This window comes from Trachurus trachurus, assembly GCF_905171665.1.
Source record: "Trachurus trachurus genome assembly, chromosome: 9".
Lineage (NCBI taxonomy): Eukaryota > Metazoa > Chordata > Actinopteri > Carangiformes > Carangidae > Trachurus > Trachurus trachurus.
In genome coordinates, this window is record NC_139895.1 from 12,800 (window position 1) to 117,734 (window position 104,935).

At 44.9% G+C, this 104,935-nt stretch overlaps 3 protein-coding genes across 3 annotated transcripts; all 3 read right to left on the reverse strand.

Annotated features, from left to right (window-relative positions):
• Positions 1–33,477: 33,477 nt before the first annotated feature.
• Positions 33,478–40,327, reverse strand: LOC310990762 (noelin-like; the record flags this gene model as incomplete). Its single annotated transcript, XM_083978253.1, has 6 exons — positions 40,250–40,327; positions 38,365–38,514; positions 38,057–38,212; positions 36,490–36,709; positions 35,664–35,770; positions 33,478–34,140 (listed from the first exon to the last, which is right to left on the reverse strand). The coding sequence occupies exons 1-6, from the start codon at positions 40,316–40,318 to the stop codon at positions 33,478–33,480; spliced, it is 1,365 nt and encodes a 454-aa protein (XP_083834379.1). The 5' UTR covers positions 40,319–40,327.
• Positions 40,328–43,157: 2,830 nt separating this feature from the next.
• LOC310992022 (formin-binding protein 1-like) lies at positions 43,158–86,638 on the reverse strand (the record flags this gene model as incomplete). The annotated part of the gene is made up of 18 exons (XM_083979983.1): positions 43,158–43,186; positions 47,705–47,863; positions 50,079–50,215; positions 50,912–51,015; positions 52,616–52,748; positions 71,246–71,355; positions 71,713–71,727; positions 72,596–72,787; positions 74,412–74,588; positions 76,629–76,775; positions 79,452–79,580; positions 80,869–80,883; positions 82,133–82,228; positions 82,320–82,382; positions 83,119–83,266; positions 84,695–84,745; positions 85,537–85,652; positions 86,609–86,638. 18 exons carry the CDS (start codon positions 86,636–86,638, stop codon positions 43,158–43,160), a joined length of 1,851 nt encoding a protein of 616 aa, XP_083836109.1.
• A 4,978-nt stretch (positions 86,639–91,616) lies between these two features.
• med27 (mediator complex subunit 27) lies at positions 91,617–101,300 on the reverse strand. Its single transcript, XM_083978339.1, has 8 exons — positions 101,052–101,300; positions 97,237–97,381; positions 95,801–95,931; positions 94,347–94,440; positions 94,109–94,216; positions 93,936–93,977; positions 93,778–93,855; positions 91,617–91,759 (listed from the first exon to the last, which is right to left on the reverse strand). The coding sequence occupies exons 1-8, from the start codon at positions 101,252–101,254 to the stop codon at positions 91,625–91,627; spliced, it is 936 nt and encodes a 311-aa protein (XP_083834465.1). The 5' UTR covers positions 101,255–101,300; the 3' UTR covers positions 91,617–91,624.
• Between the last annotated feature and the right edge of the window lie 3,635 nt (positions 101,301–104,935).

Here is a 104,935-nt window from a genome sequence, read left to right on the forward strand (position 1 = left end):
ACAGAGAACAGCAGTGCCACACAAACTTATCAAATATCAAAATCTTTATTTTCACCTTGAAAGAGATAACACATTTCATCAGAGGCAACAAGGAAAAGAAACTTACAAACTGTAGTAAACATATAACAACATTTCATATCAAAAAAGAAACTTAGAACAGCCATACAAATTTCATCCAAGGCAATTAGGTAAAAACAACATATCATATCAAAAAGAGACTAGGGTTAGGGTTAGGGTTAGGGTAACCCTATCTATCTATCTATCTATCTATCTATCTATCTATCTATCTATCTATCTATCTATCTATCTATCTATCTATCTATCTATCTATCTATCTATCTATCTATCTATCTATCTATCTATCTACGCTAAGCCTTTTGCCAGACCAGTGCAGAGGCAGAAAATGTCTCTTTTTCTCCACGTTTCTGTCTGCCTCAGACTGCGGGGCCCCTATCGCCGTGGTAACCACCTGGAGTTGCCGTGGTAACCAGGCCAGAGCTCGTTAACTTCATAAACAATCCACCTAGCTGGATTAAATGTTTGTAAACACAGACACACAGCTGCTCCGCCAGAAATGAAGCGGTGGTTCTACTCAGTGGAGCAGCAGAAGTAACAGGATGCAGAGCACTGAGCAGCATATTATTTCTGTTCTAATCAGCAGAAAACCATGGAAAACAGCTGTCTCTGGGGATTACTTTTCACTAATAAGATTGAACATTACTGTTGGTTGTATTTTGTGAATGGAATATTTATTTATTTATTTATTCTCTCTCCTCCCTCTCTCTCTCTCTGACCTGATATGAATTGATTCTCTGGTTTATATATTGATCAAAATTATGTTTCAAATGAATTATTTCACTCGTACGCCGTGTAATAGGCGGGATAATGTTCAGTAAGTTATTGATTAAATGCACTGACACTAGTGAAACTATCAATTGCACCTACCAAACAGATACACTGAGTGGAGCGGGCGACCGGTCCAAGATGGCGGCCCCACCGCTCGTCAGCGCCAATAGGCCCAGCGTTCGATGCGGCGACTACTCTTTATATGTCTATGGTCACACACACACACACACACACACACACACACACACACACACACACACACACACACACACACACACACACACACACACACACACACACACACACACACACACACACAGGTAACCTAATGTGATTACAGCTCCTCCATATCAGTGCTTATAGAAAGATGATCATGTGTCTGTCTGATCAGCTCTGTCTTGACCTTAAGATCGTTAACACAAACATCTACCTTTATTTTGAAGGAGCTTTAACACAAACATCGACTTTTATACTGAAGGAGCTTTAATACAAACATCTACCTTTATTTTGAAGGAGCTTTAATACAAACATCTACCTTTATTTTGAAAGAGCTTTAACACAAACATCTACCTTTATTTTGAAGGAGCTTTAACACAAACATCTACTTTTATACTGAAGGAGTTTTAATACAAACATCTACCTTTATACTGAAGGAGCTTTAATACAAACATCTACCTTTATTTTGAAGGAGCTTTAATACAAACATCTACCTTTATTTTGAAGGAGCTTTAATACAAACATCTACCTTTATTTTGAAAGAGCTTTAACACAAACATCTACCTTTACTTTGAAGGAGCTTTAATACAAACATCTACCTTTATTTTGAAGGAGCTTTAATACAAACATCTACCTTTATTTTGAAGGAGCTTAACACAGACATCTACCTTTATTTTGAAGGAGTTTTAATACAAACATCTACCTTTATTTTGAAGGAGCTTTAATACAAACATCTACCTTTATACTGAAGGAGCTTTAATACAAACATCTACCTTTATTTTGAAGGAGCTTTAATACAAACATCTACCTTTATTTTGAAAGAGCTTTAACACAAACATCTACCTTTATTTTGAAGGAGCTTTAATACAAACAAATACCTTTATTTTGAAGGAGCTTTAATACAAACATCTACCTTTATACTGTATGGAGCTTTAACACAAACAATCAATCAATCAATCAATCAATCAATTTATTTATTTCGGGCATGTCAATTTAAATCATCATCATCACACTTCATCTTAGTTCAATAATACAATGCACATGGCCGAAAGGGAAAGCGGGAGAAGCAAAAGCTTATCTAGTCCCGCCCCCATTACCCACAGAATAAAATCTTTATCATAATCTTTTCTCCTTTTTTTTTTTTTTTAACATTCTTTTACTTATGACATTTTGACATAACATATACCTTTATTTTGAAGGAGCTTTAATACAAACATCTACCTTTATACTGAAGGAGCTTTAATACAAACATCTACCTTTATTTTGAAGGAGCTTTAATTCAAACATCTACCTTTATACTGAAGGAGCTTTAATACAAACATCTACCTTTATTTTGAAAGAGCTTTAACACAAACATCTACCTTTATTTTCAAGGAGCTTTAATACAAACATCTACCTTTATTTTGAAGGAGCTTTAATACAAACATCTACCTTTATTTTGAAGGAGCTTAACACAGACATCTACCTTTATTTTGAAGGAGCTTTAATACAAACATCTACCTTTATACTGTATGGAGCTTTAACACAAACATATACCTTTATTTTGAAGGAGCTTTAATACAAACATCTACCTTTATACTGAAGGAGCTTTAATACAAACATCTACCTTTATTTTGAAGGAGCTTTAATTCAAACATCTACCTTTATACTGAAGGAGCTTTAATACAAACATCTACCTTTATTTTGAAAGAGCTTTAACACAAACATCTACCTTTATTTTGAAGGAGCTTTAATACAAACATCTACCTTTATTTTGAAGGAGCTTTAATACAAACATCTACCTTTATTTTGAAGGAGCTTTAATACAAACATCTACCTTTATTTTGAAGGAGCTTTAATTCAAACATCTACCTTTATACTGAAGGAGCTTTAATACAAACATCTACCTTTATTTTGAAAGAGCTTTAACACAAACATCTACCTTTATTTTGAAGGAGCTTTAATACAAACATCTACCTTTATTTTGAAGGAGCTTTAATACAAACATCTACCTTTATTTTGAAGGAGCTTTAATACAAACATCTACCTTTATTTTGAAAGAGCTTTAACACAAACATCTACCTTTATTTTGAAGGAGCTTTAATACAAACATATACCTTTATTTTGAAGGAGCTTTAATACAAACATCTACCTTTATACTGTATGGAGCTTTAACACAAACATATACCTTTATTTTGAAGGAGCTTTAATACAAACATCTACCTTTATACTGAAGGAGCTTTAATGCAAACATCTACCTTTATTTTGAAGGAGCTTTAATTCAAACATCTACCTTTATACTGAAGGAGCTTTAATACAAACATCTACCTTTATTTTGAAAGAGCTTTAACACAAACATCTACCTTTATTTTGAAGGAGCTTTAATACAAACATCTACCTTTATTTTGAAGGAGCTTTAATACAAACATCTACCTTTATTTTGAAAGAGCTTTAACACAAACATCTATCTTTATTTTGAAGGAGCTTTAATACAAACATCTACCTTTATTTTGTAGGGGACACTAGGTACCTGTCTGTCTGTCCAGACTGGGGGACAGAGGACAGAGGACACTAGGTACCTGTCTGTCTGTCCAGACTGGGGGACAGAGGACACTTTGTACCTGTCTACCATAAGTTAGTGCCACTTAAGATTACAAGTAAAGCATACTTAATCAAGATATCTTTTTTAACTCAAAATATTTAGTCAACATTAATTAAAATTTTTCATGTAATCAGTTTCAACAATTTTTTTGAGTTAACTGAACTTATTAGGGTTTACAGTGTAAGAGGTCTAATGTTTTTTTTAATCATTGCTGTTCCATATATGCATTATTGACAAAGTTTTTCTGAAGAATTTTTTTATTGAGACCGGTTACTTTCATAATGGTCAATAACATATTCAAACCAACTCAGTCATGTTATAAGTCAATATCAATCTAAGATGATTTAACAGTACTTCATTCAACACAGTAGCCAGGTTAAAAGTAGTAGACAGAGAACAGCAGTGCCACACAAACTTATCAAATATCAAAATCTTTATTTTCACCTTGAAAGAGATAACACATTTCATCAGAGGCAACAAGGAAAAGAAACTTACAAACTGTAGTAAACATATAACAACATTTCATATCAAAAAAGAAACTTAGAACAGCCATACAAATTTCATCCAAGGCAATTAGGTAAAAACAACATATCATATCAAAAAGAGACTAGGGTTAGGGTTAGGGTAACCCTATCTATCTATCTATCTATCTATCTATCTATCTATCTATCTATCTATCTATCTATCTATCTATCTATCTATCTATCTATCTATCTATCTATCTACGCTAAGCCTTTTGCCAGACCAGTGCAGAGGCAGAAAATGTCTCTTTTTCTCCACGTTTCTGTCTGCCTCAGACTGCGGGGCCCCTATCGCCGTGGTAACCACCTGGAGTTGCCGTGGTAACCAGGCCAGAGCTCGTTAACTTCATAAACAATCCACCTAGCTGGATTAAATGTTTGTAAACACAGACACACAGCTGCTCCGCCAGAAATGAAGCGGTGGTTCTACTCAGTGGAGCAGCAGAAGTAACAGGATGCAGAGCACTGAGCAGCATATTATTTCTGTTCTAATCAGCAGAAAACCATGGAAAACAGCTGGCTCTGGGGATTACTTTTCACTAATAAGATTGAACATTACTGTTGGTTGTATTTTGTGAATGGAATATTTATTTATTTATTTATTTATTCTCTCTCCTCCCTCTCTCTCTCTGACCTGATATGAATTGATTCTCTGGTTTATATATTGATCAAAATTATGTTTCAAATGAATTATTTCACTCGTACGCCGTGTAATAGGCGGGATAATGTTCAGTAAGTTATTGATTAAATGCACTGACACTAGTGAAACTATCAATTGCACCTACCAAACAGATACACTGAGTGGAGCGGGCGACCGGTCCAAGATGGCGGCCCCACCGCTCGTCAGCGCCAATAGGCCCAGCGTTTGATGCAGCGTCTACTCTTTATATGTCTATGGTCACACACACACACACACACACACACACACACACACACACACACACACACACACACACACACACACACACACACACACACACACACACACACACACACACACACATTTGAAATATTTATTTATGCCCACATATAAAGAAGTACAAGGGTTCTTGCACAAGGGACATAAACACTGCCAGTGCAGTTGACAATGGAAGACGGTCAGACACAAAGCGCCTGGGCAGCTGAACACAGTTACATACAAAATGACCTACAGGTCAGATAGAAAACAGACATTCAAGGATACAAAAAACATCGTCTCCTCCAGATTGAGCGGCTACCAATGATAACTGAGACTGAGCAGTACCTGGCCAACTGTTTAGCTCTTCTTTTAGGGAGGCCGGCCATCTGAAGGCCCCTCACAACCAACTTATGCACATTCCCCAGGCTACCAAATATAAAGACTAGAAGTTTACATCTGTAGCCCAGCTGAGAGATGGTCTGCTTCAGCTGCTGGTATTTCAGCACTTTGGTCAGAAAGGCCTCCTCTAGGCTGTAATCAAAGGTACAGCCGACCTCCAAAATGAGCACCTCTCTATGATTTTCATTAACAACAACAACATCAGGAGTATTAGCTGTTACATTAGAGAACATTGAGACATCATTACACAGGCTGAACATACTCGGCTTCACAGTAGAATGTTTATACAGCATGATGGTAGACCTGAAGATAGAAGAGATATCTGCTGATATCAAATCTACAATTCTGTCATGCCTACATATGTAGAGCCCTCTGTAAACATGGCAACCATTTAAGATGTGAGACATGGTTTCAGCTATTTGTTCACTGCCATGGTGTATACAGTAAGGAGCATGACTTCCTGGAAACCAGATGGAAAGGTTCAGTTTAGTTGGTAAAACCTGCAGTCTCGCTTTTATAGCAAATGTAACAATGTTCTCATCCAGGGCAGCATTTCTGAACACAGCGTGTGAGACAGAGTGGTCTGCAGCTGGGAGACATGCAGTCTTCCCTTGAAGTCTCAGCTCGGTCCATTGCTGCCGCTGCCTCCGTTGTTGCGCCACCAAGAGGTGACCTCGAGCATTTCTCAGTGGGAGTAGATGTTGTGTCCCACAGACATTCACAGTTGCTTTTACAGAGATGTTGGGGTCAGATATAACCTCCTCTGAGACCTCCACGGCCTCAGAGTCAGACCCCATCCACTCCAGGGTAACATCAGCCCAGCAACACAGATCGTTCAGGTCAGGCCAGTCTGACCACACACACACAGGTAACCTAATGTGATTACAGCTCCTCCATATCAGTGCTTATAGAAAGATGATCATGTGTCTGTCTGATCAGCTCTGTCTTGACCTTCAGATCGTTAACACAAACATCTACCTTTATTTTGAAGGAGCTTTAACACAAACATCTACTTTTATACTGAAGGAGTTTTAATACAAACATCTACCTTTATTTTGAAGGAGCTTTAATACAAACATCTACCTTTATTTTGAAGGAGCTTTAAAGCAGAAGTGAGTGGTCCGGTCGTTTTCGCTAATGCTGCGTTCTAGGCAGGCTTTTGAAATCGTAAATTACAGCTTCAAGTCACAACTTACGACTTTGTAGCGTTTCAGGCAACCCACTCGTGTTTTTCCGACCTGTTTTACCGGTGAAAGTCACTATAACGGCCACTCGTAACTTCCGACCGGTGAACTCGTACCAGATCGAACTGGTACCACTTCACGGTCGGAAAAATACGAGTTTCCTTGAACGCACCATAACAGTCCTCGTCGCTACGTCACCACATTCACGGCGTTCCTTGGCTGCACACACAGCCCTGCATGCCGTTCTCTCTCCTCAATGGATAAAAACTGTAGGATACGATAAATGTTTTCTCCTCGCAGGGCCGTAGCCAGGGTTTTGAAATTGGTGAGGTCCGGGGGTCGGGGGGTAGAAAGTGTTATTATTGTAGTGGGCCTATTGGGAATGTGCTATACAAATGTAGTCTTAATACATTATCATTATTATTGTTATTACATTGTTGCTGTACATTGTTGCTGTACAGAGTACGCATACGGATTTACTGTCTAATGTAGTGTGTCTCTCTCCCTCTTTCACTCACTCACTGAAACACACACCATACATGTGAAGTAAAGAGCTGTAGGGGGATCTGGGGGTACTCCCCCAGAAAAAAATTGTGATTTTTAACACAAATGAGGAATTCTGGTGTACTCTGAGGAGAAAATAGAGGGAAAAGACAACATTGCTAAGATTTAAAAAAATAAAAATAAAAATAAAAATAAAAAAGCTTTAAGATTTAATGAGGTTCCTATCATTGTAATTGCATGAATGGCACACACACGTTACTCTGCTGTCTCTCTGTTCCTCTGCTCTCTGGACTGGGCTCTGTTCTTTGTGCTCTACTAGGGATGTAACAATATCACAGTAATAGTCTACCTCAATAACAAGCCCATTTATTGCAGTATTGTAAGACATGTCATGATATCAAACTCTCACTGTATGATATTAGCACAGTAGCTCCATGGTATAACATTAATTCCATTATCAATAAGTCAACAACAAGAACATTTGGTCAAAAATAAAATAGCTTATCATGCCTTTCTCAATCACCAGCCTCTCTCCCCTGATCCCACCCTCACCTGCCTGTCTGCCCCCACCTCACGCACTCACCCCGCTCCTTCTCCCTCCCTCCCTCACCCAGCTCACCTCGCTAACTTTAAATAAATACCTGGTTCTGTATCTGCCGTCACAGAACACAGCGGTATTTTTTTTTTTAAAATCAGTGTGAGAAGTTTTAACGATGTCCGCACATCTGCACGGTCGCTCCGTGTGTCTGTCTCACGTGCGTTACGTCTGACCCCAGCTCTCAGTAGAAGCTGCAGTTGCTGCAGGTGTCTGTAGCGCTTCTGGGCTTCCTTCGCCTTTTTTAAACAGAGCAGAACAGGTCTGACACAACACCGGGCCGGCGGTAGAAGCAGGTTCATGGAGCTGTGAGCCGCGGATATGCATGAAAAAACAAGCGCACCAAATGCGCGGCGCGTGACGCGCGTCTACATTTAAAGTTATGCACACACATAGCCTACACCATAGACTGTAAAAAAATATATATATACACCAAGGCGCCTGTCATCTCAATTCAAGTTTTCTGCATCAACTTCCCGCATGTCGTTTCAAAATAAAAGCTGACCGATATTTTTAATCATGCTATTTAGGCCCTGTGGCTTCAATTTTTTTTTTTTTTACCGAGGTCCGGACCTCGGTGACCTCATAGCTGGCTACGGCCATGTCTCCTCGGCTCAGAGCAGAGCAGAGGGACTGAGAGACCCGTGTTTCAGTCCAAACACTCTATGTAAGTGATTGCTGTCGGAAGATATAACTATTTAAGACTTATATTAACACAAATATATCACTCACTTCTGCTTTAATACAAACATCTACCTTTATACTGTATGGAGCTTTAACACAAACATATACCTTTATTTTGAAGGAGCTTTAACACAATCATCTACCTTTATTTTGAAGGAGCTTTAATTCAAACATCTACCTTTATACTGAAGGAGCTTTAATACAAACATCTACCTTTATTTTGAAAGAGCTTTAACAGAAACATCTACCTTTATTTTGAAAGAGCTTTAACACAAACATCTACCTTTATTTTGAAGGAGCTTTAACACAAACATCTACCTTTATTTTGAAGGAGCTTTAATACAAACATCTACCTTTATACTGAAGGAGCTTTAATACAAACATCTACCTTTATTTTGAAGGAGCTTTAATACAAACATCTACCTTTATTCTGAAGGAGCTTAACACAAACATCTACCTTTATTTTGAAAGAGCTTTAACACAAACATCTATCTTTATTTTGAAGGAGCTTTAATACAAACATCTACCTTTATTTTGTAGGGGACACTAGGTACCTGTCTGTCTGTCCAGACTGGGGGACAGAGGACACTAGGTCTGTCTGTCTGTCCAGACTGGGGGACAGAGGACAGAGGACACTAGGTACCTGTCTGTCTGTCCAGACTGGGGGACAGAGGACACTTTGTACCTGTCTACCATAAGTTAGTGCCACTTAAGATTACAAGTAAAGCATACTTAATCAAGATATCTTTTTTAACTCAAAATATTTAGTCAACATTAATTAAAATTTTTCATGTAATCAGTTTCAACAATTTTTTTGAGTTAACTGAACTTATTAGGGTTTACAGTGTAAGAGGTCTAATGTTTTTTTTAATCATTGCTGTTCCATATATGCATTATTGACAAAGTTTTTCTGAAGAATTTTTTTATTGAGACCGGTTACTTTCATAATGGTCAATAACATATTCAAACCAACTCAGTCATGTTATAAGTCAATATCAATCTAAGATGATTTAACAGTACTTCATTCAACACAGTAGCCAGGTTAAAAGTAGTAGACAGAGAACAGCAGTGCCACACAAACTTATCAAATATCAAAATCTTTATTTTCACCTTGAAAGAGATAACACATTTCATCAGAGGCAACAAGGAAAAGAAACTTACAAACTGTAGTAAACATATAACAACATTTCATATCAAAAAAGAAACTTAGAACAGCCATACAAATTTCATCCAAGGCAATTAGGTAAAAACAACATATCATATCAAAAAGAGACTAGGGTTAGGGTTAGGGTAACCCTATCTATCTATCTATCTATCTATCTATCTATCTATCTATCTATCTATCTATCTATCTATCTATCTATCTATCTATCTATCTATCTATCTATCTATCTATCTATCTATCTATCTACGCTAAGCCTTTTGCCAGACCAGTGCAGAGGCAGAAAATGTCTCTTTTTCTCCACGTTTCTGTCTGCCTCAGACTGCGGGGCCCCTATCGCCGTGGTAACCACCTGGAGTTGCCGTGGTAACCAGGCCAGAGCTCGTTAACTTCATAAACAATCCACCTAGCTGGATTAAATGTTTGTAAACACAGACACACAGCTGCTCCGCCAGAAATGAAGCGGTGGTTCTACTCAGTGGAGCAGCAGAAGTAACAGGATGCAGAGCACTGAGCAGCATATTATTTCTGTTCTAATCAGCAGAAAACCATGGAAAACAGCTGGCTCTGGGGATTACTTTTCACTAATAAGATTGAACATTACTGTTGGTTGTATTTTGTGAATGGAATATTTATTTATTTATTTATTTATTCTCTCTCCTCCCTCTCTCTCTCTGACCTGATATGAATTGATTCTCTGGTTTATATATTGATCAAAATTATGTTTCAAATGAATTATTTCACTCGTACGCCGTGTAATAGGCGGGATAATGTTCAGTAAGTTATTGATTAAATGCACTGACACTAGTGAAACTATCAATTGCACCTACCAAACAGATACACTGAGTGGAGCGGGCGACCGGTCCAAGATGGCGGCCCCACCGCTCGTCAGCGCCAATAGGCCCAGCGTTCGATGCAGCGTCTACTCTTTATATGTCTATGGTCACACACACACACACACACACACACACACACACACACACACACACACACACACACACACACACACACACACACACACACACACACACACACACACACACACACACACACACACACATTTGAAATATTTATTTATGCCCACATATAAAGAAGTACAAGGGTTCTTGCACAAGGGACATAAACACTGCCAGTGCAGTTGACAATGGAAGACGGTCAGACACAAAGCGCCTGGGCAGCTGAACACAGTTACATACAAAATGACCTACAGGTCAGATAGAAAACAGACATTCAAGGATACAAAAAACATCGTCTCCTCCAGATTGAGCGGCTACCAATGATAACTGAGACTGAGCAGTACCTGGCCAACTGTTTAGCTCTTCTTTTAGGGAGGCCGGCCATCTGAAGGCCCCTCACAACCAACTTATGCACATTCCCCAGGCTACCAAATATAAAGACTAGAAGTTTACATCTGTAGCCCAGCTGAGAGATGGTCTGCTTCAGCTGCTGGTATTTCAGCACTTTGGTCAGAAAGGCCTCCTCTAGGCTGTAATCAAAGGTACAGCCGACCTCCAAAATGAGCACCTCTCTATGATTTTCATTAACAACAACAACATCAGGAGTATTAGCTGTTACATTAGAGAACATTGAGACATCATTACACAGGCTGAACATACTCGGCTTCACAGTAGAATGTTTATACAGCATGATGGTAGACCTGAAGATAGAAGAGATATCTGCTGATATCAAATCTACAATTCTGTCATGCCTACATATGTAGAGCCCTCTGTAAACATGGCAACCATTTAAGATGTGAGACATGGTTTCAGCTATTTGTTCACTGCCATGGTGTATACAGTAAGGAGCATGACTTCCTGGAAACCAGATGGAAAGGTTCAGTTTAGTTGGTAAAACCTGCAGTCTCGCTTTTATAGCAAATGTAACAATGTTCTCATCCAGGGCAGCATTTCTGAACACAGCGTGTGAGACAGAGTGGTCTGCAGCTGGGAGACATGCAGTCTTCCCTTGAAGTCTCAGCTCGGTCCATTGCTGCCGCTGCCTCCGTTGTTGCGCCACCAAGAGGTGACCTCGAGCATTTCTCAGTGGGAGTAGATGTTGTGTCCCACAGACATTCACAGTTGCTTTTACAGAGATGTTGGGGTCAGATATAACCTCCTCTGAGACCTCCACGGCCTCAGAGTCAGACCCCATCCACTCCAGGGTAACATCAGCCCAGCAACACAGATCGTTCAGGTCAGGCCAGTCTGACCACACACACACAGGTAACCTAATGTGATTACAGCTCCTCCATATCAGTGCTTATAGAAAGATGATCATGTGTCTGTCTGATCAGCTCTGTCTTGACCTTCAGATCGTTAACACAAACATCTACCTTTATTTTGAAGGAGCTTTAACACAAACATCTACTTTTATACTGAAGGAGTTTTAATACAAACATCTACCTTTATTTTGAAGGAGCTTTAATACAAACATCTACCTTTATTTTGAAGGAGCTTTAAAGCAGAAGTGAGTGGTCCGGTCGTTTTCGCTAATGCTGCGTTCTAGGCAGGCTTTTGAAATCGTAAATTACAGCTTCAAGTCACAACTTACGACTTTGTAGCGTTTCAGGCAACCCACTCGTGTTTTTCCGACCTGTTTTACCGGTGAAAGTCACTATAACGGCCACTCGTAACTTCCGACCGGTGAACTCGTACCAGATCGAACTGGTACCACTTCACGGTCGGAAAAATACGAGTTTCCTTGAACGCACCATAACAGTCCTCGTCGCTACGTCACCACATTCACGGCGTTCCTTGGCTGCACACACAGCCCTGCATGCCGTTCTCTCTCCTCAATGGATAAAAACTGTAGGATACGATAAATGTTTTCTCCTCGGCTCAGAGCAGAGCAGAGGGACTGAGAGACCCGTGTTTCAGTCCAAACACTCTATGTAAGTGATTGCTATCGGAAGATATAACTATTTAAGACTTATATTAACACAAATATATCACTCACTTCTGCTTTAATACAAACATCTACCTTTATACTGTATGGAGCTTTAACACAAACATATACCTTTATTTTGAAGGAGCTTTAACACAATCATCTACCTTTATTTTGAAGGAGCTTTAATTCAAACATCTACCTTTATACTGAAGGAGCTTTAATACAAACATCTACCTTTATTTTGAAAGAGCTTTAACAGAAACATCTACCTTTATTTTGAAAGAGCTTTAACACAAACATCTACCTTTATTTTGAAGGAGCTTTAACACAAACATCTACCTTTATTTTGAAGGAGCTTTAATACAAACATCTACCTTTATACTGAAGGAGCTTTAATACAAACATCTACCTTTATTTTGAAGGAGCTTTAATACAAACATCTACCTTTATTCTGAAGGAGCTTAACACAAACATCTACCTTTATTTTGAAGGAGCTTTAACACAATCATCTACCTTTATTTTGAAGGAGCTTTAATTCAAACATCTACCTTTATACTGAAGGAGCTTTAATACAAACATCTACCTTTATTTTGAAAGAGCTTTAACAGAAACATCTACCTTTATTTTGAAAGAGCTTTAACACAAACATCTACCTTTATTTTGAAGGAACTTTAATACAAACATCTACCTTTATTTTGAAGGAGCTTTAACACAAACATCTACCTTTATTTTGAAGGAGCTTAACACAGACATCTACCTTTATTTTGAAGGAGCTTTAATACAAACATCTACCTTTATTTTGAAGGAGCTTTAATACAAACATCTACCTTTATTTTGAAGGAGCTTTAACACAAACATCTACCTTTATTTTGAAGGAGCTTAACACAGACATCTACCTTTATTTTGAAGGAGCTTTAATACAAACATCTACCTTTATTTTGAAAAAGCTTTAACACAAACATCTACCTTTATTTTGAAGGAGCTTTAATACAAACATCTACCTTTATTTTGAAGGAGCTTTAATACAAACATCTACCTTTATACTGTATGGAGCTTTAACACAAACATATACCTTTATTTTGAAGGAGCTTTAATACAAACATCTACATTTATACTGAAGGAGCTTTAATACAAACATCTACCTTTATTTTGAAGGAGCTTTAATTCAAACATCTACCTTTATTTTGAAGGAGCTTTAACACAAACATCTACCTTTATTTTGAAGGAGCTTTAATACAAACATATACCTTTATTTTGAAGGAGCTTTAATACAAACATCTACCTTTATACTGTATGGAGCTTTAACACAAACATATACCTTTATTTTGAAGGAGCTTAACACAGACATCTACCTTTATTTTGAAGGAGCTTTAATACAAACATCTACCTTTATTTTGAAGGAGCTTTAATACAAACATCTACCTTTATACTGTATGGAGCTTTAACACAAACATATACCTTTATTTTGAAGGAGCTTAACACAGACATCTACCTTTATTTTGAAGGAGCTTTAATACAAACATCTACCTTTATTTTGAAGGAGCTTTAACACAAACATCTACCTTTATTTTGAAGGAGCTTTAATTCAAACATCTACCTTTATACTGAAGGAGCTTTAACACAAACATCTACCTTTATTTTGAAGGAGCTTTAATTCAAACATCTACCTTTATTTTGAAAGAGCTTTAATACAAACATCTACCTTTATACTGAAGGAGCTTTAACACAAACATCTACCTTTATTTTGAAGGAGCTTTAACACAAACATCTACTTGTATTTTGAAGGAGCTTTAATACAAACATCTACCTTTATTTTGAAAGAGCTTTAACACAAACATCTACCTTTATTTTGAAGGAGCTTTAATACAAACATCTACCTTTATTTTGAAGGAGCTTTAACACAAACATCTACCTTTATTTTGAAGGAGCTTAACACAGACATCTACCTTTATTTTGAAGGAGCTTTAATACAAACATCTACCTTTATTTTGAAGGAGCTTTAATACAAACATCTACCTTTATTTTGAAGGAGCTTTAACACAAACATCTACCTTTATTTTGAAGGAGCTTAACACAGACATCTACCTTTATTTTGAAGGAGCTTTAATACAAACATCTACCTTTATTTTGAAAGAGCTTTAACACAAACATCTACCTTTATTTTGAAGGAGCTTTAATACAAACATCTACCTTTATTTTGAAGGAGCTTTAATACAAACATCTACCTTTATACTGTATGGAGCTTTAACACAAACATATACCTTTATTTTGAAGGAGCTTTAATACAAACATCTACATTTATACTGAAGGAGCTTTAATACGAACATCTACCTTTATTTTGAAGGAGCTTTAATTCAAACATCTACCTTTATTTTGAAGGAGCTTTAACACAAACATCTACCTTTATTTTGAAGGAGCTTTAATACAAACATATACCTTTATACTGAAGGAGCTTTAATTCAAACATCTACCTTTATTTTGAAGGAGCTTTAATACAAACATCTACCTTTATTTTGAAGGAGCTTTAATACAAACATCTACCTTTATACTGTATGGAGCTTTAACACAAACATCTACCTTTATTTTGAAGGAGCTTTAACACAAACATCTACCTTTATACTGAAGGGGACACTAGGTACCTGTCTGTCTGTCCAGACTGGGGGACAGAGGACACTACGTACCTGTCTGTCTGTCCAGACTGGGGGACAGAGGACACTACGTACCTGTCTGTCTGTCCAGACTGGGGGACAGAGGACACTTTGTACCTGTCTACCATAAGTTAGTGCCACTTAAGATTACAAGTAAAGCATACTTAATCAAGATATCTTTTTTAACTCAAAATATTTAGTCAACATTAATTAAAATTTTTGATGTAATCAGTTTCAACAATTTTTTTGAGTTAACTGAACTTATTAGGGTTTACAGTGTAAGAGGTCTAATGTTTTTTTTAATCATTGCTGTTCCATATATGCATTATTGACAAAGTTTTTCTGAAGAATTTTTTTATTGAGACCGGTTACTTTCATAATGGTCAATAACATATTCAAACCAACTCAGTCATGTTATAAGTCAATATCAATCTAAGATGATTTAACAGTACTTCATTCAACACAGTAGCCAGGTTAAAAGTAGTAGACAGAGAACAGCAGTGCCACACAAACTTATCAAATATCAAAATCTTTATTTTCACCTTGAAAGAGATAACACATTTCATCAGAGGCAACAAGGAAAAGAAACTTACAAACTGTAGTAAACATATAACAACATTTCATATCAAAAAAGAAACTTAGAACAGCCATACAAATTTCATCCAAGGCAATTAGGTAAAAACAACATATCATATCAAAAAGAGACTAGGGTTAGGGTTAGGGTAACCCTATCTATCTATCTATTTATCTATCTATTTATCTATCTATCTATCTATCTATCTATCTATCTATCTATCTATCTATCTATCTATCTATCTATCTATCTATCTATCTATCTACGCTAAGCCTTTTGCCAGACCAGTGCAGAGGCAGAAAATGTCTCTTTTTCTCCACGTTTCTGTCTGCCTCAGACTGCGGGGCCCCTATCGCCGTGGTAACCACCTGGAGTTGCCGTGGTAACCAGGCCAGAGCTCGTTAACTTCATAAACAATCCACCTAGCTGGATTAAATGTTTGTAAACACAGACACACAGCTGCTCCGCCAGAAATGAAGCGGTGGTTCTACTCAGTGGAGCAGCAGAAGTCACAGGATGCAGAGCACTGAGCAGCATATTATTTCTGTTCTAATCAGCAGAAAACCATGGAAAACAGCTGGCTCTGGGGATTACTTTTCACTAATAAGATTGAACATTACTGTTGGTTGTATTTTGTGAATGGAATATTTATTTATTTATTTATTCTCTCTCCTCCCTCTCTCTCTCTGACCTGATATGAATTGATTCTCTGGTTTATATATTGATCAAAATTATGTTTCAAATGAATTATTTCACTCGTACGCCGTGTAATAGGCGGGATAATGTTCAGTAAGTTATTGATTAAATGCACTGACACTAGTGAAACTATCAATTGCACCTACCAAACAGATACACTGAGTGGAGCGGGCGACCGGTCCAAGATGGCGGCCCCACCGCTCGTCATAGACGGATTATCATGACCACGGGCCCTGGACACAAACTCGCCACGGGCCCCTGTCTACTCATGCAAACAGTGTGCGCGCAAAGGCGCTCTTCCCATTACGCACATAACAACACCGGGCAACACACAACAACACAAAATTACTGTCATTTTAGGTCTTTTTGCGCGAGGGTTGTGCTCCCCTGAACCGGGCTCTAAACACTGGTGCGCATCGTGCCACGTAGCAATGGGATTGGATTATTAATAAGAGCCTATTGCACAACTGAAAAACTGTAAATATTGTAGCGACCCCGCAGTAACGTTCTTGTTATGATGTTTAAGTTCTGTGATTTCTGACTGACTGTCAATGTGTACGGGCAGGTAGGGTATGGTTGGATGAGGGGCCGGGGTGAGTGTGAGGAGGACAGAGTCCTGTGTGTGTGTGTGTGTGTAGGTGAGTTAGTGAGGAGGAGCAGATGACGAAGTGAGAGCTGTCAGATAAATTTGTGTTAAGTTGTTGTAGTTACGTCGGATCGGACACGACAATGTCAATAAAAACGTTAGTTTACCATAGACGTCGGACGTGAAATAGCGGCACAGTGGAGCCAGTTTCCTTTCTGCGCCGTTAACAGATTGTGCCAGATGCGCCAGAGCGCGCACCTCTGTGCCAGGCTCGCGCTCTGCAGCGGTTTCTGTTTATTCATTTAACAGAGCGCGAGAGAGATTAACACACAGGCTACACACACACATAACCAGGGGGTCGGACTGCACTCAGATGCCGAGTAACCTACTCGAGTACTTGGATATCGGCTACAGCCTATAGAAACTACTCACCAAAACCACCGGCTTTTTCCTGGAAAAGTTCTTGATAACCTAGTCCAACACTCGGATCAGTCTGTCCTCTACGGCCACTTACATAGCGCAGTTTCAGCCGTTTCAACCGTTTCAGCTTTTTCTTTCCTTTGTTTTCGTCTAGCAGCAACAGCTGATCCACTGAGCGCCCGCGTCTCCATTTTAAAAACGCACTGTATATTTGACCCCAGCGCACGTAGGCTACGTCATTGTGTCATATAATTTCTAAAGCATTCAATTGATTTTATAATCATACTACATTTTCAAAACCACATTCATTCCAATATATATATTTATTTTTTTTGTACCAAAAAAAAAAAAAAAAAACTCTGAAGGCCAAGGGCCCCTATTGGATCTGGGGCCCTGGGCACACGCCCACTTTGCCCATTCGGTAATCCGTCTATGCCGCTCGTCAGCGCCAATAGGCCCAGCGTTCGATGCGGCGTCTACTCTTTATATGTCTATGGTCACACACACACACACACACACACACACACACACACACACACACACACACACACACACACACACACACACACACACACACACACACACAGGTAACCTAATGTGATTACAGCTCCTCCATATCAGTGCTTATTGTAGTGTTCTCACTCAGAGTGTAGCAACTCTGTTTCAACACCGAGTTAAACCGTGTCCAATGAAAACATGAGTCGTGGTGGAGTTGACCATTTACTCAGCAGTCTTCAATGACAATTGGTGAAAACTGTAAATACAACAAATATTGCATTTTAGATAACATAAAACATGAATTAGCATAGTTTTAGGCACAATGAATTACCATAATTATAGCCAGCAGAACGTTTTTAAATGTGTTAATAACATAGACAAAATGTCCCTTTTTAATTACAAATAAAATATATATTTCCAGCAGCTATCACTATTTATTGTTTTTAACACCTTAAACATGAAATGTGTACACTTACGGCATTGCCTGTACAATATTTCTCAGCGGATGGCTACGATAGCTTCAGAACATGTCTGCCTCACTCTCAGTCCAAGGAGAAAAGAACTAAACAGGAAGTCAACCAACACAGGTGACCTTAAGGAAGTGACATCATCAGTGAGTGGACCTTCAAAATAAAACCCTCTTAAAGAAACCTTTTAACCTTTTGACTCTTATTTTGTTAACTACAACACATAAATGAATTCTTTTAAAGCAGACATCACAAATGAATAAGAGAAATGCCTTAGAGGCAACACACTCCCCGTCTGGCCTATGTGAGGCCACTATGAACTTGTGGGAGCCTGGACATTAGTCCTTAAATCAGTCCTTAGGCAGAAGTAGAACCACCTCTGCAACTGGCCTTAGGAAGGTTCTTGCATCACCTTGGTCAGTAGTTTTTATCTCAACCTTTCTCACATGTCCATCCTTCCCAGGGAAGGTTGCAGTGACTATGGCCATGGGCCAGCAGTTACGGACAGTCTGCTTGTCCCTGAGGAGAACCAGATCACCAACTTGAAGGTTTCTGCGCGACACTGTCCATTTTTGTCTTTGTTGTAAGGATGGTAAGTATTCTTGGCTCCAACGAGTCCAAAACTGATTTGCGAGAGCTTGAACTTGTCTCCATTGTTTTGTGTAGAGGTCCTTGTCCGTGAAGTCCCCAGGAGGGGGTGGAACTCCTGATTTCTGTGTGAGGAGCATCGCCGGCGAAAGAATGAAAGGTTGCTGCGGGTCTGTAGACACAGGTAGGAGTGGACGTGCATTGATGATAGCTGTGACTTCCGCCATTAGCGTTGAAAGCACCTCGTGGGTTAGGCGACTCTTTTGCTGCAAAAGCATCGAATCTAGGATTCTCCTAGCCACACCGATCATTCGCTCCCAGGAGCCTCCCATGTGGGAAGCATGTGGCGGTCTGAAGTTCCAGCTGCATCCTTGTTCACTGACGTATTTCTGCACTGTCTCGTTCATCTCCAACTCCTTACTAGCTCCAACGAAGTTGGTGCCGCAATCAGACTGAAGCTGTACAGCAGGGCCTCTGAGTGCGAAGAAACGCCTGAGAGCGTTTATACAGCTGGACGTGTCCATAGACTCAATCAGTTCAATGTGAACAGCTCTTGAACTCAAACAACTGAACATCATGGCCCACCGTTTGCTCTCTGCCTGTCCTCCTCTGGTGCGTCTGGTTACAATGGACCAAGGCCCGAAGACATCGAGGCCCACGTACGTAAAGGGAGGGCAGACCTTGAGGCGTTCAGGTGGTAGGTCAGCCATTCGTTGTTCTTCCAGTCTGCCACGCAGCTTGCGGCAGGTTATGCATTTGTGGAGGACTGAATTGATTAGTCGCTTACCACCCAAAATCCACAGTCCAGCTGCCCTTACTGCGCCTTCTGTGAGATGGCGACCCTGATGTCTCACCTGCTCATGATGATGTCGTACAAGCAGTAGGGAGATGTGACTGTCTTTGGCTAGGATTACTGGGTTCTTCTCTTGACATGTAAGCTGAGAATGTTTCAATCTGCCTCCAACGCAGATGAGGTTACCCTCTAGGGTTGGACTGAGCTTATGCAAAGGGCTGCTTATGTGCACCACTTTGTTAGCTCGGAGGGCTGAAAGCTCTTTTGCAAAGGCTGACCTTTGTGCAGCTTTAAGAATGACATCTTTCGCTTGGGTCATCTCATCCACAGTACGAGGTAAGTGACATTTGTGCCATCCTGTGCACCCACTGTTGTTGTTGTTATGTTTGTGAGATCTTGCCATATGGATGAGGAATGCCACTGCTCGCAGTAGAGAGTTGAAGGTGGAAAACCGCTGGAAGCGGTCGGGGGTAAGTCCATGTTCCTCCAGGTAAGTAGCGCAGGTACGAACCTGTGGTCGGATCTCTGAGTCCCTTTCCGGTTCGATGAGCTCAAACGTCTCACTGGTTTGTGTTGTCTCTGCAGATGGATGATGCAGAATTGGATTGGATTGGATTGTACTTTATTGTCCCAAAGGGAAATTTGTTTTGGGCTCGGAGCCACTGCATACACAAGACAATACATACAAGACATCCATAAATGAAATGAAGGTCCTGTGAACCAAGAACTCTGCGCAAGATGGGATGCAGGTAAAGATCTCGATGCATGGTCCGCAGGGTTTTCTTCTGTGCGTACATAATGCCATTGTTCTGGTGCAGAGGATTGTCGGATGCGCTGAACTCTGTTGTGGACGTATGTGTAAAAGCGTTTTGTCACATTATAAATGTACCCGAGCACCACCTTGCTGTCCGTGTAGAACCTGATTGCATCCAATTTCAGATCTAGCTCCTCTCGGATGAGATCCGTCATCTCTACAGCAAGGACAGCGGCGCAGAGTTCAAGCCGTGGGATAGTGGGTTCGGACTGCGGCGCTAATTTGGCTTTTCCCATAACGAGTCCTACTTCAGCGTTTCCGTCCTCCTGAACTGCTCTCAGATAAGCGACGGCTCCAATCGCCTTGGTCGAGGCGTCCGAGAACACACACAGCTCTGTGTGCACAACTTTGATGAGCGAGGATGGCGTGTATGTGCGTGGCACATGTAGCTCCTTTAAGACCTGAAGAGAATCTCTCCAGTTTTCCCATTTCTTCAGCTTGTCTTCTGGGAGGGGTGTATCCCAGTCAGATAGCTCCGAAGTAAGTTCCCTAAGAAGGGCTCTTCCCTGGATCGTGACAGGTGCCAACAACCCCAGGGGATCAAAAACACTGTTGACAGTGGAGAGGACTCCACGTCGGGTGAAGGGTTTGACAACAGTAGATGCAGAAAAGGTGAATGTATCTGACCTGATCTCCCATAGTAGGCCTAAGCTACGCTGCATGGGTTCTGCTTCTCCACTCAAATCTAGATCCTTGATGACTGGAACGCAGTCCTCAGGTGGGAAAGCTCCAATGACTGCTGGACTGTTCGACACGAACTTATGCAAGCGGAGGTTTGATTCAGCGAGTGAAGCCTGAGTCCGTCGAAGAAGGTCGATCGCCTCTGCTTCAGATGGCAAAGACACCAAGCCATCATCTACGTAGAAGTGTCTTTCCACAAACTTCACTGTGTCGGGTCCATACTTCTGGGCGCCTTCAGCAATGGCTCTTCGCAGGCCATAAATGGCTACAGCAGGAGATGGCGAATTGCCAAAAACATGAACTCTCATGCGGTAGTCGACAACCGGCTTACTGAGGTTGTTATCCTCGTGCCACAAAAAACGAAGGAAGTTGCGATGGTTCTCATGCACTAAAAAACAATGAAACATCTGTTGGATGTCGGCTAGGACGGCTACTCTCTCCTTCCGAAAGCGTAGAAGGACGCCTAGCAGAGAATTGTTAAGGTCGGGACCTGTCAGAAGCACGTCATTGAGGGAGACGCCGGCGTACTGGGCGCTGGAATCGAAAACTACCCTGATTTGGTTGGGCTTTTGAGGATGGTATACGCCAAACGACGGAAGATACCAGCACTCCTCGTCTTCCTCCAGTGGCGGCGCTACTTCTGCATGACCGTTGGCAAAGATCTTCTCCATGAATGCAACATATTGTTCCTGCACCTGAGGATTCCTCTTGAATTGCCGCTGCAGAGATTCAAACCGTTTGACTGCTTGCTCTCTGTTATGTGGCAAGCGCTGACGCGGCTCCTTAAAGGGTAACGGGGCAACCCAATTGTGAGCGTCGTCTCTGTGCACATTGGTGTCCATGATCTTCAGAAAGAAGACATCTTCTATTGATGGAGCAGGTTTGTTATCATGTTCGGTTTGGTCGAACACTGTGTGTCCCAGCATCCTCTCTGGTGATTTGCTAGGCTTGCTGATGTTTGGTTGTGTCTCCTTGACATGCATGAAACTTGTACAAGGCTGAAAAATGGAATGGCGACCACCATCTAACACATGGGTCTTGAATGTGTCAACCGTCGGCTTATGCACGTTACCCAAACACACTTCTCCTATCACGACCCAGCCTAGATCGAGACGTTGTGCAAAGGGAGCGTTATGTGGTCCATTTACTTGTTGTCTGACCTTATGTGCTCTAAGCACGTCTCTTCCGAGCAGCAGGAGTATCTCCGCTTCTGGGTCCAGCTCAGGAATGTGTTTGGCGATGTGATGAAGATGAGGCTGATGCAAGACTGCACTTGGTGTTGGGATCTCGACTCGATTGTTCGGGATTTGAAGACACTCGAGGAGCGGTGGGAGAGAGATGAGCACTTTTCCATCCAGTGACTCTATCTGGAATCCTTCAGCCTTCCTGCCACAAGTTTCCATGATGCCTGAGCATGTTCTGAGATGGTACGAAAGTGGTTTGTTCTCCACATTGAACAGCTCGAAGAACTCTGGTCTGGCTAAAGAGCGATTTAGTCCATGAGCCAGACCACCAATCGCAATCGAAAGGGTGGGCAAATTTTTGTTGCTATTTTATTATTCCTATATATGTCCATATTATTAATTGGTATGATAACCTTTGCACAAGAGTAGCTTAACAATATTTATCATGCATTCACTATTTTGACCATAAAAATGCCATATACACCAATTATGGCCATTCTCCGATGTTGCACATTTCATAATTTGTGTGCCACTACTGATGATTTAGAGCACCTTTGCAGTTGCAGAAAGGCCCTGCAGATAATATTTGTTTGCACCACTAGTTGGCGCTAATTCCACTGGGTGCATGAGGGAGCGAGGGGGAAAATCAGCTTTAATACTGCTGTTAGCAGGAAGTAGCAGAGGACTTTTGTGAAATCACATTATACAGGGAACATTTTTAATGTTTATATATACATCCAAGGTTAAGAAGGCTAAGATGTAGTGAGTAAAGATGACATTAACATTATAGCATGTTACATCCATAGGTTTAGGGTTATTTAGGGGGAACTGGGGCATTGTTCATTAGGCTGACTGCAGAGAAGAAGAAACTGTTCTTGTGGTGTGAGGTCCTGGTCCGGATGGACCAGAGCCTTTTGCCAGAGGGGTGGGACTGGAAGAGTTTGTGTCCAGGGTGAGAGGGGTCATCAGCAATTCTGGCTCTGGTCTCCGGGTCCTGGAGATGTACAGCTCTTGAAGAGATGGGAGGCTGCAGTCGATCGTCCTCTGGGCAGAGTGAATGACACGCTGCAGTTTGGCCTTGTCTCTGGCAGGAGCTGCAGCACACCAGACTGTCATGGAGGATGTGAAGATGGATTCAATGGTGGCAGTGTAGAAGTTCACCAGCATCTTCACAGGAAGGTGAAACTTCTTCAGTTGCAGCAGGAAGTATATCCTCTGCTGAGCCTTCTTGGTGAGGGAGCTGATGTTCTGCTCCCATTTGAGCTCCTGGGAGATGGTGGTGCCCAGGAAGCAGAAGGACTCAACCAGGGTCGCTGTAGAGTCACAGAGGATGACAGGGGGGAGGGCAGCTTGGTCCTTTCTGAAGTCCACTATCATCTCCACTGTCTTCAGAGCGTTCAGCTCCAGGTTGTTCATGCTGCACCAGGACACCAGACGGTCCATCTCGCTCCTGTAGGCCGACTCGTCCCCATCAGAGATGAGGCCGATGAGGGTGGTGTCAGCAAATTTCAGGAGCTTGACAGACTGGTGTCCAGATGTGCAGCTGTTGGTGTACAGGGAGAACAGGAGGAGAAATCCCTTGAGGGGATCCAGTGCTGATGGTCTGGGTGTCAGAGACATGCTTCCCCAGCCTCACCAACTGCCGTCTGTCTGTCAGGAAGTCCGTAATCCACCTGCACATGGAATCAGGCACATTAAGCTGGGAGAGCTTGTCACGGAGCAGAGCTGGGATGATCGTATTGAAGGCAGAGCTGAAGTCCACAAACAGTATCCTGGCATAGGATCCTGGGGAGTCCAGGTGCTGGAGGATGAAGTGGGCCATGTTTACAGCGTCATCTACAGATCTGTTGGCTCTGTAGGTGAACTGTAATGTAAGGTGGGTCAAGACGAGGCACTCAAAAGTCTTCATGACCACAGAAGTCAGAGTAACGGGTCTGTAGTCATTAAGGCCTGTGAGCCTTGTCTTTTTGGGAACTGGAGCAATGGCTGAGGCCTTGAAGCAAGCTGGCAAATGACAGGTCTCCAGTGAGGTGTTAAAAATGTGTGTGAACACCGGAGACAGCTGATTGGCTCAGTGCTTCAGGGTGGAGGGGGAGACTTATACTCCTTTCCCACTGGCCAAAAAACCCGTTTAAACCCAGAAACAATCGGCTTTTAGTGGCAGAGAGAAAGGCGCACCGACCCGCGTCAACCCGGGACATCTGTCTGACTACCCATTTCTCTGACCATACATTTCTTTATTTTTGCGTCCATTAGTCCGACCTCCCATTTCTCTGACTTAAGTAGCCCTAACCCTCAACCTTACCCTAAACCTAACCTTAACACTGTAGCACTTTTGGGCAGTCGGACTGATGTATGCTCCCCCGTCGACCCGCGTCAAATGACTCGGCAAGAGACGCGGGTTAAAATCGCCTTAAATCGGCCCGGCTCTGATCGGCTTGCAGTGGGAACACCAGACCCGGCTCAACCTGCTAATTTATATGACATTGGGCGTTACGTGACGCCACATCATCGCACCAGTCGCGAAACTCTGCTTGCATTCAAGACTGGGATTTGATCAAAAGATCAAAGAACACTGACCAAAAAAGATTGAAGAAAAAGAAGCGACAGTCTGTTTAACTGACATGTTGTGCCGCGGACGTCCATCATAAGGCGGCCGCGGCAGACTCGCTGTCCTCCGTGGCGGGCGGCTGGGGCATGACACAGTGTTTCTCACACTGCGAATGAAAGCGGGGCGACTGGTTTATGCGGGGGTTAGACTGACAGACCCGGCTCATTTTGGTCAATGGGAAAGGAGCCAAATGTCGTTTGTTAGCGGGTCGACCCACATTTAAAAAACCTGCGTTGACCCGCTGATTTTAGTAGGAACATGGCTAGAGTTTGGGCCTGCAGCTTTGCAGGGGTTCAGCCGTTTAAACAGTCTCTTCACCTCTCCTTCTTTGATTTGATTTGTATGATGGAGAGAGGCTTGAGAGGTGTGGGGGAGGGTGGCACTGGGGTGTGGGGCTGTGTAGGTGATCCAGGTGTGGAGGAGCTGTTGCTGATCGATGGCTGGTGGTCGGAGGTGTGGGGGATATCAGGTCTGTCCCATTGTCTTTCTAAGCGGCAGTAGAACTCGTTAAGGCTGTTGGCCAGGCGTAGGTCGTTGACAGAGGGACACTTGAAATACTGTACTGGCAGTATGCTCCACATTATTTGTGACAGGAGGAGCAAGCTCTTTAGTTGATTTTAATTATGTAAAAAAAAATATTTGTTTGTTCTTGTTATTGCATGAAAAGTAAAACGCTCTAAAAACGTTGGCTATTTCATGTATGTTCTAATTTTTATCACATTTTGATTCACATATTCCTGAGGTGAGTCTATTATTATTAATAGTAGGGTCTTGATAAAAGAAAAAAACATCCTTGAAGTGATTTAGGCACCCTGAGTGGTCAACAGCATAATACCGAACAAGCGCTATACACAGTTTTCAAGTTTCCACTCTACCGGTCCACCTATTCAACACATGATAACCACCACTAAGCTACCTGTTTGCAATGGTTATCATGCCAAACTGTTCACTAGAGATGTCTACCAAGTCAAAAAAACAAACTAGAAATTGCCCACCCGTTCGATTGCGGGAGGCCAATTTTGGGGTCTTGGCTCATGGACTAATTGCTCTGGTCGTCCAGGATCACATAAGCTTTAACGGCTTTGTGTCTTGAATATTCCGGATAAATCTTTGCCAGACAAATCTTAGAGCAGGAACGACCCCACTGACCTGGGCCACAAACTTCTGTGCAACTCGTTCTAACATCAGTCACATTAGAATCTTCTCCCTCCCCGCCGTCCTCTTGTGGCAGCGGAGGAGCCTTGGTGGGTTGAAGCAATGGGCCAGGGTGCATGGCTGCATCATGATTGGTGCTCTCACACTCTAAGCACTTCACAGAAGATTTGCAGTCTTTGGCTACATGTGAGGATGAGGAACAAGACTTGAAGCATATTCCTTTCTGTTTCAGAAAAGCCTTTCTGTCATCGATAGATTTGTATCTGAATGTCCTGCATTTTTTAAGTGGATGTGGTTTATTGTGCAGTGGGCAGTTCTTGTTAGGGTCGTTGTTGATTGTAGAGACCTCTGTTTTGTGTACTGTGATAGATTTGTTGGTGTTAAAACTCTTCACAGGTAGCCGTTCTGGTTTTGTAGGGTTTGTGCCGCTGCTTTGATGAATAAAGCTGGGGTCATTTCGTCTCTTTGCCTCGTGGCACACAAAGTCACAAAAGTAAATGAAGGGAGGGAAGCGACCATTGTTCTCTTCTTTGTACCATGACCCAGATGAGACCCACTTGTCCTGAAGTCCATATGGAAGCTTGTCCACGATTGGTCCAATGCCTCGGGAGGTATCTAGATACGACAGCCCAGAGAGATATCCATCCTCCTTGGCTCCTTGTATCTCCATGAGCAAGTCTCCAAGTTCACGTAATTTGGTGTGATCCTTGGCCAAAATCCTTGGAAAGCTGTCTAGCCTGTGGAAGAGTGACTGTTCAATTATTTCAGGGGCGGCATAGCAGTCACGCAGCCTCTCCCATGCCTTACGTAGAGCTAGATTGGCGTTGTTCACATGCACTGAACGTATGCGTCTCACTTCATCACCAGACTCTTTCCCTAACCACTTGGTCATGAGGTCTAGTTCTTGTGTTGCTGTGAGTTGGACTTCAGCCACTGCATTGGTGAATGAGGACTGCCATGCACGGAAATTCTCCGGCTTATCATCAAATTGGTACAGACCTGACATAACAAGATCTCGTCGTGCCAAATACTGTGCCAGAGGGTCTGAAGAGGGTGGTGTGCTAGCTGGAAGCATATATGGGGATGTGTATGGCTGAGCATGTACGTGTGTGGAAGAGTTTATTCTTTTAATGTCAGTCTTTGACTCAACTATGTTCAGTTCAGACAGGTTTGGTGCAGGTAAGTATGTTTCATCTTCTTTTTCAGGTTTGATTTTAGGTTTCGGTTGGAATTCTGTTATGCTTGCAGGTGGGTGCCACGTCTTGAAGCTGTCCTGTGATACAGCATGGTCTGGAGGTTTTATGCGTGGGACCGGTGCTGATGAAGAGGTAGGCTGATTCTGATCACTTTGAGATTGAACATAATCACTGGTGCGTTGCTGTCTAAACTTTTCTTCTGACTCAGATTGCTTATTTTCCAATATAGTGTCCACATCCTCCAACACTTGTGCTTCCGCCACGGCTGCATCTGCTTCACGGTGTAGCGTTAGCACTTCCAGCTCTGTATCGATTCTAGCAGTTTCTAACTCATTTTGAGCCTCTCTTGTTTTCCTTTCTGCTTCTTTAGCAGCCTTTTCCAGTTTTAATTTAGCCTCCTGGCTAGCATATGAAGCTCTCACCTTAGCAGCTTCTGCTTTAGCTCTGGCACGAGCTACGTTTGATGATGACGATGATGAGTTGCTCTTAGCACTTGCTGCTCCTGACTTGTTGCTAGCTGCCATCTCGAACACTTCGAAACATTGAGTGCCGCCTTTTCACTGTAGTGTTCTCACTCAGAGTGTAGCAACTCTGTTTCAACACCGAGTTAAACCGTGTCCAATGAAAACATGAGTCGTGGTGGAGTTGACCATTTACTCAGCAGTCTTCAATGACAATTGGTGAAAACTGTAAATACAACAAATATTGCATTTTAGATAACATAAAACATGAATTAGCATAGTTTTAGGCACAATGAATTACCATAATTATAGCCAGCAGAACGTTTTTAAATGTGTAAATAACATAGACAAAATGTCCCTTTTTAATTACAAATAAAATATATATTTCCAGCAGCTATCACTATTTATTGTTTTTAACACCTTAAACATGAAATGTGTACACTTACGGCGTTGCCTGTACAATATTTCTCAGCGGATGGCTACGATAGCTTCAGAACATGTCTGCCTCACTCTCAGTCCAAGGAGAAAAGAACTAAACAGGAAGTCAACCAACACAGGTGACCTTAAGGAAGTGACATCATCAGTGAGTGGACCTTCAAAATAAAACCCTCTTAAAGAAACCTTTTAACCTTTTGACTCTTATTTTGTTAACTACAACACATAAATGAATTCTTTTAAAGCAGACATCACAAATGAATAAGAGAAATGCCTTAGAGGCAACACACTTATAGAAAGATGATCATGTGTATGTCTGATCAGCTCTGTCTTGACCTTAAGATCGTTAACACAAACATCTACCTTTATTTTGAAGGAGCTTTAACACAAACATCTACTTTTATACTGAAGGAGTTTTAATACAAACATCTACCTTTATTTTGAAGGAGCTTTAATACAAACATCTACCTTTATTTTGAAGGAGCTTTAATACAAACATCTACCTTTATTTTGAAGGAGCTTTAATACAAACATCTACCTTTATACTGTATGGAGCTTTAACACAAACATATACCTTTATTTTGAAGGAGCTTTAACACAAACATCTACCTTTATTTTGAAGGAGCTTAACACAGACATCTACTTTTATTTTGAAGGAGCTTTAATACAAACATCTACCTTTATTTTGAAGGAGCTTTAATACAAACATCTACCTTTATTTTGAAAGAGCTTTAATACAAACATCTACCTTTATTTTGAAAGAGCTTCAACACAAACATCTACCTTTATTTTGAAGGAGCTTTAATACAAACATCTACCTTTATTTTGAAGGAGCTTTAATACAAACATCTACCTTTATTTTGAAAGAGCTTTAACACAAACATCTGCCTTTATTTTGAAGGAGCTTTAATACAAACATCTACCTTTATTTTGAAGGAGCTTTAATACAAACATCTACCTTTATACTGTATGGAGCTTTAACACAAACATATACCTTTATTTTGAAGGAGCTTTAATACAAACATCTACCTTTATACTGAAGGAGCTTTAATACAAACATCTACCTTTATTTTGAAGGAGCTTAACACAGACATCTACCTTTATTTTGAAGGAGCTTTAATACAAACATCTACCTTTATTTTGAAAGAGCTTTAACACAAACATCTGCCTTTATTTTGAAGGAGCTTTAATACAAACATCTACCTTTATTTTGAAGGAGCTTTAATACAAACATCTACCTTTATACTGTATGGAGCTTTAACACAAACATATACCTTTATTTTGAAGGAGCTTTAATACAAACATCTACCTTTATACTGAAGGAGCTTTAATACAAACATCTACCTTTATTTTGAAGGAGCTTAACACAGACATCTACCTTTATTTTGAAGGAGCTTTAATACAAACATCTACCTTTATACTGTATGGAGCTTTAAGTCAAACATCTACCTTTATTCTGAAGGAGCTTAACACAAACATCTACCTTTATTTTGAAGGAGCTTTAACACAAACATCTACCTTTATTTTGAAGGAGCTTTAATTCAAACATCTACCTTTATACTGAAGGAGCTTTAATACAAACATCTACCTTTATTTTGAAAGAGCTTTAACAGAAACATCTACCTTTATTTTGAAAGAGCTTTAACACAAACATCTACCTTTATTTTGAAGGAGCTTTAACACAAACATCTACCTTTATTTTGAAGGAGCTTAACACAGACATCTACCTTTATTTTGAAGGAGCTTTAATACAAACATCTACCTTTATTTTGAAGGAGCTTTAATACAAACATCTACCTTTATTTTGAAGGAGCTTTAATACAAACATCTACCTTTATTTTGAAGGAGCTTTAACACAAACATCTACCTTTATACTGAAGGAGCTTAACACAAACATCTACCTTTATTTTGAAGGGGACACTAGGTACCTGTCTGTCTGTCCAGACTGGGGGACAGAGGACAGAGGACACTACGTACCTGTCTGTCTGTCCAGACTGGGGGACAAAGGACAGAGGACACTAGGTACCTGTCTGTCTGTCCAGACTGGGGGACAGAGGACACTACGTACCTGTCTGTCTGTCCAGACTGGAGGACAGAGGACACTAGGTACCTGTCTGTCTGTCCAGACTGGGGGACAGAGGACACTAGGTACCTGTCTGTCTGTCCGCCAGCCGCCGCGGGTCCGCATCGTGGACGGGGGGCGACGACATCGGGAGCAGCGGGGCGAGCACGAACACGAGCGGCGATCCTTCCCTCATGCGGGAGCCCGTCTTGCAAAAAAGCCGGCAGAGGAAGCAGCAGCAAGGGAGGTGACATCGGACTAGAGCAGTTTAAATAGCGCGCTCTGAATGCAATTCCCCAATAGGAAGCAGCCACGGGGAGTCAGCTGAGCCATCAGCTGATCTGCACAGGTGAAGACAGTTACGCTGTGTTGATTAAGAGCTTGACATCATGGCCTGCCAGAACTAACGCTACGCTTAATTTAATCTAATGTGATTACAGCTCCTCCATATCAGTGCTTATAGAAAGATGATCATGTGTCTGTCTGATCAGCTCTGTCTTGACCTTAAGATCGTGGGTTTGATTTCCATGTTGACAGAGATGGCAAAACCGGCAGTAGCCCCGTGGCCCTGTCAAAATTTCCCCAGAGGAAAATTTCTAGTTATTATTATTATTATTATTATTATGGATTACATTTAAATAGCGCTTTTCACCCAACACCCAAAGCGCTTTACAGAAATTCATACATTCACACATTCACACCAGTTGTGGTGAGCTACGTGTGAGTCGAGGCGAGGTGGGTAAGGTGTCTTGCCCAAGGACACTACGACAGCGACTGGGACAGAGCGGGATTCAAACCGTCAAGGCTCTGGTTATTGGACAACCTGCTCTACCGCCTGAGCCACTGCCGCCCCACATATTGGCTCCTACAGATGATATTATGTTTTAATTGAAAATGAAAATCGGGTTGATGTCAAAACCCAACGTTGATTTGATATCAAAATTTAACGTCTGTCCAAACGTTGGACGTTAACCCGATTTTCATTTTCATCTAAATACTAACGTCTATTCAAAGTTACTGGCCAAGATCTTCATGATGTCTAAATGACGTCCAGTGACAGCTGGGTATCTAATCACAAGAAAACACACAGAAGCACCAATGTAAAGTTTATTTATGAAGGGCAGGCTCCATTTTGTCAAAAAACACAATATACATAGTGATTGGGTGATGCAATCCAAAATAGCTATTAAGGCTACTGGTTATAAAGATAGAGTAATCCCCTCAACATCTTACATGCAGTAGTTTAAATGTTTTCTTTCCATGGGTTTCATTCACTCCAGTCTGAAAGTAGCGTGACATCTAGATGTCTGTGAACAAAGACATCAAATACAGAAAAAATCTTATAACATGAAACAGAGGAGCAGGAAATACAAATTAATTCAATTATTCATTTAATTTTTTTTCTTTTTTTTCACATTTTATCCATTTCTGTCAGTAACTCCCACACTCACACAGATTCACTGTAAACTCACCACTGATATATTCAAGTTTTTTGTTTAAATACTTGTACAAAAGAAGGATGGCAAACACAGAAATCCTCATTGAGTTTCTTTTACAATAAATCAAATTGCACACTTTGCTGCCACGGTGCTGATGAGGCTCCTGAGCTGAAGATGGGACATTTCAGAGGCTTCTTGGTGTGAATGATCCTAGTTCAGCAGAAATATGACGAGACAGTCATCAAAACCACCAACACACACAGCGGCTAAAGTTCTTAGTGCTGATATATACGAGTGATTCCAGCTTTGGACACTAATGTTGCTGCTAACGCCTCTATTGTGTTGGAACAGCACATTAAAGATGAAGAAGCGAGGTATCCCTGCTCATCCTACTATAACTTTTAAAAACTGAAGGACTTATTGTTGAGGAGAAAGTGTAGTGGAGAGTATGTATTGCTTTATGATACACAACAATAAGAAAAACATATTATTATAATAATTATTATTATTATTCCTCAAGACTAATTGAGGCTGTAATTCCAGTGATAAAATGTGAAGCATTCTTCAGTGTCAAGCCTCTAATACTTAAAACATGTCAAAGTTAAATACAAAGTCTCCTTGTGTTGTGATTGTATCAGCGTGTTTTTACATTTCTGGTTCAGTTGTATCAAAAAAACTATTTGTAACTATATTCATGTAACAAGAAATAAACAGTCCAACACTGAGGGATATGCTCTAGTCCAGACTGAGCCTAGCGTATCACTAACACTGTACATGTAGGTGAGGCTCGACTGCCCCACTTTCTGCCCTCATCCCACGTTACCCCCCCACCCCCCCACCCAGCAACAAACCCAAGTCTGTCTGGTTTGTGTCTTATTGTATGTTTACATGTTGTACTATGTGTACAGGTGAAGAAATGTGGAGTTAGCAGCCGTTAGCGGTCGATCTGTGTGTTGCATAAGAACTATGGATGGCTGAACTTGAACTTGGCTCTGACTCTAGTTGAGTAAAGCAGATGAACACAGGATGGATTTCTGACAGGAAAACAAGCCCTGTTCCCTCTGCACACTCAAATATCCCCGACTAGTTTACTGTTTATTTCTCCCTCATGTGGCTTCGAACTGTGAAATGTAGCTGTGACCTTAACCGTGGTCTGTGGTGCAACTACCATTTAAGTTTTTGCTTGAGAATTATTATTACTGTTCATATCAAGATGCTTCTGCGCCAAGAGTTGATGACACCAACTTGATGTTAGTTATTTTTTTCATATTGTTCATATGGCAATAAATGCAAAATCTATTTTGCCAATACAATATTGTATTTTGTTCTCATTAACTGTAACTGGAGCAGCCTAGGTAATGTTGTTAAAATAATCTGTTATTAATCATAATAGTAATAGCCAATAGTATTGATATTTGGAGTTGTAGAGGTGAGGCCATAGCACCAGCATGTGGACGTCTCAAGCAGGTCATCAAGGAGTTGAATTTCTGCTCTGGAGTTTTAAAAATTAGAGGGAACATTGGAAACAAGTGAATAAAACAGACTTCACTTTGTTGACAGTGACTGGGGGGGGGGGGGGGGGGGACTCTCTGACTCAGTACAAGTCTTAGATATATTTATCTAGAGCATCTATCTACTGTCATTCAGTGCGCGGTGTGGTAGAGTGTAACAGAGTGGTAGTGACCTAGTAGTTTTACTGGATGATGTGGTACAGCGTGACGTTGTAAATGACCTGGTGGCCGTTGTTCCAGGCGTACAGAGCTCTGTCTCTGGGGTTGTAGTCCAGCATGGACAGATGGCTGTACTTATTAGTCAGAGGAATGTCGATGTACTCGTAGGTGGAGGAGTTAGTGGAGTAAGCGTAGTAAACTTTGGTTCCGCCCGAGTATCCGTTAGTGACGTACAGCGTCCCACAGATCATGAACGCCTCGCCGGCGCTGCGCTTCGGGTGGTTGGTGGTCCAGCTACGGACGATCTGCAGCGTGTTTGGGTTCAACTGGCTGAGAACGATGTTTCCTGCGTTCTGATTGGTGGCGTACACGGCCCACAGCCCCCCCTCGTCCACCATCAGGTCGATGTCCGAGTGCCCCCCCCAGGAGTAGTGGTACATGTTGTTGTAGCCGGCGAAGTCCAGCTGGCGCGAGCGGCTGATGAGCGACGTGCTGAGGTCGAACTTGATGACGGTGTGACTCTGGAACTTGTTGAAGTAGATGGAGCCGTTGTAGACCACCTGGCCGGTGCCGGACCAGGGGTGGGGCAGGCGGTGGGACGTGAAGTTATCCGTCGTCATGAAGTCGTACATCGACTGGTACTCCCTCACAAAGCGGTTGTTATGGTAACCATCCATATACCACACCTACACAAACGGAAAGAAAACCAATCGTGACATAAATGATTATCATGTTACTATCCACCACTTTCTGGAGAATGCCGCTGGGTGTCGCCATGACGCTCCACTCCACCGTGACTGTATTGTTGACAGCATAGACTGGTTGATAGACATCGGCCGTGATGACTTTATTTATAATCATCACCTCATTTTAATGAGAACAATACGGACGAGGTTTTAGCTTTATGTCACATTTTCACGTCACTACATCACCATTGTGACTACTCTGATGTTTATGAAGTCTATAAAACCAATTGTTGAACAAACATTTTAGATTAGCTGGGCTAACTGTAGCTGTTAGCCGTTAGCAGTGTCAATAAACAATAACTCAATAAACGGTCCATGAACAAATATTTTCTCCAGCGGATATCCTAGTTCCAACATGACTGAGCTAACTGGAGTAGTTTCATGTGGTGTCCCACAACGGAAGGGTTTTAACAGCTGACGTCCTGATGTTAGCTTAGCTGCTGCTGTTAGCTGTCAGCAGCAGCAGAGCTAACAACTATGATAACCATGACTAATTACAAAAACGTGCACACAGAAATAGTAATGTTTGTTCAATAATTAGTTTTATAGACTTAACAAACATCAGATTAGTCAAAACGGTTATGGCAGCTGGTTTTAGGAGGTGAAGTTATCCGTCGTCATGAAGTCGTCAGCAGTCATCAGCAGATTTACTTCAACTATCTAACTATCAGTGCAGACGGCTCTTTGGAACGGGGAACCAGTAACTGTTTTTATTACTCGTTACTGGAAAAAGTAGCTAGTTACTCCCCTCACCGCTCCTGTCGAACAGACATGTTCATGGTGAAGCAGGAAGATCAAATATTCCAAATAAACCTTGTGATGAAAATGACGTCAGTTCAGTTTATTGGTGGATAAATCGTTAGATAGTTGATCACAGCGTTCCTTTATAAGACTGACTGCAGATCAGTTCCCGACTCATCCCTTCACCATCCAACACCTGTCACTCCTCTGTTCCTCTGAAAGACCGATTCAATCCACAAGATATTTCCAACAATGCACCTGGCTAACATCTGCCATTGCAGAGTGCTGCTGTCATTAAAGGGATAGTTCTTCCCTCCTCTTCCCGGTTCGTCAAATTTGAACGAACTGGGAAGAGGAGCTTCAAGAAGCTTCCGCTACAAAACAAACTTGAAATATAGACTTATTTAATTTTTTTCTGGACAATTTCTCATGTCGGGGCTTCAATACCAGAGGGACATTACATACGAGCAGCATGGAGGTATTTGGATGTTTTTTGGTGTGTCTTTTTGTTACGAAGACAGTTGGTATCCATTAGCAACCGTTATATGGACATGCACTGCTACGCCGAGACCCCCTGTAACTCAGAGAAGCCACGGAGGACTCTGAAACTTCTCCCAGCCCTTAGTCCACATGAGGGGGAGGAGATCATGAGGGACATTTCAATTTTGGGTGAACTATCCCTTTAATGTGTGGGACAGCTTGATGTGGATGTTCACACTCACTCTGTTGTCTCCGGGCGGCGCCACCGGGTCGGTCATCCAGGACCCGAACCTGGACCCAGACGTCTTGACGGTGATTGGCTCAGAGATTCCTGTCAACTTCCCACAGGCTGAAACACAAACACACAAAGAGCTGGAACGTTGAAGCTTTAACACGGCTGGGAAGATAGTTGGCCGTCAACAAAGACCACTAGACCACTAGACAGCCTCTATAACACCGCTGCACAAAGGAAAGCCCTGTCAGTAATCAGAGATGAGACTCAGCCCCTACACAGTGAAGTTGAACTACTGCCCTCAGGGCGGCGCTATAGAGTTCCTCTAGCAAAGAAAAAGATCTACAAGGGCTCCTTTATCCCCAATGCCATCTGCATAATAAACAAGACACGGTAAAGGGGATTTTATTTTTTTTATCTTATTTTATTTCTACTATCTGTATGTGATGTGACCGCTGTTGACTTTGTTTTGTCTCATGGAAGCCTTGCTGGCACGCGTTTGTGTTCTGACTGTTCTGTCTAGAAGTGAGACCAAAGATGAATTTCCTGCCTTGGCGAGACAATAAAGTCACTTAATGCGACTAGTAACCCGCTAGTAACCACTTACGCATTTACTAGATACAGGATTGCATACACTGGTCTGGTGCAACCGGAACTAGTAAACAACTAGTTGCAAACTAGCTGGTAATTACTAAGGGTTTAGTAGCGGTTTAGTAATTACTAAATCCTGAATTTAGTAGAGAGATACGTCAAACTGGTGCAACCCCACCAGGGTCAGTTTATGGAGTCAGATGTCTCGTTAGGGTCCTGGTCCAGCCGGTGACATCATCACTCACCCAGCCGCTGCATGCAGGCCCTGAGCCGCTCCTCCAGACTCAGCACGCGGCCGTGCAGGTCCTGGTAGTCCAGTCCTCCCAGCTGCTGCTGCAGCGCCGCCAGCAGCTCCGTCACGTTGGCCAACTCCTCTTTGAACTGTCGCACCAGCAGAGCGTCGGCTTTGTAGGCCTCCAGCACGGGGATCAGAGGACGCAGCTCCTCCATCTTCGCCTTGATGGACTGACACAGACACACAGACACAGAAATACAACAACACAGCAGCCAATCAGCCGAGGGAGACGCGAAGATGAAGCCTGAGCTATTGATCCAAACTAGAGCTCTGTAACAGAGAGTAGTGACAGCATCGGTCCAATGGCAGCGCCTCCTGGTGGAGGAATATGGGTTTTGCAAAAGAACTGACATCTCTGCATTGTTGGTGAATGAGCAGTGTGGTGTTTTCAATCATTTAAGGACATTTATAGATCACCCACGTTAATAGCATCATTGAGGATCCTTTACAGATAAACATTAACACATAGGAGAGTAAAAAAAAACAGTTGTCTACATGAATGTTTCAATCTACATTTTGTAATAAACAAATTATAAGTATAATCTGATATGACCAAGACACCTAAAAACAAAAACACGGCCGTTTTCATCAATTTACCAGCCAGTGGGCAACACACATACATTGGAGTGAATGGGTTTTCTGGGCGCTGTTGCAATACCCATATCCTGCCACTAGGGGGCATGAGGCTTTAACCACGGGAGTCAATGGTGGTGTCCTTACTCTCTTTTACAGCGCTCTAATCCAAACATGGTTCACGTGGTTCATGTATGTCGTTCATATATGTTTAGTGTAAGATGTCAAGGTGTTTTATTGTCCTAGTCCTGCCTCTTGTACTTTTTATTGTCATTGTTTTTTATGTCTAACATCAACCTGCCAATAGGACTGGGGATGGAAATGAGCCACTTGGCTTCAATCCCACACATTTACACGTCAATGTCCATCAATATGTACTGTTCCCATTTAAAATAAATAAATAAATCATTAAATCATTTGGTAGAAGAGCTTTTCTGTTTAAAGCAGCAGCAGATTGGAACAACCTTCCTGCTAACATCAGATTGAATTCCTCTCTTGGGATCTTCAGCTCTGTCTTCTCATCTCATGGTGATCTCTCCCTGTTTTCACTGAAGATGATTTCTGATTTGTTGAACTGATACTAATCATTATATACTCTCATTTCAGTCTCAGTGTCGGCCATTGTGGCCTTATTATGGTAGTTTTGTTTTGTCCCAATGTAGATACAATAACTGTGGTTTGTCCTTGTTTGTACTATTGTTTTGGTCTTTTTGTTTGTTTGTTTTGTTTGATTATTTGTCTGTTTGTTTTTCTATATTGTTGAGAACATGTTTGTCTGATGAATCTATGTTTGTCTTTATGTTTGGACCCCCTTGAAAACGAGATGGTTCATCTCAAGGGGTTTTATCTAAATAAACGAATTTCAAGGATCTGAAATCTCAATGTGAAACCTGAATGATCAGTGGATGATACATGATACATGGTGCTGTAGTTTCTACTCCTACCTTGTACTGTCTGGCGACGTTGGTCTCGTGTCCGTCTTCAACCTGTTTGAATTTGTTCTCCAAACTTTTCAGCTGAACCTCCATTTTCTCCACAAACTGCAGATCTCTCTGAGTCCGCTGGTCCAAGACCTCGATGGACTGGCTCATGTTCTGCACCTGGAGATCACAGTCAGTCAGTCAGGACTACTGCAAGTACTACTTCACTGTACTAGCATCAGAAGGAGCAGTCAGTCAGTACTACTGCAAGAAACTACTTCACTGTACTACCATTCTCAGTACTTGTGACAGCAGCGGTGGTATTCTGGTACCTTCTCCAGCAGCTGTCTCAGCTGTTTGGTTCGAGCATCTCTGGAGCAGATGGTCTGCTGAGGAGCAACGACTGTACAAACACATCGACCCTCAGCATCCTGAGCCGAGCTGTACACCTGCCAGCCGTCCTCGGGGGCTGAAGGACCCACCTGCACAGGAAGTCAGAGGACAGGAAGTCAGAGGACACGGAGACTAGAATCCATAGATATATAGTATACTGACTAGATGTGGCCTTCTGCTTCTCAGCGTACGTCAACACGGCGGCCATCTTGGTCAGGGGTTCTGACCATAGACATATAAACGTCTGAGCAGCAGTCAGACCAGTCAGACCCTGTACAACATGTTTCAGTGTATTTATGCATGTGGGTGTGTGTCTGAGTATGGAAGTCTATGTTTAATACATTAAAAAAATATATATAAAAATGTTTCTAAATTTTTTGTTGTTGTTATTGTATCATAAATATGTGTCTGACATTTATAATAAACCAAACAGCTTGAAAATGGGTTGAATATTCAGTGAGTTGTGGTGATGTTAATGGTTGATAGACCTCTGATGCAGGAAGTAGACACGGCTTCCCCCTGACCAAGATGGCTGCCACGTTGATGTATTCCACTCAATGGGCTCTATGCACAGATGCAGCACTTCCTGAATTTAAGGCAGGTCCTTCATTTCCTGTCTTACATTATTGGACAAATTGATTAATCCAGGTGTGTCTGACCATTGTGACGACTCAGACACACCTGGATTAATCAGTGTGTCCAATAATGTAAGACAGGAAATGAAGGACCTGCCTTAAATTCAGGAAGTGCTGGAGCTGTGCATAGAGCCCATAGAGCCCATCTAGTCATATATCTATGACTAGAATCAACCACAACACAGGAAGTCAGAGGACACGGAGACGATTGACCAACCACAGAGACAAAAACCTCATGAAGACCAACCTGCAGCTGAGCTCACACAGCACTGGCTGAGGATTAACATTATTATCTTATTATTAATATTATTAGCATTATTATTATTGACGCTGGACATGGTCAACTGCCCCATGATGCATTGCAAAAAAAAGGGAAAATTCTAAAGGGACAACGAGGAGTTTTGTTAAAGCGAAGTGTTTTCACACTACATTTATGAGCCTCCGCACCGTGAAATTCTTTGACCGGCGCAAGACAGACTCATGTTTTCATTCATCAAGAATTAAAGTCAGAGGTTGGAAGACGATCACATACCGTCGTAGTTCCCACCATAAACGGAGATTCGGCGGCGTTATTCGGCGCCACGAAACCGAAAGTAAAGAAACGCTGGTCGGCTCGCCCAGCATTTCCACCACCACTAATAATAACAACATAACCATAGAGACAAAACCATAGATTTATCTAAAATGGACCATTAACAAGTGGTAACGTAGATTCATCCACATTAATATGAGACTTTTTTATTGTCGCGGAATTTTTCATTCTAGCCAGTGAACTGCATTCTGGGATACGGACTGGATACTTCTGTGTGAACTTCAGCTTGGTGATTCGAGTCTTCATTTAGTAGTGAGTTTTTACTCCCTGAGTCGTCAGTAGGCGTCTCCCAATCAATCAATCAATCAATCAATCAATCAATCAATCAATCAATCAATCAATCAATCAATCAATCAATCAATCAATCAATCAATCAATCAATCAATCACCTGGATCAGTCAGTTACTAATCAGTCTGTTAATGAATGAATTTAGGCAAGTAGCCAACCTATGGAATGGAATAGAATAGAGCAGAATGGAAATAGAATATAATGGAACAGAATAGAATGGAACGGAACAGAATAGAATAGAATGGAATAGAATAGAAAAAATAGAGCCGAACAGAACAGAATAGAATAGAATATAAATTAGTTGTTACCAGAGTACACTGTGATCCGATGAGCAGCAGCAACAGAAATGTGTTGATTAGATTTTCTTCAGACTCCATCAGTTTATCCTCAAACAGCATCAACGTCCAAGGGTGGATGGTGGTTAGCCTGGATGTTAGCCTGGTTATTAGCCTGGTTGTTAGCCTGGTTGTTAGCCTGGTTATTAGCCTGGTTATTAGCCTGGTTATTAGCCTGGTTGTTCTATCAGTCTGCTTTGTCTTCGTCTCTTGTGTATCTCTCCTCCTTCTCTCTCTCTTGCTCTTCTTCTCGCATCCGATGCCAAAAATCATCCGAGTGGAAACAAGATCCTCCAGCTCACAGTGTGTGTGTGTGTGTGTGTGTGTGTGTGTGTGTGTGTGTGTGTGTGTGTGTGTGTGTGTGTGTGTGTGTGTGTGTGTGTGTGTGTGAGAGAGAGAGACAGATCGGAGCAGCGGGAGGAGGAGGAGCTGAGAGAGTCTTTCTGTAGGAAGCCATTTGGCCTGAGGCAGTAAAATGTCGGCTCAACACTGATGGAAATAATAAAACATGTTTATTTTATAAAAGATATTTTGAATTGAAATGTTCAATGCAGCTTCTCGGTCGTCCCTCTCATCGTGTCGTCATGGAAACCTCTACAGGAACCTTGGACCAGTGTTAGAAAAACGACAGGAATCAATAAAAGAGGATTTATTCATTTATTATGTGTTGTGTTATGATGAAGATGAACATTTCTGTTAGTATCTTTCTATCCCATAATGTAGTAGTGAGGATGAATACTTCTGTTAGTATCTTTCTATCCCATAATGTATGAGTGAGGATGAATACTTCTGTTAGTATCTTTAGCATCCCATAATGTATGAGTGAGGAGGTTTTTGTCTGAACGTGAAAACAGAAAAACCTTTAAATAAATCATCTTCTTCAGTTGGTCGTCATGGAAACGCAGTGTGTGTGTCAGATGGTCGCAGCAGGCGGAGGACACACACACACACACACACACACACACACACACCGCGTGTTGGACCTGAGTCAAGAAGAAGAGCTGAGGCGTTACCATAGTTACTGGGTAACGACAGCGTGAACAGGTGTGATGTTGTTTCCGTCCAGGCCTCTGCGTCGCCATGGAAACAATCACTTCAAAATGATTCTCTGTAGACGTGCTGAGGCTGTGATCGCGGTACAAACACTGTTGTCATAGCAACAGCAAGGGAAAAAGGGCAATTAATTGTTTATTTTTATGTTATTAATAATATTTATTATTATCATTAAAGAAAATCGTGTTTTTGGTGTTTTTCACTTGTTCCTGTGGTGTTGTTCTTGTGTTAGAGGACAGAGCAGCAGAAAAGGAAGCGCAAAACAGCATTTCTGAGTTTTTCTGCCTTCAAACTGCTGTGAACAAATGGCAGACACAAACTGGCAGTTTCAGGGAGACTGGGGTTGACGTGTCACAACCCCAGGGGAGGGTACTATACTATACTACTACTACTACTACTACTATACTACTACTATACTAGTGCTACAAGCTCCCGCCCCGCTCTGCATCTGGCTCAGAGGTGGAAGGCTTGACAGCTCGGTGTAGCCGGGCTCCAATACTGTGGAACCAGCTCTCTCCATGGGTCAGAGAGGCAGACACTCTAACTACATTTAAGTCTAGACAGTACATTTTAGAACTGTCATTTTCTGTTGTACCTTGTAGTTTGGCCTTGGTGTCTCGCACCCCCCCCCCCCCCCCCCCCCCCCCCCCCCCCCCCGTTCCCCTGCTGTTAGACCGGTCTGCCCTCCCTTCCCATGAACCAGTCTGCCATCCAGTCCTCCCATTAAGCTGGTCTGCCCTCCCTTCCTATGAACCAGTCTGCCATCCAGTCCTCCCATTAAGCTGGTCTGCCCTCCCTTCCCATGAACCAGTCTGCCATCCAGTCCTCCCATTAAGCTGGTCTGCCCTCCCTTCCTATGAACCAGTCTGCCATCCAGTCCTCCCATCGAGCTGGTCTGCCCTTTTAAGCTAAACGCGCTGAATCGGTAATTGTACAGTCTCACTTACATAGACGGACAGACAGATGCTTGAGACAAAACAATCAACCATGTTGTACCATTAATACATTAGTACTCTAGTACTCTAGTACTATTAATACATGAGTCTTCCTGTCCACCGGGGGGCGACACCTGTTCCCACCTGAGCACCAACAGGAAGTCACTCTACGAGACCGCTGCTGCTGTTTGATTCAGAATGAACTTTATTTTGAAAGAGTAACATACAGGAAGTTGAAAAGAGTGAAATCAGCCATCTCACATAAAAAAAATCAAGATGATACTAAACGATCGATAAGTTTCACATTTCACACAATCAATAACATGATCAACAAGCAGTGGGCGGGGCTAATACAGTCTGGTTCAGTCTGATGGACGGGGCTAGTTGGTGGGGGCGGGGCTACTTCCTGGGGGCGGGGCTACACCTGTGCAGCTACAGTTTATATTTACACACTCATCACTTGTTTATTTCAGAATCTTTACATCGTTGAACTCATTTAACTGTTTTATCCGACTTTTTCTGGCCACGCCCACAGTGATGTCACACCACAGACGCCATGACATCACTGCCGCGGTCCTTAACGGTTCAGCCCACAGGAAGGATCAAGACATTTACACTTTCAATTCAACATTTTCACAGAGCTCAGGTCAGTGAATCTGAAACACTCGCTACGTGGGACCCGTCTAACGTCTGAGCTCAGGTCCGTCAGCGCTCTCTGTCAGCTGATTGGTCAGATAGCTGGAGAACTGTCAGCTGATTGGTCAGATAGCTGGAGAACTGTCAGCTGATTGGTCAGATACCTGGAGAACTGTCAGCTGATTGGTCAGATACCTTCCTCTGAGCTCTTTCACTCCCTTCCTGTGACGAGACGTCCTCATTGGCCGACTACTGCACTAGACTAGACGGCTACTCTGCACAAAGCCTATAGGATACAGACAGACAGAGAGAGAGACAGGTCAATAGACAGACAGACAGCTAGAGAGACAGACAGGTAGAGAGAGAGACGGGTATAAGTCCCTCCGATCCAAGTCCCAAGCGAGTCTCAAGTCATTTGGTTCAAATCTCAAGCAAGTTCTTTTGTGAGCAAGTCGAGTCGAATCACAGGTTAAGGCAAGGCAATTTTATTTGTATAGCCCGTTTTTACAAACAGTTTGTCTTAAGTCAAGTCGAGTCCCGCACCATTGCCCCCAGCCAACCCACAAAGCACCCGGGTTTATATCTTGAAGAGAAAAACCTTATCTTACTTACTCAATGTCAAAAAAGAGTGTGCAGACTAGTGTGCATGGCTTTTTTTTTAATCTCAAGTGGGCCGGACCAGTAAAATAACAGCATAACAGCCTATGAATAATGAGAACGAGAACTTCTTCCCTTTGTTTTAGTGCAAAGAAGTACAAGTAGCTACATTATTCAGAGGTTTACAGTTAATTAACTATTTGCTTTTACAGAACATTATGAACAACCTGACATTTCTTGAAGAAATATGTGCATTTTCAACATCATTAAGCCTCTTCTGTCTTCTATGGGGGGAGCGCCGCCCGTCACAGATGAGAGAGGAGAAATGCATCATAATGAATGTAATGAAACGATAGCAATTAGCATTAGATGTATATTATAGCTCCCTTCTTTTAAAGGGATAGTTCAACATTTTGGCAAATTGGCCCATTGCCATAATCGCTATAGTCATAGCAGTAGGTTCATTACCTTTAATTGTAGGTGTAAGCTATTTTCAGTACGGCGGAGCGCGGCAGCTGGCTGCTCAGAGCTACGCTATGGAGGCTAATGGAATTTCTTGGTTTCCCTCATTAAACTCATCAAATTCAACATCCCAAAACTCCACAGCGCTTTTGTAGACAAGTTGTGACCTGCACAACCACCACGCTATGAGATAATGACGGAACGATACGAAACGGAGCCGTTTTCGAGGTAAATACAGGGTAAATACGGAGACTGCTTGCTGAAAAACTGTCCCTGAACGCAACGCGCATCAGCGGTTTTGTATGAATTTACCTCGAAAACGGCTCCGTTTCGTATCGTTCCGTCATTATCTCATAGCGTGGTGGTTGTGCAGCTCACAACTTGTCTACAAAAGCGCTGTGGAGTTTTGGGATTTTGTATTTGATGAGTTTGATGAGGGAAACCAAGAAATTCCCTTAGCCTCCATAGCGTAGCTCTGAGCAGCCTGCTGCTGCGCTCCGCTGTACTAAAAATAGCTTACACCTACAATTAAAGGTAACGAACCTACTGCAATGACTATAGCAATTATGGCAATGGGCCAATTTGCCAAAATGTTGAACTATCCCTTTAAAGTAAACATTTAAAATACACTGTAGGGGAAAAAATGGATCGGTAAACCCATGCAATCAAGCGCAAAAGAGCATGCTGCCGCTTCGAAAAAACGAAACAAAAGAGAGCCCATCTGAACCTGCTAGAGTGCGCGCCGTGCACACAAACGGACTGCTCTGCTCATACTTGAATGATATCCACGTGGAATAAAAACATACAATGAAAAAAACAGGCCTACAAGTCGTCTGAGTCATCTGGTCTCAAGTCGAGACAAGTCTGGAGTCATTGCCGAGTCCGAGTCGAGTCTCAAGTCTTTGCCTTCCAAGTCGAGTCAAGTCGCAAGTCGTTAAATTTGCGACTCGAGTCCGAGTCCCTATGACTCGAGTCCAACTGTCTGATATATACTGTAGTACTAGAAGTAGCAGACTGTAGTACTAGAAGTAGCAGTAGAAAGCAGTAATTACAGGTTAAACCCTGAATAGAAAAGACCAGAACACGACATCACCACATGGTCAATCAATAACCCAATCAAATCATGATCAATGAAAATTAGGTTTTTACTGGTGCTGACTGATAAATTCAGTTGTCATGGTGATACAGCATGCATGGTAAACGCACGCGCACGCACACGCACACACACACGCACGCACTCCACTACTCACCTGTTCAACAAGACTCTAACAGGTAGAAGAGACAGTTCAACTCTGCTGCTTCATTGATCATAATCAAAGTATTGACCAGTGTTGAAAGCTGTCTAACTAACTACCTAACTCTGGCTCACTGGCAGCTGTGTTTCTGTTGATTAGCGCTGCAAACTGCCTCACTGTCTAACTACCTACCTAACTCTGGCTCTTCTGTTGATTAACGCTGCAAACTGCCTTACTGTCTACCTACCTACCTAACTCTGGTTCTTCTGTTGATTAACGCTGCAAACTGCCTCACTGTCTAACGCTGCGCTGTCCCTCTCAAATAAACCAATAAATAGAAATTACATCGTACAGGACTGTTTTTCAGAGGACGCTAAAACAACTGAACCCATTAATGAACTTTTATCTCTGTTGAAGACCAGAACCGGGTCATGACTAGGACCAGGACCAGGATCAACATCCTGATTCTAGATCAGAGGCCCAGAGCTGTGATCGCTGGTTCGAGTCCCACCGAGGTCCCCAGTCTGTCTCCTGTCTCCCTACGCTGACCCCCAACACACGACTGACAACAGATTCAGGACCAGGTTCAAGACCAGGATCAGGATAAGCCATCAAATACACGACCCAACAACTCCACAACGCTCTGGTGGACACGTTGTGACGTCCAGGTCCTAGAGTCTCAAAGGAGTTTAAGTCGAAAGCAACTGGACTTGGTTCTTTGTCTAGAAGACGTTTCACCTTCATCAGCTCATGAAGCATCTGACCAGGCTGAGACTGGTCCACTAGTCTGGTCTGATCCAGACCAGGACCAGAACCAGGACCAGTCGTCCCAGTGTTTGACAGATTCACCGACTGTTTGACATCAGTAGGGTAGTTAGGGTAGTTAGGGTTGTTAGGGTTGTTAGGGTTGTTACTGTGTGTTCACACCAAAAGCTTCCAAAGCGTAAAAAACACTCGAGGGTTACTTAGCTTCAGACAAGACAGCTCCCAAAACGGCAAAATATTTTCAGCTGCTTTGGTCGCTCGTCACCTGACTGACGTCAAAGTTCGATCGCGCTGGTCATTGGGCCGAAGGACAAAAAAAAGGAGCCGACGGACGTCTCTATTCTGACAGGTTGCCGCCGAACCGCGTCATAGCTAATTACCCTAAAGTTAACCAGGGCTCAACTTCTCGTCTGGTGACGCTTTGGAAGCTTTGGAAGCTTTGGAAGCGCGGCGACGCCTGTTGACACTTTGGACGCTCAGTGTCGCCGGTCACTCATTGAAAATGAATTGACTTCCGGCGTTTTGACGCTTTGGAAGCTTTTGGTGTGAACGCACAGTTAGGGTTGTTTAGTGAATGGAGGGTTGGGGTTGTTAGGGTTAGGGTAGAGGACTGTTCTCTCTCTCCAGAAAGATAAGGGTTAGAGGTTAGTACAGGTGTTTAGGGTCATACCCAGGGGGCAACATCCCAGTTGTTTGGAAAACAGACAGGGAGCGTTGTAAAAGGTTTGACAGCAGAAATGATCTGTAGGAACTTGAAGGATTAAAACCTGGTTGGACAACCCGGTCAACTAGCTGCTGGAAAGCTACAGGGGCCAAAACCCCTTTCTTGGGTCATTCTGCTGGAGAAATGATGTAAATGCAAATATTTAGGTACTACAATGGCATAAATAGTCATACAACATGCAACTCGATTTTAAGATCGCAAAAAAGACAAAAAAAAAAGTACTGTTCGCCTGACAAGTTCTCATGAAAATTATTATTTTTCAGCACTTTATGGAGAATATCTATGCCTAACATGTATATAGAAAACTTCTTTAATTCATAAGCTTCCATTTGAGTCCAAGATAGCCTTTCTATCTCCAAAGCCCCACTTGCTGTGGCCAACGGTCTTCTCTATCTATCTGTTCACTTTGGGGAGACCAGAAATAGAATGTTTTCTGATCATGGAGTTTTTCACAACAGGTGTTGCATTGTTTGGAGACAGCCTGTAGCTTCCAGCAGCTAGTTGACCGGGTTGTCCACTGGTTTTAATCCTTGACGTTCCTAGAGATCATTCCTGCTGTCAAACCTTTTACAACGCTCCGTGTCTGTTGTTTTGCTTTGCCCCCGGGGTATTTGCCCCCGGGGTATTGGGGTTGTTAACTGAATGGAGGGTTGTTTAGGGTTAGTACAGGTGTTTAGTGGATGGACAGAGTCAGATATCAATGATATTGATTATAGATTGATCAGATCAGATCAGACTGTGTGTCCGTTTAGGCTCCGCCTCCTTCATGGATCACGGATCACGTGATTGGTCGGTAGCACCTGTCTCCCTGTGGGGGGGGGGGGGGGGGGGGGGCGGAGCACACAGACACACGGGCTGCTGGCTGCCGTCACCATGGCAACAGACGGGCTGCTGCCGTCACCATGGCAACAGGCGGGCTGACATTCAGAGGTCACAGAGTTCACAGAGGTCTGATCTAAGGTCACATGGAGGTCAAATGGAGGTCAGAGGTCACGTGAAGGTCATATGTAGGTCATGGCACCTTTGGCGCTGCCGTCCAGGAAGACTTTGATGTACGACGTGGGGACGTATCCCTCCTCCTCCAGATTCCTCCGCACGCGCGTCCAGCCGTCGCCTTTGTCCTCCTCCACCACGGAAAGTAGTTCCCCCTCCACCATGGACAGCGTTCCTTCGTTCTGACCTGGGATAGAGTTACATTACATTATAATAATATTATATTATTATTATTACATTACATCATGTTATTATTACATTATAATATAATGTAATAATAACATGAAAGTAGTTCCCCCTCCACCATCGACAGCGTTCCTTCATTCTGACCTGGGATAGATACATTATATTACATTCTGTTATTATTATTACATTATAATATTATTATTACATTATAATATAATGTAATAATAACATGAAAGTAGTTCCCCCTCCACCATCGACAGCGTTCCTTCATTCTGACCTGGGATAGATACATTATATTATAATAATATTATTACATTATATTATAATATAATAATAATAACATGAAAGTAGTTCCCCTTCTACCATCGACAGAGTCCCTTCGTTCTGACCTGGGATTGGTACATTATATTCTGTTATTATTATATTATAATATTATTATTACATTACATTATTATTATTACATTATAATATAATGTAATAATAACATGAAAGTAGTTCCCCTTCCACCATCGACAGAGTCCCTTCGTTCTGACCTGGGATAGATACAGTACATTCTGTTTACATTATACATTACATTATTACATTACATTATATCATGTTATTATTAGTGTGAATGGCATTCACACTATTGTTATTCGGTTCGGCGTTGTTTCGGCCTTCAACTAATTTAGCGTTGATTCAACAATTTCTTCAGCTCATTCAGCATTGCTTCAGCAATAGCATTCAGCTGCTCTCAGCATTCACACACATTTTCTGCAGGAAATGCTTTCTTTTTCTAGTTATTCTGAGTCTTCCGCTCTTTTTTGTCCTTTAACTAGTCCTTCATACTTTGTGCTATTTCAACAATTCATATATCAAAATGTGCGGCCTTTTCGGGACATGGTTGCTATTACTTTCTGCTACAGACTTCATTCAACTTTTAAAATGTTCACAAACTCTTAAACTATTCAGCTATTTCTCAGCTTATTGATATCTTCAACAGTTTCAGATATTTGGCAGTTTTAAAATCATTAAAATTTCTGACAAAATTAAAATTTATAATGGTTGTGTATGGCACGGAATGTTCAGGGTTAGAGTGGGTGACATCATCAGCTAGAGTGAGAGAGGGTCTAATAATCCTCTGAAACTTTCCTCTCTAACCTGTCAGCACGACCACAAATTACACTCTACACACATAATTTTCTCCACTTTTGTAGACAAGCTCATCCTCTCTCTCAGCATGTGCTCGAAAAACCAGAGAGACTAACAGAATTTGAACAGTGAGCCTCTGAATGCGGCCAGTTCCCTCCCTTCCTCTCATTGACTCCCATTCAAAAATAGAACATAAGTTGCTGTTGCTGTTGTTCTTTAGCTATTTAAACTGAAAATACACATTTCCCCATTTTGTTCATGTTGAACACATTGTTTTACACGTATCCTAAACTACTGAGGCTCTTCTCAACCATTTCACACCATTAAACCCGCTGTTTACATGTTCTACTCCTCAGCTAATGCTCGATCTATATTCTTCAACAATGTTCTTCTGCTGTCAGTTTACAATGTATTTCAGTAGGCATTAACTTTTTTCTTCAACAATTCAAGTAATTTCCAGCCATTTCATACAAAGTCTCACATCTTCTACTTTTAAATATATTCTCAGCCATTGCTTCAGCTATGTTAGTGCTGGTTCATCAGTTGTCCGTCCTGTCAGGTTAGCTGCAGATTTCAACTATTCAACCATTACATTTAAACATGCAGGATTTCAATGTTTTCTTCTCCCTTTAGCATTTCTACTGCTTTTTACCTTTAAAAGACATTCATCTCATACTACAAGTTATATGTTTCAGCTTTAGCATTAGTCTTTTCAACATTGCTTTAGCAGTTTCTTCAACTAATTTAGCACTGATTCAACAATTTCTTCAGCTCATTCAGCATTGCTTCAGCAATGGCGTTCAGCTGCTTTCAGCATTCACACGCATTTTCTGTAGGAAATGCTATCTTTTTCTAGTTATAACATTACATAACATCATGTTATTATATTACAACAGAACCAGTTTCACTGACGTTCAGCAGAACATCATGTTTAAGAAGTAAAGCTTTGACAATATGCTGCTGTGGAGTGTAAATAGTGTCAAGGTATCTAAAGTCTGAGTGTGTGTGTGTGTGTGTGTGTGTGTGTGTGTGTGTGTGTGTGTGTGTGTGTGTGTGTGTGTGTGTGTGTGTGTGTGTGTAAACACCTTGAAACGGGTAAAGAGACTTGCAGGTACCGATACTTGGTAACGGTTCTTCATCGTCAAAGTCGTCATCAAACTCTGAACTTCGGGACTTGAAGTGAAGCTCGGCGCTGTGGTCCTCGGTGTAGCTGCCGTCAGGACTGGGGGGGGGGGGGGGGGGGGGGTAATGTTAATAATGTTAATAATATTAAAGCAGAAGTAAGCGATCCGGTGGTTTTGGCTAATGCTGCGTTCCAGGCAGGCTTTTGAAATCATAAATTATAGCTTCAAGTCACGACTTACGACTTAGTAGCGTTTCAGGCAACCCACTCGTGTTTCTCCGACCTGTTTTACCTGTGAAAGTCACTATAACGGCCACTCGTAACTTCTGACCCGTGAACTCGTACCAGATCAAACTGGTACCACTTCACAGGTCGGAAAAACACGAGTTACGAGTTGCCCTGAACGCACCATAACGTCTTGTCAGCCGATGGAGTTAGCAGTCCCCGCCCTCGTCCCTACGTCACCACATTCAGGCGCATCCCTTGGCTGCACACACAGAGAGGACTGCCCCTTTATGCCGTTCTCTCTCCTCATTGGATAAAGGTTGTAGGATACAAGGAAAGTTTTCTCCTGGGCTCAGAGCAGAGCAGAGTGACTGACAGACCCGTGTTTCAGACCAAACACTCTATAGAAGTGATTGCTGTCGGAAGATACAACTATTTAAGACTTATATTAACACAAACATTCACCTGACTTCTGCTTTAACATCCTAACACCAGCAGCTACGATCAGACTGAAACGTTTCCTATCAGCAGCGGTAGTAGTAGTAGTAGTAGTAGTAGTAGTACTAGTACCTCTCTCTGCTGGCCGGGCTGCGGTCGTCCAGCTGCTTCAAGCCGCCGCTCTGCCTCCGGCTGCTGTTGCCAGGGAGACGGCTGTCCGCCTCCATCAGCCACGCCTGTAAGGACACACACAGTGTTACACACACACACACACACACACACACACACACACACACACACACACACACACACACACACACACACACACACACACACACACACACACCTGTCTGTAGCTGGGTTTCCATCCAAATGTATCGAAGTTAAGAGCGGATTTTGTGAAAATGCGCAAAAAGCAAATGCAAATTTATGACCGTTTCCATTCGTTAGTGTTTTGCGATTAGGAGGAGTGGTGCGCCGTGAGATGACGTCATAAGAGAGCGTGAATGTATCCATGACAACAGTTGACACTCAGCTGACACTCAACATCATGGACAATTTACTACTTTCCGGACTACAGACGCACCTGTATAGACCCTTTAAGCCGCAACAGCCTAATGTTAAAAGAAAATACTGTACATACAGACCGTTTCAGAGAGTATAAACAAATACAGGTGTTACCAAGGATACTAATTAAGGCTCCATTCCATTTAGTGTAGCAGAGCGTTTTCTAATGAGCCACACCTGTCTTTGTTTATACTCTCTGAAAGGGTCTATAGGCCGCACTTGAATATAAGCTGCAGGTTTTCATGTTGTAACATGAGATATTTCCACAGAAAGACAGTAGAACTGTGACAGTCTGTTCTGGTGACGCTCCTCTCCTCCATGTGCATCTGTTGACAACGAAGCCGCTGAAACATCAATAACTGGAGCGGTGGAAAACGTTACATAACATATACGATGTTACGACGTGTGATTGTGTCGTCTTAACCGTCATGAACAAAACATTACAGGTTACGGAGCGCGTTGTGTTGCGGTGCAGAGAGGAGAGCTGGGACACCGGGGCGTCGCTGGGTGAAGTCCAGCAGCTTCACCCACAAACTCTGCCTCAATTCACAAAACCTGTTTCCATAACAAAAAGTCGCATTTTCCTTTTATCGATGCGCTGACAAATCCCCCCCCCCAAAGAGTAAAAACTTTTATACGCATTTACTGCCTTTTTCCCAATTTCTGGCGTTTCCATCCAAGTATTTCTTTTCAAAGGAGGTTAAATCAAAAGCAACTGGACTTAGTTATTTGTCTAGGAAGACGTTTCACCTTCATCCAAGAGGCTTCATCAGTTCATGTAGCATCTGACCAGGCTGGGACTGGTACTGGGACTGATGCGTCCCAGTACCAGTCCCAGCCTGGTCAGATGCTACATGAACAAGGTGAAACGTCTTCCTAGACAAATAACTAAGTCCAGTTGCTTTTGTTTTAACCTCCTTTGAAATACTATGACCTGGACAAATGAGAATATGCACCGGCATCCAAGTATTTATTCGCAATTTTTGAAAATGCGAATAAAAAAAGGTGGATGGAAACGCAACTTGTGTGTCTGTGTATGTGTAACAGAGAGACAGACCTGGTTGGTCCTCAGCTCGTCCTCTAGTCTCTGTGTGTGTCTGTGTGTGTGTGTCTGTGTGTGTGTGTGTGTGTCTGTGTTACCTGGTTGGTCCTCAGCTCGTCCTCTAGTCTGTGTGTGTGTGTGTGTGTGTCTGTGTGTGTGTGTGTGTGTGTGTGTGTGTGTGTGTCTGTGTGTGTGTGTGTGTGTCTGTGTGTGTGTATGTGTGTTACCTGGTGGGTCCTCAGCTCGTCCTCTAGTCTCTCCAGACTCAGCTTCAGCTCCTGCAGCCGCGGCTCCAGACTCAGCGCGTCGCCCATCTGAGGAGACTGTTCATACACCTCCCTCATCTGCAGCAGAGCATCTCTACACACACACACACACACACACACAGAGAGATACATACACACACACACACACACACACACACACACACACACACACACACACACACACACACACACACACACACACACACACACACACACACACAGAGAGATACATACACACACACACACACACACACACAACCACACACACACACACCGGGGTTATTATAGTTAAAGTAACATTGCAGAGTTTTTCGGCCTTAATGTTTCCAGACTCATTGCGATGGTAGAGAAGTGGTGAATAGGATGAACGGTGCTGCAGCTGCAGCCTGAGCCGGGTCGGGTTAGGGTTAGGGTACGGTGCTGCAGCCTGAGCCGGGGCCTCGGCTGAAACACCATCACATCCAGACCTTCACTCTGTGACATCATCACATCCAGACCTTCACTCTGTGATCCACCAGGCCGTTGTGCCGTTGTGCCGTTGTGTCGTTGTGTCGTTGTGTCGTTGTGTCGTTGTGTCGTTGTGTCGTTGTGTCGTCGTGTGGTTGTGTCGTTGTGTTGGTTGTGTTGGTGTGTCGTTGTGTCGTCGTGTGGTTGTGTGGTCGTGTCGTTGTGTCGTTGTGTCGTTGTGTCGTCGTGTCGTTGTGTCGTTGTGTCGTCGTGTCGTCGTGTCGTCGTGTGGTTGTGTCGTTGTGTCGTCGTGTCGTTGTGTGGTTGTGTCGTTGTGTCGTCGTGTCGTCGTGTGGTTGTGTCGTTGTGTCGTTGTGTCGTTGTGTCGTCGTGTCGTCGTGTCGTCGTGTCGTTGTGTGGTTGTGTCGTTGTGTGGTTGTGTCGTTGTGTCGTCGTGTCGTCGTGTCGTCGTGTGGTTGTGTGGTTGTGTCGTTGTGTCGTTGTGTCGTTGTGTGGTTGTGTGGTTGTGTCGTTGTGTCGTTGTGTCGTTGTGTCGTCGTGTGGTTGTGTCGTCGTGTCGTTGTGTGGTTGTGTGGTTGTGTCGTTGTGTCGTTGTGTGGTTGTGCGGTTGTGTCGTCGTGTCGTTGTGTCGTTGTGTCGTCGTGTCGTCGTGTCGTCGTGTCGTCGTGTCGTCGTGTCGTCGTGTCGTTGTGTCGTTGTGTGGTTGTGTCGTTGTGTGGTTGTGTCGTCGTGTCGTTGTGTCGTCGTGTCGTCGTGTCGTTGTGTCGTTGTGTCGTTGTGTCGTTGTGTGGTTGTGTCGTCGTGTGGTCGTGTGGTTGTGCGGTTGTGTCGTCGTGTCGTCGTGTCGTTGTGTCGTCGTGTCGTCGTGTCGTCGTGTCGTTGTGTGGTTGTGTCGTCGTGTCGTCGTGTCGTCGTGTCGTCGTGTCGTCGTGTGGTTGTGTCGTTGTGTGGTTGTGTGGTTGTGTGGTTGTGTCGTTGTGTGGTTGTGTCGTTGTGTGGTTGTGTCGTTGTGTCGTTGTGTGGTTGTGTCGTTGTGTCGTTGTGTCGTTGTGTCGTTGTGTGGTTGTGTGGTTGTGTCGTTGTGTGGTTGTGTCGTTGTGTCGTCGTGTGGTCGTGTGGTTGTGCCGTCGTGTGGTTGTGTGGTTGTGTGGTCGTGTCGTTGTGTCGTCGTGTCGTCGTGTCGTTGTGTCGTTGTGTGGTTGTGCGGTTGTGTCGTCGTGTCGTTGTGTCGTCGTGTCGTCGTGTGGTTGTGCGGTTGTGTCGTCGTGTCGTTGTGTCGTCGTGTCGTCGTGCGGTTGTGCCGTCGTGTCGTCGTGTCGTTGTGTCGTTGTGTGGTTGTGCGGTTGTGTCGTCGTGTCGTTGTGTCGTCGTGTCGTCGTGTGGTTGTGCGGTTGTGTCGTCGTGTCGTTGTGTCGTCGTGTCGTCGTGTGGTTGTGCGGTTGTGTCGTCGTGTCGTCGTGTCGTTGTGTCGTTGTGTGGTTGTGTCGTCGTGTCGTTGTGTGGTTGTGCGGTTGTGTCGTCGTGTCGTTGTGTCGTCGTGTCGTTGTGTGGTTGTGCGGTTGTGTGGTTGTGTGGTTGTGTCGTTGTGTCGTTGTGTCGTTGTGTCGTTGTGTCGTTGTGTCGTTGTGTGGTTGTGTCGTTGTGTCGTCGTGTGGTTGTGTCGTTGTGTCGTTGTGTCGTTGTGTCGTTGTGTCGTTGTGTCGTTGTGTCGTTGTGTCGTTGTGTGGTTGTGTCGTCGTGTCGTTGTGTGGTTGTGTGGTTGTGTGGTTGTGTCGTTGTGTCGTTGTGTCGTTGTGTCGTTGTGTCGTTGTGTCGTTGTGTGGTTGTGTCGTCGTGTCGTTGTGTGGTTGTGTGGTTGTGTGGTTGTGTCGTTGTGTCGTTGTGTCGTTGTGTCGTTGTGTCGTCGTGTCGTTGTGTCGTTGTGCCGTCGTGTCGTCGTGTCGTTGTGTGGTTGTGTGGTCGTGTCGTTGTGTGGTTGTGTGGTTGTGTCGTCGTGTGGTTGTGTGGTTGTGTGGTTGTGTGGTTGTGTCGTCGTGTGGTTGTGTGGTTGTGTGGTTGTGTGGTCGTGTGGTTGTGTGGTTGTGTGGTTGTGTCGTTGTGTGGTTGTGTGGTTGTGTGGTTGTGTGGTTGTGTCGTCGTGTGGTTGTGTGGTTGTGTCGTTGTGTCGTTGTGTGGTTGTGTCGTTGTGCCGTCGTGTCGTCGTGTCGTCGTGTGGTTGTGTGGTTGTGTCGTCGTGTGGTTGTGTTGTTGTGTCGTTGTGTCGTTGTGTCGTTGTGTCGTCGTGTGGTTGTGTCGTTGTGTTGGTTGTGTTGGTGTGTCGTTGTGTCGTCGTGTGGTTGTGTGGTCGTGTCGTTGTGTCGTTGTGTCGTTGTGTCGTCGTGTCGTTGTGTCGTTGTGTCGTCGTGTCGTCGTGTCGTCGTGTGGTTGTGTCGTTGTGTCGTCGTGTCGTTGTGTGGTTGTGTCGTTGTGTCGTCGTGTCGTCGTGTCGTTGTGTGGTTGTGTCGTTGTGTCGTTGTGTCGTTGTGTCGTCGTGTCGTCGTGTCGTCGTGTCGTCGTGTCGTCGTGTGGTTGTGTCGTTGTGTGGTTGTGTCGTTGTGTCGTCGTGTCGTCGTGTCGTCGTGTCGTCGTGTGGTTGTGTCGTTGTGTGGTTGTGTCGTTGTGTCGTCGTGTCGTCGTGTCGTCGTGTGGTTGTGTGGTTGTGTGGTTGTGTCGTTGTGTCGTCGTGTCGTTGTGTGGTTGTGTCGTTGTGTCGTTGTGTCGTCGTGTCGTCGTGTCGTCGTGTCGTCGTGTGGTTGTGTCGTTGTGTGGTTGTGTGGTTGTGTGGTCGTGTAGTCGTGTCGTCGTGTGGTTGTGTGGTTGTGTCGTTGTGTCGTTGTGTCGTTGTGTGGTTGTGTGGTTGTGTCGTTGTGTCGTTGTGTCGTTGTGTCGTCGTGTGGTTGTGTCGTCGTGTCGTTGTGTGGTTGTGTGGTTGTGTCGTTGTGTCGTTGTGTGGTTGTGCGGTTGTGTCGTCGTGTCGTTGTGTGGTTGTGTCGTTGTGTCGTCGTGTCGTCGTGTCGTCGTGTCGTCGTGTCGTCGTGTCGTTGTGTCGTTGTGTCGTTGTGTGGTTGTGTCGTTGTGTGGTTGTGTCGTCGTGTCGTTGTGTCGTCGTGTCGTTGTGTCGTTGTGTCGTTGTGTCGTTGTGTCGTTGTGTGGTTGTGTCGTCGTGTGGTCGTGTGGTTGTGCGGTTGTGTCGTCGTGTCGTCGTGTCGTTGTGTCGTCGTGTCGTCGTGTCGTCGTGTCGTTGTGTGGTTGTGTCGTCGTGTCGTCGTGTCGTCGTGTCGTCGTGTCGTCGTGTCGTCGTGTGGTTGTGTCGTTGTGTCGTTGTGTGGTTGTGTCGTTGTGTGGTTGTGTCGTTGTGTCGTTGTGTGGTTGTGTCGTTGTGTCGTTGTGTCGTTGTGTCGTTGTGTGGTTGTGTGGTTGTGTCGTTGTGTGGTTGTGTCGTTGTGTCGTCGTGTGGTCGTGTGGTTGTGCCGTCGTGTGGTTGTGTGGTTGTGTGGTCGTGTCGTTGTGTCGTCGTGTCGTCGTGTCGTTGTGTCGTTGTGTGGTTGTGCGGTTGTGTCGTCGTGTCGTTGTGTCGTCGTGTCGTCGTGTGGTTGTGCGGTTGTGTCGTCGTGTCGTTGTGTCGTCGTGTCGTCGTGCGGTTGTGCCGTCGTGTCGTCGTGTCGTTGTGTCGTTGTGTGGTTGTGCGGTTGTGTCGTCGTGTCGTTGTGTCGTCGTGTCGTCGTGTGGTTGTGCGGTTGTGTCGTCGTGTCGTTGTGTCGTCGTGTCGTCGTGTGGTTGTGCGGTTGTGTCGTCGTGTCGTCGTGTCGTTGTGTCGTTGTGTGGTTGTGTCGTCGTGTCGTTGTGTGGTTGTGCGGTTGTGTCGTCGTGTCGTTGTGTCGTCGTGTCGTTGTGTGGTTGTGCGGTTGTGTGGTTGTGTGGTTGTGTCGTTGTGTCGTTGTGTCGTTGTGTCGTTGTGTCGTTGTGTCGTTGTGTGGTTGTGTCGTTGTGTCGTCGTGTGGTCGTGTCGTTGTGTCGTTGTGTCGTTGTGTCGTTGTGTCGTTGTGTCGTTGTGTCGTTGTGTGGTTGTGTCGTCGTGTCGTTGTGTGGTTGTGTGGTTGTGTGGTTGTGTCGTTGTGTCGTTGTGTCGTTGTGTCGTTGTGTCGTTGTGTCGTTGTGTGGTTGTGTCGTCGTGTCGTTGTGTGGTTGTGTGGTTGTGTGGTTGTGTCGTTGTGTCGTTGTGTCGTTGTGTCGTTGTGTCGTCGTGTCGTTGTGTCGTTGTGCCGTCGTGTCGTCGTGTCGTTGTGTGGTTGTGTGGTCGTGTCGTTGTGTGGTTGTGTGGTTGTGTCGTCGTGTGGTTGTGTGGTTGTGTGGTTGTGTGGTTGTGTCGTCGTGTGGTTGTGTGGTTGTGTGGTTGTGTGGTCGTGTGGTTGTGTGGTTGTGTGGTTGTGTCGTCGTGTGGTTGTGTGGTTGTGTGGTTGTGTGGTCGTGTGGTTGTGTGGTTGTGTGGTTGTGTCGTTGTGTGGTTGTGTGGTTGTGTGGTTGTGTGGTTGTGTCGTCGTGTGGTTGTGTGGTTGTGTCGTTGTGTCGTTGTGTGGTTGTGTCGTTGTGCCGTCGTGTCGTCGTGTCGTCGTGTGGTTGTGTGGTTGTGTCGTCGTGTGGTTGTGTTGTTGTGTCGTTGTGTCGTTGTGTCGTTGTGTCGTCGTGTGGTTGTGTCGTTGTGTTGGTTGTGTTGGTGTGTCGTTGTGTCGTCGTGTGGTTGTGTGGTCGTGTCGTTGTGTCGTTGTGTCGTTGTGTCGTCGTGTCGTTGTGTCGTTGTGTCGTCGTGTCGTCGTGTCGTCGTGTGGTTGTGTCGTTGTGTCGTCGTGTCGTTGTGTGGTTGTGTCGTTGTGTCGTCGTGTCGTCGTGTCGTTGTGTGGTTGTGTCGTTGTGTCGTTGTGTCGTTGTGTCGTCGTGTCGTCGTGTCGTCGTGTCGTCGTGTCGTTGTGTGGTTGTGTCGTTGTGTCGTTGTGTCGTTGTGTCGTCGTGTCGTCGTGTCGTCGTGTCGTCGTGTGGTTGTGTCGTTGTGTGGTTGTGTCGTTGTGTCGTCGTGTCGTCGTGTCGTCGTGTCGTCGTGTGGTTGTGTCGTTGTGTGGTTGTGTCGTTGTGTCGTCGTGTCGTCGTGTCGTCGTGTCGTCGTGTGGTTGTGTGGTTGTGTGGTTGTGTCGTTGTGTCGTCGTGTCGTTGTGTGGTTGTGTCGTTGTGTCGTTGTGTCGTCGTGTCGTCGTGTCGTCGTGTCGTCGTGTGGTTGTGTCGTTGTGTGGTTGTGTGGTTGTGTGGTCGTGTCGTCGTGTGGTTGTGTCGTTGTGTCGTTGTGTGGTTGTGTCGTCGTGTGGTTGTGTGGTTGTGTCGTTGTGTCGTTGTGTCGTTGTGTGGTTGTGTGGTTGTGTCGTTGTGTCGTTGTGTCGTTGTGTCGTCGTGTGGTTGTGTCGTCGTGTCGTTGTGTGGTTGTGTGGTTGTGTCGTTGTGTCGTTGTGTGGTTGTGCGGTTGTGTCGTCGTGTCGTTGTGTGGTTGTGTCGTTGTGTCGTCGTGTCGTCGTGTCGTCGTGTCGTCGTGTCGTCGTGTCGTCGTGTCGTTGTGTCGTTGTGTCGTTGTGTGGTTGTGTCGTTGTGTGGTTGTGTCGTCGTGTCGTTGTGTCGTCGTGTCGTTGTGTCGTTGTGTCGTTGTGTCGTTGTGTCGTTGTGTGGTTGTGTCGTCGTGTGGTCGTGTGGTTGTGCGGTTGTGTCGTCGTGTCGTTGTGTCGTCGTGTCGTCGTGTCGTCGTGTCGTTGTGTGGTTGTGTCGTCGTGTCGTCGTGTCGTCGTGTCGTCGTGTCGTCGTGTCGTCGTGTGGTTGTGTCGTTGTGTCGTTGTGTGGTTGTGTCGTTGTGTGGTTGTGTCGTTGTGTCGTTGTGTGGTTGTGTCGTTGTGTCGTTGTGTCGTTGTGTCGTTGTGTGGTTGTGTGGTTGTGTCGTTGTGTGGTTGTGTCGTTGTGTCGTCGTGTGGTCGTGTGGTTGTGCCGTCGTGTGGTTGTGTGGTTGTGTGGTCGTGTCGTTGTGTCGTCGTGTCGTCGTGTCGTTGTGTCGTTGTGTGGTTGTGCGGTTGTGTCGTCGTGTCGTTGTGTCGTCGTGTCGTCGTGTGGTTGTGCGGTTGTGTCGTCGTGTCGTTGTGTCGTCGTGTCGTCGTGCGGTTGTGCCGTCGTGTCGTCGTGTCGTTGTGTCGTTGTGTGGTTGTGCGGTTGTGTCGTCGTGTCGTTGTGTCGTCGTGTCGTCGTGTGGTTGTGCGGTTGTGTCGTCGTGTCGTTGTGTCGTCGTGTCGTCGTGTGGTTGTGCGGTTGTGTCGTCGTGTCGTCGTGTCGTTGTGTCGTTGTGTGGTTGTGTCGTCGTGTCGTTGTGTGGTTGTGCGGTTGTGTCGTCGTGTCGTTGTGTCGTCGTGTCGTTGTGTGGTTGTGCGGTTGTGTGGTTGTGTGGTTGTGTCGTTGTGTCGTTGTGTCGTTGTGTCGTTGTGTCGTTGTGTCGTTGTGTGGTTGTGTCGTTGTGTCGTCGTGTGGTTGTGTCGTTGTGTCGTTGTGCCGTTGTGTCGTTGTGTCGTTGTGTCGTTGTGTCGTTGTGTGGTTGTGTCGTCGTGTCGTTGTGTGGTTGTGTCGTTGTGTCGTTGTGTCGTTGTGTCGTTGTGTGGTTGTGTCGTCGTGTCGTTGTGTGGTTGTGTGGTTGTGTGGTTGTGTCGTTGTGTCGTCGTGTCGTCGTGTCGTTGTGTCGTTGTGTGGTTGTGCGGTTGTGTCGTCGTGTCGTTGTGTCGTCGTGTGGTTGTGTCGTTGTGTCGTTGTGTCGTTGTGTCGTTGTGTGGTTGTGTGGTTGTGTCGTTGTGTGGTTGTGTCGTTGTGTCGTCGTGTGGTCGTGTGGTTGTGCCGTCGTGTGGTTGTGTGGTTGTGTGGTCGTGTCGTTGTGTCGTCGTGTCGTCGTGTCGTTGTGTCGTTGTGTGGTTGTGCGGTTGTGTCGTCGTGTCGTTGTGTCGTCGTGTCGTCGTGTGGTTGTGCGGTTGTGTCGTCGTGTCGTTGTGTCGTCGTGTCGTCGTGCGGTTGTGCCGTCGTGTCGTCGTGTCGTTGTGTCGTTGTGTGGTTGTGCGGTTGTGTCGTCGTGTCGTTGTGTCGTCGTGTCGTCGTGTGGTTGTGCGGTTGTGTCGTCGTGTCGTTGTGTCGTCGTGTCGTCGTGTGGTTGTGCGGTTGTGTCGTCGTGTCGTCGTGTCGTTGTGTCGTTGTGTGGTTGTGTCGTCGTGTCGTTGTGTGGTTGTGCGGTTGTGTCGTCGTGTCGTTGTGTCGTCGTGTCGTTGTGTGGTTGTGCGGTTGTGTGGTTGTGTGGTTGTGTCGTTGTGTCGTTGTGTCGTTGTGTCGTTGTGTCGTTGTGTCGTTGTGTGGTTGTGTCGTTGTGTCGTCGTGTGGTTGTGTCGTTGTGCCGTTGTGTCGTTGTGTCGTTGTGTCGTTGTGTCGTTGTGTGGTTGTGTCGTCGTGTCGTTGTGTGGTTGTGTCGTTGTGTCGTTGTGTCGTTGTGTCGTTGTGTGGTTGTGTCGTCGTGTCGTTGTGTGGTTGTGTGGTTGTGTGGTTGTGTCGTTGTGTCGTCGTGTCGTCGTGTCGTTGTGTCGTTGTGTGGTTGTGCGGTTGTGTCGTCGTGTCGTTGTGTCGTCGTGTCGTCGTGTGGTTGTGCGGTTGTGTCGTCGTGTCGTTGTGTCGTCGTGTCGTCGTGCGGTTGTGCCGTCGTGTCGTCGTGTCGTTGTGTCGTTGTGTGGTTGTGCGGTTGTGTCGTCGTGTCGTTGTGTCGTCGTGTCGTCGTGTGGTTGTGCGGTTGTGTCGTCGTGTCGTCGTGTCGTTGTGTCGTTGTGTGGTTGTGTCGTCGTGTCGTTGTGTGGTTGTGCGGTTGTGTCGTCGTGTCGTTGTGTCGTCGTGTCGTTGTGTGGTTGTGCGGTTGTGTGGTTGTGTGGTTGTGTCGTTGTGTCGTTGTGTCGTTGTGTCGTTGTGTCGTTGTGTCGTTGTGTGGTTGTGTCGTTGTGTCGTCGTGTGGTTGTGTCGTTGTGTCGTTGTGCCGTTGTGTCGTTGTGTCGTTGTGTCGTTGTGTCGTTGTGTGGTTGTGTCGTCGTGTCGTTGTGTGGTCGTGTCGTTGTGTCGTTGTGTCGTTGTGTCGTTGTGTGGTTGTGTCGTCGTGTCGTTGTGTGGTTGTGTGGTTGTGTGGTTGTGTCGTTGTGTCGTTGTGTCGTTGTGTCGTTGTGTCGTTGTGTCGTTGTGTGGTTGTGTCGTCGTGTCGTCGTGTGGTTGTGTCGTTGTGTGGTTGTGTCGTTGTGTCGTTGTGTCGTTGTGTCGTTGTGTCGTTGTGTCATTGTGTGGTTGTGTCGTCGTGTCGTTGTGTGGTTGTGTCGTTGTGTCGTTGTGTCGTTGTGTCGTTGTGTGGTTGTGTCGTCGTGTCGTTGTGTGGTTGTGTGGTTGTGTGGTTGTGTCGTTGTGTCGTTGTGTCGTTGTGTCGTTGTGTCGTTGTGTGGTTGTGTCGTCGTGTCGTTGTGTGGTTGTGTGGTTGTGTGGTTGTGTCGTTGTGTCGTTGTGTCGTTGTGTCGTTGTGTCGTCGTGTCGTTGTGTCGTTGTGCCGTCGTGTCGTCGTGTCGTTGTGTGGTTGTGTGGTCGTGTCGTTGTGTGGTTGTGTGGTTGTGTCGTCGTGTGGTTGTGTGGTTGTGTGGTTGTGTGGTTGTGTCGTCGTGTGGTTGTGTGGTTGTGTGGTTGTGTGGTCGTGTGGTTGTGTGGTTGTGTGGTTGTGTCGTTGTGTGGTTGTGTGGTTGTGTGGTTGTGTGGTTGTGTCGTCGTGTGGTTGTGTGGTTGTGTCGTTGTGTCGTTGTGTGGTTGTGTCGTTGTGCCGTCGTGTCGTCGTGTCGTCGTGTGGTTGTGTGGTTGTGTCGTCGTGTGGTTGTGTTGTTGTGTCGTTGTGTCGTCGTGTGTGGTTGTGTGGTCGTGTCGTTGTGTGGTTGTGTGGTTGTGTCGTCGTGTGGTTGTGTGGTTGTGTGGTTGTGTGGTTGTGTCGTCGTGTGGTTGTGTGGTTGTGTGGTTGTGTGGTCGTGTGGTTGTGTGGTTGTGTGGTTGTGTCGTTGTGTGGTTGTGTGGTTGTGTGGTTGTGTGGTTGTGTCGTCGTGTGGTTGTGTGGTTGTGTCGTTGTGTCGTTGTGTGGTTGTGTCGTTGTGCCGTCGTGTCGTCGTGTCGTCGTGTGGTTGTGTGGTTGTGTCGTCGTGTGGTTGTGTTGTTGTGTCGTTGTGTCGTTGTGTCGTTGTGTCGTCGTGTGGTTGTGTCGTTGTGTTGGTTGTGTTGGTGTGTCGTTGTGTCGTCGTGTGGTTGTGTGGTCGTGTCGTTGTGTCGTTGTGTCGTTGTGTCGTCGTGTCGTTGTGTCGTTGTGTCGTCGTGTCGTCGTGTCGTCGTGTGGTTGTGTCGTTGTGTCGTCGTGTCGTTGTGTGGTTGTGTCGTTGTGTCGTCGTGTCGTCGTGTCGTTGTGTGGTCGTGTCGTTGTGTGGTTGTGTCGTTGTGTCGTCGTGTCGTCGTGTCGTCGTGTCGTCGTGTGGTTGTGTGGTTGTGTGGTTGTGTCGTTGTGTCGTCGTGTCGTTGTGTGGTTGTGTCGTTGTGTCGTTGTGTCGTCGTGTCGTCGTGTCGTCGTGTCGTCGTGTGGTTGTGTCGTTGTGTGGTTGTGTGGTTGTGTGGTCGTGTAGTCGTGTCGTCGTGTGGTTGTGTGGTTGTGTCGTTGTGTCGTTGTGTCGTTGTGTGGTTGTGTGGTTGTGTCGTTGTGTCGTTGTGTCGTTGTGTCGTCGTGTGGTTGTGTCGTCGTGTCGTTGTGTGGTTGTGTGGTTGTGTCGTTGTGTCGTTGTGTGGTTGTGCGGTTGTGTCGTCGTGTCGTTGTGTGGTTGTGTCGTTGTGTCGTCGTGTCGTCGTGTCGTCGTGTCGTCGTGTCGTCGTGTCGTTGTGTCGTTGTGTCGTTGTGTGGTTGTGTCGTTGTGTGGTTGTGTCGTCGTGTCGTTGTGTCGTCGTGTCGTCGTGTCGTTGTGTCGTTGTGTCGTTGTGTCGTTGTGTGGTTGTGTCGTCGTGTGGTCGTGTGGTTGTGCGGTTGTGTCGTCGTGTCGTCGTGTCGTTGTGTCGTCGTGTCGTCGTGTCGTCGTGTCGTTGTGTGGTTGTGTCGTCGTGTCGTCGTGTCGTCGTGTCGTCGTGTCGTCGTGTCGTCGTGTCGTCGTGTGGTTGTGTCGTTGTGTCGTTGTGTGGTTGTGTCGTTGTGTGGTTGTGTCGTTGTGTCGTTGTGTGGTTGTGTCGTTGTGTCGTTGTGTCGTTGTGTGGTTGTGTGGTTGTGTCGTTGTGTGGTTGTGTCGTTGTGTCGTCGTGTGGTCGTGTGGTTGTGCCGTCGTGTGGTTGTGTGGTTGTGTGGTCGTGTCGTTGTGTCGTCGTGTCGTCGTGTCGTTGTGTCGTTGTGTGGTTGTGCGGTTGTGTCGTCGTGTCGTTGTGTCGTCGTGTCGTCGTGTGGTTGTGCGGTTGTGTCGTCGTGTCGTTGTGTCGTCGTGTCGTCGTGCGGTTGTGCCGTCGTGTCGTCGTGTCGTTGTGTCGTTGTGTGGTTGTGCGGTTGTGTCGTCGTGTCGTTGTGTCGTCGTGTCGTCGTGTGGTTGTGCGGTTGTGTCGTCGTGTCGTTGTGTCGTCGTGTCGTCGTGTGGTTGTGCGGTTGTGTCGTCGTGTCGTCGTGTCGTTGTGTCGTTGTGTGGTTGTGTCGTCGTGTCGTTGTGTGGTTGTGCGGTTGTGTCGTCGTGTCGTTGTGTCGTCGTGTCGTTGTGTGGTTGTGCGGTTGTGTGGTTGTGTGGTTGTGTCGTTGTGTCGTTGTGTCGTTGTGTCGTTGTGTCGTTGTGTCGTTGTGTGGTTGTGTCGTTGTGTCGTCGTGTGGTTGTGTCGTTGTGTCGTTGTGCCGTTGTGTCGTTGTGTCGTTGTGTCGTTGTGTCGTTGTGTGGTTGTGTCGTCGTGTCGTTGTGTGGTTGTGTCGTTGTGTCGTTGTGTCGTTGTGTCGTTGTGTGGTTGTGTCGTCGTGTCGTTGTGTGGTTGTGTGGTTGTGTGGTTGTGTCGTTGTGTCGTTGTGTCGTTGTGTCGTTGTGTCGTTGTGTCGTTGTGTCGTTGTGTGGTTGTGTCGTCGTGTCGTTGTGTGGTTGTGTGGTTGTGTGGTTGTGTGGTTGTGTCGTTGTGTCGTTGTGTCGTTGTGTCGTCGTGTCGTTGTGTGGTTGTGTGGTTGTGTGGTTGTGTCGTTGTGTCGTCGTGTCGTTGTGTGGTTGTGTGGTTGTGTGGTTGTGTCGTTGTGCCGTCGTGTCGTTGTGTCGTTGTGTGGTTGTGTCGTCGTGTCGTTGTGTGGTTGTGCGGTTGTGTCGTCGTGTCGTTGTGTCGTTGTGTGGTTGTGTCGTCGTGTCGTTGTGTGGTTGTGCGGTTGTGTGGTTGTGTGGTTGTGTCGTTGTGTCGTCGTGTCGTTGTGTGGTTGTGTGGTTGTGTGGTTGTGTGGTTGTGTCGTTGTGTCGTTGTGTCGTTGTGTCGTCGTGTCGTTGTGTGGTTGTGTGGTTGTGTGGTTGTGTCGTTGTGTGGTCGTGTCGTTGTGTGGTTGTGTGGTTGTGTGGTTGTGTGGTTGTGTCGTCGTGTCGTTGTGTCGTTGTGTGGTTGTGTCGTCGTGTCGTTGTGTGGTTGTGCGGTTGTGTCGTCGTGTCGTTGTGTCGTTGTGCGGTTGTGTCGTCGTGTCGTTGTGTCGTTGTGCGGTTGTGTCGTCGTGTCGTTGTGCCGTCGTGTCGTTGTGTCGTTGTGTGGTTGTGCGGTTGTGTGGTTGTGCGGTTGTGTCGTCGTGTCGTTGTGCCGTCGTGTGGTTGTGTGGTTGTGCGGTTGTGTGGTTGTGCGGTTGTGTCGTCGTGTCGTTGTGCCGTCGTGTGGTTGTGTGGTTGTGCGGTTGTGTGGTTGTGCGGTTGTGTCGTCGTGTCGTTGTGCCGTCGTGTGGTTGTGTGGTTGTGCGGTTGTGTGGTTGTGCGGTTGTGTCGTCGTGTCGTTGTGCCGTCGTGTGGTTGTGTGGTTGTGCGGTTGTGTCGTCGTGTCGTTGTGTGGTTGTGTGGTTGTGCGGTTGTGTCGTCGTGTCGTTGTGTCGTTGTGTCGTTGTGTGGTTGTGCGGTTGTGTCGTCGTGTCGTTGTGTCGTTGTGTCGTTGTGTGGTTGTGTCGTTGTGCCGTCGTGTCGTTGTGTCGTTGTGTGGTTGTGCGGTTGTGTGGTTGTGCGGTTGTGTCGTCGTGTCGTCGTGTCGTTGTGTGGTTGTGTGGTTGTGTGGTTGTGTGGTTGTGCGGTTGTGTCGTCGTGTCGTCGTGTCGTTGTGTCGTTGTGTGGTTGTGCGGTTGTGTGGTTGTGCGGTTGTGTCGTCGTGTCGTCGTGTCGTTGTGTGGTTGTGTGGTTGTGCGGTTGTGTCGTTGTGTCGTTGTGTGGTTGTGCGGTTGTGTGGTTGTGCGGTTGTGTCGTTGTGTCGTTGTGTGGTTGTGCGGTCGTGTCGTTGTGTCGTTGTGTGGTTGTGCGGTTGTGTGGTTGTGCGGTTGTGTCGTTGTGTCGTCGTGTCGTTGTGTCGTCGTGTCGTTGTGTGGTTGTGTGGTTGTGTGGTTGTGTGGTTGTGTCGTCGTGTCGTTGTGCGGTTGTGTGGTTGTGTGGTTGTGTCGTTGTGTCGTCGTGTCGTCGTGTCGTCGTGTGGTTGTGCGGTTGTGTCGTTGTGTCATTGTGTCGTTGTGTGGTTGTGTGGTTGTGTGGTTGTGTGGTTGTGTGGTTGTGTCGTTGTGTCATTGTGTCGTTGTGTGGTTGTGTGGTTGTGTGGTTGTGTGGTTGTGTCGTCGTGTCGTTGTGCGGTTGTGTGGTTGTGTGGTTGTGTCGTTGTGTCGTTGTGTGGTTGTGTCGTCGTGTGGTTGTGTGGTTGTGTCGTTGTGTCATTGTGTCGTTGTGTCGTTGTGTGGTTGTGTCGTTGTGTCATTGTGTCGTCGTGTCGTCGTGTGGTTGTGTGGTTGTGTGGTTGTGTCGTCGTGTCGTTGTGTGGTTGTGTGGTTGTGTCGTTGTGTCGTTGTGTCGTTGTGTCGTCGTGTGGTTGTGTGGTTGTGTCGTCGTGTCGTCGTGTGGTTGTGTGGTTGTGTGGTTGTGTGGTTGTGTCGTCGTGTGGTTGTGTGGTTGTGTCGTCGTGTCGTCGTGTGGTTGTGTGGTTGTGTGGTTGTGTCGTTGTGTGGTTGTGTCGTCGTGTGGTTGTGTGGTTGTGTCGTTGTGTCGTTGTGTGGTTGTGTGGTTGTGTCGTTGTGCCGTCGTGTCGTCGTGTCGTCGTGTGGTTGTGTGGTTGTGTCGTTGTGTCGTCGTGTCGTCGTGTGGTTGTGTGGTTGTGTCGTCGTGTCGTTGTGTCGTTATGTCGTTGTGTCGTCGTGTGGTTGTGTCGTCGTGTCGTTGTGTCGTTGTGTCGTCGTGTGGTTGTGTCGTCGTGTGGTTGTGTGGTTGTGTCGTTGTGTCGTCGTGTCGTTGTGTCGTTGTGTCGTCGTGTCGTCGTGTGGTTGTGTCGTCGTGTCGTCGTGTGGTTGTGTCGTCGTGTCGTCGTGTGGTTGTGTGGTTGTGTGGTTGTGTCGTCGTGTGGTTGTGTCGTCGTGTCGTCGTGTCGTCGTGTCGTTGTGTCGTCGTGTCGTCGTGTGGTTGTGTGGTTGTGTGGTTGTGTCGTCGTGTGGTTGTGTCGTCGTGTCGTCGTGTCGTCGTGTCGTTGTGTCGTCGTGTCGTCGTGTGGTTGTGTGGTTGTGTGGTTGTGTCGTCGTGTCGTCGTGTGGTTGTGTCGTCGTGTCGTCGTGTGGTTGTGTCGTCGTGTCGTCGTGTGGTTGTGTGGTTGTGTGGTTGTGTCGTCGTGTGGTTGTGTCGTCGTGTCGTCGTGTGGTTGTGTCGTCGTGTCGTCGTGTGGTTGTGTCGTTGTGTCGTCGTGTCGTCGTGTGGTTGTGTGGTTGTGTGGTTGTGTGGTTGTGTGGTTGTGTCGTCGTGTCGTTGTGTCGTTGTGTCGTTGTGTCGTTGTGTCGTTGTGTCGTCGTGTCGTTGTGTGGTTGTGTGGTTGTGTGGTTGTGTCGTTGTGTCGTCGTGTCGTTGTGTGGTTGTGTGGTTGTGTGGTTGTGTGGTTGTGTCGTTGTGTCGTTGTGTCGTTGTGTCGTCGTGTCGTTGTGTGGTTGTGTGGTTGTGTGGTTGTGTCGTTGTGTCGTCGTGTCGTTGTGTGGTTGTGTGGTTGTGTGGTTGTGTCGTTGTGCCGTCGTGTCGTCGTGTCGTTGTGTCGTTGTGTGGTTGTGTCGTCGTGTCGTTGTGTGGTTGTGCGGTTGTGTCGTCGTGTCGTTGTGTCGTTGTGTGGTTGTGTCGTCGTGTCGTTGTGTGGTTGTGCGGTTGTGTCGTCGTGTCGTTGTGTCGTTGTGCGGTTGTGTCGTCGTGTCGTTGTGCCGTCGTGTCGTTGTGTCGTTGTGTGGTTGTGCGGTTGTGTGGTTGTGCGGTTGTGTCGTCGTGTCGTTGTGCCGTCGTGTGGTTGTGTGGTTGTGCGGTTGTGTGGTTGTGCGGTTGTGTCGTCGTGTCGTTGTGCCGTCGTGTGGTTGTGTGGTTGTGCGGTTGTGTCGTCGTGTCGTTGTGTGGTTGTGTGGTTGTGCGGTTGTGTCGTCGTGTCGTTGTGTCGTTGTGTCGTTGTGTGGTTGTGTCGTCGTGTCGTTGTGTCGTTGTGTCGTTGTGTGGTTGTGCGGTTGTGTCGTCGTGTCGTTGTGTCGTTGTGTCGTTGTGTGGTTGTGTCGTTGTGTGGTTGTGCGGTTGTGTCGTTGTGCCGTCGTGTCGTTGTGTCGTTGTGTGGTTGTGCGGTTGTGTGGTTGTGCGGTTGTGTCGTCGTGTCGTCGTGTCGTTGTGTGGTTGTGTGGTTGTGTGGTTGTGCCGTCGTGTCGTCGTGTCGTTGTGTGGTTGTGCGGTTGTGTGGTTGTGCGGTTGTGTCGTTGTGTCGTTGTGTGGTTGTGCGGTTGTGTCGTTGTGTCGTTGTGTCGTTGTGTGGTTGTGCGGTCGTGTCGTTGTGTCGTTGTGTGGTTGTGCGGTTGTGTGGTTGTGCGGTTGTGTCGTTGTGTCGTCGTGTCGTTGTGTCGTCGTGTCGTTGTGTCGTTGTGTGGTTGTGTGGTCGTGCCGTCGTGTCGTCGTGTCGTCGTGTCGTCGTGTGGTTGTGTGGTTGTGCGGTTGTGTGGTTGTGTCGTCGTGTGGTTGTGTGGTTGTGTGGTTGTGTGGTTGTGTGGTTGTGTGGTTGTGTCGTCGTGTGGTTGTGTGGTTGTGTGGTTGTGTGGTTGTGCGGTTGTGTGGTTGTGTCGTCGTGTGGTTGTGTGGTTGTGTGGTTGTGTGGTTGTGCGGTTGTGTGGTCGTGTCGTCGTGTGGTTGTGTGGTTGTGTGGTTGTGTCGTTGTGCCGTCGTGTCGTCGTGTGGTTGTGTGGTTGTGTGGTTGTGTCGTCGTGTCGTCGTGTGGTTGTGTCGTCGTGCCGTTGTGTGGTTGTGTCGTCGTGTCGTTGTGTCGTTGTGTCGTTGTGTCGTTGTGTCGTCGTGTGGTTGTGTGGTTGTGTCGTTGTGTCGTTGTGTCGTTGTGTCGTCGTGTCGTTGTGTGGTTGTGTGGTTGTGTCGTTGTGCCGTCGTGTCGTCGTGTCGTCGTGTGGTTGTGTCGTCGTGCCGTTGTGTGGTTGTGTCGTCGTGTCGTTGTGTGGTTGTGTCGTTGTGTCGTTGTGTCGTCGTGTGGTTGTGTGGTTGTGCGGTTGTGTGGTTGTGTGGTTGTGTGGTTGTGTGGTTGTGTGGTTGTGTGGTTGTGTGGTTGTGTGGTTGTGTGGTTGTGCGGTTGTGCAGTTGTGTCGTTGTGTCGTCGTGTCGTCGTGTCGTTTTGTGGTTGTGCGGTTGTGTCGTTGTGCCGTCGTGTCGTCGTGTCGTCGTGTCGTTGTGTGGTTGTGTCGTTGTGCCGTGTGGTTGTGCCGTCGTGTCGTCGTGTCGTCGTGTCGTCGTGTCGTTGTGTGGTTGTGTGGTTGTGTGGTTGTGTGGTTGTGTGGTTGTGTGGTTGTGTCGTTGTGTGGTTGTGTCGTTGTGTCGTTGTGTCGTCGTGTCGTTGTGTGGTTGTGTCGTCGTGTCGTTGTGTGGTTGTGTCGTCGTGTCGTTGTGTGGTTGTGTCGTCGTGTCGTCGTGTCGTCGTGTCGTCGTGTCGTTGTGTGGTTGTGTGGTTGTGTGGTTGTGTCGTTGTGTGGTTGTGTGGTTGTGTGGTTGTGTGGTTGTGTCGTTGTGTGGTTGTGTGGTTGTGTCGTTGTGTCGTTGTGTCGTCGTGTCGTTGTGTGGTTGTGTCGTCGTGTCGTTGTGTGGTTGTGTCGTCGTGTCGTTGTGTGGTTGTGTCGTTGTGTCGTTGTGTCGTCGTGTGGTTGTGTGGTTGTGCGGTTGTGTGGTTGTGTGGTTGTGTGGTTGTGTGGTTGTGTGGTTGTGTGGTTGTGTGGTTGTGTGGTTGTGCGGTTGTGCAGTTGTGTCGTCGTGTCGTCGTGTCGTCGTGTCGTTTTGTGGTTGTGCGGTTGTGCCGTTGTGCCGTCGTGTCGTCGTGTCGTCGTGTCGTTGTGTGGTTGTGTGGTTGTGTGGTTGTGCCGTTGTGCCGTCGTGTCGTCGTGTCGTCGTGTCGTCGTGTCGTCGTGTCGTCGTGTCGTCGTGTCGTCGTGTCGTCGTGTCGTTGTGTGGTTGTGTGGTTGTGTCGTTGTGCCGTCGTGTCGTCGTGTCGTTGTGTGGTTGTGTGGTTGTGTCGGTGTGCCGTCGTGTCGTCGTGTCGTCGTGTCGTTGTGTGGTTGTGTCGTCGTGTCGTCGTGTCGTCGTGTCGTTGTGTGGTTGTGCGGTTGTGTCGTTGTGCCGTCGTGTCGTCGTGTCGTCGTGTCGTTGTGTGGTTGTGTCGTTGTGCCGTGTGGTTGTGCCGTCGTGTCGTCGTGTCGTCGTGTCGTCGTGTCGTCGTGTCGTTGTGTGGTTGTGCGGTTGTGTCGTTGTGCCGTCGTGTCGTCGTGTCGTTGTGTGGACTTTAACCACGAGGCTCCAGACAAGACAGCGAGTCTCTGTTGATCTGTCTTTTGTTCCTGGTTAAAGGTTTTAAAGGTTTTAAAGGTTTTATTTGTATCTTTCTGCCGTGGTCGACTCCCCAGGTCTCTACGGTCGACATGTGGATCTAACTCCTCTACAGACGATGACTCATCGTGACCGTAACCACAACTCAGACACGTTTCTGAGGATCTGGGAACCGTTGACTCCTTCGTACAGAAGCTTCAACGACGATAACGTTGAAGCTTCTGTACGAAGGAGTCAACTGGCCACAGGGACGATGACTGAACAAGTGATAAAAGCACAGAGATATGATAACACATAGGAGCCAGTTGTTCTGTGCAGCAAGAGAGCAAACGACTCCCAGTACCAGGGTTAGGGCTGCGTTTACCTAGAGCTCTGTAACAGAGAGTAGTGACAGCATTGGTCCAATGGCAGCGCCTCCTGGTGGAGAGAACTGACATCTCTGCATTGTTGGTGAATGAGCAGTGTGGTGTTTTCAATAATTTAAGGACATTTATAGATCACCCACGTTAATAGCATCATCATGGATCCTTTACAGATAAACATTAACACATAGGAGAGTAAAAAAAAACAGTTGTCTACATGAATGTTTCAATCTACATTTTGTAATAAACTAATTCTAAGTATAATCTGATATGACCAAGACACCTAAAAACAAAAACACGGCCGTTTTCATCAATTTACCAGCAAGTGGGCAACACACATACATTGGAGTGAATGGGTTTTCTGGGCGCTTTTGCAATACCCATATCCTGCCACTAGGGGGCATGAGGCTTTAACCACGGGAGGTAATGGTGGTGTCGTTACTCTCTTTTACAGAGCTCTAGGTTTACCATGCTTCAACGTGTTCATCACAGGAAGTGACTGAATGTGTGTGTGTGTGTGTGTGTGTGTGTGTGTGTGTGTGTGTGTGTGTGTGTGTGTGTGTGTGTGTGTGTGTGTGTGTGTGTGTGTGTGTTACCTCTGCTCCCTCTCTCTCTGCAGCTCCTGGTTGATGTTGTTGACTCTGGTCTGAAGCTTCTTGCGTCTTTGTTCAGGAGGAAGATGACTGCAGTCTGCAGGACTCGAGCCCTGCACACACACACACACACACACACACACACACACACACACACACACACACACACACACACACACACACACAACACTAACGTTACTCGTGTGTGTGTGTGTGTGTGTGTGTGTGTGTCTCTGTGTGTGTGTGTGTGTGTGTGTGTGTGTGTGTGTGTGTGTGTGTGTGTGTGTGTGTGTGTGTGTGTGTGTGTGTGTGTGTGTGTCTCTCTGTGTGTGTGTGTGTGTGTGTGTGTGTGTGTGTGTCTCTCTGTGTGTGTGTGTGTGTGTGTGTGTGTGTGTGTGTGTGTGTGTGTGTGTGTGTGTGTGTGTGTGTGTGTGTGTGTGTGTGTGTGTGTGTGTGTGTGTGTTACTGACCAGTTTGAGTGACAGCTGCCGATCAGAGAAGCAGGAAGGAAGAAACACAAAGAGACGTCAAACACACTGGTTCATTTATAGGGTTAATACACACACACACACACACACACACACACACTAGGGCTGTCAGTGAACGGCAGAAATGAGGTTTGAATATTCACCTTACTTCTGCTTTAAAGGCCCATCTGTGCACTTTTCTCTGGGTTTATCTCCCTAACAAGATGTATCATTGGTTTTGAGTTCCTGTGATCTGCTTCATATGGTTTCTACTGCCCCTTTCTGTTGCCTCTTTCTGGAGCTCTAGCAGACACAGGTCATTTGGCCAATCAGAAGAGAGAATGAGAACCTCTCCTCTGATTGGCTCACTGTTTTTGAGTGACGTGTGGGCGGGCCAATCACAGGCAAGTAACTGAAACCTAAGCTGCATTCATAAAAATTGAAAAAAAAAAACACAACTGGTCGCGGTGGGCGGAGTTACCTTGTGTGTGACATCACAGAAAGGAGGAAGTGCTATCTGCTCGTCTTAAAGGGACAGTTCCTACAAATGGGCGGTGTGTGTTTCTCCGTTTATGACCAGTTTGATGCATGGGGCAGTTTATACGTCTATCTATATACATCTATATCATCTATATACATCTATATCATCTATATCATCTATATACATCTATATACATCTATACGTCTATCTATATACATCTATATCATCTATATACGTGGCCCAGAGACCTCCCCAAGCACCACAAAATAACCACACATCACATTTCTCATGCCATGGGGCCTTTAATATTCGAATATCATATTTTAATATGATATGAATATACACACACACACACACACACACACCCTCACACACACACACACACCCCCTCACCCCCCCCCTCACCCCTCTCTTGAGGCTGCGTAGACACTGCTTCCTGGTTCTGGAGCCCGAGGTCATGAGGTCGTTGAGCCGCTGTGTGATTGGCTCCCTGGCGGCCGGGGGCGGGGACTGGGGGCTGCCCGCCGCGTTGCCGGGCGACGGCGAGGTCGGGGGGGGAGGGGGGGGCTGTCGGGGGGAGGAGAGGAGGGTCAACAGCTGCAGAGAGAGACACAGGTTAGAGGGTGTGCGTGTGTGCGTGTGTGCGTGTGTGTGTTTAGTTTATTTCTGATGGGTAAAAACTTTTTCCTGAAACTTTGTTTTTCACACAATCTGAACGAATGTAGTTTGATGGTTCCCTCTAGTGTTCAGAAATATGTTTCCTGTGTTGATGTGAGGTCTAGAAATGCCGGTCCTCAGTTTGTGGGTTAATTTACTCGGTCCTTACTATGTAGCAAGTACAAGAATGTGTGTGTGTGTGTGTGTGTGTGTGTTTAGTTTATTTTTTAGTTAATTTATTCGCACCAATACAGAATAGCAAGAATAGGACACATTAAAATACATTGACAAAAAAAAATAAAAAAAATAGGTGCCTATACAGGGCCTCAGCTCAGGAAAAACAATTACAACAATTACCAAAACAAACAAACAATATGTATACCCATGTATACACATGTATACACAGACACACACAGACACACACACACATGCATACACACATGCAGTGAGAGTAGAAACACTACTCATCTTAAAAATAATATAATAAAAAATCACAATGCTAACAATAAGACAACTCAAATCACTCCAGTATTAACACACAGTCACGTAGTAGAAAATGTTTAAGTCTGAGCAGTGAAATAGACCGACACTTATAATTGTGTGGTGGCCTGGGAAAACCCTTCATTTTTTGATATTTCCATAAACTAGAAGTTTTCAGCCATTCATAACTGTTTGAATAACTGAGATATCCCTCTCAGATCAAAAGTTATGGGCATTTTAATCTATTATGACCAAAAAACTGAACAGTGAGAAAAATGGCTTTAACTAGAGCGTAGCTGTTTTAACCCTCTAAAGACGAGTGTTTTACAAAACATTAAACAACTTCTGAACTGTTTATGATAGAGACGAGCTGTAAACTGTATCTGAACCGTGTGGTTTTCTGCTTTCCGAGGGTCTTTGAATGGTGCCTCTATGACAAGAAGGGACCGTATAGGGTGCGTGTAATCACGTGGTACGGCAACAGACGCTAAACCTAGCGTAGCATCAGCGCTAAACAGAACGTAGCATCGGCGCTAAACAGAAACATCAACAACATATTATAACTTCTGAACCGTTTATGATAAAGACGAGCTGTAAAAAAGCATCTGAATCGTGGGATTCTCTGCTTTCTGAGGGTCCTTGAATGTTTCCTCTACGATAACAACGGACCTCCTCTCCTGTAGCGCTGCTGCTGCAGATCAGCTGGAAATGAAACGCTTTACTCGCCACAAAAACATAAAAATAAGTACTTTCCATTTGGTTTTCTTAAAATATTTATTCACCACGATGTAGTAGGGAGTTCAAAGTACCAGAATCACACAAAATATCAAAATCGTGGAAGTAGTAGCTACTTCTCCACCTGTTTTGGCTGTTTGCCACAATACAACGTCCGCGACATCCGGCGGGTTTTCCCAGACCGACACACATTTATATGAGGTTTAAATTCCAGGTTAAAGGAGCTCTGAGTTTAATACTGAACTGATGTTGTAGAGAACATTAAGATCAATATGATCAGCTGGTCTGGTTGGGTGTGTGTGTGTGTGTGTGTGTGTGTGTGTGTGTGTGTGTGTGTGTGTGTGTGTACCTTGTTCTTCCGTATGAACGGCCACAGCTTCCTGCTGTGTCTCCGCCCCTCGTTGCGGTTGTCAAGGTAACTGGACTCAGAGATGCTCCGCCTCATGGTGGCGCTGTAGTCCTCAAACTCCACGTCGCCGGGGGGGTCGAAGCCGGATTTATACACCTCTACCACCTGACGGGTGTCCTGCACACACACAGAGAGACACACACACACACACACACACACACACACACACACACACACACAACCACACACACACAACCACAACCACCCACACACACACACACACACACAGAGAGAGAGACACACACACACACACACACACACAACCACAACCACACACACACACACACACACACACAGAGAGAGAGACACACACACACACACACACACAGAGACACACACAGAGACACACACAGAGACACACACACACACACACACACACACAGAGAGACACACACACACACACACACACACACACACACACACACACACACACACACACACACACACACACACACACACACACACACACACACACACACACACACAGAGAGAGACACACACACACACACTGTATCAGATTGTTAATGTTCACTTTAGCCGTGTTTCCACTACCTGGTACCGACTCGACTCGACTCGACTCGACTCTGGTACCAGGTTTTATTCTAGAGAGCGTTTCCATAGTACCGCCTTTAGAGTAGCCGGTTGTCATAGCGACCGGCGGCGCTTAACAAAATAAAATGAACCTATAAACAGGATTTTCCCCGTGGTCATGCCACATTTTTACCTTAATTAAAAAGCTCCGCAGTAATTTGATAGTTAAAGGTACAGTATGTAAGAAATCTAAAGCAACTGGCCGTAAAATCCTCCTAATATGTCACAGAGACTCAGGAATAATGTTCATATAACATGATGAACTCACCAACAACAATAGTACAGCCAGAGTATTCACATTAAAAATGTTTTTTTGAAGACTGCAAATCATGTTTATGTTTTGAATGTACGTGTTTACATGTAGCGCCACCTAGCGCTCTCTCCCCGTCACGGCAGCGTCAGTGGCGTTTCAGCCTCAGTTTAACCCTATACTAACCCTGCTGCTGCCACTGAGCTGCTGCTACGACTGGGAGGAAAAAACAGATCGCTGTGTTTTCAATTTGACTGCAGTAACCGTTTTTGTCCACATTCTTACATATTGCTCCTTTAACTAGAAAATTTCCTCTGGGGAAATTTTGAAAGGCCCACGGGGCTACTGCCGGTTTTACCATCTCTGTCAACATGGGAATCAAACCCACGATCTTAAGGTCAAGACAGAGCTGATCAGACAGACACATGATCATCTTTCTATAAGCACTGATATGGAGGAGCTGTAATCACATTAGGTTACCTGTGTGTGTGTGTGTGTGTGTGTGTGTGTGTGTGTGTGTGTGTGTGTGTGATGTATTCGTGTTCTACCTGGTGTGTATATTGCTGCTGCTGTAACTGAACTGCCCCTCGGGGACGTTACAGTAAAAATGTTCCAAAATCGCCTCAGTCGGGGTGGTGCGTGGCGCAGTGGTTAAAGCGGCTGCCACATGTAGAGGCTACAGTCCTCAACGCAGGCGTCCCTGGTTCGAATCCCGTGTCGGGGTCGGGCAGACCTTTCCTGCATGTCATTCCCCCTCTCTCTGCCTCCCCCTTTCCTGTCTATCTCACTGTGCTATCAAATAAAATAAAAGGCAAAAACGCTGAGAAAAAAGAAAATCGCCTCGGTCGTTTTCTCCAAAACCACCGGCCTGATTTCAACCAAACTTCTGCGTTAGACTCCGCTCGGCCCCCCAGATGATATATCCCAATTTGGAGAAATTTGAAGAAATTTGATTTTTGGTTAAAAAAAAACCAACTTCTTCGACACCCGCTGGGGTTAAAAATGCAAAAAGTGCAATATGTGTTATGTTATGGGATGTGTGCAATGCTGTTGGATTAATATGGCTGAGGTGTATTGTTCTTTTTGTTTTTTGTTTTTGTTTTGCGGCCATTAAGGCAGCTACAGTGTCCAAGACAAATTTCCCTGAACGGGACAATAAAGTTTATCGTATCGCATCGCATCGTATCGTATCGTAATGTTCGAAAATCGCCTCAGTCATTTTCTCCAAAACCACCGGTGATTTGAACCAGACTTGTGCGTTTTGAACCAGACTTGTGCGTTTTGAACCAGACTTGTGCGTTGTTTCCATCTCTCACCATCCTTGGCTGGATGCTCTCGGCCGCGTCCATCATGGCGTCCAGACAGCGGCCGAACACGGGGAGAATCTTCCTCTCGGCCTCGGCTGAAGAACGCATCGACTCACAGACTCTCTCGATGCGCCGCTCCTCCAGGTCCTGGATACGCTACACAACACACAATATACACACCTTAATACACACAATACACACACACGCTCCTCCAGGTCCTGGATACGCTACACAACACACAATATACACACCTTAATACACACAATACACACACACGCTCCTCCAGGTCCTGGATACGCTACACAACACACACAATACACACAGCTGAATACACACAACACACACACACACAGACTCTCTCGATGCGCCGCTCCTCCAGGTCCTGGATACGCTACACAACACACAATATACACACCTTAATACACACAACACACACACACACACGCTCCTCCAGGTCCTGGATACGCTACACAACAGACACACAATACACACACACAGCTCAATACACAATACACACACACGCTCCTCCAGGTCCTGGATACGCTACACAACACACAATACACACACCTTAATACACACAATACACACACCTTAATACACACAATACACACACCTTAATACACACAATACACACAATCCTCTCGATGCGCCGCTCCTCCAGGTCCTGGATACGCTACACAACACACACAATACACACAGCTGAATACACACAACACACACACACACACGCTCCTCCAGGTCCTGGATACGCTACACAACAGACACACAATACACACCTTAATACACACAATACACACACACGCTCCTCCAGGTCCTGGATACGCTACACACACAACACACAATATACACACAGCTGAATACACACACAACACACACAATACACACAGCTGAATACACACACAATACACACCTCAATAAACACACACGCTCCTCCAGGTCCTGGATATGCTACACAATACACACAATACAATACACACCTCAATACACACACAACACACACAATACACAATCAGTAATCACTAAAATGGAGGAAAGAAAGAAAGAGGGTGGAACAGATTGGGTCAAGGAAGGAAGAGGAAGTAAGGACGAAGGGAAAGAAGGGAGGAATGAAAGAAGCAACAGCGAAAGAAAGAAAGAAAGAAAGAAAGAAAGAAAGAAAGAAAGAAAGAGAAGGAAGGAAGGAAGGAAGGAAGGAAGGAAGGAAGGAAGGAAGGAAGGAAGGAAGGAAAGAAGTGAGGAAGGAAAGAAGTGACGAAGGAAGGAAGGAAGGAAGGAAGGAAGGAAGGAAGGAAGGAAGGAAGGAAGGAAAGAAGGAAGGAAAGAAGTGAGGAAGGAAGGAAGGAAGGAAGGAAGGAAGGAAAGAAGGAAGGAAGGAAAGAAGTGAGGAAGGAAAGAAGTGAGGAAGGAAGGAAGGAAGGAAGGAAAGAAGTGAGGAAGGAAGGAAGGAAGGAAGGAAGGAAGGAAGGAAGGAAGGAAGGAAGGAAGGAAGGAAGGAAGGAAGGAAGGAAGGAAGTGAGGAAGGAAAGAAGTGAGGAAGGAAGGAAGGAAGGAAAGAAGTGAGGAAGGGAGGAAGGAAGGAAGGAAGGAAGGAAGGAAGTAGTACTGTAGTACCTGGTAGGTAACTACTACCAGAGTGTAGTAGTACTGCTGCTGGTCCTGGTTGAACTGGGTTAAACTGGTCTAGTACTGTCTAGGGTTAGGAGAAGGAGCCAGGTCGATTGATACACTTTTCATTTAAACGTCTTTTTCAAAGATGACGTTATGTACACAAACATTTTTATCATGTGATCAACAACTCACATGTGTATTCTCTTAGTTACAAGTGTAATTTAACACATATGTTGGATGATCGCGCTGTTTTATAACTTTAAACGTAAGTTGACATTTGTCTCAAACGCCCCACCTATGCGGGTCGTTTGAGACACAGAGGAGGGACGGTTGAAACAGTGTTTTAAACAGAAACTACTGACATTACTCTCGTTTTTATGCAGCATATCAGACAACATACTAGTGGACTCGTCATTGCCAAAATGTCACATCATTTCATCGTGACGTCATTCCACGAGCTTTCCCAGGATTGGTCGGTGTTGAGTGCTGAAGGTAGTGACGAAATCTGACGGCTCAAGCTTGTGTGGTTTTAGAGGAAATCGCTGTGTATCAATCAACCCGGCGCTCCCCTACTGTAGTACTGTCTTTGAGGGTTAAAAAGTTAAAATGTTGAGTTAAAGTTCATAAGTTGATAATTAAGCAGGTCTAAAAAAGTGTATGTGTTTTGTTCAAAGAAACCACGTCAGAGTGAGTAGTCTTCTCGTTGGTTCAGAGAAACCGCGTCAGAGTGAGCGCTCGGCTCGTCAAGTCCAGCTATGCTGTGTTTCTTCTGTTACATGCTAGTTCTCATGCAAAAGGTGAAAAGATGAGCACAGACGGTTAAACAGACTGCTAAATAATATTGTTGGACGCTTTTGCCTTGGAGAATATATATCTGTGAATAGCGTTACATGATTGTATATTTGTGGTTAAGACATGATTAGTTATGTTTAAGCTGAATAGCCTATACTTTGCTAGCTGTCAGTAGCTTACATGCTAACTCTTCATTTTGCTAACCTATGGATGCTAATTGAAATGTATTCATACAATGCTACTGTAAGTAAATTGTGTTTCTATTTGTGATCATTTCAGTTTTACGGAGGAGGAGGAGAAATAGAGGACTCCATTAAAGGACAAGAAAAGATCAAGCCTTGTGGTTTTTTGGGGAGCTTCTATCCGTTTGGTTAACTGACTGTCTAGCTTTGCATAGCCACACGCACTGCAAGGGCAGTACAACTGTAGTACCTGGTAGATAACTGGTACCAGAGTGTAGTAGTACTGCTGCTGGTCCTGGTTGAACTGGGTTAAACTGGTCTCGTAGTCTTTCCTCGACTCTTCAGCCGCCTGTTGTTTCTGTTGAGCCGTCTGACGAGCCTGAAACACAACAACAACATGGATTCAGTTACAGACACGTTGAGCAGCTCATCTAGTCAGTACTATCCACGAGTCTCCAAACGTCATCTATGGTCCAAGCCAGAATAGTCTACTTGCCAGCCCATAGGGCCCCATTGTGAACCCGGAAATGTTGAGTACCCCAAAGTTTGATGTTAGAAATATATAGTATGGGTCCCCAGTATTCAGAAACTGCTGGATGCTAACTTATATATATTGGGCAATTAGCATAACTGAAGCCGGAAGTGACCAGATTTTAACCGCCAGTGGGCCGATTTTGATGGATTTCGAAATCTGGTCACTTCCTGTTTAGACAGCCATTTTGAATTTTGAAAATGTCAGAAATGGATTCAGCATCATCAATAACCCCTTAAACCACACTAATATTGCCCAGATCAGCCAAGCAGTTGTTAATTTTGCCCATAGCAATTATGCTAATGTATGCTAATTATGTCAATTATGCTAATTGTTCACTATATACAAGTTAGCATCCGGCAGTTTCTGAATGCTGGGGACCCATACTATATATTACTTCAAATACATGAGTTATATGTCCAACCAGCATCCTCTAAAACTTAAGATGGCTTAAAATCCATCAAAATCGGCCCACTGGCGGTTAAAATCTGGTCACTTCCGGTTTAGACAGCCATTTTGAATTTTGAAAATGTCAGAAATGGATTCAGCATCATCAATAACCCCTAAAACCACTCCAATATTGCCCAGATCAGCCAAGTCAATTTTGTTGAAATATTGCCCAAAAAGGGAATTATGCTAATTTATGCTAATTATGCTAATTGCCCAATATAAGTTAGCATCCGGCAGTTTCTGAATACTGGGGACCCATACTATCTATTTCTAACATAAAACTTTGGGGTACTCATTGTTGGCAAGTAGACTAGAAGCCGGTTTTGCCGGTTTGGTGGAATTGTACGTTTCCGTTTCCATGGTTTTCAGTCGTTGTCATAGTTGCGGTAAACGCATCATGGATCTATTAACGCTGGCTGTTAACACGGATGTCAGTCTGTGTGATATCCACTGTTAAAAGCTGCTGTGATGATCCATGCGCTTTACACATTTACATTGAAAAAAAATAATAATAATAAACAAAAAAAATCCATGCATTTACAGCGACTACCGAAACCATGGAAACGTAAACATAAAATTCCACCGGAAGAACAAAACCGGCAAAACAGGCTACGTTGTTGACGGTGGCTAGCATAGCATCTGTCTGGGTTCTGGTATAAGAGGAAATAAATCAATGAGGTCTTACCTTCAGTGAGCAGCGCTAACACACACACACACATACACACACACACACACACACACACACACACACACACACACACACACACACACACACACACACACACACACACACACACACACACAGAAAAATAATGATCATCATCATAGTTTGTGTAGCACTTTTCAGAACCTTGGCTGTATTGTAAACCACCTATGACGTCCTGCCCCCTACAGACTGATCAGTGTACTACAGTCCAGTAGATCGTTTACACTGCACTACACAGAATACAGGTATCCCAGAATGCATTTCACTCCAACCGACAGCAACAGCGGCTAAACGCTGGTTTAATTCCTGCTGTCGAGCTGTTAATACGTCACTTCATCAAGTTTTCATATCTTTTCATGTGAGTTCAGAGTTTAGTTTAGATCCCAACATGTGGTCAGTTTATACAAAAGACTGTTTGTTCATTTACTCCGACGTTTTCAGAGAAGTGAAGAGGGACGGTGGGACCAGATGTGGACCAGATGTGGACCAGATGTGGACCAGATGTGGCTGTGACACATCAGTCTATATTACATTTCATTTTATTTCATTAAGCTACATAACAGATGGATTATTATTATAGCTGGTCCTTCTTTTGAGTGGGAAAATCTGAGGGATTGCTGTAATCCCTCATTGCAAAAATGCCCAGGAGCAGTGCATTGTGGGAAACAGTAGGCAAGGTCGACTGGAGAATTTTTCTGAATCAGTATGGTATGACATGTGGGTATTTTTGATGTACTGCAGATTTAGCTTGTGTTTGCATACTTCTTACTACAGTACGTACTATAGGAGAGGTGGTGGTTTCCAATACAGTCAATGTTACAAGAACATAGAAATCTCTACAAAACAGTAATACAACTGAACAATAGGAATAAAAAAGCATTATTCAATTATTCAAATTGCTTTCACAAGGCTGAGTATAATAAGAAGTGTTGCCTGAGACGAACAGGGTGTAAAGACCTTGATCTCAGCATCTAGAATAAGTTCTGTCTGACTCATCCAGCAACAAATGGAGAGAGGGTTAAAGGTCAAACCTTCTCTCCGTCCGTCCTTAGTAGTTAGCTGTAGCTACGGCTACAGCTAACTACTAAGGTAGCTGAAGAAGGCACCTACAGGTGTATGCAAATAGGGTGTGTGTGTGTGTGTGTGTGTGTGTGTGTGTGTGTGTGTGTGTGTGTGTGTGTGTGTGTGTGTGTGTGTGTGTGTGTGTGTGTGGTTAGGGTTAGGTAAATGTAAAAGGTCAGACCTTCTCTCCGTCCGTCCGGCTGTCCAGGTCGATTCTGTCCGACACGTGTTGAGCTCGTTCTGCCTCTTTACAGTCGCGCTCGAACCGACGTTTACTCTGAACAACAACACAACGATGAGCCAATCAGACACAGCTTCAGATGTGTGTGTGTGTGTGTGTGTGTGTGTGTGTGTGTCTCATCACTTACAGACTCCAGTTGTTTCCATGAGCTCTCAATATGCTGCTGGGCACGGCGGCCATCTTGAAAATGCTGCAACAGAAACGGAAAAAGCTCAAACTTGTGATGAACTGGAGACGATGAGCAGCTCCATCACAGAGACAGAGACTTAATTCACCTTAAACAGATCACGGTTTGTTTCTTTACTTCACGGTTTGTTTCAAAATGTAAAAAAAAAATGTAAAAAAAAAAAAAGCAAAAAGAAAAGAAAAGATTATGATAAAGATTTTATTCTGTGGGTAATGGGGGCGGGACTAGATAAGCTTTTGCTTCCCCCACTTTCCCTTTCGGCCATGTGTATTGTATTATTTGAACTAAGATGAAGTGTGATGATGATGATTTAAATTGACATGCCCGAAATAAACCAATTGATTGATTGATTTACTCCACGGTTTGTTCCTTTACTTCAGGGTTTGTTTCTTTACTTCATGGTTTGTTTCTTTACTTCACGGTTTGTTCCTTTACTTCACGGTTTGTTTCTTTACTTCACGGTTTGTTCCTTTACTTCACGGTTTGTTTCTTTACTTCACGGTTTGTTCCTTTACTTCACGGTTTGTTCCTTTACTTCACGGTTTGTTCCTTTACTTCGCGGTTTGTTCCTTTACTTCGCGGTTTGTTTCTTTACTTCACAGTTTGTTTCTTTACTTCACGGTTTGTTCCTTTACTTCACGGTTTGTTCCTTTACTTCGCGGTTTGTTCCTTTACTTCACGGTTTGTTCCTTTACTTCGCGGTTTGTTTCTTTACTTCACGGTTTGTTCCTTTACTCACCGTCTTCCTCTCGGTCTTCAGCTCCTGGGTGAACCGTGTCAGCTCACAGACGACCTGTGAACTCAGGTTATCGGCCAGTTCTTCTTTCTGAACGGCCACTTCACTCAGCTGACGGAGAGTCGCTGCAAACGCCAAACACCAGGTGTACCTGTAACAACCAATCAGACAGCAGGTCTACCTGTAACAACCAATCAGACACCAGGTGTACCTCTAACAACCAATCAGACAGCAGGTCTACCTGTAACAACCAATCAGACAGCAGGTGTACCTCTAAAGAAGAACAGGGCTCAGGGGCAGCATATACAGCTAACAGGAGAAGAACAGGGGCAGCATATATAGCTAACAGAAGAAGAACGGGGCCCAGGGGCAGCATATATAGCTAACAGGAGAAGAACAGGGCCCAGGGGCAGCATATACAGCTAACAGGAGAAGAACAGGGGAAGCATAAATAGCTAACAGAAGAAGAACGGGGCCCAGGGGCAGCATATATAGCTAACAGGAGAAGAACAGGGGCAGCATATATAGCTAACAGGAGAAGAATAGGGGCAGCATATACAGCTAACAGGAGAAGAACAGGGGAAGCATAAATAGCTAACAGAATAAGAACGGGGCCCAGGGGCAGCATATATAGCTAACAGGAGAAGAACAGGGGCAGCATATATAGCTAACAGGAGAAGAATAGGGGCAGCATATACAGCTAACAGGAGAAGAACAGGGGCAGCATATATAGCTAACAGGAGAAGAACAGGGCCCAGGGGCAGCATATACAGCTAACAGGAGAAGAACAGGGCCCAGTGGCAGGATATATAGCTAACAGGAGAAGAACAGGGGCAGCATATATAGCTAACAGGAGAAGAACAGGGCCCAGGGGCAGTATATATAGCTAACAGGAGAAGAACAGGGCCCAGGGGCAGCATATATAGCTAACAGGAGAAGAACAGGGGCAGCATATACAGCTAACAGGAGAAGAACAGGGGCAGCATATATAGCTAACAGGAGAAGAACAGGGGCAGCATATATAGCTAACAGGAGAAGAACAGGGGCAGCATATATAGCTAACAGGAGAAGAACAGGGGCAGCATATACAGCTAACAGGAGAAGAACAGGGGCAGCATATATAGCTAACAGGAGAAGAACAGGGCCCAGGGGCAGTATATATAGCTAACAGGAGAAGAACAGGGCCCAGGGGCAGCATATATAGCTAACAGGAGAAGAACAGGGGCAGCATATACAGCTAACAGGAGAAGAACAGGGGCAGCATATATAGCTAACAGGAGAAGAACAGGGGCAGCATATATAGCTAACAGGAGAAGAACAGGGGCAGCATATATAGCTAACAGGAGAAGAACAGGGCCCAGGGGCAGCATATACAGCTAACAGGAGAAGAACAGGGGCAGCATATACAGCTAACAGGAGAAGAACAGGGGCAGCATATACAGCTAACAGGAGAATATTGAGTATCATACGAGGCTAAAGACGACTGCAGCTGGATGTGTAGCCTACTGCTCTCTAGAGCCTTGGAGGTAACGACCAACAGACTGACGGACTCATAACAACCAGCTGGAGAAACACTGACCTGCTCTCATCCTCTCTGCTTCTCTTGGGGTGGTACTTCTTAGACAGGTTCCTGCAGAGAGACAGGTACAGAGAGACAGACAGACAGGTAGAGAGAGAGAGAGACAGGTACAGAGAGACAGACACATCAGAGAGAGCAAACCAGAATGAACTTTTGCACCTTTGCACTTTATCTCTCAGAAACTCTTTAGGTCCCCCTACCCATGGAAGTGTTGTAAAAAATATCAATGTTTTATCTGGTTATAGTTGTTTTGTTATGTCCTTGTTGTCTGCATTGTTGTGTCGTTTATATTACTATGTTTTTCTGTCACTGTAGTGTTTTTATGTTTTGGGACTCTGGATGGAAATGAGCAGCTGCTGCTATAATCCGGCACATTTACATGTTTTTATATGTTCATTGATGTCACTGTCCCACCCAAATAAACTAATAAGTAAAGTATGTTCTGACATGATGCCAGATGACCCAGGTTCAGGTTCAGGGTCAGGGTCAGGGCAAGGCATTTTTATTAGTATAGCCCGTTGTTACCACCAGTTTGTCTCAAAGGGCTTCACATCCCATCATAACAACATCCTCTGTCCTTAGACCCTCACATCCACTGAGGAAAAACTCCATGGAAAACCCTTTTAACAGGGAAAACCAGGAGAAAGCTCAGGGTGAGCAACAGAGGAGGGATCCCTCACCCAGGACGGACAGACGGGACAGAGATGTTGTTACAGGGTCAGGGCTGCGTGGTCATCAGGGTTAAGGGTCATTCGGGGGTCATTCAGGGGTCGGGGGTCGGGGCTACGTGGTCATTAGGGTCAGGGGTCATTCGGGGTCGGGGGTCGGGGCTGCGTGGTCACCTGATCTGTTTGGCGTAGCTCAGCTCGATGTCGGCTCGCTCCTTAACGAACTTGGTGTATCGCTCCAGGAAGTCGATTCCCCAGCTGGTGTGTTTCTCCAGGTTGTCGAACTGATCCTGACACGAGACACACAGAACATCTATCAATCAATACACCGATCTATCAATATATGTATCAATCAATACACCGATCTATCAATATATGTATCAATCAATACATCTATCAATCAATACACCGATTGATCAATACACCTATCAATCAATACATCTATCAATCAATACATCTATCAATCAATACATCCATCAATCAATACACCTATCAATCAATACATCCATCAATCAATACACCGGTCTATCAATCAATACACCGGTCTATCAGTACACCGGTCTATCAATACATCTATCAATCAATACATCTATCAATCAATACACCTATCAATCAATATCTATCAATCAATACACCTATCAATCAATATCTATCAATCAATACACCTATCAATCAATATCTATCAATCAATACACCTATCAATCAATATCTATCAATCAATACACCGGCCTATCAATACACCGGCCTATCAATACACCTATCAATCAATACATCTATCAGTCAATATCTATCAATCAATACATCTATCAATCAATACACCTATCTATCAGTTATTATGTTTTTCTGTGGGGTTTTTTCAAAACTTTATTGAAACGTTCCATCACAGTCAGAACATCAAGAAGATAATAATGAGACATGAAGTGAATGAAGTCATTAACATAATAATAAAATAAAAGTTATTATGGGGTTGTAGTCACCATAGTTACCATAGTTACCATAGGTACCGGACAGACAGACCATCATGCTGCAGCAGCATCACGGTGCCGCCGCTGTGACGTCACTCACCGTGTTGCTATGGCAGAGCAGCAGACAGGAGCACGAGGCCTCACGTAGCTCTCACTCACACGGTTACCGGCACCGTTATCACCTGTCCGGTTGGTAACCATGGTAACTATAGTAACTATGGTACTACCTATGGTAACTATGGTAACTATGGTAACCCTATAAGGTACCAGTAGGTACCTACCCACAGCTCCGTGCCCCAGTTGCAGCTCATGATGCTCAGATAGATCCTCCTCCTCTCCTCTCCTCTAGCTGCTGCTGCTGCTGCTGCGGTCTGTCCGGTACCTATGGTAACTATGGTACTACCTATGGTAATTATGGTAACTACGGTAACTATAGTAACCCTATAACCTATATATATATATATATATATATATTATAGGTACCTACCCACAGCTCCGTGCCCCAGTTGCAGCTCATGATGCTGATGATCCTAGATCCTCCTCTCTCCTCTACCGCTGCTGCTGCTCCTCTTCCTCTCCTCCTCTTCTCTTCACACAGCGACGATCACCGCGAGCTGCCGCTGTCCGCCGCCGCGCGCATCCTACCGACACCGACACTTACCGACAGACAGACTCACAGACAGACACCGACCGACCGACAGACCGACCGACCGACACAGACCGACGTGTATCAGTGTCTCTGCAGCAGAGGACGCAGCGCTGACGCTGCTCGGTCCCTTTGTCATCAGCGATGCTGCTGAGATTCTCTGTGTGTGTGTGTGTTTGTGTGTGTGTGTGTGTGTGTGTGTGTGTGTGTGTGTGTGTGTGTGTGTGTGTGTGTGTGTGTGTGTGTGTTCTGCGCATGCTCGTCTTCAGCCCCGCCCTGCTGTCACAGTCACACAGCCCCAGTTCAGCTGTAACCATGGTGATGATGGTGAAGATGGAGACGAAGCCAGTCCTGTTCCATCATATGAGCAGGAGCAGGGGCGGAGAGAAGCAGAGTGAGGCTGTGGGGCAGCTGCTGCACACGGGCACCGGGGGGGGGGGGGGCTCTTCTGATGAATGGGAATTAAAAAACAACAATGGAAAAAATGAATGAAAAAAACAAGAATGCAACGTGTTTCAATTTTATTTTGTGTATTTCAAAATGAAAATCCAATAATCCGTGTATCATTCGTTTTTTCCATTTTCAATTAGAAATCCAAAATCAAAAAATGAAAAAGTGACGGATTATTTTGTTTTTTTAATCTAACACAAAAAACTAAAAAATGTCTGGTTTTTCATATTTCAATTTTAGGCTCAGATCAACAAAAAAAAACCAACAGGCAGCAGGACGGAACTAGATTTAATATTTAATTGGTTCTGGTTTACGTGACGACATCAAAGAGACGCAGTCACAAGATCAGTCCTAGTTTTCATAGACGAGATCCACGGAGCTGGAGGGAGAAACACCGGTTCAGACCGGTTCAGACCGGACCGGACCGGACCGGACTGGACCGGACCGGACCGGTTCAGACCGGACCGGACTAGACCAGACCAGACTAGACCAGACTAGACTAGACTAGACCAGACTAGACCAGACCAGACTAGACTAGACTAGACTAGACCAGACTAGACTAGACTAGACTAGACTAGACTAGACTAGACCAGACTAGACTAGACCAGACCAGACTAGACTAGACCAGACCAGACCAGACCAGACCAGACTAGACTAGACTAGACTAGACCAGACCAGACCAGACCAGACCAGACCAGACCAGACCAGACCAGACCAGACCAGACCAGACCAGACCAGACTAGACCAGACCAGACCAGACCAGACCAGACCAGACCAGACCAGACCAGACCAGACCAGACCAGACTAGACTAGACTAGACCAGACCAGACCAGACCAGACTAGACTAGACTAGACCAGACCAGACCAGACCAGACCAGACCAGACCAGACCAGACCAGACCAGACCAGACCAGACCAGACCAGACCAGACCAGACTAGACCAGACCAGACCAGACCAGACCAGACCAGACCAGACTAGACTAGACCAGACCAGACCAGACCAGACCAGACTAGACTAGACTAGACTAGACTAGACTAGACTAGACCAGACCAGACCCGACGCTGCACAGAGACTTAGGTCGTCTGGTCATTAAATAAAACACGTTGTTGTGATTCACATCAGTTTCGCCGCTGGTTGTTTTTTTCACCAGTATTTCAGTCAGTGAAAACAGTGAGAATCCCTCACCTATAGGACACTAAGATAAAAGCTTTAAACGTAGCTACTCACTTCCTGCATCCTGGCAAGATGGCGCCGCGCCGCGTGTTGTTTTTTTGATTTTTCATCAGCATTTAACACAATACAACCAGCACTGCTCAGGGGAAAGTTGGAAGAGGTGGGAGTTGACTGTCACCTGGTGGCTTGGATCATTAAAAGAGCCAGTTCTGTCCTGTCCAGCCCCCTGGAGACTGTTGAGCAGGTGGGTGAGAGGAGAATGCTGCACAAACTGACTGCCATCATGGGCAACCCCTCTCACCCTCTGCATGGGACGGTGAGCGGCCTGAAAAGCTCCCGTAGCAACAGGCTGAGACACCCTCAGTGCAAAACAGAGCGTTTCCGCAGGTCTTTTATCCCCATGTCAGTTAGACTTTTTAATAGTTCTATTTAATTTGTAATGTCTGTCGCACTTCTTTTCTAAAATCTCCCGTGCACTTTAAATTGCACTTTAAATGGCACTTTAAATTGTTTTTTATCCATAGTTGTCTACCAGCAAGCATTTGTTTTAATCTGTTACTTTGCCCAGCAAGTAGAGAGCACCGTAGCACTTTCTCCCTTTGTCTTCTTTTATTGAATTGTGTATTTTATTATTTGTCTTGTTTTTATTTCCTTTGTCAAATGCTGCTGTCATGAACGAATTTCCCTTCGGAGATGAAATAAAGTATAATCTAATCTAATCTACAGATGTCATTTAAGAGGTGAAGGCAGGGTATTTTTTATTTGAGCCTAAAATTGAAATATGAAAAACCAGACATTTTTTAGTTTTTTTTGTGTTAGATTTAAAAACAAAAAACAAAATAATTTGTCACTTTTTCCTTTTTTGATTTTTAATTTCCAATCGAAAATAGAAAGAACGAATGATACACGGATTTCTGTTGACTGCTGACTTTATTTTTTATGTGAAATAGAAACATGGAAATCAAACTGTTTTTTAAATTTGAGTTAATTCTTCTTTGACACTCAAAAACAAGAACACTTTGTGTTTCAACTTTATTTTGTGTATTTCAAAACGAAAATGGAATAAACCAATAATTTTTTAATTCCCATTCATCAAAAGAAAATCCAACAACCAAAAGATTCACTGACCTGAATCCAGAGTGTATTTTGCTTTTGGATGTGTCCTCTGTGGTCGTCCATAGCAACCCGGACTGTATGATTCTGTCCCATATTGAATAATGTTTCACAACCTGCACCTTTAACCCATTAAACAGTTCTATAAACAAGCCATTAAGGTTTAGGATCAAAAACCCAGTCTTCCCATCTCTGCTCAATTCTAAAAACAAACACCAGTTACATATACAGTTTATACCTTTATACCTTTATACCTTTGAGAATCTCAAGTTATTCTAAAGTTCTCGTTTCATTTACAGGTCAGAGAGTTTATTAAAGAGAAAAGCAGCGTGACAGTAACCAGATCAGCCACCAGGGGGCTGAACAGCGTTAATACAGGAGGTTTTATCAGTCTGTGGTTGATCAACATGGAAACATCACATCACCACTGTGTTGGTCATAAGAGAAAACTCAACATGTAGCTTTTAAAACCATCTGAAACACGGCTGACTGGTCACACTGAACCAGCTCTGTGAACATTATGGGCTGTTCTCTTATTTTAGAAGAATACTAAAACAGCTCTTTACTCCAGGCACTTTAAAACCCAACACTTTATACAGATGCACTTTAGTGTTAGTGAATCTTAACAGCTATACGACACCTTAGTCGATTAAATGCATTTTAATGTTACTGCTGCTCCTCCTGACTGAAGCTACTGTGATATATTGTGTTGTGATTTATGGTATTTGTACCATGTTGTGCTTTGTTTAGTTCTTGTCTAATGTTGAACTGCTAGGGGTTAGGTTTACTGAACCGCTGCAGATGAAATGAGCTTTACAGCTAAATCTGGTTATTCACATGTTGTATGTTCATGAACATGCAGAGTCCCGTTACTAATAAACTAATGACTGAAAACAAATGACAGCAGACGGAGAGGAAGAGGAAGAGGGAGAGGTAGAGGTAGAGGAAGAGGAAGAGGAAGAGGAAGAGGAAGAGGAAGACGGAGAGGAAGAGGAAGAGGAAGAGGAAGAGGAAGAGGAAGAGGAAGAGGAAGACTGCACTAGCTCAGCAGCTTCTTATTTCATTTCATTTATTAGTTTATTTGAAATGGGACTCCACATATTCATCAACATACAAAAACAATTATTTGATGTAAATATGAAAGAGTGAAAAACAAACGTCGCCGGGAAAAACTCAAACTCAATAATGAGACGACAGAAGACCTGACGCTGACGCCTCCAACAAGAAGAAAACTGTTGTAAAAGAGAAACCACCAGTCCTGTTTAAATGACGGGTTCATTGCAACAGGTGATTCACCTGCTCCACAGTGTGTAATAGGATGAGGCCCCCTGCCCCCCCCCCCCTCACCAGAGGCTGCCTTCATCAACTAACATCTCCATGTTTCTCACATTCTCTGTTATAAACTACAAACTGTCTTCTTGTCTGTAACAACATCTCTGTCCTGGGTGATGATCCCTCCTCTGTTGCTCACCCTGAGCTTTCTCCTGGTTTTCCCTGTTAAAAGGGTTTTCCATGGAGTTTCTCCTCAGTGGATGTGAGGGTCTAAGGACAGAGGATGTTGTTATGATGGGATGTAATAAAGCCCTTTGAGATGAACCGGTGGGTTATACTGATAAAACTGTCTGTCGTCGTCAAGGAAACGCTCCCGTCAGCCACACTGCAGGACTGAAGCTGCTGATCAATAACTGATGAAGGTTAATGAGGCTCCGCCCACATTAACTATTAACTATGAGGGTTAGGGTGTGTGTCTGTGTGTAGGTGTGTGTGTGTGTGTGTGTGTGTGTGTGTGTGTGTGTGTGTGTGTGTGTGTGTGTGTGTGTGTGTGTGTGTGTGTGTGTGTGTGTGCATTCACTCGGAGACAGACTTATGAAAATGAAAATAAACTTTATTTAAACGTGAACAGAGACAGAGCGGGTCACATGCGGCAGGTGTCGTGGAACGCCTCGAGCGTCCTGAAGTCTCTCCACGTCGGGGGAAGTCCGTCCTGCAGGAAGCGGCCGCAGCGTTGGCATGGCGACTGGAACAGCTTGATGTAGCTACGCAACCAGGTCTGAGGACGGAGAGACAGACAGGTGAGAGAGACAGACAGGTGGAGACAGACAGGTAGGGATGTATACCGTGGACCGGTACTTTTTGGTACCGGTCCATAATTGCGTCGGTACCAGAGTACCGTTAAGATTCTGGACTAACGGTACTCTTATCGGTACTTTTTGAACGTCTCCCTAAGCGTCACGTAATAATGACACCGCCACCACAGCAGCTTGTCACCCCCCAATTTCCACTGGTCCGTCAGCGCAACAGAACCGCTACAAGGCGGTCGCCACAGCTGCAGCGGCGGTGCGTGTGGAGCGAACGAGTCCGGCCCGGTCCGTTCGCCTGTGTCGGGTCGTCATGTGTTTGAAGCCTCGCACCGAGACCCAGCAAAGTACTTTAATTCATGTTGGAGGCGGAGGGTTGAGTGTCCAGTAGAGCAGCAGGTCAGTGAGGAGACAGAGGAGGCTCCAGCAGCTTCATGTTGCTGCTGAGGAGCAGAGTGTCAGAGCGACCTGATGTCACTCCGCTAAGAAAGGAGGAGAAAACTCCGACTGTGGAAACAATGAGCTGCTTGTGTCGTTTATTCTGCGGTAACACGTCTCATAAACATGGATGCAAACAGCGGCCGAAAAGCGAAACTCGCTTTTTTCATGACCAATTAGGTGACTCATGTGAATCGTTCAGATCCGAAGAGTTTTTGTTTTTGGGAGGGGGGGGGGGGGGGTCTCAGCGTCTCAGCTGGGGTCAGTAAAATGTTTTTCTAACAGGTTGACAGTGACAATCACGTGAAACTGAGGTGAACTCATTCATGGCCTCTGATTATACTGATAACAGCCGACCTCCAATGTTGACGCGCGACATGCGCGCTCATTAAAGCGGCGCGTATCCGCGTACATCGGTGCGACGGCGACGCCGTTTTCCCCCCCCGTGCATGTGGAGCTGTGGCCGCGGACATGCACGGTTCCCTATGTTGCTGTGTCAGGCAGGTGTTTCCACGGAGCTCTGCCCCGTTTCAGAGGTGAAGGAAGCCCTGAGTGGAAAGACGTCGCCTCCGCGATGTAGAATGTGTTCAATTAAAGTGAAACTAACACATTATATAGGCCTATATGTCCATTACACACTGAATGAAACATTACATGTCTTTATTTATTCAGTTTATTTTAATAGTAACAATTATGACTAACATTCAGTGAAGACCTAAAAATCAGTATCTCCAAAATGGAAATATTGCAAAGGTTGATTTTTTTTTTAAAGCATTTTTAATATAGAAATGTAAAAGCCTACTGAAAACTATGTCCATCTATATGCACTCAATACTTGGTTGGGGTTGAACTACTGGAAATTGCCTTATTGTAATGTACTTATTTGTTAATGGTGAGCACCCCCCCCCCCCCCCCCCCCCCCCCCCCGGGAAATTCCTCTCTTTTTTGGTCCTGACCCGTTTGCATCCCTGCATAAATTGACTGGTCTACGGCGTGAAGAACATGGACCGGCTGCTGTGGATGCAGCGTGTGTGTGTGTGTGTGTGTGTGTGTCAGCGCTGTACACAGACACACACGCACACACGGGGCGCAGCGTCGTAGCAATGAAGTGAAAACAACCTGCAGATCACCTGAGCTGACGTGAGCTGTGAGTCAGAGCAATACAACTTTAAGAGTAAAAAAGCTAAATATTCATCAAGATCCATAGAAGGAGATCCTATTTTATCATGATGACAGATTAACTGCAGCTTCTGCAGGTTAACTGTTGACTTGCTCAGGGTTTAAAGGAGGTGTTCCTCTCTGCTGTCAATTTTTTATGCTGGTTGCTGCCCCCCTAATAAAAAACAAACAAAAAAAAAAGGTTGAATCTTTTAACATCATTATTTTTTACACTAAATTACATGTTGTAGTATCGATAAGAGTATCGATAAGTATCAGTACCGATAAGGAGTATCGGTATGGGTATCGGTATCGATAAAATCCTAACGATATACATCCCTACAGACAGGTAGAGAGACAGACAGACAGACAGACAGACAGGTAGCTGTCTCACCATAAAGGACCGAACCACCACGTCCGGCATCTGTGGCAGCTGGTAGTGCAGCAGGGCGGTGGTGGCGTGGTCCGTAACCTAGCAACAGAACAACCAATGAGAGCGCTGCTCACGGACGCCATGTTGGATCTACACAACCAATGAGAGCGCTGTCTTACCTTCTGGAAGACCTGGTACTGAGACTTGGTCCAGATGTCCAGCTGGGGGGGAGGGGCAGACAGAGGGGTTACCATGGTGACAGAGAGAGAGGGGGGGTTGCCATGGAGACAGAGACAGAGAGGGGGGGTTGCCATGGAGACAGACAGACTGGCGGGTTACCGCGGCTACGCACCTTCCCGTCCTCGTTGTAAACGTTCTCGTTGAATCCGCGGACGACGGTCCGGTCGATGAACAGCGAGCGCATCACGACGATGGCCTTCAGCACCTTACCCAGCGTCACCTGAGGGTGAGACGGGTCAGAGAGACAGACAGACAGGTCAGACAGACAGGTGAGACAGACAGGTGAGACAGAGAGAGACAGGTGAGACAGAGAGACAGACAGGTGAGACACAGACAGACAGGTCACTCACCAGCAGCACGGCCGACGTGCCGTTGGGCCGGAACAGCTCGATGCTCATGTCAGGAAACATCCGGCCGATCCGAGAGATGACGTCATCCACATACCTGAGGTCAGAGGTCAAAGGTCAGAGGTCAGAGGTCAGACTGGGTCTTCTAATCATCTGATCAAACGCCAATAATTAATAAGGGTTACTTTAAGGGTGAAGGGTCTGAATACTTTCTGAACACACTGTGTATCGGAGGTGAAGGGTCTGAATTAGGGTTGTATATCTCCACCACTGAGGCCGATTCGATACGCATCTCGATACGCTGCCACCGATACGATACATTAACGATACACCCAAGCTCCTGTCGATACGATGCGATTCAAATGCGATTTGATAACGATATGACTTAATTACAAAGAGATTCGGTTCGATATGATGTTTGATACAGTTGTGATATGAGAGTTTCTTCCCACATCAAGTTTATTACCTCAATACCATTCTGCTTTACTCTCTGTATCAATTTGAGGCATGTAGCCTATATTTGGTTAATTTTTACAGGGAAAACCTGTCAAATCATATTTGAAAGGTACAGTCTAGAGGAAATAAATGGTGGAAATGAAATCCAGCTCAATCATATGGGCTAGTCTTGTGTGGTGGCACCTCTGCAGTTTGGTCTTTTCCTATATTATAATAATAATAACTTTATTTATATAGCACCTTTAAAAATACAAGTTTACAAAGTGCTTCACAAAACAACTTAAAAGAGACAAGTCACAGATGTTTTGTTGTGCACAGGACATTTCTGGGTGGAGAGTCTGTGTTTTCTCTCCAGCCAGTGACAAAGCTCAGGTGTAGCTGCGTGCAGCAGCAGAGTAGGAGAGCTAACGTTACTTTACTAGCCCTGCTAGCTGTCCCAGATGCTAACCGCTACCACTAACTAGCGGTTAGCATCCGCGGCTACCACCGCTTCCCAGCTCACTACAACCAGAGCCACAACCACGGCCCTCCTCCTAGTTACAGCCGCTGACGGCCGAGTATTGACCCACCGCCTCACTCGGACTGTTTACTTCTCTTGGCGGCTCTGACTACAGCTGCTGCTACTGCTGCCTGCTGCCTGTCAGGGGCAGGAGGCTGCGCACGGCTTTTGCGGTGGTGCATTCAGGTTGCCTCGGAAAATGAAATGATCGATTTAACCATGGAATTTACCGATGTAGAAGGCTAGAAGAGATGCATCGCAAATTCAACCATAAATTATGTCCGATGTAGCCTGAATCTACCGGTGCAGTCGCATCGCATACGTTTATATCGGACCACCGATATGAATCGGTGAATCTCCACATCCCTAGTCTGAATACTTTCTGAACACACTGTGTATCGGAGGTGAAGGGTCTGAATACTTTCTGAACACACTGTGTATCGGAGGTGAAGGGTCTGAATACTTTCTGAACACACTGTTCTGGTTCTGGTTCTGGACTCACTGAGGAGGCAGCACCAGAGTACTGGGCTGGACTTTGGGCCGTCTCTTGGCTGAAGCTCCCATCTGATTGGCCGATCGCTTCAGTGACTGTTGGTTCAACAAGCTGGAGGCCAAACCGGCGTGGTACTGCAACTACACACACACACACACAGACAAACATCATCATCATCATCATCGTCCTGATGTAGTCAAGTCTCCTTATTGTTGCAGTTTCACCTGCAGAATCTGGTCTCAATAAAGTCGATACATTAATATATTAGTAACATCTCCCCTTTAAAAACTATGACAATGAATTGTGTTTGCATTGTAATTACTGATATTCAGTGAAAAAGGCTTCATGGAATCAACCATGACAACGCTGTCCTCACACCAGGTACTCTTACATATTCCATATTCAAACCCCAACTTTAAACTTTAGAAGAACAAACAGAACATTTTGAGGCTCACAGCGAAAATGGAGCTGCAAGTAGATGAAACATTCACGGCCTCAGATCTCAGGTCAGATGGCTGGTTCAGACTGTGTTCAGACCGAGTTTGCCTTGTTGGACCACTTGTAGGACCGAGTTTGCCTTGTTGGACCACTTGTAGGACCGAGTTTACCTTGTTGGACCACTTGTAGGACCGAGTTTGCCTTGTTGGACCACTTGTAGGACCGAGTTTACCTTGTTGGACCACTTGTAGGACCGAGTTTGCCTTGTTGGACCACTTGTAGGACCGTGTGTACCTTGTTGGACCACTTGTAGGACCGAGTTTGCCTTGTTGGACCACTTGTAGGACCGAGTTTGCCTTGTTGGACCACTTGTAGGACCGAGTTTGCCTTGTTGGACCACTTGTAGGACCGTGTGTACCTTGTTGGACCACTTGTAGGACCGAGTTTGCCTTGTTGGACCACTTGTAGGACTGTGTTTATCTTGTTGGACCACTTGTAGGACCGAGTTTACCTTGTTGGACCACTTGTAGGACTGTGTTTATCTTGTTGGACCACTTGTAGGACCGAGTTTACCTTGTTGGACCACTTGTAGGACCGAGTTTACCTTGTTGGACCACTTGTAGGACCGAGTTTGCCTTGTTGGACCACTTGTAGGACCATGTTTACCTTGTTGGACCACTTGTAGGACCGTGTTTACCTTGTTGGACCTATTGTAGGACTGAGTTTACCTTGTTAGACCACTTGTAGGACTGTGCTTACCTTGTTGGACCACTTGTAGGACTGAGTTTACCTTGTTAGACCACTTGTAGGACCGTGTTTACCTTGTTGGACCACTTGTAGGACTGAGTTTACCTTGTTAGACCACTTGTAGGACCGAGTTTACCTTGTTGGACCACTTGTAGGACTGAGTTTACCTTGTTAGACCACTTGTAGGACTGTGTTTACCTTGTTGGACCACTTGTAGGACTGAGTTTACCTTGTTAGACCACTTGTAGGACTGTGCTTACCTTGTTGGACCACTTGTAGGCCTGGAGCAGCTGAGAGTATAGAGGAGTTTTGTCCTGGACCGGGTCCAGACTGAGGAGGCCGCTGTTGTGGAGAGGATGAGACTCAGAGGGACGACCCACCAGACCGCTGAGACGCTCCAACTCACTGGGACACAAACACAAACAGATCACAGTCACAGTGTTAACAACAGTATCCACCACTTTCCGGAGAATGACGCTGGGTGTTGCCATGACACTCCATTCCACCGTTACTGTATTGTTGATAGCATAGACTGGTTGATAGACATTGGCCGCGATGACTGCAGCAGCTAAGCTAACAACTACGATAACCATGACTAATTACAAAAACGTGCACACAGAAATAGTAATGTTTGTTCAATACTTTGTTTTAAAGACTTAAACATCAGATTTAGTCAAAACGGTTTTGGCAGCCCAGAGCCCCCACATTTGGTACCTACACCGGTGGCTAATAGGGGTGTAACGATACACAAAAGTCACGGTTCGGTACGTACCTCGGTTTTGAGGTCTCGGTTCGGTTCATTTTCGGTACAGTAAGAGAACCAAATGCAAAACATAAATTTGCTTGTTGTTTATTAGGAATTTTTCTAAACCAAATTTACATGTTTTAGTCAAATGTAATTATTTTACTCACCTACTAATGTTATGTTATAGGTACATTCTGTCCCTGATACAAATAAACTAATTAAGCTAAACTGAACCATTATAATATGAAAAAAAATATAATACTGTTGTAAAGTGCTGCCTAATTCAACAAATTATTCTCAAATTAACAAAACGTATAAAATAAGCCTTACAATGAATAAAATATTCACAAATAAACAAAACAAAAAAAAACTTCTCAACACAACTTTTTTTTTTTTTTTTTTACATGCGGACTGACCATAGGGCAATGTGGGCAAATGCCACAACGGCTGCCTGGTGATGCAACCGTTCGGCCGCAAATAAATAAATGAATGAATAACGCGGATCATCACGATCGGCACAGTGCGTAGTGTCAACACAGCAGCGACGTGCGCCTGCTCCTGGCGCATCTGCAGCAGATCCACAGGTGCTGGAGCTCGGGCGCAACACAGACACAGAGAGAGAAGAGAGAGATAGACGGACGGACAGACGGACAGAGGGACAGGCAGACAGACAGAGAGGAGATAGGAGCCACAGCCCTCACCTCCACTCCTCCTACAAGCAGGAGTCTTCAAGCCTCTGTTTTCTCGCTAGCGGTAGCATTAGCGGTAGCCACGACGTAAACAGGCTGCACGTGTAGCTGCAGGCGAACTGTAAACACACACAACTTCTGTACCGAAACGCACTCGTTCTCAGCGCTGTGCCGAACCGAACGCCCCGTACCGAATCGGTTCAATACGAATACATGTACCGTTACACCCCTAGTGGCTAACGCTACCAGTTAGCCGCTAACGCTACCAGTTAGCCGCTCGCTAGAACTGGTGGCTAACGCTACCAGTTAGCCGCTCGCTAGAATGCTACTAAAACCCACTTCTGTTGTGGTGTGACGCAATGGATCATGGGAAAATAAAGTGGTGGATAGACTATAATTCATTTATTGTAGATATTGTTTTCCTTTATTGTTATTGCTCAATACATTGTGTATGAATTCCTCCACCTAGCGTTGTGGTTGTATATTTTTCATGCTGCATTTAGGTGAAATTGGGCAGACGGCAGACGGACATAAACAAGCCTCTATGTAAACAAGTAAACAAGTGGTCCGTCAGCACGAGGCAAAACAATACACGTGACAATATGTTGTCATGGCGATGTGGTATTGTTTTACCGTCTTTCTCTGGACTTCTGTGACTAAAACGACATCTGGTTTGTTAGCGACGGCCGTCTGCCCGACTGCAGGTGAATGCAGCATCAGTGTAACGCTCCATTCCTCCTCACTGCGTTACCACGGTGACTGAGCCGACAGCTCCGGTGTCTCCGCTGAGTTTCCGTGGTTTCCTACCGTCACCATGGAGACACCACATGGCCGCAGCACCGAACGTCAACAACGTAGCCTGTTTTGCCTGTTTTGCTCTTCCTGTGGAATTTTATGTTTACGTTTCCATGGTTTCAGTAGTCGCGGTAAATGCATGGATTTTTAATTTGTTTTTCAATGTAAATGTGTAAAACACATGGATCATCACAGCAGCTTTTAACAGTGGATATCACACAGACTGACATCCGTGTTAAAAGCCAGCGTTAATAGATCCATGTGTTTACCGTAACTATGACAACGACTGAAAACCATGGAAACGTAAACGTGCAATTCCACCAAACCGGCTTCTGGTTTTAACCATAGATGACGTTGGGAAACTTGTGGATATATGAATGATATGAACAGCTAATTCAGAGCTGAAAGGAACACTTCACTTTGTTGATTAATGAAAAACAGACTGAAGAACCAAATAATCCACTTTCATGAAGACAGAACAGGAGAAGTTACACAATGTCCCTTTAATGGTCATTTTTCACACAAAAATGACAACAAAGAGTTGTGATAACGTTAGCTCTTCTAAACACTTTCACTTTCAGTCTGACAACAACAACTCTCGTCGTCACCCAGTTGTCCTGGTGACGGTTGTTAGGGGAGCCACGCCTCCACGACATGTCACTTATAAACAACATGACGGCGCGTCTGCAGTGTGCAGACCTGATCAATAACCAATAACCAATAACCAATAACCAATAACCACTAACCAATAACCAATAACCAATAACCACTAACCAATAACCGATGTTGGTTATCTGACAGACATTCGCTCCTTCTCAATACATTAAACATTCATATAAAATATAAGATGTGTTTAAATGCAATAAAAAGATAGTGTGTCACAGAGCAGACTTAGCTCTACCATCCTGTGGTGGTGTTGAGCCATCAGGTCACATGACCTGGGAGATATTGAGCTCTAACGCTCAGATTTACTGTATAAAATATATTAAAAATCCATGTGACCTGTTGACTCAAACTCAGGATGGTAGAGCTCAGCCTCCTATGACACACACATGTTGTTATTGCATTTAAACACATGTTGTTATTGCATTTAAACACATGTAGTAGCCTATTTTCTACGAATGTTTAATGTATTGAGAAGGAGCGAATGTCTGTCAAATATCCAACTTCAAACTAACTTCACTGCGGAGTCAGTGGACCTGGTCCTGGTCCTGGTCCTGGACCTGGTCCTGGTCCGGTAGCTGCTACACCAGTATATAGGCTATGTGTAGCTGCTACCCTACCCCCCGTGAGGACAGACAGACAGACAGACAGACAGACAGACAGACAGACAGACAGACAGACAGAGAGAGAGACTGCTGTGTGATGGAGCGGAAGCTGGAAGCCTTGGGACTGTGACTGATGGAGCTGTGAAGCCTCAGACCATGGATACAGACAGACTGTGTGATGGAGCTGTGTAGACTTACTTCACGTCCCTGTTGACCGCCTGTAGATTGTCCTGGAACTCGGCTATAAACTGTAACTAGCAGCAGCTGCTCTATACTAGTCTCTAACCCCCGGGAGGACAGTGTGTGATGGAGCTGTGTATAAAGAAGCCATGGATGGATGTGTTATTGTGACTTACTTCAGGTCTCTGTTGACCGCCTGTAGGTTGTCCTGGAACTCGGCTATAAACTGCTTCTCTCGCCCCTCCAGAGTGTCTCTGTTCTTCATGTGTAACTAGCAGCAGCTGCTCTATACTAGTCTATATACTGGTCCCTAACCCCCGGGAGGACAGACAGGTAGGTAGACAGACAGGTAGACAGACAGACAGGTATAGAGACAGGTAGACTGTGTGTAGACTTACTTCAGGTCTCTGTTAACCGCCTGTAGATTGTCCTGGAACTCGGCTATAAACTGCTTCTCTCGTCCCTCCAGCGTCTCCTTGTTCTTCATCCCGTCCTTCAGGGACTCGAACACGCGGCTGACGCTGGAGCGCAGCGCCTGGATGCCGCTGATGGCGTGAGAGAAGGCGTCCAGGTTCACCCCGACATTCACCACGTCCGCCATGTTGTCTCTCTCTGTTGTTTCTCTGTTGTTTCTCTGTTGTTTCTCTCTGCTGATGCTGCTGCTGCTGCTGCTGCTGCTGCTGCTGCTGGCGCGCCGAGATGACGTCACAAAGCCGACTAAAAACACTGCTTTGTGTAAATAAAGTTTATTTAAAAAAAGAAAAAAGCGGACAAAGCATGGATATTGAAATCTGATTGAAATGAGCTGTTTGCACATTGAACCTAAACTAATGAAGCCTCTAAGTTACTGCATATTTACAACATTAATCATTAGATTCATTCATCTTTATTTCTATAGCACATTTCATACCAAGGCAACTCAATGTGCTTTACATAAAGACTAAACATTAAAAAATAAAAATAAAGAGAGAAGCATAAAACAGAATAAAAACAAACACTAAAAACAGAGTTAAAAGCAAGAGCAAATAAAAGTAAAATAAAAGTAAAATAGATAAAGTTTAAAGTTCTTAATAAAAACAAACACAGCAAATCAAAGTAAAATAAAAGAAAATAGATAAAGTTTAAAGTTCTCAGCTATAAGCACATGAAAAGAGAAATGTTTTTAACCTGGATGTAAAAGTGCTACAGTTGGGGCTGATTTCAGTTCTGCTGGTAGTTTGTTCCAGTTGTTGCAGCATCACAGTTAAATGCTGCTTCTAATGGTTCCGTCTGCATCTTTCCATAGTCATTTCTGATGAGGGATGCACAAAGAACTTTGACTAGTTCATATATTATTGATTAATTAATTAATTTTTTTAGCTCCTTTGTCGTCAACTTATGGGGGCTTGCCAACATGTGCAGACGCCTTCAGTCATAATTATCATGGGGCCAAAGATAATTCCATTGGGCCTTGAGTTGGACATAATGGGTCACAGTGTCATCGCCATGCGTGTTTATTGACAACAACTGTAGCGACAACTGCACAACTAACCCTAAACTAATATAACTAAACTAACCCTAAACTAATATAACTAATATAACTAAACTAACCCTAAACTAATATAACTAATATAACCTTAACTGAGGCTGAAGCAGCGGAGATGAACTACAAAGGACATGAAAATCGCCTAATTTTCTCCTAAACCACCGGCCCGATTTCAACCAAACTTCTGCGTTGGACTCCCCTCGGCCCCCCACATGACATATTGGATTTGGAGAAATCTGAAGAAATAAAATTTTTGGTAAAAAAAAACAAAATTTTCGACACCCACGGGGCTTAAAAATGTTGGAAAACGGCCTGGGTCATTTTCTCCATTTTCTCCAAAACCACCGGCCCGATTTCAACCAAACTTCTGCGTTGGACTCCCCTCGTCCCCCCACATGACATATTCAAATTTGGAGAAATTGGAAGAAATGTAATTTTTTTCTGACCGCGTCAGAATTTGTCACATAAACTTTGTATCGATCAAAATAAAATTTGATGAGATCGACCGTAATATATTTACTTTTTTTTTCCCATGAGGCATTTTTAATTCAATGTTGCCTAATGCAAATAAAAACGTGTGGATGGAAACATGGTCAGTGTCTGTTTCTAAAAACTTTACTGAGAATGGTTGGTGGCCTGGTTGTCATGGCAACACCGGCAGCTGATGTTAGCATTAATGATAATCTACGGCAAAAGTTTTCACACCAAGAAACCACAGTCACATGACCTCAACGCCACGGTCACATGACTTCATGTTCAGTTCAGTGTGTTTATTTCAGTCTTATAAAAACAAATACAAAGGTATAAATACAAAACAAAACACAACAAATCAGAACAAAAACACAACAAGCAATACAATTCACTTTGAACGAAAAGGTGTCGGCTGAAGCATCGTCTTATACCCTTCTTAAATTAACATTTAAATTAAACAAATTAACAGTTCTAACCTGAGAAGACCACTATTATTTGAGAAACCAAAGACTCAAACTACTGTAAAAGATCACTGTCTTTCTGTTAGAGGGGTGAACATCTGGAATAATTGTCCTGAAAATATTAAATTATGCTGTACTCTAGTCAGCTTTAAAAAACTTTATAAGAACAACATCATTTCTCGTTACAGTATGGAAAATTAAGTTAAATGATTTTGTACTATTTTGGGTTGTGCGCTGTGTACAATTCTTTATTTTGTTGTGATCAGAAATAGGCTACTGATTAATTTCAAATGTCTGTGATCTGATCCTTTTGTATTAATGCGTAAATATATATATATATAGGCCTATATACATATATATATATATATATATATATATATATATATATATATATATATATTTTTTTTTTTTTAAGGTAAAAGGGGTAGGGGTATATAAGCTTTGGCTTCAACCTACACCCTTTTGGTTATATAAGCTTGATATACCGAAATAAATAAATTCATTCATTCATTCATTCATTCATTCAACATTTTCCGTTCACTCATTTAAATTTTTTTTACAGAACAACAAAAAAAACCCTGCATATTCTACATACAGCAGTTTATAAGCACACTGGTATTTATAAATCAGTTTTATATTTATTAATAATAATATTATTTTTGAATCTATTAAGTGTGTTGCACAGTTTGATTTCTAATTCTAGATGATTCCATTGATTGACTCCTTTAATAGTTATACATCTTTGTTTCACATTTGTTCGTACTTTTGCTTTTGTATACACATAAGTCCATGTCAACCCTCTACAGGTCAACCAGCAGGTCTCTGTTAAAGGTGCTGACCGAGGGAGAGAGGGAGGAGGAGAGAAGGAGGAGTAGAGGGAGGAGGGGGGGTGGAGATCGAGCCGACAGAGATCAGATCAGTGGGAAGTTTATCTACAGCAGCGACAGAGAGAAAGAAAGAGGGGAAAGAAGGGATTAGGAAGAAGAAATATAAAGAAGAAAAGAGGGCGAAGAAAGAGGAGCAAGAAGAGACAAAGAAAAGAAGAGGAAGAAGTGAGAAAAAAGAAGAATCAAGAGAAAAGTGGACAGCAGGAGAAGGAATAACGTTCTGTCGTCTGTTTAATCAGCTTATCAAGACGGAGAGAGAGAGAGAGAGAGGTGAGTAACAGAAAGAGAGAGAGAGAGAGAGAGAGAGGACTGGTGTTGGACTATTTTATTCATTTTTATTTAGCGAATGCAAAGTTTTTCAGCCCAGCAGTTTCCTCCTGCTCTGCTGTGTGGAGGGTGACCGGTCCTCCTCTCAGTGGTTGGAGAGGGCAGGCAAGGCAATTTTATTTGTATAGCCCGTTTTTACCACCAGTTTGTCTCAAAGGGCTTTACATCCCATCATAACAACATCCTCTGTCCTTAGACCCTCACATCCACTGAGGAAAAACTCCATGGAAAACCCTTTTAACAGGGAAAACCAGGAGAAAGCTCAGGGTGAGCAACAGAGGAGGGATCATCACCCATGTGTCCATGGTCTGCTCCTCTGCTCCTCTCCACTAGAGCACAGTGGGCTGAGGCTGGTGTTGAAGGCTGCTGCCTCATCTGTGAAGGCTGGCCAAGCACGGCCATGTCCAGTCCTGAGGGTTGACCCCATGTCCAGTCCTGAACCTGTTGAGGGTTGACTACTGTCTCCTTGGGAGGTCGGTGCCGGGGACCTGTTGAGTAGGGTCTAACACCACGGCCCAGTTCCACTCACTGACTTAGAGGCGCGTTCACGGGAAGTCCGTGAGTGTGTGAGGGCTGTTCCGTTGTCAGATCATCAAGTCAGTGAGTCAGTG

What these genes read in the sequence shown, in the direction of transcription:
- med27 (XM_083978339.1), bottom strand. Translation starts at nt 101,254, where the DNA reads ATGGCGGACGTGGTGAATGTCGGGGTGAACCTGGACGCCTTCTCTCAC. An exon ending in GCACGTCGGCCGTGCTGCTG is followed by an intron (nt 94,217 to 94,346) that starts GTGAGTGACCTG and finishes TCTCACCCTCAG; the next exon opens with GTGACGCTGGGTAAGGTGCT. An exon ending in TTTACAACGAGGACGGGAAG is followed by an intron (nt 93,978 to 94,108) that starts GTGCGTAGCCGC and finishes CCTCCCCCCCAG; the next exon opens with CTGGACATCTGGACCAAGTC.